The sequence below is a fragment of the Zingiber officinale genome, chromosome 3A, assembly GCF_018446385.1.
Source record: "Zingiber officinale cultivar Zhangliang chromosome 3A, Zo_v1.1, whole genome shotgun sequence".
NCBI classification, from domain to species: Eukaryota; Viridiplantae; Streptophyta; class Magnoliopsida; order Zingiberales; family Zingiberaceae; genus Zingiber; species Zingiber officinale.
Window position 1 is genome coordinate 59,900,549 of NC_055990.1, and position 144,179 is coordinate 60,044,727.

The window sequence follows — 144,179 nt, forward strand, 5'->3', positions numbered from 1 at the left end:
GTTTTTTAAATATGTTTTTTTTACTTAGAAATATTTTAGAAATTACCTTAGACTTGTTAAAACATCTTATTTTTTATGTAATCAAAGGGAGAGAAGAATGTTAAGTCTAGGGGGAGGTGTATTTAAATATTCATTGAAAAAATCTTAATTACACTTATCTTTAAACATTATTTGTTTTTACATTATGTTTGTTTTACCATAGCTTAACTTGGGTTGTTCATATCAAAAAGGGATAGATTGTTGGAACCCCAAGGTGTTTTGATGTGATCAAACAAGTTAAGTTAGGTCTTGTTTTGTTTAACCCCTGTATCTAAGTGTGCAGGAGCTTAGGGACACAAGAAATCAAGCAGAAGACGCGGCTAGTGAGAAGGATGGCGCGGGGAGAGAGCCGATGGGCTCGGTGCGTTCGAGGGACGAGGTGACCGCGGAAGAGTACACCGGTGGACGAGAAGAACGTATGCGACGTTAGAGGGACGAGAAACTGGGAAGGCTGCTCGAGGAGAAGGCCAGAAGTTGGGTTCAGGTGAGCCCTATTCCGGATGGGCGAGATCACCCAAGCTAATGGAGCCGGAGAGGAAGACCCGGACCAAGGCGAGCAGTACCAGAGCAGAAGGCCCGGACCAGAAAGTCAACTGAGTTGACTTAGTGGTCCGGGCACCCGGATCCATTCTAGGCGCCCGGATCCATTCCGGGCGCCCGGACAGTCCAGGCGCCCAAAACTATTCCGGGCGCCCGGAGTCGACTTTTTGATCAAATCGCGTCAAGCGTGATCCGTTGCATTGGGGATAAAGTTTTATCCTCCCCCCCTCCCCCCGGGCGCTTCGGGACACCCCGACCAAGGCTATAAATATAACCTTGGTCCAGAAGCTTTTAATCAACTCACTTGTAATCTATTTCTCTATGCTTTACTTTTCTTCTGTGCTGTTAACGTTGTAAGAGGCTACTCCGCCCAAAGGAGATCTTCAGATAGTGCACCTAATTCTCCTTGGATTAGCAATCTTTTGATTGCAAACCAAGTAACTTCTCTGTGTTCATTTTCTTTATTAGTCTCTATCTTTTTAATTACAAGTGTTCTGTATTTAGTTAAAAATTCGAGAAAGGTCGAATTTATTTTTTCAGGGCAATTCACCACTCCCCTCTTGCCAGCCTCCAAAGGGACCAACATAAGGATCATAACTTAAATTAAATCAAAATTAATAAACTTAAATTAAATTAAATTTAAATTTAATCAAACTTAAATTAAATCAAATTAAATTTAATCAAATTTAAATTAAATTAAATTAAATCAAATCAAATTAAAATTAAATTAAATTAAATTAAACTCAAATTCAAGTAAAAATTAAAATAAACTTCATCCTTGATTCAGTTAATAAGTGACTCCTACCTTTTGTACGAAACCAAGTAGATATTGGAAAGTAGTTGTTCCAAACACATGACTGGAGATCACATCAAGTTCACTCAACTAATATACAAAAGCTTAGGAACAGTTGCATTTGGTAACAACGACAAACTCAAGGTAATTGGGATAGGTAATATTGAACTCAAAACTAACTTTATTATTAAAAATGTATTATTGGTTGATAACTTCAAATATAATCTACTTAGCATTAGTCAACTGTGTGATTCTGGATATAAGATTTGGTCTCTATCTTCTGAATGCTTAATCAAGCACTTACATAACACTAACATAAACCTAAAAGGGTTCAGGAAGGGCAATATCTATGCAATCAATCTAATTGTCTCTTCACTTGAGCGTCACTTGACACAAAAAGAAGAAATCTGGTTATGACATAGAAGAATGTCCTACACAAATTTTAGAAACTTAACAAAATTAAATGGCTTAGTCAGAGGCTTACAAAAATTACCCAACTTAGATCCAACAATCTGTAATGTCTGTCAGCTAGGAAAGCAAACCAAATCAACCCACAAATTAACTAATCAAACTCAAACCAGTTCAATACTAGAATTACTACACATGGACCTATTTGACACTCATGGAATCAAATCCATTAATAGGAGTCTCTATTGCCTAGTAATAATAGATGATTACTCAAGATTTATCTAGGTAAAATTCCTAAAACATAAAGATGAAACCTTTGAAGTGTTTAGTAAATTTTACAAACAAACTGAAAATGAAAAAGATCAGAAAATCAAAAGAATTAGAAGTAATAATAGAGGTAAATTTAAGAATCATAAATTGAACCTATTTTTCCTTGACAATGATTATCATCATGAATTTTCATGACATAAAACCCTCCAACAAAATGGAATAGTAGAAAGAAAGAATAGAATGTTGGTTGCTACACCTGGATTTCATTTTGTTCCCCTGTACAAAAATTTTGTACAAGCACAGAACTTTTCCTAGCTACCCATGTGCTCTACTGAAGTTAAACTTGGATTGCAAACGATGCTTAACATTATTAATCCAAATCACTCTTCAGAAGTTAAACTTGGATTGGAAACGATACATAAAATTTTTACTTCAAATTTAACCGATATGATCTTCCTAAGTTAAACCATATTACAAAAGATGATTAAACATTTATTTCAAAGATTACCTTCCAAGTTAAACATGGCAAGGCACTAGGCCTTCTTGGGTATGGGATCAACCACCACTTCCTAGACAAAGTCTTTCAAAGAAATTCGATGTTTAAACTTTTTACAGTAACCCTCGGTTTAACTAAAGAGACCTCAATAGAAGCACAAGATCGAAACATGAAATCAAAACACAAAATCGATAACATAAAACTGATAGCCTAAAATCGATAGCCTCTTATGTTGGTATTTCAGGATCCATTCAAAGAATATGAACTAATTATGATGCGGAAACTTATAATTAGTTATACCTTTCTTTGAAGATTTGATAACCTCTCGATCTTCTATTGTATTCCTCTCCTCTTCTTGGACGTCGTGTGGCCGACGATCTACCAAGATGAAATTCACCCAAACCTTCTTCTTCCTTCCAAGCTTTTGGCCACCAAGGGATGTCACAACTAGAGAGCTTCCTTTCTCTTCTTCTTCACCTCCAAGTATCCGGCCACCAAAGGAACTCCAAGCTTTGATGCCGCATGCCACAAAAAAGAAGAAGAGAAGAAGATGATGAAGAGGTCGGCCACCAAGGAAGGGAAGAGGAATAGAAGATGTGTTCAACCATAAGGTACCACCTCCTCTTCTTTTATAATCCTTGGTGAATGTAAAAAAGGAAAGTTTTAAAACAAAATTAAAACTTCCTTTGATTCCTTTATCATGGTCGGCCAAAACCCCTTTCATCAAACAAGGAAAGATTTTAAACAAAAATTAAAATCTTTCTTTTAAAATCCCTTTTGTGGATAGCTATAAAAGGAATTAAAATCTCTCTTTTAAATCCTTTTGTGGATGTCTATAAAAGAAAAGATTTCAATAATTAAAATTTCTCTTTTAAATTCCTTTTATGGATCTCTATAAAAGGAAAGATTTAACAAGATAAAAACTCCTTTTATTTCCTTTTGTGACCGATCTAAAAAAGGAAAGTTTTATAATTAAAATCATTCTTTTAAATCCTTTTTATGGATCTCTATAAAGGAAAGATTTTACAAAAAAATAAAACTTCCTTTTCTATGTGTGGTAGGCCCCTTGCTTGGGCACCAAGCAAGGCTTGGCCAGCCCTAGCTTCGGCTCCAAGCTTGGCTTGGCCGGCCCCTTGCTTGGACACCAAGAAAGGCTTGGTCAGCCCTAGCTTAGGCTTAAGAAGCTGGGCTTTGGGCGGATATAAGGCTTTATATAAGATGCTACAATAGGGACCTAGAGGAGGAATTGACTTTGGTCTCTCGATGTGCTTGAGCTTCCCGTGTTCGCCCCAAACACCCAACTCAAGTTCATCAATAATAACTCATACCACTAAAGAGTTATTATTGAACTACCGCACCATTCCCAAATTATATTATGGGCTCCTTCATATCATAAATGCATTAATCTCCCTATATTTAAGATATCAAATGTTCATTAATTAAATGAGTTGTTGACACTCACTTAATTAAAATCTAGCTCCAAGAGTAGTACCACTCAAAATTATTGTCATGTCAGACTAAGTCCACCTGCAGGGTTTACATGACAACCCTTATGAGTTCCTCAAGGGGACATCATCAACTTAGATAACTAGGACACAGTTTCCTTCTATAATCAATAACACACCATATAAATAATATTATTTTCTAACTTATCCGGCCTATTTATTTAATGAACTAAATCTCACCCATTGATAAATTAAAGAAATAAATACTAAATATATGTATTTGTCATTATATCGGGATTAAGAGTATGTATTTCCATAATAATAGAGGTCTTGTTCTTTCATGCAATCAGTATAAAAGAACAACCTCAAATGGTTCTGCTCAATACACTCATAGTGTACTAGTGTAATTTTATAGTTAAGATAAACTAATACTAAATCACACTACAACTGTTCCAATGGTTTGTCCCTATCCATTTTGGTCATGAGCTACTATTTATAATTTATAAGGAACTGATAACATGATCTTCTGTGTGACACTATACCATGTTATCTACAATATAAATTAAATGAACAACTACATTTAACATAAATGAAGATATTTAACCAATGTGATTCTTATTTCAAAATAAATGTTTATACAAAAAGCTAGGCTTTTAGTATACATTCTAACAATCTCCCACTTATACTAAAAGACTATGCTGTCATATAAGCTACCATACATCTCATTCCCATCCCCTCAACATGCCCATCAAAAGTTCTCACCGGAAGGGCCTTAGTGAAAGGGTCTGCTAGGTTATCTGCTGATGCAATCTTGGTGACAACAACTTCTCCTCGCTTTACGATGTCTCGTATTAGGTGGTACTTGCGCTCAATGTGTTTACTTGCCTTATGGGCTCGTGGTTCCTTCGAGTTTGCTACTGCACCACTATTATCACAATAAACCATGATAATTTTGGGCAAACCAAGAATCACACCTAAGTCCATCAAAAAGTTCCTGAGCCATACAGCTTCTTTGGCTGCCTCAGAAGCTACTACATACTTAGCTTCCATGGTAGAGTCTGAAACGTATTTCTGCTTAACACTCCTCTATGCTATGGCTCCACCTCCCAAAGTAAACAAATAACCTGAGGTTGACTTACTATTATCCCTATCTGATTGGAAGCCAGAATCCGTGTAACCTACAGGGAGCAAGTCATTTACCTGGTAAACAAGCATATAATCTTTAGTCCTTCTCAGGTACTTTAATATATGCTTTATGGCAGTCCAATGTCCCTATCCTGAATTACTTTGATATCAGCTAACCATGGTCACGGTAAAACAAATATCTGGTCTCGTGCATAACATAGCATACATTAGGCTTTCTACAACTGAAGCATATGGAACTGCCTTCATTTCTTCTATCTCTTTTGATGTCTTCGGAGACATCTCTTTAGATAAAAGTACTCCATGCCGAAAAGGTAAGAAACCTTTCTTGGAGTTTTGCATACTAAAACAAGTAAGGATAGTATCGATGTATAAAGCTTGGGATAAGCATAACATCTTTTTCTTGCAATCCCTTATTACTTTGATCCCAAGAATATGCCCACATTCTCCCAAGTCCTTCATATCAAACTGTTTGGACAACCATACCCTTACGTCTGATAATACTTTGACATTATTGCCAATGAGCAAAATATCATCTGCGTATAGTACAAGAAATATCACCACGTTTCCGTCACTCTTCTTGTATACACAAGACTCATCCAGACACTGAATAAATCCATAAGACTGGATCACTTCATTAAACCGGATGTTCCAAGATCTTGAAGCTTGGTTTATGTTAGTTAGAGCCTTAGAGTCAATCATATGATGATTGTTGTATGGACTCGTTGTATCATAATCCTATATACTTGTAAAGGTATTTCTTTATGGTTATTATACTTACTTGTATTGGTGCCAAATAACTAAGTATAATAGCGCCCTTGAGTAGAAGGTTCTTATCTATATCAATCAATTGGTTGAACTGATAGTGAGATGATATAGAGAACACTACTCTTAATCATTCCTAGTCAAGTATTAACATTCAAGGACAATGTTAATGCGATGAGACTAGCATGTAGGTCAACTCGATGACTTAATCTCACAAGTCATGGATATAGAGATATCAAGTTGACACATGGGTATGTATTAGAGAATGTATACTGAATGACCCACCATGAGAAAGTATCATGGATCGTTATATGAGTGTCATATACTTTCTCATGTGGCTATTAGTATGACTACTAGTCCTTGGATCTGAAGTCACCATGGTTCCCTACATAAGGAGATGCATACTTTGGCTTCGTCAAACGTCACCCGTAACTGGGTGGACTATAAAGGCGATTACTGGGTATGTAACAAATTATGCGAAGGGATGTGAGTGATGTAGATGGGATTTATCCCTCCTATATGACGGGAGTGACATCATGATTCTTGATAGAGTGAGACCACTATGTGCATGACCATGCCCAAATGAGTCAATATGAGATATTAAGCTCATTTGTTTAGAGTGAGTCTACTTAGAGTTCAAGACATAGATTGATTAGAGGATAACACGGTCTATGCCTCAATTGATCAATCTAGATGTCAAGGACAGAAGGACACTATCACATATTGTGAGAGTCACAATTAGTAGTCACAATGGTGATGTTGGATCTCAACATTCTTGTAACTTAGGTAGTAATGATGTGTTGCTAGATATCGCTCATTACTTATGTTTCTAAATGGTTGAACATCTTCGTCAACTATATCAAGGACAAGCAGGGCACTGGAAGAGGAACTACAAAGGATACCTGGAAGATCTTAAGAAGTTCAAGATATGGACCATAGCACTGAAGTCTTGATGGAAGTTGAACTTAAACCACAAAATATTATGGATGATGAGATTGTTCCACAAGGAGTTGAGAAACAACAACCATTTCAAGAAGACCTACCTCTTCGCAGATCTGACAGGATACGTCGTCAGCCTGAGAGATACTCATTTCTCTTGCCTGACCATGACGATATTATGCTCGTTCAGAATGAGCCTACCTCCTATCAGGAAGCTGTGATGAGACCAGATTCTGAGTCATGGCTAGAGGCCATGAGATCCGAGATGGAATCCATGTACACCAACCAAGTATGGACTTTGGTTGATCCACCTGAAGACGTCAAACCCATTGGGTGTAAGTGGGTCTTTAAGAGAAAGACTGACATGGATGGACTTATTACCTATAAGGGTTGCTTGGTAGCTAAAGGTTTCAAGCAAATTCATGGTATTGACTATGATGAAACCTTTTCTCTAGTAGCGATGTTTAAGTCCATTCGGATCATGCTTGCTATTGCAGCATACCACGATTATGAGATCTAGCAGATGGATGTCAAAACCGCGTTTCTGAATGGAAACTTGCTCAAGGATGTGTACATGACACAACCTGAGGGTTTTGTAGATCCACTCCATACTGGCAGAGTATGCAAGCTGCATAAGTTCATTTATGGACTAAAGCAAGCTTCTCAGAGCTGGAATCTTTGATTCGATGATGTGATCAAACAGTTTGGTTTCATCAAGAATAAAGATGAACCCTGTGTCTACAAGAAGGTTGTTGGGAACACAGTTGTCTTCCTTGTATTGTATGTGGATGACATACTACTCATTGGGAATGACATCCCTTTGCTGCAGTCTGTAAAGACTTGGCTGGGGAACTTAGGTGAAGCAACCTGTATTCTAGGCATAAAGATCTATAGAGATAGATCTAAGAGGTTGCCTGGCCTAAGTCAAAGTATATATATTGACACGGTATTACAACGATTTGCCATGTAGAATTCCAAGAAAGGATTTCTGTCGATGTCACATGGTGTGAGTCTTTCGAAGACTCAAAGTCCCTCTTCTAGAGAGGAGAGAGACCGCATGGATAAGATCCCTTATGCTTCAGCCATAGGATCTATCATGTACGTCATGCTATGTACTCGTCCTGATGTTTCATATGCTTTGAGCATGACGAACAAATACCAGTCAGATCTAGGTGAACGTCACTGGATAGCAGTCAAGAATATTCTTAAGTACTTAAAAATGACTAAAGAATAACTTAAGAAGGACTAAAGAATATTTCTTGATATTTGGAGGCGATGACGAGCTAGCTATAAAGGGTTACAATGATGTCAGCTTCCAAACTGACCAGGATGATTATAGATCACAGTCTGGGTTCGTGTTTTGCTTGAATGGTGGTGTTGTGAGCTGGAAGAGTTCACAAAAGCTAACGTCACTGATCCCTTGACCAAGGCTTTGGCACAGAGAAAGCATGATGGTCACACTAGGTCATTGGGCTTAGAGCCTACACTGATTAGCACTAGTGCTAATGGGAGATTATTAGTTAAAGCCCTAGAGTCAATCATATGATGATTATTATATGGACTCGTTGTATCATATTCCTATATACTTATAAAGGTATTTCTTTATGGTTATTATACTTACTTGTATTGGTGCCAAATAACTAAGTATAATAGTGTCCTTGAGTAGAAGGTTCTTATCTATATCAATAAATTGGTTGAATTGATAGTGACATGATATAGAGAACGCTACTCTTAATCATTCTTAGTCATGTATTAATATTCAGGGACAATGTTAATGCGATGAGACTAGCATGTAGGTCAACTCGATGACTTAATCTCACAAGTCATGGATATAGAGATATCAAGTTGACACATGGGTATGCATTAGAGAATGTATACTGAATAACCCGCCATGAGAAATTATCATGGATCATTATATGAGTGTCATATACTTTCTCATGTGACTATTAGTATGACTATTAGTCCTTGGCCCTGAAGTCACCATGGTTCCCTACATAAGGAGTTGCATACTTTGGCTTCGTCAAACGTCCCCGTAACTGGGTGGACTATAAAGGCGATTACTGGGTATGTAACAAATTATGCGGAGGGATGTGAGTGATGTAGATGGGATTTATCCCTCCTATATGACGGGAGTGACATCATGATTCTTGATAGAGCGAGACCACTAAGTGCATAGCCATGCCCAAATGAGTCAATATGAGATATTGAGTTCATTTGTTTAGAGTGAGTCTACTTGGTGTTCAAGACATAGATTGATTGGAGGATGACACGGTCTATGCCTCAATTGATCAATCTAGATGTCAAGGATAGAAGGACATTATCACATATTGTGAGAGTCACAATTAGTAGTCACAATGGTGATGTTGGATCTCAACATTCTTGTAACTTGGGTAGTAATGATGTGTTGCTAGATACCGCTCATTACTTATGTTTCTAAATGGGTTTAGGAGCATTGTCAACGTTATAAGAACCTATAGGGTCACACACAAAGGGCAATTAGATGGAGATTAGGTTCATATGATGAACCAAGAGGATTAGGTTCATATGATGAACCAAATTGAATTAAGTGTAATCCAAATTAGATTAATTGAGTAAGACTCGATTGAGTTAAACTTGAGTTAGACTCAAGTGAGGCTAGACTTGAGTTAGACTCAAGTGAGGCTTAATGATGATATTCATTGAATTTTGAATTCAATGATAAATGGTGATATTCATTAAATTATAAATTCAATTTGAATATTAGATTCAAATTTCGATTCAAATTATGAAGAGAAGAGGAGTTTCAAAACGGCTATTTAATGAAGAATGAATATTCATTAAATACTCATTAAGACTCATTAATGAGGCTCATTAATGGAGTTAATGAGCATTAAGTATTTTCATTAGATGAAAATACTTAAGCCATTTTTACTCTTATTTTTCATTATGAACGGATCATCATTATTCTTCCTCTCTTCTAGCTCTCTCTCCCTCTCCTCCATTGCCGAGCCACCCAAGAGTGCTAGCACACTCTAAGTTGTTCTTCTCCACCTATTGTCCGTGTGGATACGTATAGAGGAGTGTACGCTTGACACTCTCGAGATCCAACAACCTTTTGGATGAGCGGGATAAGCGAAGGGCTTCGCAACAAGGGTAACGCTTCTTATTCATGTAGATCTAAGGTAGATCTAGGTTAGAAACTTGTACATGATTTATTTTTATATATCTTCGCACGGATCCGTGGCAAGACTTCAAGGTTTCCGCAACACAAAAAGCGATTTTTGCGGCTCGAAAGTCCCAACAGTTTAGTCCATAAATAGACCGATTGAGCTTACATACGAGATGCTCTTTACCCTTTGCAATGAGTCCCTCTGGTTGCTATCTTGACATCCATTTTCCAAATCTCATAATCCATATGAGATGCAATAGATAAAAGAATCAGGATAGACTTAAGCATGGCTACCGGTGAAAAGGTTTCCTCATAATCAATTCCCTCTTTCTGAGTATATCCTTTCGCAACAAGCCTTACTTTAAAGGTTTCCACCTTTCCATCTGCCCCTCTTTTCCTTTTGTATACCCACTTACATCCAATGCCTTTTACACCATTTGGTGGTTCTACTAGCTCCCAGACTTTATTAGAATACATAGATTCTATTTCAGAGTTCATTGCACTTTGCCAAGATGCTACATCTTTATCTTGGAGTGCTTCGTCATATATCGAGGGATCAGGTTCATGTTCACCAAGGATCAAGTTCGAACACTCTCCTAAAAACATGAATTTATCAGGTTGTCTAACAACCCTCCCACTACGACGAGGCACTACTTGTAATTGTACATTATTTATGACACGTGTTGCAGTTTCTTGTGGTATTTCATCTTGTACTGTTGGTACTAGATTAGACGTGCCCTCTCTTATTACTTCAAGAACAATTTTACTCATGGGCTTGTGGTTCATTACATAGTCCTCTTCTAAAAATTGGGCATTGGTGCTAACAATGACCTTCTGATCTTTAAAATAAACTACCTTTCGTTCCTTTAGGATAACCTACAAACAAGCGAACTTTTGTTCATGATTCCAACTTATCAGTGTTTCCCTTCAGCACATGTGCTGGACTTCCCAAAATCCGAACATGTCTTAGACTAGGCTTGCGCTTTTTCCACAAGTCTATGGGAGTAGAGGATGCTGATTTAAAAGGTACTAAGTTCAGAATGCACGCTGTCGTTTCCAGAGCATATCCCCAAAATGAATTTGGTAATTCAGAATAACTCATCATCGATCTAACCATTTCCATAAGAGTCATATTCCTTCGTTCCGCCACACCATTCTGTTAGGGTGTACCAGGTGCAGATAATTGGGATTGAATCCCAGCCTCTGATAAGTAATTCCTAAACTCTCCCAAGAGATTCTCACCACCGCGATCAGACCATAGTGTCTTAATACTTTTACCATGACGCTTCTCCACATCAGTCTTGTATTCTTTGAACTTATCAAAGCACTCAAACTTGTGGCGCATCAAGTAAATATTCCCATATCTCGAATAGTCGTCTATAAAAGAGACAAAATATTCAAAATCACCTCTCGCCTGAATAGTCATAGGTCCACACTGTTGGATCGATGAGTTTCGCTAAGGGGGTGAATAGCGATTAAAAATTCGAAAGTAAGCAGCGGAAAATAATTAAGCCAAAGCAAACACAAAGATTTACTTTGTTTGGAGCCTTTGGTGACTCCTACTCCAAGGCCCCCACCCAAGGGTATTTTCAATGAGCAATCACTAATAATTTGAAAAGTTTGATTACAAATTAAGTATAGGTATTAATTAGCAAAAAATAAAGACCGACAATAAATAAAAATAGAAACAGAAATAGCACTTTTGTCGGAGAGCTTTTGCAGTGTCGCAGGAGCACAGAGGAGTAGATCTTTCGTTGTTGTGTCTTGACTCCAGCTTTTACCCTCCTTATATAGGAGGTTCAGGGCGCCTGAATCCTTTCCAGCGCCCTGAATATGACGTAGCTGAGCCAATCATGAAACTCCACGTGTCGACACACGAAATGGATAAAGTTTGCTTCCGGGCGCTCGGATCCATTCCGGGCGCCCGGATCCATTCCGAGCGCCCGAATCTATTCCGAGCGCCCGGACCTTGTTTTCCAGCAGCTTCCTTCTTGTAAAAAAACGTTAGTCCAGAGGCAAATACAAGATATATATCCTGCAAAATAGAATATTAGCATAGTTTAAAATCAAACAGACTATTAATTAGATTCTGTCTCCTCGAGACGGGAATCTAGTCATGATCTCAACTTAGATATCTGAAATGGATCTAAGTCGGATCAACGCCTAATGTTCCCTTTCTGGGAACGTGCCCTTGTTGGACCTCGTGGTTGTTTTGATGTGATCAACCAAGTTGGTTAGGTCCTGCTTTGTGTTTGATCCCTGTGTCTGAGTGTGCAGGAGCTTAGGAGCGCAGGAAGTCGAGCGAAAGATGCAGCTAGCGAGAAGGATGGCACGGGAAGGGAGCCGACGGGCTCAGTGCGTCTGAAGGATGAGAGACCTACGGAAGAGTACACCGGTGGGCGAGAAGAACATACGCGGCGTTCGAGGGACGTTAAGCCGGGGAGGAAGGCTGCTCGATGAGAAGGCCGAAAATTGGGTTCGGGTGAGCCCTATTTCGGTTGGCCGGAATCACCCAAAAGAACGGAGCTTCGGAAGTTGAAGCAAAGAAGTAACTGAGCTGGAAAATCTGCTCAAGGCACCTTCATCATGGTTTGAAGGCGCCTTCACCTTGAAGGCGCCTTCAACTGGTCCAAAGTGACCGTTTGTGCGCGGATAGAGTTTTATCCACTGACTCGGTTGGAGGCGCCTTGGACTTCTGTTGGAGGCACCTTGGACTTCTGTTGGAGGCACCTTGGACCTCCGAGATAGACTTTCCAGGAGCTATAAAAAGGCCCCTGAAGCTAGGAATTAAAAATGAATGAAATCATCAACTCTATAATCAATTCCTAGCAGCTTGTGAGCTTTCTCAGTGTGTAAAAAGGCTTCTCCGCCTACTGTAAAGGAGACTTTATTAGTGCGCTCTTTCACCGCCTTGGATTAACAACCGTCCTAGTTGTAACCGAATTAAAATCCAGGTCTTCTCTATTTCTTTTCTATTTTATTAGTATAGCTGCTTTAATTTTGAGTTGAAAGCCTTGACGAGGGTTACTTTTATTTTCAGGCAATTCACCCCCCTCTTGCCGGCCTCTACTGCACCAACAGCCCTCACAGTCACTCTCCTCCATTGACTTACCTTCACTTACCTACCAAACGTCCGGTTAGCCCGTCGACCTAGCTGAGCTTCCCTGCAACACTGAGTTAGCACAGTATTAACAGATATCAAGTATAACCTAGGGTTACCTCCTAGGATTTCCTAGCTTCACTCACTAGGGCTTCCATTGCCTGGCTTCACTCACCAGGACTTCCTCCACCTAGCTTCACTCACTAGGGCCTGACTTCACTCACCAGGACTTCCTCCACCTAGCTTCACTCACTAGGGCCTGACTTCACTCACCAGGATTTCTTCCACCTAGCTTCACTCACTAGGGTCCGGCTTCACTCACTAGGACTTCCTCCACCTAGCTTCACTCATTAGAGCCCGGCTTCACTCACCGGGACTTTCTCCACCTAGCTTCACTCACTAGGGCCCGACTTCACTCACCGGGACTTCCATTTTGCCTAACCTTTGGTTAGGACTTACCCAGACTAGACTTCTCTCTCCCAATTTATAAAATAGTCTTTAAAATAATTTTTTAAAAGAATTTTTAAAAGATTTTTAGATAACTTAAAATAATTTTTAAAATATTTTTTAAAATATTTTTTAAATAGCGGTCTTTAAAATAAATTTTTAAAAGAATTTTTAAAATATTTTTAAATAATTTAAAAGAATTTTTAAAATATTTTTTAAATAGTCTTTAAAATAATTTTTTAAAAGATTTTTAAATAATTTTTAAAAGATTTTTTAAAATATTTTTTAAATAGTCTTTAAAATAATTTTTTAAAATATTTTAAAATAATTTTTAAAAGATTTTTAAATAATTTTTTAAGTTTTTAAAAGATTTTTAAATAGGTTTTTTTTTTAAAAAAAATAATTTTTAAACTGAATTTAAAGTTTTTTTAAACGAATTTTTAAAATAATTTTTTAAAATTATTTTTAAAGTAAATTTAATTTTATGTGATTTTAATTTAATTTTAATTTTAATTAAATTGAATTTGCTTTGATTTAATTTAATTTAATTTAGTTTGATTCGATTTGGTTTGATTTGATTCGAATTGGTTCGATTCGATTTGTTTCGATTCGATTCGAAGTCCTTAGTCATCTCACCTGATCTAGGTTTTCAATCAGGGAATCCTATAATTTCAAGATTTGGTTTAACTTTGTGTTAGATTCAGGTTTAGCTTTGGGCTCAACAAATAGGCATTCTCTGTATAAACTTCTAGGCTATGGTGAGTCACTTGAACATCATTAAAGTAACCATGCCTTCAAGGTTTTCTAAATAGTCCTATTCACTGAACTTAATACAAAACCTTGGTCTAACTGGTTAGGATCCGTAAAGGGTAGCTTCGGTTAGTTCCACTAAGCCAAATACACCAGGTCGAAGTCATATCTTCCTAGACATGCATAGACAGAGTTTCCCTAACGTACTATCATCTAAAACTTCACCAGTACCGTAGGTCAAGTTAAACTATTGTCCCTTTAAACTAGTCCTAATTACCCTGTCGGGTAGGTTGGTTTTGGTTACCCTGTCGGGTAGGTTTGTTTTGGAGGTGCCAGTTATTCTAGAGTCTCCCCTGAATTATTGATCCGATTTAGGTTTTATTTTTGGTTAAGATTTTATGTTTAATTTGTAACATTAAATTTAAGTTTTTAATTTTGAATTAATTTAAGTTTTAATTTAATTTAAGTTTTTAGTTTTAAGTTTTAATTTTGAATTAATTAAATTGGTCAAATTGTCCTTCTTTAAAGAATTATATTTAATGTTTAAATTTTCATTCAATTTTAATTTTATTAAGTTAATTGAATTATCTTTCTTTGATAGCTTATTTTTAAAGTTTATATTTTTATTAATTTTTAAATTTAAATTAATTAAATTATTTTAATTATATTTTTTTAAAGGTTTATTTTTTAACCTTTTGTTAATTTTGAATTTTCTAGATTATCTTTGTTTAATATGTTATTTTTAACATTTAATTTTAAGTTTGTTAAATTTAGTTTTGATTTTATCCTTGTTTTTCTTTGCCTTTTAAGTTGATATGATTAGTGGAGTTTATTAGATTAACCTTATCATTAAAATTTAATTTTTTGTTAATTAAATTATCTTGGGTTTGGATAGGATTTTCTAAATTGATATTGTCTAGATTATTAAATAATTTATTGAGAAATTTATTAATTTTATCTAGATCAATATTGACCTTGTCATCTTTATCATTTGAATTTTCAGATTTGTTTAGGTTTAAATTTTAATTTTCAGGTTTATTAATTATTTTCAGATTTTCTGTATTCTCTAAATTAATTAGATTTGTTTTATCAGAAAATATCCTAGGGATATTTTTGCAAGTATTGTCAACTATACTATTTTCACATAAATTTTCAGAAATATCCAAATTAACATGGATATTATTTAAACTACTATTAGTAGGGGTATTTTGGTAAATATTACTAACCTTGAGCGCAACCCCTAATTTAGTAGGTTTTTCCGTTGGATCTGACTCGAGTCCGGATTCAATTCTGACTTGATCGTCTAACTCCAATGACTCCTCATGAAGCTTTGTCAGACAGGTCCAAAACTCGTGGGCATCCTTGACTTTTCCTATCCTGCAATTAACTTTGTTAGGTAATAAATCTGAAACTAACTTTACTACGTTTTGGTTTGCTTCTGAATTTTGTGTTGATCTTCTCAGTGCCAAGCCACTATCAAAGTCGTTCATGAAAATGAAGCTTTCCATATACATCCTCCACAAATTGAATTCATGTCTCTCGTACATCTCATATAGAGGTGGTTCGTTGATGCTCCGTCCTTCTAGAAGAGACATTGGTCTTACACACAAGAAAACAAAAGAAAGATCCCAAGACTTGGTCTTAGATTAGCAGTGCTGGAGGAAAAGAAATATGCGTGAAAAAAATAATAATAATTTTTTTAATAATAAAATATTAAAAAAATATTATTACAAATTTTTTGAAAATGCGATATTTCGCTAACACCGACCAATGGTGAAAAGATGAAAATGAAGTTTTCAAAAATAATTTTGGAGGGAAAAAACGAAAGGCGTACCACCTCTGATATCTTTTAAGAACAAACGATATTTAATTTTTCTTTAAAAAGACCCCCTTTGCCTGATTGGTGGTTTCACCAAATCAGAGTGGTACCAGCTCTAATACCACTTGTTGGATCGATGAGTTTCGCTAGAGGGGGGCTGAATAGTGATTAAAAATTCGAGAGTAAGTAGCGGAAAATAATTAAGCCAAAGCAAACACAAAGATTTACTTGGTTCGGAGCCTTTGGCGACTCCTACTCCAAAGCTCGCACGCAAGGGTTCTTTCGATAGACAATCACTAATAATTTGAAAAGTTTGATTACAAATTAAGTACAAGAATTAATTAGCGAAAAAGAAAGGCCGACAATAAATAAAAATAGAAACAGAAATAGCACTTTTGTCGGAGAGCTTTCACAGCATTGCAGGAGCACAGAGGAATAGATCTTTCGTTGTTGTGTCTTGACTCCAGCCTTTACTCTCCTTATATAGGAGGTTCGGGGCGCCTGGATCCTTTCGGGCACCCTGAATGTGACGTAGCCGAGTCAATCACAAAGCTCCACGTGTCGACGCACGAAATGGATAAAGTTTGCTTCCGAGCGCCCGGATCCATTCCGGGCGCCTGGACCTGTTTTCCAGCAGCTTCCTTCCTGCAAGAAAATGTTAGTCCGGGGGCAAATACAAGATATATATCTTGCAAAATAGAGTATTAGCACAGTTTAAAATCAAACAGAATATTAATTAGATTCCGTCTCCTCGAGACTGGAATCTAGTCACGATCTCAACTTAGATATCCGAAATGGATCTAAGTCGAATCGACGCCTAATGTTCCCTTCCCGAGAATGCGTCCTCACAATCACTCTCCTCCAGTGACTTACCTTCACATACCTTCCAGACGTTCGGTCAGCCCTTCGACTCGTATAGACTTCGTGTCAGCTACATGGTCAGCCCGTCAACCTAGCTGAGCTTCCCTGCAACACTGAGTTAGCATAGTATTAACAGATATCAAGTATAACCTAAGGTTACCTCCTAGGGTTGTCTAGCTTCACTCACTAGGGCTTTCATTGCCCGGCTTCACTCATCAGGACTTCCTCCACCTAGCTTCACTCACTAGGGTCTGGCTTCACTAACTAGGACTTCCTCCACCTAGCTTCACTCACTAGGGCCTAACTTCACTCACTGGGACTTCTTCCACCTAGCTTCACTCACTAGGGCCCGGCTTCACTCACCGGGACTTCCACTTTGCCTAACCTTTGGTTAGGACTTACCCAGACTAGACTTCTCTCTCCCAAACATCAAGTCCAGTTTGGGTCAACCCTTGGTCATATTGTCAAACATCGAAACCCTAGAGGTCAATTGCACCAACACACACAAATCAGAATGAACCAATTCCAACACATCTTTGGCCTATACCCCTTAAAAGGTCTCTTTGTCATTTTCCCTTCCAAGCAAGACTCGCAGGTTGGAAAGTTTTCCATACTAATAAACCCAGAAGTCCATTAGCTATTAGCCTTGGAATCCTACTTAAGTTAATATGAACACGCCTTAGATGCCAAAGATATGTTTGGTTCATTTCCGAAGGCTACTTTCTCTTATTAGAATTAGCAGATGTGTTATTAATTTCCGTTTGTTACATCGTGGGAGTTATTGGATTTAAAGTATACAAATTGTCAACCATCGTACCAGAACAGATAACTACCCAATTTTTCTTGACAACCACTTTGTCATCAAAAGAAACAGAATATCCATTCATAAACAGTTTAGAAACTGAAATTAAATTCTTTCTAAAACTTTGTACATAAAGACAATTACTCAAAATCAATGTTTTATTCCTATCAAAAAATAAGTAAACATATCCTACTGCAACAGCCGCCACCTTCGTAGTATTGCCCATGTAAACGGTTATCTCTCCTTCATATAGTCGTCAGGTTTCCTGGAACCCCTGCAATGAATTACAGACATGATCAATGATTCCCGTATCTACACACCAGGTACTAGTAGATAACACCGTTAAACATGTTTCAACTAAGATATACCTTTATTGTTCTCCTTCCTACGAGGACAGTCCGCCTTCCAATGTCCAGACTGCTTGCATGTGAAGCACTTGCCCTTTGGCTTCTTCACACCTGCTTTCAGTCCAATCCCTAGAGATCGATTCACTTTATTTGCTGAACCAACTTGTTTCTTCTTTTTCTTCTTGCCTTTCGACTTAGAAGTAGAACCATTTTCAGCAAAATGAATTTGAGAACTTTGACGAAATAGCCCTTCTTCTGCTTGAAGTTCTGTCAGAAGTTTCGCCAACGAATAAACCCTTTTATTCATGTTATAGTTCAGGCAGAACTACTCAAAACTTTTAGGTAACGTTTGGAGAATAATATCAACCTGGGTTTCCCCATCGATTTCAGCTCAAAGGATTTATATCTCGTTCAAGTAAGCCATCATTTTGAGGATATGATCCCTTATGGGTATCCCCTCAGTCATGGTGGTTGTCATTAAGTTTCTCATAGCCTGTTGCCTAGCAGCCCGATTCTGGTGTCCGAAGAGTTCCTTGAGATTGTACATCATGTCAAAGGCAATAGTCATGGCCTGATGCTGATGTTGCAGCATATTTGACATAGAAGTCATAATGTAACACCGCGTCATCTCATCTGTCTTGACCCATTTTCTATGACTCTCAATCTCCTCTTCACTAGAATCACTATTATACACATTAGGATAGACCTCTAGAAGTACAAACTTATAGCCTTCAGAAGTTAGGACAATGTCCAGGTTTCGTTTCCAATCAATGTAATTGGGACCAGTAAGTTTGTTCTCTTTTAATATAACAACAAGTGGATTGAAGGTCATCTTAAGAATCACAAAATAAATTTTGGTCAAAAATTAAGAATTTAAAATAATATTAATTCCTCAAACAATATCATTTAAACTCACCAACACCTCAAAACACCGTGAATTTTGTATGCCACGATAGTGTGGACGTGTACAAATTCAAACATTTGTAAGAGGAGGTTTTACCCATTAATTTTATTGTCTTTGTGACAAATAAAATTAATTGTTGGTTTTCTTCGGTCACCCAAATAATAGTAGTGACTCCGATGGGGAGGATACTATTAAATGCGCCTAAGTGTATACCATTACTTGATACTTAGTCCATTAAATTGGATTGTGCCCCTTCAGATGAAGAAGATCACACGCACCTAAATAACTTCCTATAATCATTCATAAAGGAAGTTTGATCTAGTGATCCGCAAACAAACTCATTCGATGTGGAGGAAAGCACTCAAAGCCAACGCACAAGTTTGAATGCATCACTTACAAACCAGTACCGTGGAATTTGATTAAATTCCTTTCCCACTTAGTTATTTAAGACAAGGAATTTTAACATGCAAACACATCACGCATGCACAGCATAAAAGGCAATAAATATGAAAAATATTTTCCAACTATTATGGCCTTGTCCATAGTTATCCTTCATGTGCCACCAACCCTAGCTACTAGCCCTAGGGTTAATGTCGTCGCGTCTATCGTGCTTCCTTCTCCGCTGCGCCTCTAGTCCTCAACTAGTACCACGCCTTGCAAGGATACGATTCGCGACAAAAATAAAATTTTACATTTATCGATCCTATATTCAACAAGGGAATATACATATAATCTAGGTCGAATAAAATGTAAAATCCTAAAACTAATACAGCTCCTGCTGTATTTAATAAATACAATCATGCACACACATAAAATGCCCTCGACATGTCCGAGGGTCCAATCACACACAAAACACAATAGGGTCATAATAGTTGGATCTAGGATGCCTGCAACCACAGAGTTAGTCTATTTGCACATCCTACTATTATCCTGCCTAAATTATGTATGACTTGTGCATAATTAAACTGAAGACCAAACACACAGAGGCAGAAAACTAGCTCTGATACCAATTGTTGGTTGCTACACCTGGATTCTGTTCTGTTCCCCTGTATAAAAATTTTGTACAAGCACAGAACTTTTCCTAGCTACCCATGTGTTATACTGAAGTTAAACTTGGATTTCAAACGATGCTTAACATTATTAATCCAAATTACTGTTCAGAAGTTAAACTTGGATTGGAAACGATACTTAATAGTATTACTCCAAATTTAACCGATGTGATCTTCCTAAGTTAAACCATATTACAAAAGATGATTAAACATTTATTTCAAAGATCGGCTTCTATGTTAAACATGGCGAGACACTAGGCTTTCTTGGGTATGGGATCATCCACCACTTCCTAAACAAAGCCTTTCAAAGAAATTCGATGTTTAAACTTCTTATAGTAACCCTCGGTTTAACTAAAGAGACCTCAATAGGAGCACAAGATCGAAACATGAAATTGAAACACAAAATCGATAACATAAAACCGATAGCCTAAAATCGATAGCCTCTTGTGTTGGTATTTTAGGATCCATTCAAAGAATATGAACTAATTATGATGCGGAAACTTATAATTAGGTATACCTTTCTTTGAAGATTTAATAACCTCTCGATCTTCTATTATATTTCTCTCCTCTTCTTGGATGTCGTGTGGGCGATGATCTACCAAGATGAAATCCACCCAAACCTTCTTCTTCCTTCTAAGCTTTCGGCCACCAAGGGATGTCACAACTAGAGAGCTTCCTTTCTCTTCTTCTTTACCTCCAAGTATCCGTCCACCAAAGGAACTCCAAGCTTTAATGCTGTCGGCCACAAAAAATAAGAAGAGAAGAAGATGATGAAGAGGTCGGCCACCAAGGAAGGGAAGAGGAATAGAAGATGTGTTCAACCATAAGGCACCACATCCTCTTCTTTTATAATCCTTGGTGAATGCAAAAAAGGAAAGTTTTAAAATAAAATTAAAATTTCCTTTAATTCCTTGATCATGGCCGGCCAAAACCCCTTTCATCAAACAAGGAAAGATTTAAAAAAAAATTTAAATCTCTCTTTTAAAATCCCTTTTGTGGATAGCTATAAAAGGAATTAAAATCTCTCTTTTAAATCTTTTTGTGGATGTCTATAAAAGAAAAGATTTCAATAATTAAAATTTCTCTTTTAAATTCCTTTTATAGATCTCTATAAAAGGAAAGATTTAACAAGATAAAAAGTCTTTTTATTTCCTTTTATGACCGATCTAAAAAAAGAAAATTTTATAATTAAAATCATTCTTTTAAATCCTTTTTATGGATCTCTATAAAGGAAAGATTTTACAAAAAAATAAAACTTCCTTTTCTATATTTGGCCGGCCCCTTGCTTGGGCACCAAGCAAGGCTTGGCCAGCCCTAGCTTCGGCTCCAAGCTTGGCTTGGCCGACCCCTTGCTTGGACACCAAGCAAGGCTTGGCCGGCCCTAGCTTAGGCTTAATAAGTTGGGCTTTGGGTGGATATAAGGTTTTATATAAGAGGCTACAATAGGGACCTAGAGGAGGAATTGACTTTGGTCTCCCGACGAGCTTGAGCTTCCTGTATTCGCCCCGAACACCCAATCAAGTTCATCAATAATAATTTATATCACTAAAGAGTTATTACTGAACTACCGCACCATTCCCAAATTATATTATGGGCTCCTTCATATCATGAATGTGTTAATCTCTCTATATTAAAGATATCGAATGTCCATTAATTAAATGAGTTACTAACACTCACTTAATTAACATCTAGCTCCAAGAGTAGTACCACTCAACTTTATTGTCATGTCGGACTAAGTCCATCTGTGGGGTTTACATGATAATCCTTATGAGTTCCTCAAGGGGACATCATCAACCTAGATAATTAGGACACAGTTTCCTTCTATAATCAATAACACACCATATAAATAATATTATTTCCCAACTTATCAGGCCTATTGATTTAATGAACTAGATCTCACTCATTGATAAATTAAAGAAATAAATACTAAATATATGTGTTTGTCATTATATCGGGATTAAGAGTACGTATTTCCATAATAACAGAGGTCCTGTTCTTTCATGTAATCAGTATAAAAGAACAACCTCAAATGGTCCTGCTCAATATACTCAGAGTGTACTAGTATAATTTTATAGTCAAGATAAACTAATACTAAATCATACTACAACCGTTCCAATGGTTTGTCTCTATCCATTTTGGTCATAAGTTACTATTTATAATTTATAAGAAACTGATAACATGATCTTTTGTGTGACACCACACACCATGTTATCTATAATATAAATTAAATGAACAACTACATTTAACATAAATGAACATATTTGACCAACGTGATTCTTATTTCAAAATAAATGTTTATACAAAAAGTTAGGCTTTTAGTATACATTCTAACATAGAACTCTACTTGAAGCCTCCGAGATAATACTAAATAAGTATAAACTTCCAAAATATTTTTGCGAAAAGCTGTCAATACAGCATGCTATGTGCAAAACAAAACCACAATAAATAAAACTTATAATAAGACCTCATTCAAACGCTATTATAATAAAAACCTAATATTAAATACTTTAAAGTATTTGGGTGCCCAGCTTATATATAAAATACAAAAGAACACTTAGAAAAATTTACCTCAAAAGTAGAAAATGGAATTTTTGTGGGTTACTCATTAAATAGTAGAAGGTACAGAGTATATAATAAGAGTACACTAAGAATCGAAGAAACCATAAATGTAAAATTTGAAGAATCCAATCTGAACTTAGAACAAACTTATATTCAACCAATTGACTTTGTGAGAGGTAACACCAATCTAGGGGGAGCAAGTGACAAAGAAGACAATCAACCTCAAGAACAACAAACTAGAACCATAAGGGTTAACCCAAACCATCCACTTGACCAAGTAATTGGTGACCCAGACCTAAGAGTCCAAACTAGATCAGCCTTTAGAAACTTAAGTCAAATAGCGTTAATCTCTAACATTGAACCCAAAATATTAGAAGAATCATTAAGTGATCCAGATTAGATTTTGGCCATGTAAGAGGAACTAGCCTAATTTGAAAGAAATGAAGTTTGGAATTTAGTTCCATTACAGAAAATAAAAGGATAATCGAAACCAAGTGGGTCTTTAGAAACAAACTAAATGAAAAAGGGGAAGTTATTAAAAACAAGGTCAGATTAGTTTCAACCAAGTTGAGGGACTTGCTACGATGAAACCTATACACCAGTTGCTAGACTTGAATGAATTAGAATACTAAGTTATGCAGCCCATTAGGGATTCAAATTATATCAAATGGATGTTAAGTCAGCCTTACTAAATGGACTAATTAAAGAAGAGGTGTATGTAGGTCAACCTCCCGGGTTTGAAGACTTAGTAAACCCTAATCATGTGTTCAAATTAAAAATGCCTTGTATGGCCTAAAATAGGGCCCCAGAGCTTGGAATGAAAGGCTAATCACATACTTAATCTCAAAAAGCTTCAAACAAAGTCAAATAGACCCAACCCTTTTTTGTTAAAGTAATTAATCAAGATCAATTTATAGCTCAAGTCTATGTGGATGATATAATATTTGGATCAACTAACTTAAAATGGTTACAAGAACTCATAACTCTAATGGAACAAGAGTTTAAAATGAGTTTGGTAGGACAACTAATATTCTTCCTAGGTCTACAAATCAAGTAAACAAATGAAGGTAACTATGTTTATCAACACAAGTATACACTTGAATTACTTAAGAATTTAGAATGGAAAACTCCAAAGACACTAAAACTCCAATAGCTACAAATACAACCCTAGATAGTGACCCAAGTGGAAAATCTATAGACCTCAAATATTATAGAAATGTCATAGGAAGCCTACTGTACCTAACTCCAAGTCGACCAGATATCTTATTTGCAGTCAATATGTGTGCTAGGTACCAGACTTGTGCCAAGGAATCACACTTGGCTAGTGTTAAAAGAATTTTTAGATACTTAAAAGGTACATCTAATGTAGGAATGTGATACTCTCGAGTAGGCAATTTTGAACTGTTAGGATACTCTAACTCCGATTATGCTGGCTGTAAACTCGATATGAAAAGTACAAGTCATGGTTGTCAACTACTTGGATCATCACTTATCAACTATTTTAGTAGAAAGAGCACTGTGATGCATTATCAGCTATTGAGGCAGAGTATATTACAATAAGATAATGTGTTGCACAACTATTATGGATGATGCATACCTTAAAAGATTACAATCTAAATTTTAAACACACAAAAGTGTTAATTGATAATATGAGTTCAATCAACTTAATAAAAAATCCAGTGCATCATTCAAGAACTAAACACATTGAAATTAAACACCACTTTATCAGGGATCATGTCGCTAGAGGAGATATTGAACTCAATTATATTGAGTCTAAGTCCAACTTAGTTGACATCTTCACCAAGCCATTCATTGAAAATGAATTTAGCTACTTATGACGACAACTAGGAATGTATTTCATAGAATAGGACTGCTAATTTTTTCTTTCTTTAAAATAATTTAAAATTTCTAAGGGCATTTTTTTTCTAAAAATTTTCATTTCCTTAGACTTTTGAAATTGATTTCAGCTTTAGTCTAAATCAGATCCATAGAAAATATGTTCCTATAGACCTAGGACTTGAGCATCTCACATACACACTAGGACTCCCTTGATTGTGTATTCCAAAACCTATAATAGCGTAAGATGCGTAGGATCTTTGCCTGGACTTAAGATACTTATATCAATGCATCAACATAAGTCTAGGCTAAAATAACAAACAGAATAATAATCAGGTTAAGTAATCAATCTTAGTTAAAAACTAACTGGGCAAATATACTTAACTTGACTAACCCAATGAACACTGTTATCTTCTGATAGTCAGTTAATAACTACTAGTTATACATGCAAGGATAATTTCTAGATGACTAGATTACTTTTAAATATCAAGTTCAGGGGGAGAAAATGATTCTAAGTTAGAAACTTCTTAAAAATAGACTATTTCTAAATTTTTAAAAGTATATTTTTTTAAAGTTTAATGTTAAAGTTGTTTTGTAAAATATTTCATTAATGATTTATTTTGAAAATTATTTGTATTTTGATGCTTTCTTAAATTATGTATTGAAAAATTAATTTGATTTTTTCTTAAATTTTTTAAAATTGCTTTAAACCAACTTTGAAAGATGTTTTTAACCACCTTGGAAATGTTTCATTCTTGCAAAACTTCTTTTCAATTTTCCTTAAAATTTTTCATGTTTAAAGCATCTTAAAAATATTTTCTAAGTTCAAATTCCTGCCTAAAGTATTTTGAACAGTTAATATTATAATATTCTTTAAACTCCCTCGATAATCCTAAAATTTCCTTGCCGCGAAATATTCATTATCTTTTTACTTAGCAGTTATTTACTCATGCTTTTTGATGAATGTCAAAATAGAGGGTTAGGGTTTAAGTTAGAAAACAAAGAAAAATTAAAAATAACTTAACCCTAAAAATGATCAAGAGAACAAAACTAATTGTCTTAATTCTTGTTTCTCTTAATCATTTCTTCTGCTTGCTTTGCATATTTTTTTTCTAACTTAACCCAGATTGTCATTGCATCAAAAAGGGAGAAATTGTTGGTACAGTTTGCACTAACGGTATAACTAAGGTTTTGATGAATGACAAAATAAATTAAGTTAAGTATTGCTGTGATCTAACCACTTTACTAAGTGTGCAGGAGTTAACCAGATAGGTCAACGGATCAACCGAATATCTGGTGCGAAGTCCAGATAGGTCAACAGACCAACTGAATATCTGGCAAGAAGTCCAGATAGGTGACGGACCGATCGGATATCTAGCAAAAAGTCTAGATAGGTCGACAGGCTGACCGAAAATCTGGAAAGAAGTCCAGATAGGTTGACGAGCCGATCAGATATCTGGCAAGAAGTCTAACTAGGTCTGCAGACCAGACAACTGGAAAATTGGTAAGTAAAGGTAAGTCACTAGAAGAAAGTGACTAAGTGAAGATGCGTCCCGGTTGAGGGGACAATAGGCGTCGATCCATGTTAGGTCCATTTCAGATCCCTAATCTGAGACCTTGACAAGTTTTGGGTCCTGAGAGGACAGGAACTAATTACTACTCATTATTATAACTATGCTAACTTTATTTTCCAGGGTAGATGTTTTAGTTTTGGATTAATATCTTTTTGCAGAACAAAAGAGCAAAAAGTCTTCGAATGAACAATACCCGAAGGCGCCTTCAAGGTTGATAGAAGGCGCCTTCATACTATTCATGGAAGATGCCTTCAAAGGCTTTAGAAGGCGTCTTCCGCAGGATGAACTTTGGATGTCAACACGAATACGAGCCGGGATGATCGGGATCAGACTTCTTGGGTTGAAGGCACCTTCCAAGCCCTTTATGAGGATGCTCACCCAAAGCTTCATACACAACACTCATACGAGCTTCTACACATCCAAATGGCTTTCCGATTGCTCCAAGCTTTTGCTATTGCCCTACTATGACTCTGATACACCCAACTGTCACCGAGAAGCTGACCAAACACCAAGCGCGAACTGACCAACTTCAAACATAGTTTGATAACGTTTGTTAATTGCACTTAAATTTTGCAAACAAAAAGTGTAGTCTATTACATTTCTTTGATCTCCTTTATGTACTCGATTTCCTCTTCCGGAGTTACCGGAAGAGGCTTTTAGTGGATTACTCATTGATAGGTCCGCAAGACCTGGGTCTTGGAGTAGGAGTCGTCGATGGCTCCAAACCAAGTAAATCGCTTGTGTTCTCTTCATAACTTTCCATTTTATTATTTCTTTTCCGTTGAGCATACTTTTTCTTTTAAAATGATAAAATAAGATTTTTGAAAATCATGTGATTCACCCCTCCCGCTCTCTCACGTGTGACTCGATCCAACACTTTTTTGATGGCAACCCCGTGATTTTGGCTTCACAAAATAATCAAGCAGTCTTCTATACCAGATTCAACTTCCTCACTGAACCATAATTCTCGATGAGTGAAAACTTCTCTAACACTGGAGCAAAGGGAATAGACCTCATCAAAACCAAAGCCAAGGCAACATCCTGCAACCCCATGGTTTTGAATTCACTGAAAAAAAATATACATGAAGCTAAATACAATCAACGACGATAGAAATGTTTAGTCTTAAACTCGAAGAAAAGCATACCTTTGAAGGAGACTAGTTGGAAAAGTGTTGAAAAAAAACTCTTTGAGTAAATATTTGTCCAGATCAATGGCAATAGGAGAGATCATTTCCATTTCCATAAACAAAAACTAGCGCTTGTCACATCAGTTCATAGATACCTACCAAAATAGGTCTCATTTTTAGCTCCAAAGTTAATCCATCAAAAGATCATTTTGTGTTTGAAGTTGATGTTCTTTGATACTGTATCAGTGCCATTTATAAATGTTAATTTTAATGTATCTCATTTTTATTATATCTGTTCTTTGAAACATTTAGGTATGAATAGCAAGGATATCAATTTTGAAACAAACTACAGTTTTCAAGTTTAGGGTATTCAATTAAGAGAAATCAATGTTCTTGACCTTAGAAAAGCAAACTAAAATCAAAAAGCATACCAAAATTTCTACCAAATAACAAGAAGCATATTGTATTCAAACACCTCAATAAAATAAATGCACTAAACCAATCAAATATACAAACAAAGGATTTAGATGAATACCAATCGTGGATAATTACAAACATCCTAGTACATGTTGTTAGAACCTGCAATAATAAAGACAATTATTAATTTTATTTTCTCAATGAACAACTATAATTTAACAAATTAAAACTTTGATAGTACCAGCTATAGATGTCAAATTTGGGGCATATGTGTCGTCAACACTGTTATGATTATTATCTTCAATTGATCTAACAATCGACACATTGTTATATTTACATAATGTAATAAAATAAATTTTTGTTTGCAAGTAAAATTATTATAGAAATGAAGAATTAATCAAAACATACCCTTGCTGTAAATTTGGACAGTTGCGCTTGTCATGTGGCAATCCTCAATGTCCGCATCCATGACATAACTAGGAATTTGAGGTTAATTTCTCCTTTGATGATTTCAATCTCTTCCCACATCCCTTAGTTCTTACTGAAGAAGGATCAATAATACCAAGGTCCTCATCCATGGATTTCTTCCTTTGACTTCTATCACTATATATTCTATTAATGTTCATCTCTTGAATTTTGTTATAGATACAATCGAGTTGTTCATCTAAGAAAGTTGTCCCCTCAATAGCCAAAGATGCATCATCAATTAATATTAAAGCTTTATAGGATAATCTCAAGTGTCTCGACATCAAAAACCTTTCTGGATCTGGATCATCGATGAAATTTTGCTCCCCTAAAGCATATATTGCTCCAACTTTTGCATCTCATGGCCATCGTTTGAGTATATATGTATCAGGTAAATGAAACACTTAGTTAATACGAAAAAACATATGCCTACATAGAATGCCCTCAAACTCAAATTTCTTGTAGCTACATGATATGTAGTCCATTTATTTGTCAAGTGTGAGCACCCTTGATTTGGAGGAAGAACAACTTTAAAATTTCATCACATGGTAAACCACTGAGTCAACTCCTATAAATGCTTGTTCCACATAATAACCACGACTCTCGCTCATTTCACTTTGAAACTCTAGCCATTTATTTTTTGTATACAGCTTAACCATTTGAGTTTCCATTAGCCAGTTTATCTTAATCTTGGGGTGCTCATTCATATCAATATGGTCTGCAACTAACTCATTGTGTCTTTGATATCTCAGTGCTCTATTAAAACGAGTGATAAAATCCATTAAAAAGTTCTTATTTCAGACATATCTCTTGAAAAATACATGTGAGCCTTCAGATCTTTGACTACTTGACATTTCAGCACAAAATACATGGCTAAAATATATTAGCACCCATCTGTGTCACAATTCATACATCAAGATCAACCAATCATTTGTCTCTAAGTTAGCACACTTGATAACCTCTTCCCATGACTTATCAAAACCATCAGGTATTGTAAAATTTACAATGACATTCTTTATGATCTAATAGTGGTTTCGAAAAGTCAAAGGCTGTAATTTTTTTGAAAATTTGCTCAATATGTGCCACAAAAAATATTGATGTACAGTTTGAGGGAAAACTTGTGCAATGACTTTTGTCATGGAAGGATCCTGATAAGTGATAATAACGTTTGGTGGACCTTTAGGCATGGGTTCTAAGAACTTCGTAAGCAACCAAACAAATGATTTAATTTTCTCGTCACTTAGAAACTCACAACCAAAAAGAATTGCCTGATGATGATGATTAACCCCTACCAATGGTGCCAAAATCAAGTCATATTTATTAGTGTTGTATGTTGTATCAAATATAACTATATCACTAAATACATTGTATGCCCTCCTTGATACATGATCAGCCCAAAAACACCTACCAAATATTTTATCTGAATCAGTCTCATAATCAAAGAAAAAAGCTGAATTCTTCTCTTGCTCAGATGTAAAAAACTCTATTAGTGTTTTGACATCAATACCCTTTTGTTTATTCCTTAGATTTTTCTCAAAATTTCTAATATCTCTTTCTGTGCAACCGACTCTCCCAGACCCTCCATACTCTATCTCCAATATTCGTATTTGTTGACAAGATGGTACATTGGCCTTTGCAAACTATTTTGTCAATGTTTTCTTTGCTGCCGAAACATTACAATGTGAGCATAATAAATGCACCTTTGATGGAGTCAAGAGTGGATGATTATGGGTTTCTATGAAGTTACTGACAACCCAATTAGGTTTAGTCTGTTTCTTGACAAATGTAATATTTAACTTACAATCCGTTCTAACTGTGCCACATGCTCTTTCCTTTGTCATTTGGTCAGCTTTTGCATGTTTATTTCATCGCATTAGATCTATATGACTCTCTTTAAAGCATACAATTTGTTTTCACGTCACTTCATTTGTTATCTTATTTTTCTTGTTTGTATTTTTCCTTGAACTAAATCCGACTTCTCATACATATTGGTTATAGAATGAATATGCCTCCTCTAGTGATGAGAATTCCATTCTAATTTTTAACTTTCGATCATCTGCAACTTGGGGAATGAATTCTTCATTATCAACTCTATTTTCTTCTATTTCTGAGGGCCCTCGCATTATATTTGACAATAGATAAGTAGATAAATAAATAAAAAATACAACTTATTTCTTATAAAGTCAAAATTGCAAGTAACTTAATAGAGATAAAACCTTTAATTGAATAAGAAGAAATAAATAACCCCTATCTATGTTGCATTTAAACACTAAATAAGTCCCTAATGATCTCTTCTAAGTTAAACACAGCGCTTGAGGTTTTTCTTGCATTCTGTGCTAAAAAATTCTCATTTTTCAACTATAAGAAGTCAGATTAAGTGTATCACTTTGGGTTTAATCAATATCGAAGTAACAAATAATCAAGATATTGTACATTACAAAAGGCATAAATAACAAGATAAAGGGCACAAATTGTTGGAAGATCGGTGGCTGACTAGAAAGGGGGGGTTGAATAGACGTTGACCTCAATTGATCGCTTTCTACATATTCGTTAGTGCGCAAGCAGAAATACAAATACTAATATAAATATGAAAGCTAAAAACAAAGAAAAAGAACAAGCAAACCAATGCACGTCGATGTAACGTGGTTTGGAGATTAGGGCTCCCACTCCACGGTTGTCCTTGAGATGGACGATCCCGATCCTTTAGTGGATTAGCTCCCGGCAAACTCCAGCTATCTCAAGTCACTCATTGTGGCTGGAGAAACCTCACCACAAAACTCACCAAAACCTCTTGGATTACACAAGCACTTAAGAACTCTTGTTGTAACGCCCCAGCCTGAGCGGGCCCCACCCGGACCGAACCAAGAACGCCATCAGAATTGCCCATCGGGTTGACGACTAGCTCCACAGACCACCGGAGGTCCTTTCAGCGTGCCTTGTCCTCACTCGCACGCACCTTGGAAAACTTCCCAAGAGGTCACCCATCCTCAGATTTCTCCAAGCCAAGCACGCTTAACTTTGGAGTTCTTAAGTTTGGGCTTTCGAAAAGGAAGGTGCACCTTGATGATATGGATAGTACCATCTAACCTTTAAGTCATACTTAACCAAAATCTCAGAATCGGGCTATTACAATCACCCCCACTTAAAGACACAACGTCCTCGTTGTGTAAATAAGAATCACACCATAGACAAATCCCAGAATCTCCCTTACTAGGTGGTGCCCTATGTGCTCCTGCCACAGGTGCACTCACGGTCGCAAGGTCGCTCTGATATCACCTGTAATGCCCCGGTTCAGTCTGGGTGGGGCCCGCCCGGACCGGGGTGTTACACTTGTGACTACTAATTAGACTTTAACCAAGTCTAATTTCCTCACCTTGGCCGGTCATCCGAACCTCCTTCTTATAGAGCTTAGAAGAAAACAATCCTGCTATTTTACCGTTACTAATCGACTGGTCCTTACACCAGTCGACTGGTGCCAACCCAACGACTCTCTCAATGGCTCTCTACCAGTTGACTGATGTCATATACCAATCGACTGATCCCAACCATTTCAGGCATAGAAGCTCTCTGTACTCTCCCCCAGTCGATTGATCCCAGTACCAATTGACTAGTACAACCCTAAACCTAGGGTTCCCTTTCCCGAGTACATTTCTCTCGCACTCGGACCCTCACAACTCACTTGACTCTTCTTCTTCGCAACTTTGACCTCTTACCATTAAGATTACTTCTTTTGTCTCTCGTCCCTCGGATGCATCCAAACCCGCGACTCGTTCCAATGTCATCCTTGCGTATACCTCGGAGTGTGCTTCCCTCGGCTCTTGTCCTTGGCACCTTGTCCACGGTCTCTCGGATATTCCATCCTTCACTGGACCCGAAGCCATCAAACTGAGTTATATGTATATCTTGCAAACCTGCACACTCACATACACATATCAAATAACGAAGGTAATCCTAACTTAAACCCTTTGCCCACACCAAAACACATGGTCGCACAGACTATTGGGATTGCTCCAACAATCTATCCCTTTTTGATCTTTGGTAATACGTTTAAGTTAGGAAAAACATATAGTAAAATAAGCATGCTAAAAAGAAACAATGGACTTACATTGCTAATGCTACACACTTAGACTTACACCGCCGAATGGATTTACGTTGCCAAGGCTACACACTTTGATTTACACCACCGAATGGACTTACGTTGCCAAGGCTACACACTTGGACTTACACCGTCGAATGGACTTACGTTGCCAAGGTTACAACACTTAGACTTACACTGTCGAATGGAAATGCAAACATGCATTAGAACCTCCTATCACAAGGCTCCTCCTACACTTAAGCTTCCCAATGAGCTAGGATTTTCCCACAAGGATTTTTACGAATCTATCACAAGGCTCCGTCTACGCAAAGGCACTAAAGGTTTTCTCAACCAAACCTTACTTCTCCCCCTTTGCCTAACATTCAAAAGCTCTCCAACAATATCCCAATTATTGAAAACTTGTTATCCAAACTGACCCTAAACTCATGTATTTATCCCCCATGGATCTCATACATCTGAACGAGTTAACACGGTCAAAATCAGCGCTGAAAAATACTTTCAGGCTGGTACCAGTCGACTACCCGCAAGTACCAATCGACTGCCCCCTTTGATTTCAACTCACATAGCCCTTTGTATTCAAAATTCACTGTTACCAGTCGATTGGTATCTGCACCTGTCGACCGGTACCCATCAAAATGAGCTTACAGAGACATTCTGTGCTCAAAAATACTATTACCAATTGACTGGTATCTACACCAGTTGACTGATACCATATTTTGTAAAAATCAACCTTGTCTGATAAACTTTAGAAATGCAACAAACATTCCACAGACTCCAAAAAATTTTAAATTTTGTGGAAAGGTCTGTTTTACTCATGTCTACTTGGAAAAAATATATTACAAAATATATCTATCACTAATCCCAAGATTGACATATATCCAAAACTAGCTAAATGATTCAATTAAACCTTGACCTAAAGTCCTAGTTTTGGCTTCCTCTTGATGTATTTGCTCATACTTACCCACAATGCATCCCTAGCATTGGGTTATATGACATCTATACATCCAAAATCAATTATCATGCTATATGACCCCAATGTCATATTTCTTGCATGAAACACAAACTAATTGTGCCAAATCTCTAGGTTTGAGACTCAAGTCCGTCTCCAAACCACTTGGCACATTCCATGGCTCCTCTAGACTCCCAAGTAAAATCCACTTGAAATCCATTTGCCATGGGTCTCAAATAACTCTTTGAGCTCCCCCTAGAGCTCTTAATCTTAGTCACCTCCCTAAGTGACTCATCACAATTGCTAGGCTACATCAGTGTATCTCCGATGACACTTGGCTTACAAACCTAACCTTTTTAACCTTGGACACCTTGTCTTTGATTAACTTCTTCTTACCTTTAAATGACTTTCCCATGTCATTTATTGACTTCTCCTTGCTATAGTCATATGCAACCCTAGTATAAGACTTTTTCTTAGCCTTGGAGACATTAGATCGGTATCCTAAACCCGATTTATCATTGTTGGGTCTTTGACTACCCAACACCATACTTAACCCTCTAGATCCAACATTGAATCTTGTTAGGGTTTTCTCCAATTGGTCAACCTTTGCCTTCAAAGCTTGATTCTCCCTTTCTAGATTCCTAACCCTAGAGTTAATTTTTTCACATTGGACATTCCTAGACCTATCCTTCCTAGGCATGTGTCTCCCCTTCTTGAGATTAATATTTTGGTTCTCCTTAGGTCTATCATTTCTAGAGTTATCATGAATGAGTCTCTTAAGGTTATGATCTACATTGACCCTATCTCTATCATGATACCTAAAGCCAAAATTTTATATGGGTAAATAATGAAAGTTATTTCTAGCATGCATGAGAGCATAAGAATTTAAATTTGAATTACATTTCAAATTAGGGTATACCTCCCTTACCCTTGAAGCTCCCCCTTAACTTGAGCTTCTCTTCTTCTCCCATTTCTTTAAATGCGCTAGCTTCTTGATCGCTCTCTTCTTAGGGCATTTGGTGTGGTAATGACCCTTCTCTCCACACATGAAACATATGATGGGTGATCTCCTTCCTTAGGTTTCTTCATTCCTACAACCCATGTTAGTATTTAAAATAATTTGATTTGGTTTAGGAGTTACCTTCTTCTTACCCATTGGACACCTACTCTTGTAGTGCCCCTTTTCATTACACCAGAAACAAATAATGTGGTCCTTTGACTTTACTTCGGTGGAGATGCTCACTAAGTTGACCTCCAAGACCTCTTCTTCATCCGTCTTAGATTCATCTTCAACCTTTGAGGATGTTGATGATGCCTCATCTTCCTTCTCCTTCTTGAATGTTGAGAATGGCTCAACTTCAGTTTGCTCCTCTATTTGAGTCACTTCATTCCTTTCTTTGGATTTCTCCTCTTTGTGTGTAGGCATGAGTTCTTCACCTAAAATCATCTTTACCTTACTCCACAACTCGTGGACATTTTTGTATTCACCTACACGACTTATCACGTTAGAAGGTAAAATTTCAATCAACATTGATATTACCTTATCATTTACCTTTGACCGTGATGTTTGCTCCTCCATCCAATATCGCAGTCGGAGTTTCTTCCCTTTCTTATCTTTTGGAACTTCAAATGGTTCCTCGATGACCATCATTATGTCCCAATCTGTTCGAAGAAATTCTTCATTTTCACCATCCAAAAAGTGATATCCCATAAGCTTCCTCCTTCATACTTCGACGGATCAATCAAGTCAGTCATCTTCTTAGCTTCCTCGGCGGTTAGTCCGATGGAGAGCGACCTTATTATGATACCAATGTTGGAGGATCGGTGGCCGGCTAGAAGGGGGGTTGAATAGACGTTGACCCCAATTGATTGCTTCCTATGTATTTGTTAGTGCGCAAGCGGAAATACAAATATTAATATGAATACAAAAGCTAAAAACAAAGAAAAAGAACAAGAAAATCAATGCACATCGATATAACGTGGTTCGGAGATTAGGCCTCCTACTCCACGACTGTCCTTGAGGTGGGTGATACCGATCCTTCGGTGGATTAGTTTCTGGCAAACTCCGGCTATCTCAAGTTGCTCCTTGTGGGTGGAGAAACCTCATCACAAAACTCACCAAGACCTCTTAGATTACACAAGCACTTGAGAACTCTTGTGACTACTAATTAGGCTTTAACCAAGTCTAATTTCGTCACCTTGGTCGGCCATCCCAAGCTCTTTCTTATAGAGCTTGGAAGAAAATAGTCCTACTGTTTTACTGTTATCAGTCGACTGGTCCTTGCACCAGTCAATTGGTGTCAACCCAACGACTCTATACCAGTTGACTGGTGCCATGTACCAGTCGACTGATCCCAGCCATTTCAAGCACAGAAGCTCTCTGTGCTCTCCCCCAGTAGAATGATCCCAGTACCAGTCGACTGGTACAACCCTAAACTTAGGGTTCTCTTTCCCGAGTACATTTCTCTCACACTCGGACCCTCACAACTCATTTGACTCTTCTTCTTTGCAACTTTGACCTCTTTCCTTCAAGTTTACTTCCTTTGGCTCTCGTCCCTCGGATGCATCCAAGCCCGCGGCTCATCCCAATGTCATCTTTCGTGTATGCCTCAATGTGAGCTTCCCTCGACTCTTGTCCTTGTCACCTTGTCCACGGTCCCTCGTATGCTCCATCCTTCACCAGACCCAAAGCCATCAAGATGAGTCATATGTGTATCCTGTAAACCTGCACACTCACATACACATATCAAATAATGAGGGTAATTCTAACTTAAACCCTTTGCCCAAACACCAAAACACATGGTCGCACGGACCATTGGGATTGCTCCAACACAAATCTTTGTAGGTCACAAACAAATAGAGAAAAGAAAACCAATCAATAGAGTGTACCATCGAGGATTACAAATGAAGGGGAGTGAGGTGCAAGAAAACCCTAGTTTTGGCTTGTCGAGGGAGGGTGCAACTAGGAAACCCTAGCTTTGGTGCGGTGACTGAGGGCACACCGAGGAGTCTTCTGCAAGCAAGGGTGGTGAATGTGAGAAGAAGGGAGAGGGTCACTACGGACCGCACTCATGGTAGGGAGGTGCGTGGAAACCCTATCTTCGGGCGCTACGCCGCGGGCAGGGAGCTTCAAGCATGACGAGAGAGCTCGCGGCTAGAAGAATCACGAGGGCACGATACTCGATGAGGGAGGTTACTTGTGAGAGTCATCATACGGCGAGAAGAATCGCTCAGCGAGAGAGATTAGGGCTGCTGGAGAAGTTACCTTTCGAAAAATAGAAAACAAAAACCATGATATGGCAAAGAAAAAAATGATGTGGACTTGCCACGAGGGCAGGTCCGCATCAGTCCACATGAATTGTTCCACAGCGGAACAGTTCTGTATATATATATAACCATATTCACTTTATTATCATTGGTTATCATCAATTAAAATCAATTCTTAAGTCTTATTATTTAATATAGGTCATCCATGGTATAATATCATGGATAAATGCCATAAATCACACGAGTCAACATATATAGAAGTGAACAACTTAAGCCAATATCATCAGAGTATAATAATGTCACACATATAGGATAAAAGTCTTCTTAGAGTAATATTGTTGTATACATCATCAAACATGCGAACTACAAGCCCTCACTAGTGGAAGACATAATAAACACTGACCGCGAGTAAACACGCTATCACATATCATGTAGGCGGTTAGATACTCTGGACTGGACTATGGGTGAACGCGCTACTACATATCATGTAGGCAGTCTAGTACTCTCGTATAAAGTTATGCTCATAGTTTTCACTTTTTAGTATTTTTCATTTACCATCTTTGTTATTTTACTTTTAGAATTCCATTTTATCCATTTATCATATCTGTTCTCTTTCATATCGAAAGATCAATTAATATTTTAAAAAACTACAAGTATCAATAGTATAAAATATCAAGGAGCATGGAAGGTCAAGCAACGTAAAGACATGTATCAATAGAAGAGTAAGTGAATATCCCTTTAATTTTTAAAATAATCTTCCCCATCTTAATCCCCATATGAACTCACATATGAATAGAAAATAACATCAATTATTTACCCTCCAACAATTTAATTATTTTAAACCATTATTTCACTATTTTAAATATTATTTAAATGATATTTAAATTTTTTTTAAAATAGTTATATATATATATATATATAAAATCAATTTCTCTATTTATTCATGCACAAGGAAATATTTAAAAAGCCAACGGATCGAAATTACCCACTTTATATACAATAAAATCTTTAAGTGTCGGCAGATCATTGTGCTCCACTCGAGCTCGTATCAACAAACATAATATCAAACACAACTCAAATAATCAAAATGTTACCCAATAAGAATAAGTATATAAGATTTGAACATTATCCATGACTCGAAGTCGAAAGATCATTTTCGATATCGCTTCTTCGTAATATTGCTCATTTCTAAACTAGACCTTCATTATGATCTAATTATTTATCCATCCTAACTACAAATCGATTAGCATAAGGTATACCTTCTAGGATTGTTATGGTTGCTGGAAAAGAAAGCAGCAATGTACCTCTTGTTGTTAGGAGAGGGCAACAACTAGGGTTGTCTTCTCTTTGTCACTGGAAATCTCAGCTAGTTTCAGCAAGCACCGATGAACTCCAACGGTGCTGACATGAAAAGGACAGCAACAGCTAGGGTTGTTGTTGGAGAAAACGAGAGGTAACTATGTCAATTAAGGAAGGCTAAAAACAAAGAAGGTTGTTAGGATAGTGAAGGGGAAAGGAAAAAAAAACCTTTCCCTTTTCACTGGTCTCAACGAGGTCTAGTGAAGACCACAACTAGCTCTGATGGCGACTGTACTTGACTAGAAAAGAGGATAACAACTAGGACTGTCTTCCCCCTCTTAGCTCGTGGTTCGACGAGCTTCAGCAAACTCTGAGGAGCTCTAACGGTGTTGCCAAGAAGCAAGGACAACAAACTCCGAGAAGCTCCGACGGTGTTGCCAAGAAGCAGGGACAACAAGGAAGGGGAAGCAAGGGTTGGTGCCTTGAGAAAAAGACAACAAAACTGCCTACTCTGCTCTTTGCTGGTAGAGGAGATGAGGTGCAGAAGGAGGAAAAGAAGAAGAAAGAAGAAAAAGAGAGAACGGGAGAGAATATGGAGAAAGAGAAAAGGAATGGGATGGTATGGTGATGGCATGAGATTATTATTATTATTATTATTCCAATACTCAACCAGGATAGCTCAGACAAGTTAAGCAGAATCAAGGAGTTGAATCTTCTGATTGGGACCTGGATTTGTAATTAAATGGCAAAGTAGATTTTCTTAACATTTAGCAGATCAAAGACATAACTTTAAGAATACAAGATCTTGCTAGACACCAGAGAGAGATTCAGTTTCTATAATTCAACTGCTTAATGCTCAGTGGAAAAACCGCATATGAACTGTCAAATACTGGTAATAGCGTGTAGTTTACTAAAATGTCTGGAAGCATTCAGTGCTAGTAAAATTGAAGTTACAATCTTAGCTCTCATTTGCACGACACAATCAACACAAAGTAAAACTTCTACAAAGATATATGGAACTTAATAATAATTCTCAAATATGGTGTAGATCGACAGAATAAACAAGAGATCTAGCACCAAATGTCAGACATTTTATGGTGCAGGTTTACAGAAATTGCCATACTTCTAATTGGTCTCAGCTACTAGCAGTTGTTTTGAATTAATAATATATTCAAGTGTGGTTGGAGACTAGTACTCTCACCACTCTTCTCTTTTTTTGAAAATAAAACTCTCCAGCGAATAACAAGCTATCTAGTTGTTCTCTAACGCATTGAACGTGGATGCACTTAAAATTAAATCCAATCATACTTAATGCATATGGATAAAGCTTTCATCAAACACTTGATCTCACAATTACCAGATATTGTGATAAATCAACCCAAATGGACAACAATGCAAGGACTGAATTACAGATATGAAGAAGCAAAGCAAGCACAAGGAGAACTTAACTAAGATGAGAGATATCCATATCCTCAGAAATCTTGAACGTCTCTGCTGCACCAAATTTCTTCCTCCCTCCTTCCCATTCATCATCAGAGTTCTCACTCCCATCCTCATCGCCATGATGGCTCATGGGTGTTGAAGGATCACTGATGCTTTTGGAGATGCAGTCACGGGTAGCCAACATATTGACCTGCACAAGATGTGAAATTTCAACCACAACTGTGTCATCATTGGAAAGCTGTAAGTGTAGGGAATCCGGAAAATATTATCTCCGATCATCATTCTTCCATTCCTTAGCTTCATATTAGCGGTTTGTTGTGAATTTATACCGCTGAAATTAACCACAAAGTTGTTTTGCTCTAATGCTTCTTTCGGGATTGATCTTTGGTCCACACAACAAGTGGTTGCTCCCGTATCAAGAATCGCCTTTAGTTTGAATCTTGGGATTCTTGGAATTTCAATTTCCACTGTTAAGTTATACAACATATTTTTCACTAACCTCGGGTTCTACGTAGCAGCTACTGTTTCTTCAATAAGCATGTGAGCTGCTTCTTCATCTTCTAAATCCTCAAAGTCTTTTTACAAATCTCTTTCTAATTGTAGAGCTTTATAGTGAGATTTATAATAATCGACTTCCTCTTTTAACCTCTTGATTTCTTCTTCGCACCATATAATATAATTTCTTTGCTCCTGGTATGGGAATTTGGCTACAAAAAGATAAATCCTTTAGAGATCGCTTAAAGGTTGCATCTTTGCATTCTTGTTCAAGGAATTTATGGGCAAAGATGATTCTTGGAAATACTCCCACTGTTAATCCTGGGTGTCTTGCTTCAAATGCTGCTTTTATCCGGTTTCCAAGATCTCCGGGCATTTTAAGCCAAAACTTTTCAGATAATTCTGGTCTTGCATAGAGTCGTCCTGTTTTTGCTGCTAGCCTCATATAATCATTGATATATTGGATAATATTCTTCATATTATCATAGAATAACTTCTCCAGATCTCTATATGCAGCATTTTGTATTTCTGTAGAGCCTTGAGTGGGATCTTCTGCTGAGAAAACCCGCCTCATTTGAGATAAAATGTTTTGGGTTCCCTCCCTCCCTTCACTGATAGATATAAGAGCATCGTATTCAGTGGCATAGGTCATCCTCCATTGAACCCATGTTATCTTTTCAATTTCCCCCAATAAATTTTCTATGAACTCAATTTTCTCTTTGGAATCTATAAATGCTTGTGATGCCACAAAATTTTTGGTTATGGATTCCCACCGAGAAAAGGCGTCATCAAAGAGATTTAATTGTTCTGGTATCACAAATAATGCCCCACTTTACTGTTGTGCAGAGGGTAAAGTCCATAGTTCATTATTCATTTCTCCCTTAAACTTTGCTTTTGGATGTTGCTGCTCATAGATTGGTTGGAAGGCTGGAGGATTTGCCGTATTATTTACTGGCGGATACCCTGGCGGTCCCATTGCAGTGTCTGTAGGGGGTCGGTATGGAGATATCACCGTACTTGTGGAATAAATTTGTTCTGATACTGGTGTTATTTCATCAACTAGCCGCCTTAAGCTTGGGTATTCCATTTCGCAATTTGCTGCGATAAGCTCACTTTCCCCACCACCTTTGCTGGCAAACGGGTTTATCCATTCAGTGTCTGATTCAAGATAATCATCCTAAATTGGTTTGTTAGAAGTTGAAAGGGATGCCAAGTATGCAATATAGTCCAGATAAGAATCATCGGTATCCTCATAATTAGGAGTAGGGTCCAGTGACCGCGGTACAGAGGCCCATGGGCTTGTAGTCGCTGCCTGGTCTTGCTCGAAATTATTTTTGGATTGAGTCACCTTGTACTAGGACTGCAGCTGTCTCTCGAGGTATTGGGAGAGAGAAAATGTCGTTGGTTGTAAAATGATGAGGTTGCTGTGAGGTGGAGGCTTTATTTTGAGTTGGTTCAGGAACAGTATTTGGTTTATCAGTAGAACCAAACCCTTTATCACCTCGTTCAGAGTAACTGAGGTGAGGTACTTCATAAACTTCTGGTAAAGCTATTTTCTCCATTATTAATTGTGCAATTTTTGCTGTGGAGAAATATAAACTGGAATATTAGTTCTATTAAATAGAAGAACTTTAACTTCACCTCGATAATCAGAGTCAATAACTCTGGCTCCGACTTCAATTTCACTCTTCCATGCTAAACCTGAGTGTGAGGCTAATCGTCCATAGTAACCATAGGGAATTTCAATTCGTAGCCCTGTATGAACTAAATCCCGCCCATATGGTTTAATTATAGCAGCATGACTTGCAGAAATATCAAGTCCTGCTGATCCCTCCGTTTGTCTAGGGTCCAGGGATCGCGGTACAGAGGCCCATAGGCTTGTAGTCGCTGCCTGGTCTTGCTCAGAATTATTTTGGATTGAATCATCTTGTACTAGGACTGCAGCTGTCTCTCGAGGCATTAGGAGAGAGAAAATGTCGTTGGTTGTAAAATGACGAGGTTGCTGTGAGGTGGAGGCTTTATTTTGAGCTGGTTCAGGAACAGTGTTTGGTTTATCAGTAGAACCAAACCCTTTATCACCTCGTTCAGAGTAACTGAGGTGAGGTACTTCATAAACTTCTAGAAAAGATATTTTCTCCAGTATTAATTGTGCAATTTTTTGCTACGGAGAAATATAAACTGGAATATTAGTTCTATTAAATAGAAGAACTTTAACTTCACCTCGATAATCAAAGTCAATAACTCCGACTCCGACTTCAATTCCACTCTTACATGCTAAACCTGAGCGTGAGGCTAATCGTCCATAGTAGCCATAGGGAATTTCAATTCGTAGCCCTGTATGAATTAAATCCCGCCCATATGGTTCAATTATAGCAGCATGACTTGCAGAAATATCAAGTCCTGCTGATCCCTCTGTTTGTCTTTGTGGTAAAGTTGCATGTTGAGAAATTTTATTAACAAGAACATGGGGTTCAGGTGTCGAAGAGTACCTTTCATCTTGATCAATAATCTGCTTTCCTATTTCAATATAGTCGTCAATATCACCATATTCCTCATAATACTCATCAACTGTTCCTTCAAAGTTTGTAAAGGCTCCTGGCTTTATTTCTATAAGAATTGCCAGAATTTCTTCGTCTTTGTTATTATATATTGGTTGTTCTGATGGATGTGCAGTAGCATAATTGCTAAAGCTGAGTGAGATTCGTCCATCCATCATTGTTTGACTGTTGACTTCTGATGGTTGTAATGGGATTGATATTTGGGTAGGATTAATTACCCAATTAAGACCTTGTAGGCTTCTTGTTGAGAAACTTCGTCCAGGTAAGGCATTAACTCTAGGGGAGGTTAAATAATCTACCAACCCGTGTATCTCATAAGCAAAGCCTACATTATGAGTGTTAGAAAGCCTACCTACAAGTCCTCTTGTTATTAAGAGGTTGGCTTCACTGTTTTGCCAGGCTTCATATCCTCTTGTAAGAATAGAGATCTGAATGTTTCGGTAGAAATCCCCGATGGTCATCATGATTTGTGGGATGACATAAATCATTTGGCTTCCAGATGTTAAATCCACTTCCATGGTTGCCAATATTGCTTGGTCACCTCGCCATCAGTTGTCCTTGAATACAATAAGAGTCATTGTTCCTTCTCGTTGTCAATGTAATATTTGGACACGTACCTGGAGAATGTCCAGGTGAATGTATTGCATTCGGCTTCTTCTTAATTGATTAAAGCTTTCTTCTTGAATAAAGCTTCTATCAACTTGATGGTTGTCAGTAACTAACATGGCTTCTTCAGATCTGTGCACATAGACTCTGTGATGTGCATCATTTCGTCTTTGAATGATAAAGTACCTCAGCTGGTACTATGGAAGCACGTTCTTGCATTGATAGTTGTAATTGAGCTTCGGGTTCAATTTGTTGTTCCAGTTGTATATCCCGTAGCTGCTACTCCAGTGAGTTGTCGCCCAATTCTTCGTGCTGCTTGTTAAGCGTTTTGGAGCCTTCGTTGAGTTCTTCGGTAGCTTCTTATTTGATCTCCAAATAATGGAGTTGTGGCTACTTGTTGTTCTGTTCTGGTGGTGGCCATACTCCCTTTAGCTTTTCTTGCTCCTCCTTCAGAATTTTATAAGGGTCTTTGAATACCCGGAGTCTTCCTACTTTCTCCTTTGGTTTAGGGGGACCAAGAGATAGATTTTGTAATTTGGAAATAAGGTCTTGTGGAAAAGGAGGTGATTGTTGTTTTCGAAGATCAGATTGGATTTCTTTTAAGGTCTCAGCTATTTGGACTAACAATTGGATTTGGGTATTATTTTGTTTGATAATTGTAGCAAATTCCAGGTGTAATACCTTGGTAGTCGCTTGGTTTAGCAAAACCAATAGAGGGGGTTTATATAGGATCAGTTGAAGAAATTGCTTCTCTGTAAAAGGTAGTATTTCTTGTAGTAGTAAAAGTGCTCATAAAACTTATCAGGACTTACAGGGACTCTTGGACTTTGGGCGAGGGCAGTTCCTTCCCGGAGAACCTCATATAGATGTACCCTTGGGCTATCTTAGGCCTCCTGCCTTTCTTGCCAAGTTAGGATCTATCCTTTTGCTTCTTCAAGTTGCATAATACCAACAAGCCCAAACAAGAAGAGTATAACAAGCTCTGATACCAGGAGAGAGGGCACGGAAAAACGGAAGCGGAAAAATGAAGGTGAAAAATGAAAAGCACTTGATTCACTAGAAGGAAAGAGTACAAAGAAGCTAAAACTTAGAAACCCTCAAGTAAAGCTCAAGTAGATGCTTGATGCCTTGCAAGAGGATATCACTTTCTTTCTTATAACAAACGTCGGGTGCTCTTTGGGACCCCATCGACACGTTTGGTGATAAGAAGATAAGAAGGAATCTTGTTTTATAGCACACCTATGCTACTTTACAGCACACTTATGCTACACTCGATTCTGATTTATACAAAGTTGCCAGAATCTTCTTTATTAAAGTTGAGTAGTCGTTTCATGGGTCCATCATGCTTGCTGCTTTAGACTTTAAAATTCTTCATCCTGGATACGCAATCTTGAAGGAGATATGCTGCCTGTGATAATTGTTCGTCGTTTTGTTTGACAGCAGGATACCAGTCATTCCACCAGTTGTCCTTTCCTCTTCTTTTATTGCACTCTTGTTTCTTTAATGAGTGTATGATTCGAAGCTGTTGTAGTGCGTTGACGGTTTGGATTGCGGCTCTTTGCTCAAGCATTTGTAACTCTTTTGAGAATTGATTGTATTTGTCTAATAAGATTGGGTAGGAGCTATGTATTTCACTAAGCTTCCGTTGGTACTGCTCATTGAGGTTGAGAGGATCTGTAGTATCCTGCTCAATGTTGCTTGTGCTTCTGGGTTGGGTTGATTCTCCACCTCCTTGAGTGCTGGCACCACCAAGGCTAGTTGGCCTAGCTCCTATTCCGGTCATTCTGCCAAAATTAACACAGATATTAATCAAGATAAAGTATCTGCTACCTGATTATTTTTCCTGTCAATATGTTCAAACTGAACTGATGGGCCGGCTCTAGTGAAATAATCAGTAAAAGAAATCCACCGTATTCTAGAGGACTTGTGATTAGCGGTTTTGTCAAGAAACTTGATAATGGCCTGACAATCGATTCTAATGAGTAGTTCCGATTCTAATGAGTAGTTCCGATTTATCAAGGAAATAGATTTTTAGAGTTTCCATTGTATTCATCATCGCATAAATTTCAGCATCAATTGTTGATTTTGGAGGATTAAACTTTCCACGAGAATAAGCGCATATTTTTTCAGAGGAAACTGGGTCAAATTTCCTTTTCTTCCACTTGCACACGCCTCCCCATCCATCCATACACCCATCAACTCCTAGAATTATATAGCAATCTGGAGGGGGTATTTCTAGGTCTGGGAGCTGCTTCACCTTCTCTTTGACTTGATGAATTAAATCCCAATCTTGCTGATTTAGTCCCTTTTCTCCGTTAGGAGATGTTTTTGCATAAAGGGGTCCTAGGAGTTTTCCCAAGTTTGGGATGTAATTTCTTGCATAATTTAATAATCCCAGCCATGATCGCATACCTTTGGTAGTCTTGAGATCATTATCTTTGAAGTCTGCGATCTTGGATATAACATGAGGCTGTAGTTTGATTCTGCAATTTCCTATAATGGCTCCAAGAAATTCAATCTCTGGTACAGCAATTTTCATTTTAGTTGGGCTCAGAACTAGCCCATTTGCTTGACAGATTTGGAACATTCTTTGAAGGTGTTGTTCATGGCTCTTTTCATCTGGTGAAAATACCAATATATCATCGATGTATACAGCTATGAAGTTTTCTATTCCCTTAAAGCATAAGTCCATTTTTCTTTGGAATACCGTGGGTGCATTTTTTAACCCAAATGGTATTACCAGTCATTCATATAATCCGTCGAGAACCCAGAAGGTCGTCCACTCAATAGAGTCAGGATGCATTGCAACCTGATGAAACCCACTCTTTAAATCGAATTTTGAAAAAATGCAGCTATTACTAACCTTCTTAAGGATAGTGTTGATGTCAGGCAGGCTATATTGATCTTTGTGAGTTATAAGACAATCAAAGACTTACAAAGGTAAACATCATGATTCACATGCTCGACTTTTCCCAAGTTTGGGTCCTAGGAGATGTTCTTGTTGATGGCGAACGGGTTTATCCATTCAGTGTTTGATTCAGGATTACTCAAGACACTCCTAGGACCCCTTTATGCAAAAACATCTCCTAACGGAGAAAAGAGACTAAATCATCAAGATTGGGATTTAATTCATCAAGTCAAAGAGAAGGTGAAGCAGCTCCCAGACCTAGAAATACCCCCTCCAGATTGCTATATAATTCTAGAAGTTGATGGGTGTATGAATGGATGGGGAGGCGTGTGCAAGTGAAAGAAAAGGAAATTTGACTCAGTTTCCTCTGAAAAAATATGCGCCTATTCTAGTGGAAAGTTTAATCCTCCAAAATCAACAATTGATGCTGAAATTTATGCGGTGATGAATACAATGGAAGCTCTAAAAATCTATTTCCTTGATAAATCAGAACTACTCATTAGAACCGATTGTCAGGCCATTATCAGTTTTTTCGGCAAAACCGCTAATCACAAGCCCTCTAGAGTACGGTGGATTTCTTTTACTGATTATATCACTAGAGCCGGCCCATCAGTTTAGTTTGAACATATTGACGAGAAGAATAATCAGATAGCAGATTCTTTATCTCGATTAATATCTGTGTTAATTTTGGCAGAATGGCCGGAACAGGAGCTAAGTCAACTAGCCTTGGTGGTACCAGCACTCAAGGAGGTGGAGAATCAACCCAACCCAGAAGCACAAGCAACGTTGAGCAGGATGCTGCAGATCCTCTCAACCTCTCTGAGCAGTACCAACGGAAGCTTAGTGAAATACATAGCTCCTACCCAATCTCATTGGACAAATACAATCAATTCTCAAAAGAGTTACACATGCTTGAGTAAAGAGCCGCAATCCAAACCGTCAACGCACTACAACAGCTTCGAATCATACACTCATTAAAGAAACAAGAGTGCAATAAAAGAAGAGGAAAGGACAACTGGTGGAATGACTGGTATCCTGCTGTCAAACAAAACGACGAACAATTATCACAGGCAGCATATCTCCTTCAAGATTGTGTATCCAGGATGAAGAATTTTAAAGTCTAAAGCAGCAAGCATGATGGACCCATGAAACGACTACTCAACTTTAATAAAGAAGATTCTGGCAACTTTGTATAAAGCAGAATTGAGTGTAGCATAAGTGTGCTGTAAAGTAGCATAGGTGTGCTGTAAAACAAGATTCCTTCTTATCTTCTTATCACCAAACGAGTCGATGGGCACCAAAGAGCACCCGACGTTTGCTATAAGAAAGAAGGTGATCCCCTCTTGCAAGGCATCAAGCATCTACTTGAGCTTTACTTGAGGGTTTCTAAGTTTTAACTTTTTTGTACTCTTTCCTTCTAGTGAATCAAGTGCTTTTCATTTTTCACCTTCATTTTTCCGCTTCCGTTTTTCCGCGTCTGCTGGTAGAGGCTGCTTCCACGGTTCCCCATCAATTCTCATGAATGTGTGGTCTGCTGCACCCTTGTGGAACTCAAATTGGATTCTATGTGCCTGTAGAAAGAAACTATATTCAGCTTATCTTTCATCTGCTTGGTTAGGAATTACTAACCAGGAATCAGTTTATGTTTTAAAATAGACTTAGTATGATGTTAATAGATTCAAGGCTTGTGCTTTGTTAAGAAACTAATCTCTCGGAACACTAAATTTTAAAGATCAGCCAACATATTGTCATGGCTTCATAAGATGTATGTTCACCTGTGCAAGGCGGGTTCCATGCCCATTTGGAGCTAGTAAAACAAGCCCATGCCAGGCATCACGAAAACCCACCACCTCAAGAAGGCCATCATCAACATATGGCCGAGTTAGATCCCTTTAGAAAAGAACCAAACAGGTGGAATGAATTTTTACAGGGGACATTATTTCATGCATACTATTACTGTTTGTCATATAGAGCAACTCACATCTCTGGTTTTCTTCTAATTAGGAGTTCACCATGGATTAAGTCCCCCAGAAAAACTAGGCAAATTGAGACAAATAATTGACCGAATGCTGTAGATACACAAGCAGTTTATGAGTTGATAGCCTATATATGGTAATTTTATCCCAAAATGTAAGACAAAATAAAATCAATAGGTACACCTTAAAAGAATGAAATGTAATTGAGAAGTTGTACATCAAAAGTTGATGAATCTAGTTTTACAAACAAATAATGACAATTCAATCTAGAAAAATTATGAAGAAACTTATTATAATATCTCAAACTCCATTCATGTTGATCAACACTTCTAATGTCTCCAACAAGCTACAAATAAAAATCAATACACAAAAAAACCAAAACATAATTCAGGAAGTGAAACTAAATTGTTGCCTAGTAAGTCATTCCGAATTATGTAAGATGACAATCATATAAAGCTTATGAAAAAATTTGGACTTTTCTCATTTTATGCTATTGCCTAAGAGATTGAAACAATACAATAAATAATAATAATAATAAAAACTACAAAAATATGAGAGTTTGGATCAATCAACTAAAAGAATCAGAATATTATCTTTATTGGTTTGCAGTGTATTGGGCTAACACAAGTAAAATGATAACCATATGAAAGTTATTAAAGGACCTGATTTTTAGTCCAAATGAAACTGACACAAACAAAAAATAGAAACAAAAGGACAAACAAAAGTTACACTCAATCAACCATGAAAACTCTTTCATTCCACTGCAATGTTAAGCATAAAAAAAAAGAATTACTAAAACTTAATTGTCATTTATTCCTTCCTAAGTATAGCAACTAATATCCAACAGTCTGGTATGGTAGAATGTGTCTGGCAATTGGGCATTTGATTGATAGTGAAATATTAAATCTGAGAACTAGACTCATGTGAAATGTTGAATTATTTGGGTACCTATGAGGAACATTTAGATCTTCCCAGTGACCAGGACTTTTCATGATCTTCACTTTTGCAAGTTGTGCATATAGTTGGCAAAGCTTTTCTTGAAAAAAATTGTTTCAAGCACCTAAACTGTCCCTGACAAAATAGTCATTCAAGTACCACATAGTATACAACCTTCGATTGAGATATAAATGCTATAAAGAAATGACATGTATGAGCAATCAGTCAAACCCTTCTTATCCATGTATATCCTCAGTCCATCAGAAGTATTGCTGTCTGACAATGGATAGATGACATTAGCATCCATTTCCTTCCAAAGAAAGCAGTGGGGCCACATTTATCCTCGCTTTAAGAGGGAAGCTTTTGGGGAGAATTTATTTTGATGGAGAATCCTATAGAAAATTTTAGTTTATGAGAATCCTGATAGGCAAAGTTTTCTGTCCAGAAGTCACCATACATTGAAAGAGTAGAGAATATATTTAAACTATTCCAATGCCGTAAAGACAGGTTCATGTTCTCAGAGGAGCAGAATTAACATAACCTTGTTGTGCATAGTTTGTCACATCCACAAGTCCTCTGAAAGGTGAGAACAAGTCAACCACATTTTGATTTCTTTAAGATATTGACTCTTATTTGTTGATTCCTCTATTGTGATTAACAATAATCAGGTGATTTGATATTTAATCAGCACTAGTAATTGTAACTTGACAGGCATGACCATAAGCATTCAAATAAGATGATCTTTAGTTCTTATCATGTGAGGATGTACTATGGCGTGATATGGGTAATTTTGGAGAAACAGTTAATGGTTGTTGGTTGATTATCCTCACACAATGGTTTAGGCAATAGGGTTATCAATAGAGGTGCACTCCTCTTCTCTTAGTTTCAGTGTTTATCATAGTAGTTTTGGTAGTAGGGCCCCGTTCACCTATTTCCAATATTATATCACAAACTTTGGGCAGTAAGGTTTCCCTTTACTTGGTTACCTAGGAATTGAGATAGAGATGAGAGAGGGGTAGATCAACCAAAGAGGAATCAAGATAGAGATGAGAGAGCAAGAGGTGGTTGACCTCACCCTTAGGGAAATAGCTCTTTGAGAAAACCTATGGATACCATGTAGAAATTAGGGAAAGTAGATACTTGTATTGTATATCTTTTTCTCAAAGGACACTTGTATCTATTTATAGATTCAACATAAACATCATAATAAAAACAAATAATTCTATATAAAACATAGGCATTAGACTATGTTATATTTTTATCTAATATAGTCAATTAACTTTTTATCAGATTAATGGATATGAATGGTATTAAAATAATTTGTAAAACTTTAGTTGCTTGACTAATTTTCTGAACTTGTTCTTGCAAAATATATTATACATAACCTCTTTAAAGGAGCTTTCATTTAATAAACCAAGTAATTATTTTCTTCTCAATTTAGTAAATAGAATCATAATAGATGGCACATTGCTTATAATTCTTTTCCTTGTTTACATGACGAGTCCATAAAATTAACTTGCTAATGAACTCTACACTGCTGAGCTGCAACCTAGAATATCAAACTTTTCTGTTATTAAACTGAACTTAAAATTACATCTGGAGGAATCAAATATTCTTGAAATTACCTTGAAGAAGGATGAACTAGAGAAGCAAAGAACCACCCTTGTGTGCACCCAAGTTTAGCATACGTAGTCTGTACAAAGACATTCAGCAGTTTAAGAACATAATATGATACAGAAAATCTTTTCTTTGGATAAAAGTATTTGTCAAAACCAAGAAAATCTCTTTATTAGGAATAGTTTTCTTATTTTTATTCCCTAAATTCTCATGCAAATTCTTCAGGTACCTGTTTTTTGGCCCAAATGACTATCTGAATATGAAAGTAGATCTCAACAAGTTGGTGTTGAGTATAGAAGTTTTAAGAAAGTACATAATCTCGGGCTAAAAAATATATACCATGATTGTACACATTATAGTGCTAGCAAAAATAAGTATAGGTAACATCAATGTCACAATTTTTATGATCAATAATGGGTGTCTACAAAGAGTTGAAGATAGTATTATGAGGTTATAACAGAAAATGGGAAAAGCAGTACCTGATTAACTATCTGGTTCTTGAATTTTTCAGGGTGTAGCTTTCGCTCAGAATGAAATGCATATGATACTTGGGCATCCATTCCTGAGTACACGCTTGATACATCACATATATGGTCCATGTTACATTCATCTTTAATTAAGATGAAAAAACAACTATTTTTTCTCTTTGAAAGTAAATGGAGAAGATGGATATTTCAACAAAGCACAAATATATATAATATCATGAACATAATATTACAGTACATCGACAGTTCCGGAACCTGCAGTCATGCTTCTAGGATTGCCTAAAATGTAATCTACTCCTAGAAAAGGAAGATAAAGAAAAGAATGTACAATAAAAGAATAAATTATGAACATTAAAGAGGCTAATAATAAAAGTAAGTCTGTAGTAGACTCCCTAGTAATTTTTGTTTAAACTAGTAGAACATTGTTCAAACCTGAATTCTGAAGCATAGATAGAAATAAAAACCGAATAACCAAATACAGAGACAATAAGCCATAAAGGTCATAAAAGAAGAAAGTGAATAATGGACACATCGTAATCAAAACAAAAAAAGAAGGTATAACATGGCATTCATGTCAAGCTCACAAATTGAGCCACAATCTAGATAAATTTTACCTTCATAGTACAGACATACTAACCAATTTGATGACTGCTTAGTCTTTATTAATTCAATTAATAATTAGTTGCATTTTTAAAAAATATAAATTTTCTTACCCATGCTGAAGTAATTCCAGAAACCACCACGAAAAGTGTGATAGCCTTCCTGAAGGATAAGGTATTGAGAGAATCATCATAAAACAGTTAAACATTTGAAGAATCAATAGTATTATAAACATAAATAATACTAACTTATCTGCTAAGACTATTTGAAAAAGTTCCATATTGCTTTGTGATGTTACTTTGGCAATGTAATAATTCTAATCCACATACAATCACTAGGATAAGAGACAATCCATTAATTTTTCTTACCACATTAAGTGAATCTGAGCTTGATACACGCTGAAATGCATGGAGGGAATGTGGTAATTCGAGCAGAGCAATTTGATCACATGTACTTTCCTTGGGAGCTTTCATCCTCATAACAATATGCCAGCTTAAATAAACCATAGAAGCAGTAATTCAAAAATGCTTGCTCTTAAAAGTCAAATATGTAAACATCTATAGACAAAATCAAACAAATAACATCATTGAATTATGTGGAAAATAGCTTTCTAAACCATGAGTTTGCTGTCCAAAATATACAATATGTTACACATACATATAAGAACATGAATTGCACCTAATATTTATTGTCAATGACTGCTCCTGATCACCACCACTTTCAATAAATTAACTAATATTCAGACTTAGCACTAAAAGCACCCTATGCCAATTTTAGAACTTACTAGTGTTTCTATGACACAATCATCATTATAATAAGAATCCATGGATGCATCACCCAAGAAGACTTTTTCAAATTCCATTAGCAAAGAGAAGGAACATGCTTTATTTACTTATTCATTAGCTCATGCTCTTTTTACACTAAAGGGTGGATATAAAATAGAAAGGGATCAAGGATGGAAATAAATTAGCAATGGAAAGGTAAAGGATTAATGTTGGAGAAGGAAAGATTAGCAGTGGGAAAGTCAATAGGAAAGGAAAGCAGAAAAGAGGAAGAGAAACTCACTAGGACATGAGCTTCCGACTTGGCTAGCCGATGTGTCTATTGCAAATTCATAGCCAAGTTTGACAATCGTAAATCCGCTGTGAGTTCTTGGCTAAGTCAAGCTACCACGAGCTTACGGTGGCCTCACAGAGAGCTCACTGCCAGGCTTGGCCTTCGCGAGGCTACCACAAGCTCGTGGCCAACTCTGGCATCCACAAGGCGGCAACTAGCGACTTGGTTTGACTAGCACAAACCATGACCTTGCCTAAATGCTGTGAAGTTTGGTTGTTGGTTCACTGAAGGCAAGTTGGCTGCCCGTTGGGGGCTACTGGGACTAGGTACACAAAAATGAAGTTGGGACATAAGTTGGGTCCTTGGAATTGGCCAGAGGAATGAAAAATAAGAAAAAAAATGGATTCACTGATGGATTTGGAATCCATCCTTTAGAGGGTAAGTGTCTCAACTCTCGTGCAATTTATCCTTTTCTTCATCTATCCTTAGGAGTAAATAGGGCATAAAAGTCGAGGCTAAGCAGACAGCCATGTAAACAATATTTAAACATAAATTGAGAAAGAGAACTACATGTTTAAGTTAGACAAGATTTGAGACTAAATGCATACAACATTAAAGGAAAAAAAATTTGTCTAGTTATACCCTATAATATGATAAATAGGTGCATTAAATGAGAAAGAGCAAGAACAAAGAAAACTTGGTTAGCAATGATAAAATAGAATAAAATTTATTTAATTATAGATAATGATATAATAGAAGATAAAGCTCAATACCTTTAGAAGATTCATATATCCGACTCTCATAGTGGAATAAGACTTGATTTTTATTGTTGTTATTATACAGATGTAGTATTTGTGTTATAGTATTTTTTTAGGGTCCAGTTGTAACTTACAAAAATAAATAGAATAATTTACAAAAATGTCAATTAAAACCGTAATCTCTTCTTCTTATCCTTTTTTTTTCATTTCTTTCCATCTTCTTCACCAACAAAGCCATTGTCCCATTTGAAAAGTCCTCTTTTTCTCTCGTGTGCAATCTCGGCACTCCACATTGTCATTGTTGTCACTAGGGGTGCAAATGAATCGAATCGAGTCGAATTATATGAAAATATTGATATTTGAATTCAAGCTCGAAAAATAAATGAGATATTCGAATGCGATTTGAAGCTATAAAATACAACTAATTTTGGCACGAGCTCTATTCAAAATAAAATTTGAGCTTGAGTTTGGTTTGAATTGTTTGAACCTTGATTCAAGCATAATCGAATTATAGTTCGAAATGACATAAATTTGAGTTTGGTTCGAACCTTAATTTGAGCATATTTAAATTAAAATTGCATAAAAATAATTCAAGTTCGATTCAAGTTCGGCTATCGGGTGGCACGTGCACAATCTAACAAAATATTATGGGTTCAAATTTAGCTCGAAAAAATTATTGAGCATGTTCAAGTTCAGCTTGAATTTGACAATTTCGAATACGAATCAAATATTTTTTGAGCTAGCTCGAAAAGATATATGTTCAATTTGTTTGCACCTTAGTTGCCACCTACATCAAGTCCTCTTCCTCTTGCACGATTTCACCCAATATCAACTCCTACACTCGCCAATCAAATGCGTAACTGTTGATTGCAATATGGTCGCTTATCACCAATTGTATCATGGACTACATCATTCTCAGGATTCATGTCCTCTCCCCCTCTCTTAGTCTCAACTTCGAATGTATATGATGTCGTTATTGTTTCCTAAATCGGCAATCACTGCTACTAGAAGTAGCAATCATCGTTTTTTACTAAAGTCACAACAATAGTCACAACCCTAAATCAACTCCTTTCACTTTTAGGGTGAACAACAATAATCCCTTTGTGTAGTTGTATAGCATTAACAACCCGTGTGACAAAAATCAAACTTGATTGCATGTTGGCCTTCATGGATAATGTGATATATAAGTTTCAAGAATTGGGAGCATTGTTTGGTTTACCTCTCTAGAGGCATAGTCATAAGATAAGGTAAGCTCCTTCATTGTATCTTGATTTGCTACTGTAAAGTCATAGTGGGAAAGGTGTAGTCAAAAGATTAACCTTTTCTTCATTTGATATTGTAAAGTCACGGTCAATGATATTTTGATTTATATCTCGTAGATTTTAGTGGTGATTATGTATAAAGATGCATTGTGTTGTCATGCTAGCGCCACTTAAAAAGATTCTTCAATTGAGGTGGGTCATTATACTTACCTATCTTGTATGAGATAAAATTTATGAAAGTAGATGATATAATTATAAATGTTGAATAAAGATAAATACTTCTATAATAGTCTCCACTCGTTTTTTTGCAAAATAAAAAAGGTAGAGACAATTATAGAAATAATTCTCTTTATTTAACATTTATAATTAATTCCGCCCATGACGATCTAATTATGGCCCATGACGATCTAATTATGACTGATCTCAAGCCCGGATAAAGAAAGAGGATTGCGTTAGGTTGTCAGCCAACGCTAAAACTATGGTAAATATTCAATGAATAGATCCATTAAACTATTATGCTAATGCTAGGTTGTGCCCCGGAAGGAACGCGTTGCAGGGTCTGACTGTAATGTCTCGGCAAGGACTGCTACATCTCCAGAACTCGAGTGTAGTACTAAATATGTAAGAGTTCACGTTGTAGGGTCCGACTGTAACGTATCGACAAGGACCACTACATCTCCATGAGAACTTGGGTGTAGTGTTAAATAGGCAAGAGTTCTCATACCATAGGTTGGATAAAAACAAATATGATAGGAAAACTAATAATCTAAGATTTAGAATATGGAACATAGGAACCCTCACAGGTAAATCAATGAATGTAGTAAATAAGATGAATAGGAGAAGAATTAGTATTTTGTGTGTACAAAAGACAAAATGAGTAGGCGAGAAAGCAAAACTGATAGAGAACTCAGGTTTTAAGTTATGGTACACAAGAAAGAGTAAAGCAAGAAATGAAGTGGGTATTGTTGTAAATAGTTCGTTAAAGGATGAGATTATAGGAGTAGTTAGAAAAGGGGATAAAATTATAACCCTTAAGATAATAGTAGCGAAAGAAACTATGAACATAATTAGCGTATATGCACCACAAGTAGGGATTAGATGAAGTTATCAAATCAAGGTTTTGGGACGACCTGGATGAAATATTACAAAACATTCCACCAAATGAAATGATTTTAATATGAGATGATCTAAATGTCAGTGTGAAAAATGAGAAATATGAGAGGGTACATGAGTTTATGGGTTTGGAACAAGAAATGAGGAAGGGAAAACTATATTAGATTTTACGATAGCATATGACTTTATATTAGCTAATATGTTTTTTAAGAAAAGAGAAGAACACTTAGTTACGTTCAAAAATGGGAATAATACATCACAAATTAATTTCCTTATGGTTAGGAAAAAGGATAAAAAGATTTGTAAAGATTGCAAGATCATCCTTGGAGAAAGGTTAACTACCTAACATAGGTTAGTAGTGTTGGATATACGTCTCAAGAATAATATAAATATAAAGAAAATATATACGACTACTAGAATTAAGTGGTGGAAGTTAAAGGATGGGAAACAAAATATATTCAAGGAGAAGATAGAAGTATAAACATTAGGTGAAATCAGTGTTGTTAGAGGCGCGAGGCGCACCGAGGCACAAAGGGGCTACTAGAGCCCGAGGCACGAGGCACGCCCAAGGCACGCACCTCTTGAACATAAGGTAGATGACTACTAAACTATTAACACACTCATATAATATGCCAAATATGATAACTATTAATATTCCACACACATCAATATCAAATATGAGAAGCAAAGCAACACCATAATAAAATTAATAAAAGTTTCAAACTTTCAAGTTTCAACTTTCTAATTTAAACTAACAAAGTTCATCAAAACAAGCGTAATAAGTCAAATTAATCATCAAGCTCAAGATCATCCTCATTGTATTCTTCTTCTTCTTTATCTTCATCTTCTTCAAATTCAATTTCTTCTACTTCTTCTTCTTCTTCTTCTTCTTCTTCTTCTTCTTCTTCTTCTTATCTGTAAGTCTTAGAGATGAGAGTCTCATAGAGGAAGATGTATTTCCCTTCTCAACTCGTTTAGGCCTAGCATGTGAACTGGAAGTCATGGATGTAATATTTTTTCCTCTAGTATAATATTCAGGCTCTTCAACTCCACTAGCCCTAGCAACGGCATCCCATGTTAAGTCATTACCTTCAAAAACCAACTCATCTTCTTCATTATCACTTTCTCCATCCATTCTACCCATCAGCCATTCATTACTATCATCAATATCTGCCAGAGAAATGGGGTCAATCTTATCACGTACATCATACCGAAGTTTTAAGGCACGATTATATTTCACAAATACTAAATCTTTTAAGCGCTGCTGAGCCAGCCTATTCCTTTTTTTGCTGTGAATCTACAAAATGTTAAAAATCATAATAAGTATAATAAAATAGCAAAGAATATTTTCTACTTATAAAAGTAACATACTAATAGTATTAAACATTTATATTTATTACATACCTGCTCAAATACACTTCAATTGCGCTCACAACTAGAAGCACTACAAGTGAGGCTAAGCAATTTAATAGCAAACTTTTGCAATTATGGGGTATTTGCTCCATAACATTCCCACCATTCTGCTGGAGATAATGCTCTTCTGTGTCTAATTGCCACATTTCTCCCAAATAGCCCTTCTGCCTTTCGATATATAGAGAGTTGGGTAGTGATTTTATCTTGCTCAGCAGCGCTTGGAACCAATCTCTCCATAGTTTCAAACAAACCATTCACCACTTCTCCACATATATTTGAATTTGTGTATGAATAAAAATATTCTGGATTCAAATAATGTCCTGCAGCATGCAAAGGCCGATGAAGTTGACATTCCCATCTCATATCAATGATCTCAAACACTTCTTTATATTTCTCTTCTTTCTCCTTAAAGGCCTTCATAATTGTTTCTTTTGCCCTATCCATAGCTTCATAAATATAGCTCATTGCAGGTTTTCTTTCCCCATCAACCAGTCTCAGAACACGAACTAAAGGGGTATATATCTTTAAAATATGCACAACACTGCTCCAAAATCTAAGTGTCATGATGATTTTAGCTACCTTTTTCCCCGCCGCTTCTTTTGCCCATTTACTCTCTGTCGAATCCTTTGAAATGAACATTTTTCTTAAATTTTGCTTCTGTAGATGCATCCTTTCAAGAGTGAGAAAAGCAGTAGCAAATCTTGTGACACCTGCCCGACAAAACTCTTTTTGTCTTGTGAATTGCCTCAACATATTTACCATGCCTGGGCGAACATAAATGTAAGCATTCACACTCATTGCCTTCTTCAATGTTGCTTTAAAATCAAGCAATTTCCCAATATCTTCTAAGATCAAGTCGACACAGTGAGCAGCACAAGGAGTCCAATACAAGTGTGACATTTTTGCTTTTAATAATTTTCCTATAAAAGAAGTTAGAAAACTAGATAAGTTTAACATGTATAAGAAAACGCATATTGATAAGAAATAATTAAATAGATTCTTACCAGCAAGCACATTGTTACTTGCACTATTCGTAACAACTTGAACAATATTTGCTTCTCCTACACGCTCCACAAATCGATCAAGCAACTGAAATATTTTCTCTCCAGTCTTTGCATAATCAGAAGCATCAACTGATTCGATGAAAACTGAACCTTTAGGAGAATTCACTAAAAAATTAATCAATGTCCTGTGTCTTTTGTCTGTCCACCCATCTGCCATCAAACTACAACCATACTTGGCTCATTCTGTTTCACATGACTTAATGTAATCATTTGTCACACTATCAATAGTTTTTTTTAGAAAAGGAATCCGCACCTCATGATAACTAGGTCCTTTTAGACCTATACCATATTGGCCGACCAAGTCCAACATCTTTTTGAAGCTTGAATAGTTAACGGCATTAAAAGGAATCGCTGCATCATACATCCACTCAGTTATGACCATACAAGCTTTTTCCCTCAATTCTTTCTTGTATGCCTCATTTATTGTAGTTTGTCTCTCTTTACCCTTTCTACTTTTAATATTTTTTTGCACATTGGGAGCAAAATACGTATCCATTGGACCTATTTGTCTAGGCCTTTTTTTTGCATATTCACTGATCTAGAACTTGTACTTGTAGGCGGCGGCACAACATTAGTTCCAATATCATCCATATCAATATCATCACCAAGAGGGTCTACATCCTCAAAGTCCAATGTCGCAAGTTTAGAAATATTACTTTTCTCCGTCTTTTTCTCCATGAAAATTTTAATTTCTTCACGTACATGAGGTGGATATTTTTTGCAAGTCGTAGTATTTCGAAACCCTCCAACAAGATGTTGTTTTGCACGATAGATACCCCCTTTGGTAACTTTTTGATAAAAGTTACAAATCAAATCATTTTTGTTATTCGGATTTACTTTTTGAAAATAATTCCATCCAGGATCTTTTGATATATATGTTGGAGTATCACTACTACCTTCCATGATAATCGAACAAGAAAATAGCCTGAAAAATCAAAAATAAAATAAAATCAACGCTGTCAGGAATAGAAAAGCACTATACCGGTAAAAAGAGAACAAAAAGACAAATGAAAAATAGGACAACAACCCGAACAAGACCAAAAATACAGCAAAAATGGACAGCACAACAAGAACACTGTACCTGTAATAGAAAAACTAGAAAAAAAGCAAACAGAATAAAAAAAATGAAAAAAATAGAAAAAAAAACAAATTAATAACTAGATAGCATCTGCAGCACGGATGAACAGGATCAAAAATACAGCAAAGCGGACAGCACAACAACAAGAACAGTGTACCGGCAATACAAAAATGGAAAAACAAAAAGAAAAACAGGATTAAAAAATGAAAAAACATGAAAAAAAAAACAAATGAAATATTGTACAGCAGCACGAACCAGCAAAAGTGATAAAACAGGATCAAACAAATAGCAAAACGGATAGCAAACAAGATTACAAGCTGCAAAAATAGCAAAAACGAGAAGAAGAAAACAAATTCAAGCAGCGACAAGAACATTAAAGCAACTCAACGAGAAGCAAAAACAGAAAAAGAAGAAGAAAAGAAGATACCATAACACAGAAAAGAAAAAAGAAGAAGAAAAAGTGAAAACGAAGAAGAGAAAAATAGAAGAAAAGAAATAGCAGAAGAAGAAGAAGAAGAAGAAGAAGAAGAAGAAGAAGAAGAAGAGAAGATATCAAGAAGATAACAGAAGAAAAACGAAGAAGAGAGGAAGAATCGAAGAACAGGAAAACAAAAAAAAAGAAGGAAAAAACACATACTTGGGTGACGGCGCGACTCAGCAACGGCGGCGGCGAACGGTTCAGGTTTCTTCTTCTTCCTCGTTCTTGCGTTCTTTTCTTCTTCTGCTTGCGTTCTCTTCTTCCCTTCTTGCGTTTTTTTTCTTCTCCCCGTGCCCTAATTCATTTTTTTTGGTTAAGAATATAGATATTGTTCATGATCGCGCGTGTAATCGCGCCCGCGATCACGCCTCGTCGCCTCATCGCGCCTCCATTGAGGTGTGAAGGTGCGCCCAAGCGCGCCTAGGCGCACGCCTGGCGAACAACGCCCGCCTCGCGTGGGCAGAGGCGGTTTTCTCGGTGATTTGTGCGCCCGACGCCTCGGGCGCGCCTTTAACAACACAGGGTGAAATATACAGTGATTCTAGTATAACTTGGGATAAAATGGTATCAAAGTTGAAAATAGTAGCTAAGAGTGTACTCAATGAGTCAAAGGGTCATGCACCATTAAGTAAGGAATCATGGTGGTGGAATGAGAAAGTACAAGAGAAAGTGAAGAAAAAATAAATAGTTTATAAGAAATTATATATTTGTAAGAACGAGGAAAAGCTAAAAAAATATACAATAGCTAAGAAAGAAGCTAAGAGAGTAGTGTATGAAGCAAAGAATGAAATTTTTGAATGATTATATCAAAAATTGGATACAAAAGAAGGGGAAAGAGATATTTATAGAATAGCTAAATTAAGAGAAAGTAAGACAAGAGATCTTATCCAAATAAAATGTATTAAAGATTAATGTAATAGGATAGGAAACGAGGGTCAAATAAAAGAGCGATGGAAGAGGTATTTTTATCAACTTTTTAATGAAGGCTTAGGTGATCAACTTAACTTAGGTAATTTAAGTAGGTCAAATGAGCATGGAAAAGTTCAAACTTCAGAAGTAGAACAAGTTTTAAATGGGATGCACAATGTAAAAGCCGTTGGACCAGATAATATTCAAATAGAGGTATGGAAGTGCTTGGGAAAATAAGGGATTGAATGACTTACAAAATTATTTAACATGAGATAAGTACTCTAGTTCCCTATATAAAAACAAGGGAGATATACAAAATTATGCAAACTATGGAGGTATTAAACTAATGAGTCATACCATGAAATTTTGAGAAAAAGTAATAGAAAAAATATTAAGGTAGGAGTGTCAAAAATGAACCCGATCCGATGACCCAACCCGAATTGACCCGAAAAAAATCAGGTTCGGGTTAGACATTTTCGGGTTTGGGTCAGGTTTAGGTTGGAGGATTTTCGGATTGAAAATTTTTGGGTTGGGTCAGGTCGGGTTAGGGTTAACCCGGGTTGACCCAAATATAGGGTTTAGTGGGATTTTTTGGGGGTTAAATCAAATTTTATTTTGAAAATTAAGATGTTTTTATGTATATTAATATCAATATTAGTATGATAATGATAAAATATTGAGATAAAAGTGAAGAATTATAGGAAAAATAGCCCCAAAAAAAATATTTTGAATCAGATTTTCGGGTTACCCAGGTCGGGTTCGAGTTGCTCGAGTTGATCGGGTCCTGGTTTAGGGGTTTCGGGTTGAATTCGGGTTCGGGTTGGGTTAAAAAAAAAATTAACCTGACCCAACCCGACCAAGACATAGTACCGTGGTGCATGTTGTTTGCAGATGATATTATTTTGGTAAATGAAACACATGAAGGAATAAATGCTAAACTAGAAACTTGGTGGGAAATACTAGAAAGGAAAGGTTTTAGGTTTAGTAGACTAAAGACAGAATATATAGAATTTTAGTTTAGCAATATTAAATATAATGAGACAATTGTTAAAATAAGAGACGACGAGTTACCCAGAATCGAGAGGTTTAGATATTTAATATCATTTTTGCAAAATGACAGAGGGATTGAGAGAGATGTCTTACATAGAATACAAACAGGATGGTTGATGTAACACCCACTAAGCTTTTAAGATAAATAAGAGAATGATGAATTTACCTTAGAAAAATATTAGTAGAATGTTGAACCAAAAAGAAATAAAAAGAAATAAAAATAGGGAATGGTCAAGGATTGAACCTTGAACCTCTCATGATGTAAATGATAAGATTAATGGGTAATAACCAGTTGGGATAGGAATAATATATTGATAGCAAAGGAGGGAAACTCATGATAAGGGTGAGAGTAAAAGCTAGCCAAAAGAAAACAAGAAAAGAACAAGAGAAAGACAACTTGCCTTCCTTCTTTTCTCTCCCTCTTCCTCTCTCTTTTTGCCGTGACTTAAAGAGGAACATTAAGGGGATTCATTCCCCCTTGTTTCATTATGAATGATGAGAACAAATAAATAAATAAAATAAAAAGAAAAAAAAATGAAAAAAAGGGCTAAGGGAGAAGGAAAGCAAAAACCAAGTTTGCTACCTCTTCCCCCTTAACATAAAAGAGAATATGTAAAGAGAAGATTTTATTTTCTCTCATTTCTCTCATTCTCCCCTCTGCCTCACCGAACCCTCAGTCCCCTCTCCTCCATCTTCGGCCCCAAGCCAAGGTTTTCTCCTAAGAAAGCCTAAGATACAAGGAGGACTTAGCAAGGGAATCAAGGGAAGGGAACTAGAAGAAGAGGCTACTTCTTCCATCACCACACCTTAGATCCACAAGCGAAAAGGATGTAAGCTTCCCCTCACCTGTGGTACAAGGCGTTTTATGTGCTTTTCGGATTTTATGAGGATTAGAAAACCTAGAATAGAATTTAAGAAAAATTCGGCCAAAGAAGAGTTTTCAAATCTAGGAAGGTTTAAACAAGTCCTCATTTCATGATATCTTTCTATGCTATGTAGGAAGGTTTTCCTTCATGTTTTTATACCTATATGATGCTTGGTTAGAGGAGTACCTAACCCTAGAATTTCGGCCAAAAATATTTTAAAGAGGTTAGGGAAATCATTGTTTAACCAAACTAGTACAAGATTCCCTCCATGAATTACTAAGGGTCTTTTGTTGGTTTTTCTTGCTTAAAAGTTACTTGGAACCAAAAGAAATCCACTCATATGTTTCGGCCAAGAAAATAGCTTAGGGTTAGGAAGACCTTTAAATTTAAGTAACCATGTTTATATGATAGAATATAGAGTTCTCTTAAAGAATTGCATGTTGAATATTGCTAGAAATTCATGAACTCTTCATTAAGATTTTCGGCCATGATAAGATGGATAGCTTAGAAAAGCTTAAACAAAATTTTAACATGCTCAAGACCTCTGTGATATTAAGATATGAAAGTTGTTTAATGCTCTCATGCTTAATTAGGGTATAGAGAATTTAGTTACATGATATATGACATGTAAGATCACAAGGGTCCTAGCTTGTTTATGAACCAAATTCGTATATGATGTTCTTAGTAATTTTTTCCATGAAACTTATTTAGGTTTTCCATACTTTAGGCCACCTAAAACCTAGTTTAAAGACTTGGAAGGTTTCGGCCAAACATATGCTATGAGATAAAGAAAGGAAAAACCTAGGAAACCTAAGACACAACTTGAATGTATGCTTATAGTGCTTGACTTTTATACATGTTATGAAATGTGTTATGATTTTCTATGCTTTTATGCCATTTGAACAAATTCTTTGCTTGATGAGGTTCGGCCATGTAGGGTTTAAAGACCTAGAAACCCTAAAATTTAGACCTCATGTGTTAAAGATGCTTCTTATGAAATTGAGATAACATGTTGATTGTGTTCACATGCTTATATATTTAACTATGATTCAAATGGACACTTTGGGTCTCGGCCATGAAGGGAATACATGCTTTAGAAACCCTAGAACTTACTTGAACATGCTCATGTCACTCTCCATGAAATATGAAATGTAGAAAGCTAAAATTTACATGCTATATGTTGTTAGTGACCTAAATTGATGCTAAGGGAAGTTTCGGCCATGACTACTTGTATGAGGCCACTTATGAATTTATACATGATGTTAGGGTAAGTTCACATGCTTGTATGCTTGCTTGAAACCCTAAATGAGTACTTGTAAGTTTCGGCCAAGACATAATTTTTAGGGCTTAAAGGAGTTAGGAACTAACTCAATCAAGACCTCTGTGATATTAAGATATGAAAGTTGTTTAATGCTCTCATGCTTAATTAGGGTATAGAGGATTTAGTTACATGATATATGACATGTAAGATTACAAGGGTCCTAGCTTGTTTATGAACCAAATTCGTATATGATGTTCTTAGTAATTTTTGCCATGAAACTTACTTAGGTTTTCCATGCTTTAGGCCACTTAAAACCTAGTTTAGAGATTGGTAGGTTTCGGCCATGAGGAGAAATAAAAGAAAAAGGAAAGAAACCTAGGAAGCCTAAGGCACAATTCACTTGTATGTGTATTATGCTTGTCTTTATACATGCTATGAAACTTGTATGACTTCCTATGCTTTTAGGCTATTTGAAGAAAGTTTAAACACTGATGAGTCTCGGCCAAGTAGGGTTTAAATGACCTAGAGGCCTTAGAATTGAAACCAATTGTGTTAAAAATGCTTCTTATGGAAATATGATAATATGTTGATTGTGTCACATGCTTGTATAATTTTTCCATGACCTAAATGGACCATTGTATGTTTCGGCCATGAAGGGATAGATGCCCTAGAAACTCTAGAACAAAAATTAAATATGCCCATGTCACTCTACATGAAATATGATAAGTAGAAAGCCAAAGTTCTCATGCTATATGTTGTTTAATGACCTAAAATGAGGCTAGGGTAAGTTTCGGCCATACCCATTGTATGATGCCTTATTATGAATTTATACATGATGTTAGTTCAAGTTCACATGCTTGTATGCTTGCTTTTAGCCCTAATGAATACTTGTTAAATTTCGGCCATGACATATGTTAAGGGCTTGAAGAACTTAGAAACTAGCTCAAATATGCTTACTATGTTACTTGGAAAAAAATGCTATAAATATGGTTTAAGGTTTTCATGCTTTCATGACGTTTGGGACCTTGTTTCACACCTGATAGGGTTCGGCCACATGAAGTTTAGGGACTTGGAGAACTTAGAAACCAAGTTAATCATGCTTATAATGCTTCCTATGAAATTGATGTGATGATAATTTAGGTTCCACATGCTTGGAGGTTGTTTTTACCTAAATTGAGATCTAAAGGGGGTTCGGCCATGATAAGAACCCAAGGGATTAGGAAGCTTAGAACCCAAGCTAACTATGTTACCATGTTTCTTATGACAGTATAATCACATGATACACCCTTATGCTTAAACATGTATGCTTGTGATCTATACTTTCCATGATATGATATGTGCTTAGAAATATGCATGCTTTGATGATATGCTATGTGCTTAAAATATGCATGCTTTTATGATATGCTATGTGGATAGAAATATGCATGCTTTGATGATATGCTGTGCCTAAAATATGCATGCTCTCATGATATGCTATGTGGTGAAAATATGCATGTTTTTATGACATGATGTATGCCTAAGTGATGCATACTTTTTATGACATGATGTATGCCTAAGTGATGCATACTATTTATGATATGATGTATGCCTAAGTGATGCATACTTTTATGACATAACGTATGCCTAAGTGATGCATACTTCTATGATATGCTATGTGACTAAATGATGCATTTTTATACATGCTACTTTACCTTGTAAGGCTTGTACCAAGGGTGGGCTCCTAATCAGTCCCTAGGCCTTTGGTTGTGTGATCCAGGCTAGTAAAAACAAAGGGATGGGCTCCTTAGTACGCCCCTAGGTCTATGGCTGTGTGATCCGGACCTAGTTCCTAGTATGATTCAAGACTTGCTACCTTGGATATACTTAGGAAGCGCGCATATCTACGTGATTTATCTATGTGTGGTACAAGCCGGGGCCCTGATTATGTTGATATTATGTTCAAGTATATATGTAAGAAGAAATGATTTTAAAGATCATGAGACATACACATGTTTTTCGGATACATGTTTTCAAAATCATATTCCATATACCTTATGATCATGTTGTGATGATGTTATGATTTATGATATGTCATGATTAGATACGATTATGTTATGTTTCATGCTATGCTTTAAGAGCTTGATATGTCATGCCACCTTATGATGATACTATGATATGCCATGATTAGATATGATTATGTTATGTTTCATACTATGCTTTAAGAGCTTGATATGTCATGCCACCTTATGATGATACTATGATATGCCATGATTAGATATGATTATGTTATGTTTCATGCTATGCTTTAAGAGATGATATGCCATGACTAGTTATGATTTTGTTATGTTGCATGATATGCTTAAAGAGTATGATATGTTATGCCATGACTAGTTGAGATCATGTTATGTTGAGACATTCTTTGATCATGTGATGATTTTTTGGTTTTAGTGAGTAGGAAAGGAACTTACTGAGCCATGAGTGCTCATAGCTTACTTTCCTTGTACCACAGATAAAGGAAAAAGCTGGATGAGCTAAAGGAGCAGCAGGAGAGGCAAGGAGATGTGTGTGGCAGTGGCTAAGCAACCAAATAAGAACCTGCTTTAAAAACTTTTAAAGAACTATGCTTTGGTATCATGAATTGTAGTACCGTATGTGTGACTTGATGTTATGTTTCTACTAATTTTGATATCATGTTATTGATGCCATGATAGTATAGTTCAGATTTGATGAAAAGAAAAACAAAAGAAAAGTTTTTATTAAACTAAGAAAATTATTTTAAGTCTTCCGCTGTTTTAAAAAAAAAAATTTGTACATGGAGTATCGTAGCCCCGTCCCTTAGAGTTAGCAAGGAGGGCGGGCGTTACAGTTGAAATGGAGAGCGTCGGGTATTTTATGTGCCCATAAAGTACCTCTAAAATTTAAAAAAAAATTCTATAAAATCGCAGTTAGACCTGAATGTTGAACTATAACTCGAGCACATGAGTAGAAGATGAGAGTTGCGAAGATGAGAATATTAAGGTGGATGTGTGGACATACGAGAATGGACAGAATTAGAAATAAGAGCATTAGAGAAAAAGTCGGAGTTGCATCTATTGAGGAAAAACTCCGAGACACACGTTTAAGATGGTACAGGCATGTACTTAGATGACCAATAAATGCTCCAATTAGGCAATGTAAAACTATGACAAACACGCATATCAAACGAGGAAGAGGAAGACCAAAAGACTTGATTAGCCATGATAAACCAAGATAAACTTTATTTAAATATAGATGACAGTATAATTGGAGATAGAGCTCAATGACGTAAAAGGATTCATATAGCCGACCCCATCTAGTGGGATAAGGCTTAGTTGTTGTTGTTATTGTTGTTGTTGTTGTATTCAACATTTATAATGATATCATCTACTTTCATTAATTTAATCTTGTTCAAGATAGGTAAGTGATTTAGTCTTTATTAGATAGATTGTGAGTCTTTCACCTTATATATACTTATGATACACTTTATATTCTTCACATTGGTTGGATTGGAGGATGTTCACCATATATATATATAAGGCTCTGTTTTCCTTTCTCTTGTCTTAAAGAATCCTCAGACCTTATCTGAGTACAGAGTCTATAGAAAGCTAACTATATAAGGAAGAGGATGGAACTTTCTCGTTGTTCTAAGCTTGTAAAACTTGTGCTGATCACTAAGTTAGGCAGCAAGAGCTACTGAAAGCTCGAAACTTGTGCTGACTAAGTTAGGCAGCAAGAGCTACTAAAAGCTCGTTGTAAGACCTGATAAAGCTTAAACAATAATACCTATGATTCTTGTTGCTTCCTAATAGATGAGACTCACTAGTGAGAAGCAATTAAGAGGAAAATACCCTTCCAAATTGTCTAAATTCATCCTAAATCCTCAAAACCACCAAAACAATGACGATTTTTGTACCATCAGCAAATAGTAATTTCCTAAAAATATTGGTGTTAAAACTTCTAACACTCAACTTCAACTTCAAACACGAAGCATATACCCTTCCAAATTGTCTAAATTCATCCTAAATCCTTAAAAACACCAAAACAATGACGATTTTTATATCATCAGCAAATAATAATTTCCTAAAAATATTGGTGTTAAAACTTCTAACACCCAACTTCAACTTCAAACATATATATATATATATATATTTCACATCATTCACCCTATATATATTTATATCTTTATGATACACTTAGTACTAGGTGGATTGTGAGTCCTTCACCCCTATGTACGATGCAATTTTTAGTGGCCAAATTGTGGATCGTCTATCGAATATGATATATAATATGCATGTTGACTCCTTGAAAAATTAAATTAGGAATACTTGTAAGAATAAAAATGAGAAACACAAGAAATGATGAAATTGTCTAAGATAATTTTTTAAAAAGTATGATAAGAGATTAATAAGATTAAAGTAACTAAAAATGATGATCTTAACTATTTATTGCTCATGTTCTAGTGTTTTAAACTCTAGGTTGTTTACTATGGCTTATGCATAATATTGGTGGAGTTTCTTTAAAGGTATGCATTTAGTTTGTTTGGTTATTTTTTCTAATATTTTTGCTGTGGCATTACTGCAGTTCACATATAACAAGCGAAGTTAGTTTCACAGCAAGCTTAGCTTATGCAAGGTGTGATAATCTTATAGGGGAACCAATATATGAACACCATGGTATACCAACATACTAACCAAATCTTCTTAAACTAGAATGTGTCATAAGTACTTACAAGGGAGTATAATAATGTTATAGGAAATTCCTAAACCACTTTTTTTTTTGCAAGAAACGAATATCGTGGAGCTCTTATTTGAGAGTAATCCTATATAAGATGATCAAGATCTAAGCCCCTCTCCTCTAATAATTAAGCGAGGAATCATTCGACAATCAAATAAAGCCAAAGATTAGATACGCATAGAAAAATGATATTACAATCTAAAATTAGTAACCTGGGTACTAAAGACCAAATCTAATAGTTGTCATTCTATTCCCATTCCCTCTTAATAGATAACCACTCATCATGAGATATGAAAATTGTTTAATTTTACGACAATCACACTATCACAAAACTAAGGACACTTTTTCGAATTATGTTTGTGACTACCTAATCTATGTACATCCGTATTACTTTTTCAAATTGTGTTTGGGCACTTCGAAATCATGAAAAAAATCCTAAAACATCTGTGCTCATTAGGATCAAATGCTTAAAGGAGTTCAAGAACTTGGACCAAAAGTTGAAATCTTTAACATCTTAAGCTCTTGGTAATTTATCTTTCTTTCCTAGTCTTTCATTTTCATCTTCAGGAATGGATAATGAGTCTTTGTTACGAAAATCCCAATTAGGATCAAGCTTGGGGGGAGCTTGCAAAATTCCACTGTTTGGGTGAAGGTGTATACTTAGAGGTTGCAAACCTTGATTTGTTGAGCCTTACTTCATTGCCTCATTTCAAGGGATGATGATAGATAAATTGTAGGTCGTGTAGGAGAAGTGGAGCTTTAGATCACGTTAAATATTCTTAGCAGTGTGTTATTTTATTTTATATTTGTTCTCATTCGGATTTGAGCACTTGAATCATCACACGTATGCACTCGCTACTAATATATTTGTTTGAGCTTATGTTTTATGTAAGGAATGTCAACAACTTGTGTAGCATCCGAAAACCCAATGATTTAATAAAGAGGTTCATTTGATTTAATTAAGAATTTATCAATGTACATAGATTTAATTAATTAAGTTAACGTATAATTAAGAAATTTGGATTAATAAATTAAGAAAATAATAAGATATATTATATATAATATAAAATATATAATTAAACAAGAATAAGAAAAAAATTACAAGATTAATATATTATGTAACGTGTAACATATATAGAAAGAAAATATAAATAATAAATTATATATAATATAAAATATATAATTAAATAAGAATAAGAAAAAAAAATTATAAGATTAATATATATATATATATATATAATCTATATAACTATTGATATAGATTTTTATTTTGTATAAAATTTATAAAACTTATGGATAAAATTTACACAAAATCCTAAGCTCCATCTCTTTAAAACCCTACCTCCAAAAGCCCTAGCCCCTTGATGTGTGGCCGGCCCTAAGGAGCTCCTCTCCTCCCCATTGTTCTCCACCGGTTCTACAGCTCCAAGGAAAGATAAGAAGAGGAGTTAGTAGTTAAAGACTGAAGGCATGTTCCCTACTTTATTAATGCTTTAATTGGTTTCTCTAACTTGTGAATTTCAAGTGATATAGGATGTGGGGGTTGCTTTCCTTCTATCTAGCATAATTATACTTCGTCTTTTAGTTTCATATTATTTGTTAGTTGGTCAAGGTATGAGGAATAGGTTCTGTCAATTTTGTTAGGGTCGTTTTGGTATTAGAGGGGGAGTGAATAGCCCTTCGCGCGTCTCGTTGCTTGCTTCTTGGTGATGATGTGCAGCAGAATGAACAAGAAACAAACTTACAACGCTAACACAAGGGATTTACTTGGTATCCACCTCAAGAATAGGTAACTAATCCAAGGATCCACATGCAAGACACACTTCACTAATCAAAACACTACTTCTCGGTCGTAGCCGGAGGCGGAGAAGCCTCGTACAAACTCACACAACAATATACAACACCCACAAGAAGAAAATACAAAAAATACAAATGAAAACTCTTTCTTCTTGCTTACTTGTTGCTTGTTGTTGCCTCTTGAACTTTGGAAGTGTAACTACACTTGTCTCCAAGTGCCTTCAAGAACTGGCTATGAAAGTGCGAAGAAGCTCGTGAATCGTCGTTGAGATCGCACTGTAGTCGTTGGAGAGGAATCACACGAAGAAGACGCTTGCCAACGGTTATAACCTGCGTAACGGTCGGATCCCAATCGATTGAATAACTCTCAATTGATTGGGAAGGCTTTGAATCGATCGATTGATCGATTCAGAGCGCCTCTGTACTCTATGGAAAATGCCTAAATCGATCGCCCGATCGATTCAGCCTCTATCGCGCGATTTCCCCCCCCCCCCCCCCCCCAATCGATCGGCTGATCGATTGGAGGTTTCAATTGATCAACTAATCAATTTAGAAGCTCATTGTTTGCCCAGAAACTCTCCCAATCGATTGACCAATCGATTGGAGAAGTTTTGATCGATTACCCAATCGATCAAGACAGTTTCTGCACAAAATCGTATCAACCAATCGATTGGCTGATCGATTGAATCCCCCAATTGATTGGTTAATTGATTGGCAAGCAGAAAAATGTGTAAAGCTTGAAATGAGCTTCGTTTCGCATCCGAGATCACCTCATTCCGATATCTGAGTCAAAAGTTATGGCCTTCGGAAGTTTATTATGTCCGAACTTCCTAGTTCCATGCCAACTCCCTATTGGACTTACGACTGCTAAGTGTTCAGTCAACTTTTGACCCATCTGGACTTTCTCTTTGCCAACTTCTTGTTGGACTTCTGATCACCAAGTGCGGTCCTCCTTAACCCACTTAGATTTTACCGTCTCGTACCAAGTATCTGGTACTCCATGAACCACTTGTACTTCCTTCCACCAGATGTCCGGTCACCCTTGACCCATCTGGATTTCCTTGTGCCAAGTATCCGGTCAATACTTTGACTTACTTGGACTTCTCAATACCAGGTGTCCGGTCAACCTTGACCCACCAGGATTTCCACGTACCTAGCTTCACTCACTAGGTCTTTCCATCTGCATAGCTTCACTCACTAGGACTTCCCATCTGTCTGGCTTCACTCACCAGGACTTTCACCTAGCTTTATTCACTAGGGTTTTCACTTGGCTTCACTCACCAGGATTTTCCAACTACCTAACCTCCAGTTAGGACTTTTCCAGTCAAGTATCCAATCAACCCTTTGACCTACTTGACTTTTCTTCACATCTAACTGGTCAATCTTGACCAGAGGGGAATTGTATCAACAATCTCCTCAAACGGATGATTGCATCTGCAATCTCTATGTATTGTCAAACATCGAAACTCAAATATCAAAACTCAACCTTGACCTAGGGATATTGTACCAACAAGTTTCAACCGTTTTCGAGATAAGACGATGTGATAACAAGAGTAGTTTTTGGAAGATATATAATTCTATAGGAATTTTCATCCCATAGTTTGGGAATTTGATGAAAACTTTAGAAGGGGAATTGTAAGTCTCACCAAAAAGGGTGGATTTTATGAACCACATAAATGGGAAATATTACTTGTAGTCCTTCTGCTTGTATTATCCCTGATTGAAATATTACTTATCCTTAAAATATATGCAGTTCACAAATAGCTTGCTTGTATGTACATTTAGACCCCTAATATTTGCCCTTCAGAACGTTTTCCTTCACTAAAAATACAAGTCACATGTTATGATGAATTCTACCATTTACAATCTGCTTTAATATCGAAATGCATTCATTCATTTTTGGAAAACAAAGTTCATTAAATATATATATCTTGTGAATCAAACTTAATTAGAAGATGAATTGTTTGATGAGAAAAATGAATCTAATCAACAGTTGTGTAGCACCTCATCTACAACATGCCTCGATTATTTATCTGTTATTATTAATTTTTTTCTGCTTTATATAACAGCCACATGTTGTGATGTTTATCTAACGAATTCAAGTGCATGAATGATACCATTAGACCAAAGCATAGGTTGCGAAAATGATTGATCTCCTATAATCATACTGTCCAGGCTATCCTTGTTCTGCCTAACCAGCTAGCCAAGTAATGTGCATACTGTGTATAGTGTAGAACTTCCAAGTTTCAGATTTTTACGGGGACGATTTCCACACCCGTTTTGTGGGGTTTAAAATCTCATTTTCTTTCTTTACAATTATGATTATGCTATGTTGATGCACAGGTCAATGCCTTAGCTTATGTTATGAAATGGCATGCCTAAGTTTAGATTTACTATTATGACATACTTATGTCGTAATCATGTTTATGTACATGTTTATGTTCATTATTATGGCGTGAATGCATGTCTAGGTACATAATCATGGTTATCTTCGTGTTTATGTTTATGTTTATGCCTATGCTCATGTAATAAACGTGGTAGAGTGCGACTGGTGACCTTAGCGCAGGAGCTCACCAAATCTTATGTAGTAGAGTGTGGTCGGTGACCTTAACGCGGGAGCTCACCAAATCTATGTGGTATAGAATTCACCAAATCTTATGTGGTAGAGTGTGATCGGTGTCCTTAGCCCGCGAATTCACCAAATCTTATGTGGTAGAGTGTGATCGATGTCCTTAGCCCGAGAGCTCACCAAATCTACGTGGTCGAGTGTGACCGGTATCCTTAGCTTGGGAGCTCACCAAATCTGCGTAGTCGAGTGTGACCGGTGTCCTTAGCCCAAGAGCTCACCCAACCCTAGGTGTGTTGAATGTGACCACTGATCTTAGCCCGGAAGCTCACCAATCCTATGTTAGGACCGAATTCGAAATTCGGTGATCGTATTTTTACACTCCTATGCACAACGAAAATTTAAAATTTTATTTGTGATTTAACAATTCAATCAAAGGAGTGTTCGTATGGTTTTTAAAACAAACATAAGCATGATCTTTATTTAAACATGCATTACAATCTAATCGTATAAGTAAGATCCTAAAAGCATAACAAAGATACACTATCATGTGATTGATTCATATAATGCTAATTTAATCATTTTATTTATACATGCTAAACTATCTAAAATAAACATATTAGATCATTTAAGCATAACATAAATAAAACTATTAACATGCATTAACATACATATGAATCATAGTACAAGCATAAACATACCTTCCAAACAGCCTATGTTTGGGGATGACTCCAACTATTCCAGTTGTAGCGAAATAGCTCCTCATTGTTGTCACGAGCTCGTACTTACTTCGTCTAATTCGGTCCACGATCGGAGTCCACTTTCCAACACTTGATCGCACTAGAGATCAAATGTCGTTTTTCGTCGAGATAATCAAAACAACTTTCTCAAAGATGAGGAAAGGACTACCCAATTACCTCTTCACAAGGGGTTGTCTAATAGCTCTCAACAAGGAGCTACGCCTTCTGAAATTCTGCAAGAAGGTGGGCGCAGACAATGCTTCTCGAAGAGGAGAAATAACAAACAAGCAGATCGAACTTTTCGATGGAAGAGAGTGAAGAATATCTCTATCTTCTTCTCTGGAAGTGACCGTTGAAAATTCTAAAGGAGAATAGAAAAATGCTTGCTGTCCGAATTTTAGCGACTCAAAAATTGACTTCTAAATCTCTTCTCTCCATCGAAGACACTCCACAGACGAAGCAACCTATTCTCACTCTACTCAAAATTGTTGTTGCCGTATATTTTTTTCTATTAAGCAAGTAGCAAGCAAAAAAAAAAGAAAACAAAACATGATGGAAGTGGGCTAGTGGATGAGTGGGAGAGAATGAGTGATTGCCATGAGTGGAGAAGTGGTGAATGTGCAAATGGTGGCAAAGTGGAGGAAAAGGGAAAAGAAAAAAATTAATTTATTTTTCTTTCCTTGGTCTCATCACGTTGAAATGAAAATCTCATTTTCTTATTTCATGATGCAATATTTAATTTATTGCATTTCCTTTTAGGCTTAAACTTTTAAAGCCCAATATCTCTTCCATCTTTACATATTGGATTTTTAGAACTTTCTAGAACCCAATAATACAAGTTCATTGTAATCATATCAACAATCCAACCTAATAATATAAATCCATTGTAATCATATCAACAATCCAATATCGTTGACACGGCAAACGTATTTCCTCGCTATTACAATAATATAAATCTAATTTATAGAGTTTATGTGGAACTCTTCCACTCTCCTTGTTTTCTATTGATTGGAAATCAATATAACATTTGATCATATCAAACTTTATTTGTCAATATATTGTTTGATCATATCAAACTTTATTCGCCAAATTCAACTACTTGAATTTGACTTTCTCAACGGGAAATAGGAATACCAATACTTGTGTGACCCTCAATGGTTCAGGGATATAGCTAGCCGTGGGTTCACAAGTCTTTCTAATTCAGGACTATACTTGTCCTTTATTCGGGCATACCTTTAATAGCCTCATCCTATGATTAACTCCTTAATTATAGGACGTCAAAATTAATTCTGATTAATACCCAACGAATCATGGTAAGGGCGTCTAGTAGCACCACACCATGATTCCCTAGGTATCACTGAATAGTGCCTGCAAGAACCAGTCGATTATGGTTAACGTACAGTCCGATCCCTTCATCTCATATATCCCGGTCGAATCTATAATCATTGATACATCGAGGATTGTATATTGATTCGACAATCATGTGATATATCTTATAGTAATATCGCATGTGTAATTAAAAAACTCTTTTCCTAAAGTACATCTTACAGCTCTGATCAGAGACTTCATACACTATAAAACAATATATTACATAGGATATCCACACCTGTGGGTGCGTGGTGAATCCCCCGACTACAATACACTGACTCCTATATGTTTCATTACTACACCCAATCTCACCACCTGATAACCCTAATAGAGTCAGTAAATGAGTCAAGTGCAGCCCCAGCTTATAGAGTTTCAGTGTTGTCCCGGGTCATAAGGGCTACTAGTATACAACCACAACCAAAGACTTATCCACTTGATAAATGATAACCACTTGGAAAGTCTGTGTGAGGGATGTTCAATGAACTCATCATATGATCACCCATTTGTAGGTTTGAACATCTCTATGTCCTTACCAATGAAACATGGTATACTACATCACAGATGCTAGTATCTAACTCAAGCAGCCTTTTATCCTTATTTATAAGGCGGCCCTATTGACTAGGAATAAATTTAGAATATACAATGAATATTGATGTATTTCATGATGACCATCATATGTACCACCACATCTCACTATAGTATATTCAAGGACTTAATCTATGCATATTGCATGAGTATAAAGATAAAGTAATGTCAAACTGAATTGAATTATATTAAAATAAAGGTTGTTTATTTACAAAAGTCCATAAAGCCCTAGCCAATAGTTGACTTTGCAGGGCACCTACTCTAACAAACTCCCACTTGCCCTAAAGCCAACTACTCACTAGTTTTAAACCCATCAGTTCGCGATGCTTTTCAAAAGATGGTCCTATCAAGGGCTTTGTAAGTGGAGCAGCAATATTATATGCGGAGGGAACTTTCTCAACTGTAATGTCACCTCTTCCCACAATCTCTCGGATGATATGGAATTTTCTCAGTATATGTTTTCTGCCTCTATGGTGGAATCCGTAATTATGTCTTATTTGGAACTCTTCCAAGAGATAGCACCACCATTCAATGTGAATACATATCCAGAGGTTGATTTTGAATCATCCACATATGATTGGAAGCTATAGTCAGTGTAGCCTTCCAATTTTATTTCTCCAACCTCATATGTAATGAACAAATTCTTAGTCCTTCGTAAGTATTAATATCTTTCACATCTTTCCAGTGCAATAAACCGGGGTTTGACTGATATCGGCTCGTGACACTCAGAGCGTATGCTAATCAGATCTTGTAGATATCATACTCTACATGATACTACCAATGGCAGACACATAGGGAATGTGTGCCATCATCTCTATCTCTTCGTCTATCTTAGGGCACATAGACTTGGATAAAGTTATACCATGACACATTGGTAAGTATCCTCTTATATATTCTTCCATTGAGAATCTTCTGAGTATGGTATCTATATATGTGGATTGGGTCAGCCCCAGCATTCTCTTTGATCTATCTCTGTAGATCTGTATTCCCAATACATAAGATGCTTCACCCAAATCCTTCTACTGCTAACCATACTTTTGTTGACTGAAACATTCCTACATCATTCCCAATGAGTAGAATGTCATCAACATACAGTATTAGGAATGTCACTGCACTCCCACTAACCTTCTTATGCGCACATGGTTCCTCGGGATTTTTAATAAAATTAAACTGTCTAATTGTATCATCAAATTTGAGGTTCCAACTTCTCGACTATTGTTTGAGACCATAAATTGATCTCTGAAGTTTGCATACTTTATGCTTACTTCCCACAGATGTGAAGCCTTTAGGCTGAGACATGTAAATCTCTTCCTTAATATCAACATTAAGAAACACCGTCTTCATATCTATCTGCCATATCTCATAGTTATACCATGCAGCTATGACAAGCAATATCCGAATAGACTTAAGCTTTGCAACTGGTGAAAAAGTTTCATCATAGTCAATTCTTTGTCTTGGATTATATCCTTTTACCACCAATCTAGCTTTGAAGGTCAATACCTTTCCATCAACTCCAAGTTTCCTCTTGTAAATTCATTTACATCCTATGGGAACGATTCCTTCAGGTGGATCCACTATTGACCAAACTTTGTTTGAGTACATGGAGTCCATTTCGGATTTCATGGCTTCTAGCCATTGCATCGAGTCGATATCAAATATCGCCTCCTTAAAGGATCTTAGATCACATCCATGATTAAGATCATCCTGATTTCTTTCAAGGAGTAGACCATACCTCACAAGTAGTCTTAAGACCCTATTTGATCTCCTTAAAGTGTGTACTTGTTCTACTAGCTGTTGGGGTGTGGGCTCTATTATATTAGTTGTGGAATCGTCTCGAACCTCTTCGAGTTCTATCATCCCGCCTTTTCTATCTAATAGAAACTCATTTTCTAAGAAGGTGACATTTCTTAAAACAAAAACTTCTATTTTCTTGGGATTATAGAAATAATATCCAACAGAGTTCTTTGGATATCCCACAAAATAACACAAAGTGGATCTACTATCCATTTTGTCTCCCACTGCCTGCTTCACATAAGCAGGGCATCCCCATATTTTCAAGTATGAATACTTGGGAGGTTTTCCCATCTATATTTCATATGGTGTCTTTTCTACTATTTTTGTATGAACTTTATTCAACAACATTACCGCAGTTTTGAGTGCATAGCCCCAAAATGATGACGATAAATTAGTGAATCCTATCATAGATCGAACCATGTCCATCAACATTCGATTACGACGTTCTGCTACACCATTAAGCTGTGGTGTTGCAGGAGGAGTCAACTGTAAGAGAATCTCATTATCTTTTAGATAGTCCTTAAACTCTGTACTCAAGTTCTCAACCTCGATCTGATCGAAGATTTTTAATACTTTTTCCCAATTTTTTTTGTACTTCATTTCTAAACTCTTTGAACTTTTCAGAATATTCAGACTTATATTTCATCAAATATATATACTCATACCGTGAATAGTTATCAGTAAAAGTAATGAAGTAGTAATGGTCATATTTCGTACTAACACTTAATGGACCACACACATCAGTATGGATCAAATCCAACATATCATGCGCACGTTCCACTTGACCTTTAAAAGGTGTCTTAGTCATTTTTCCTTTCAGACAGAATTCACAAGTTGGTAGGGAATTTATGTCTGACGAATCAAACAATCCTTCACTTACTAACTTAGTCATCTTTCTTTGAGAAATATGACCTAGTCTAGTGTGCCATATGTGTACTTGATTTGTACTATCTTCTTTTCTTTTCTTTGTTGTTGATTGTGCTTGTATATTGTTTACTGGAATATCTTTCAATTTTAAATTATAAAGATCATTTTCTAATTCACCAGTCCCAATCAAACATTCATCCTTGTAAATATTGCAAACACCTTTTGCAAAAAGACAAGAATAACCATATCTATCAAACATAGAAATAGAAACAATGTTTTTAACTAGGTCTGGAATAAATAAACATCTCTTAAATACAACTTAAAATCATTGCTCAAGATCAAAGTAATATCTCCTATAACTTTCGCAGCAACTCTTGCTCCGTTTCCAAGTCTTAAGAAGGTCTCACCCTCTAAGTCTTTTACTTCTTGTCATCATCTGCAATTCATTGCAAAGATGAGAACCACAGTCAGTATCCAATACCCAAGAAGTAGAGTTAATAGAGACATTAACTTCTATATAGAGCATACCTATGCAGAACGCTTCTGAGCAAGATACTCCTTACAATTGCGCCTCCAATGTCCAGGCTTATTGCAGTGGAAACAAACATGTTTTGACTGATTAGGCTTTGTGGGCCTTAACTTCTTATTAGGCTTAATCTTCTTCATAGGGGCAGAACGCTTTTTTCCCTTTTTCTTGGGTCCTTTCTTGGATCCAGAAGATGAACCCACAAGGAAAACAGATTTTTCCTTTTTCATATGGTTGCTTCATAATTTGCAAGCATATTGACTAGCTCTTCAAGGGTAGCCTCTAGCTTATTCATATTGAAGTTGACCACAAAATTGTCAAATGAGGAGGGGAGAGAACAATATGATGTCTGTCGATAGCTCGTGTGGAATAACCAAGTCAAGGTTCACCAACTTTTCAATAAGCCCAATCATCTTAACTCCATGCTCATGGACCGAAGCCCCATCTCGCATACAAGCCGTCATGAGCTCCTTGACAATCGCGTGCCTAACTGAACGAGTCTGTGCATCATACAACTCTTGTAGGTGTATGTGAATATCTTTAGCATCCACAGTCTCCTCGAACCGTCTTTGCAGTTCATTTGACATTGAAGCCAACATATAACATCTTGCTTGAAGATTATGGTCCGACCATTTTTCAAGCTTTTCCAACTCATCAGGAGTGGCACGGAGCCTCTTTTGGAGGTGTCTTATCCAATGTATATGCAATCTTTTCAGATGCCAGAATAATCTTTAAATTTCTTAGCCAGTCAGAATAGTTAAGTCCAGTTAATTTGTTCTGATCAAGTATCATAGATAGTGGATTCCGAGATGCCATATCGAAAATATACTAAAATGAAAACAAATAATTAATATTACTAATTATTTTAAATAATTCATAAGACAAAATATGTGAACTTTTATATTTTGAATTACTTTCCACTATTTTTAACATTTCCATCACCCTCTAATGGAAACGAGAAGTTATATTTCCTTAGTGAGTACAACCCAATTAGCTAATTGTGATCCCTGAATGATATCAGCCGATCATAATTCCTAAAAGGTAGAACTCAATTACATCATATGCAGCCTCTACTATGTAATTCGCCTCACGTTTGATAAGGGCCCAATAATATGACGTCAATTATCTTTGCGTGTCAAGCCGACCCATCAATGTTAGATTGTAATGGACGATCGTCATGCGTTCCCTCAATGATATGAGTCGAAGTCATGAGAGTTCCACCCAATCCACATCATTTATGTCAGTGGAAGACACAGCTTTCCGGTGTCCAGGCCTCCCCAATGATAAGAGCCAAACACTGACCGCGGATAGCTTTCATCATGCAACCACCGTTGATAAAAGACAGTGAAAAATATACTCTTTTATTTTTCCCTTTATGGCTTGATATAAATTTTCAATCATATTCAAAATGAGGGATTTTAATTTAAATATTTATATCATAACTTGGAAGATATAATATGTTTTATGTATGTTTGTCGGATTCAAGCAACTATGTTATAGAATAACATACATACATATATCTAATACTATATATCAAATATATCATATTTTAAGGATGAGCAATCAGTGAGAGCCATTTGATCATCCTTCTTGCATCGTATGCATAATATCAAATATTTTACATCAATTAATTAACAATTAATTAATTGATCAACTTATGCTTTTTGTTAATTATTTAAATTGACCACAAGATTATCAACTAAATTAATAAATCAATTTATCTATAAACAATTTTGATAAACCAATTATTATAGGTAAAATCGTGTTTCACCATAATATATTACCAAATATTATACGTGGTCAAACTAATTAACACGAACATATTTACTTTTGTCTTAAAGTTCATACGATAAACAATGATAACTTGGCTCTGATACCATTGTTGGGATCGAATTCGAAAATCGATGATCGTGTTTCTACAGTCCTATGCACAGTGAAAATTTAAAATTTTATTTGTGATTTAACAATTAAATCAAAAGAGCGTCCGTATGGTTTTTAAAACAAACATAAGCATGATTTTTATCTAAGCATGCATTACAATCTAACCGTATAAGTAAGATCCTAAAAGCATAACAAAGATACACTATCATGTGATTGATTCATATAATGCTAATTTAATCATTTTATTTATACATGCTAAACTATCTAAAATAAACATATTAGATCATTTAAGCATAACATAAATAAAACTATTAACATGCATTAACATACATATGAATCATAGTACAAGCATAAACATACCTTCCAAACAGTCTGTGTTTAGAGATGACTCCAACTATTCCGGTTATAGCGAAATAGCTCCTTGTTGTTGTCACGAGCTCATACTTCCTTCGTCTAATCCGGTCCACGATTAGAGTCCTTTTTCCAACACTTGATCGCACTAGAGATTAAGTGTAGTTTTTCGTCGAGACGATCAAAACTACTTCCTCGAAGATGAGGAAAGGACTACCCAATTACCTCTTCACAAGGGGTTGTCTAATAGCTCTCAATAAGGTGCTACGCCTTCCGAAATTTTGCAAGAAGGTGGGCGCCGACAATGCTTCTCAAAGAGGAGAAGTACCAAACAAGGAGATCGAACTTTTCGATGGAAGAGAGTGAAGAAGATCTCTATCTTCTTATCGGGAAGTGACTGCTGAAAACTCTCAAGGAGAATAGAAAAATGCTTGCTGTCCGAATTTTGGCAAGACTCAAAAATTGACTTCTGAATCTCTTCTCTCCACCGAAGACACTCCACGGAAGAAGCAACCTATTCTTACTCTACTCAAAATTGTTGTTGTCGTATATTTTTTCTATCAAGCAAGTAGCAAGCAAAAAAAAAAGAAAACAAAACGTGATGGAAGTGGGCTAGTGGATGAGTGGGAGAGAATGAGTGATTGGCATGAGTGGAGAAGTGGTGAACGTGCAAATGGTGGGAAAGTGGAGGAAAAGGGAAAAGCAAAAAATTAATTTATTTTTCTTTTCTTTTCTTTTCTTTCCTTAGTCTCATCACGTTGAAATGAAAATCTCATTTTCTTATTTCATGATGCAATATTTAGTTTATTGCATTTCCTTTTAGGCTTAAACTTTTAAAGCCCAATATCTCTTCCATCTTTACCTATTGGATTTTTAGAACTTTTCTATAACCCAATAATACAAGTCCATTGTAATCATATCAACGATCCAATATCGTTGACACGGCAAGCGCATTTGCTCGCTATTACAATAATATAAATCTAATTTATAGAGTTTACGTGGAACTCTTCCACTCTCCTTGTTTTCTATTGATTGAAAATCAATCTAACATTTGATCATATCAATCTTTATTTGTCAATACACTGTTTGATCACATCAAACTTTATTCGCCAAATTCAACTACTTGAATTTGACTTTCTCAACGGGAAATAGGGAAACCAATACTTGTGTGACCCTCAATGGTTCAGGGATATAGCTAGCCGTGGGTTCACAACTCCTTGTGATTCAGGACTATACTTGTCCTCTATTCGGGCATACCTTTAATAGCCTCATCCTATGATTAACTCCTTAATTATAGGACGTCAAAATTAATTCTGATTAACACCCAACGAATCATGGTAAGGGCGTTTAGCAGCACCACCCCATGATTCCCTAGGTATCACTGAATAGTGTCTGCAAGAACTAGTCGATTATGGTTAACGTACAGTCCGATCCCTTCATCTCATATATCCCGGTCGAATCTACAATCATTGGTACATCAAGGATTGTATATTGATTCGACAATCATGTGATATATCTTATAGTGATATCGCATGTGTAATTAAAAAAACTCCTTTCCTAAAGTACATCTTACAACTCTGATCAGAGACTTCATACACTATAAAACAATATATTACATAGGATATCCACACCTGTGGATGTGTGGTGAATCCCCGACTACAATACAGTGACTCATATATGTTTCGTTACTACATCCAATCTCACCACTTGATGACCCTAATAGAGTCGGTAAATGAGTCAAAGTGCAGCCCCAACATATAAAGTCTCAGTGTTGTCCTGGGTCAGGATTATTAGTGTACAACCACAATCAAAGACTTATCCACTCGATAAATGATAACCACTTGGAAAGTCTGTATGAGGGATGTTAGATGAACTCATCTTATGATCACTCATCTGTATGTTTGAACATCTCTATATCCTTACCAATGAAACATGGTACACTATATCACAGATGCTAGTCTCTAACTCAAGCAGCCTTTTATCCTTATTTATAAGGCGGCCCAATTGACTAGGGACAAATTTAGAATATATAGTGAATATTGATGTATTTCATAATGACCATCATATATACCATTACATCTCACTATAGTATATTCAAGGACTTTATCTATGCATATCGCATGGGTATAAAGATAAAGTAATGTCAAACTGAATTGAATTATATTAAAATAAAGGTTGTTTATTTACAAGAGTCCATAAATCCCTAGCCAACAGTTGGCTTTGCAGGGCACCTACTCTAACATCCTACGTTGATATGTTTATAACTGTATATGTACATGCCCATGATTAAGTCTATTCTTACGTGTATGTTTATGACATGCTAGTATGCTTATGTTTATGCTCATGATTAAGTCTATTTTTATGTATATATTTATGTCATGCAAATATGCTTGTGTCTTCTTACGTACATGCTCATGATTATGTTTATTTTATGCTTATACCAACACCTATGCTTATGTTCATGATATGCCAGTAGTCAGGTTCTAAGTTACCTAGCATGTGTTTCCCTCAGTACACTAGGTTATAGACGCTAACTATTGCATAACAGGGTTTGGAATATGCTGAGTCTCTCGACTCACAGATTTTAACTATTTCAGGTAGTGAGACGAATGGGGCAAGAGACAATGACAATGAGTCATCTCTGGACAATGACAGTACAACCCGAAGATCTTCTAGTTTAGTTTTCGCATTAGATACATGTTCCTTTCGCATAATAAGTTCTGGGACTTTATGACCGGTACCAAAAGTCGCTAGTAGTTATTTGCTTATGAACTAAGTACTTTATTCAATTTGAGAATATGAAATGGTTGTAAGTGTAAATATGAGTCATGGTGCCCGCACATTTTAAAGAAAAACTGGGGACATCACAATTTGGGTCTATCAATTCACGCCTATCCGTCCATAAATGATCTTGCATAAAATAACCCACTCAAAGCACTAAAATCATCATCATGAGTGTCAACATCATCACCAACTCATGCGTGTCCCAACTATTTATGCATGATTATATGAATTTTATACTGCTTTATGCAAGACTATACTACTAGAATATTTGAATTAATATACTATATTTACTTCATTAACTAATGTTTTCTTTACCTCCCTCTATCTCTTGCACCATCAATTATAATAGATTCAACCCTTCTAACTATAGAATTTATTGGTTGCCTTTAAACATATCTGTATGACCATATCAACCTAGCTTAGAACTCGAAAAATACTCTACTTAAATAGTTATGAAGGATTAGGTAAGATTTATAATGGATTAGTTAGAAAGATCAATTGTACCTAAATAACGACAAGAGATTTACTTTTTAGAGATATGAATGGAAAAGTATATGAATGGACTACAACAACCGTGTAGGTTTCATTAGTAACTAAATAATGGTTAGCAATCTAATTATGTATGAAGGAAATTACTTAATGACAATGGTATAACAAACTACAATTATCAACGGTGTAAGGAACACATTTTTCCAAATACCCTATTCATGGTGTATTAGTAATATATCCTTGCAGTGACAATGAAGATAAAATGTCTCTCTTTTTGAGGTAAAGTATATTAAATGACTTGTAGGCTTGATCCTAAGGAACTAAGTAAGAATGTCAACAGCCCTAAAACTTATGGTAGCAGGTATACCTGTCAATTTTCATCTCCTTTGCTTCCTTGACTTGGTTAAGGAAATATTTCACATAATGATCATCTGTACCAGGGTTCTTCTTTCCCTGCTATGTGGTAAAGTGATTGCAATCACAATATTTTTTTTAAGAAAAAATGTAATCTTCCCTGAAATATTCAAAAGTAAAAAACTTTCATGGAATTGGTCATGGTATTGAATATTTTTTCCCCCAAAAATAAATAAGAATGCAAAACAATGTGATAGATTATTTTAGATGCAAGGTCAAGGAACCCCAGTTGATGGGCAATAAATGGGAAAATAGATAATTAACCTACCCAACCAAATGAAAAGGGAAGATTGTTTCCAGTTCCCAAAGGCACAGTAGCAATTGGAGGTGGCTGAACAAGTTTAAGATCACAAACTACACCAAGAAGCCAACCAGCTGTACCATCACCACCTGCAACCTAATATACAAGTTGCTACTCAACAAAATGAGTAAGAAAATATGAAGGAATGCAACAAAAAGAAGAATATGCTAGAGCAACAAATATTGTTTGAGATAATTTGATCTAAGATTTACTCAATGTTTCACTCACTATTAATCTCAATTTCTTCTCGATATGCTCAGCAAGCCTATCCCCTTCAGACTTAAGCTTTTCAAAGTTGGCATAGAGTCTATACAGAACTTTATCAGGAGCCTCCTCACCCAGATCAAAAACCTGAAATAGAATGTTGCATAGTTGGTATGAAAATCTTCTACATATTGTTTTTATTCAAACTGAAGCTTTCTTTCTTCCAACAACTAACTTAAGAACTAAAGTACCTGAACTATATTGAGAAGCTCGCGGTATGTTTTAATCAAATCACCTCCTAGCTGACCACCACTTCTAGAATTGACAAAAACAATTACAGGGCATGTTGGTTCTTCTTTAATATCCTCCCTTTCTGTTTCTGGTACTATTATGTAACTAGGGATATAGAAATCTCTCAATGGAAGGCACAACTGAGGACTACCTTCTTCCATACCTGAGAATAAACAACAATCCATTTAATTAATAACAAGATATTTAATCTTCTTCTGATCAATCAACAAATGGTTGACACTTTGTTCAAAATAGAAGGGAAAATAATAGAGCAAGAATCAATTAGTCTTTGAAGAATGGAATTTATTGAAGAGATAAATGGAGATCTAGAAGCAAGGGTGACAGAATCACCATGATAATTAGATCAAGGGTGAATTTATTGCTTTTCATTTGGTATGACACAGATTAGATAAAGTGATGACTGGACATAAAAACAAAACAAAAATAAAAAGATAATTATTCGTCTGGTAATATTTCAAGCACAGAACATTTCATAAATGATCTCAGTCAATCATTCTATTTGACGATGATTTAAGCAACATGAGATGTGAAATAACTTTTGAAAACTAGCACCAAATACACAACACTAATGCAATCATTCATACCATACACCAGCGTAGCGTAAAGGTAATAACTTGTGATTTAATCAAGCTGATTTTAGTTAAATAAAGTGCAATGATTTTTTTCCAGATTCTGTCTCCTTATCAACATTTTGCCATACAGAAATTTGAACAACGAGATCCAAGGTACGAGCGTTGACTTCATGTATGCCATCAACATGGTACGAGATCCAAGGTACGAGATCCAAGTTAAGAAAGAACAAATCCACAGGATGCATGTATGCCATCAACAAACATACAGCGTTGACTTCATTTTGACGGCTTCTGTTCTCTAGAAATGCATTGGAACGTATTAATCTATGCCCGCTTGGACCACGAGGACTCTGGATGAAGATCAAGAGCCGCCCAATAACCATATTGAAGCCTTAAATAAGCTCACCGGAAGAAAAAACGATCTAGCGCTGTATCACAGAGATCTGGGAGAAAACCGACTGCTCAAAACGATTCGATGACTGCATCCATTAAAAAAACAAATTACTCAGAATTTTAATGACTCAATCCGGCATTTATGGCAGGAGCCAGCCAATCGGATGGTATGTGCGGTGGGTACGTCACACTCTGGGTTGGATAGCAGTGGTCCGATACCGTGAATATCAGCCGTCGGTGTCCAAATCAAAAGGTTAGACCGAGAACGGCCCTAACGTCCTCAATGTGCGGAAAGAAGTCGTTGCTTTCCCATTGACCTCTTTCTTTTTTGGATTTTGTGTTCCGTGTCTAAATGGAGGGTAAATCATCTGAACTACTTTTTACAATTCTGATGATGATCTCTAAATTATTCATTGATAGAATATATAATTTTCATTTATAAAATAAATAGGGATCATTCATTTTTATCAATATATATCTAAGGATCATTTTCTGAACTACAAAAGTGATTTAGAAGATTTGAGCCAGGGGCGGAACCAGAAAAAAAATTTCAGGGGGGCTGAATTGTACAGATATTTTTTTTACGACTAAATAAAAATATTTAATAATTAAAGTTTTACTTCAACTCTTGCATAATATACGATACTACAGTCTACAGAAACTATACACATAAAGTCTGAAATTTAACGAACAAAGGAGTTAAGCTCTAGACTCTAGTCTATTCATTTCCACTGTGTTGATCCCTCCAAGGCTCCAACTCTTGCATAATATAGGTTGCTGCAGAAACTACAGCCAAATAAACATGAACGTCACTCATATAAATCATAATATGCATGGAATTCTTATGAGATATAGTGTAGAACAGAGCAAAAAAAAGAAGTTCAGAATTTTGAGGAATCAGTGATGAACAAATAACACTTTAATAGCAAATGTTTCTGTCAATACAGAAGCAATAAGAAATAGGTCTACATCTCATTTTGCAACTCACTTGATGACTAACAACAGGAAACACTCTCCATGCAAAAGCTATTAGCCATTTAGCCTATTAAGTTAATCACAACCAAATAACCAATTGATCTTATTGATCACTTAAGATTCTCATTTAAATCATATAACAAGCTGCAATACTAATACTTGCAATATCTGATTGAAATGATATTGTTAGAGTTTACCAAGAGTCCAAGAGACTAGAACTCGAGAGCCTTTCCCTTGTCCCACTTAATACTAGACCGATTCTCCATAACCTGATAAATTAACATTGAGAACATTTAATCTAACTTGCAAGAGAAAAAAACTAGAAGTTTAGGAAAGATTAGTCTACCTTTCTTCCATAGGTGAGCTTCATTTCCGGGTTGGCACAGAAGTCTGCGACGACTGACGAGTCGGTACAAGAGGAGGCAATTGGATTCTACGAGACTGCATTTGTTGAAAATGTTGTAATATTTGCTCATTTTCAATTGTAGAAAAAATATCCTTTTCAATGTATACAACTAGACTGTCATTCATCCATTCATCTCCCATTCTATTGCGTAAATCAGTCTTCACAGTCTTCATTGCAGAAAATACTCGTTCAACCGAAGCAGTTGCAACTGGTAAAACTAATGCCAACTCTATCATACGATAAACCAATGGGAACACCAAATGTTTTTCAGTCTCAACCAATTTCTGAGCAAGAATTCCCAAGTCATCAATTGAAGAAAAGTAAGGATCATCCCGCAGATTATAAAAGTAACTCATAAGTTGTTGTTCCAAAAATAAATAATCAGTACCACAGAAGTCCTCAGGATAAAAATCAGCAAGATGGATGAGTTTGTGAACATCAAATTGAGAGAAAGAATTTCTTGGATGAAGACATGATATGCAACCAAGCAATTCTGTACTAACTTCTGTAAAACGATTATTCATCTCTTGTATAATTAAATCAACAACCTATCATTCAAATTTGCAACCATGATAACATTAATAATCAATGAAATATCTTTAACAAAAAAAATAGATATTTAGAAATAATACCTGACAAAAAATCTCCACACGATAATGATGAAAATTGGTGATGAGCTGCCCTCTACGCCTACCATGACCACGAGTTAGCATGTTGTCCTCCATATCAAGTATTGGAATCATATTCAATTCACAAAATGTGTTAACTTGTTCCAAAATTATCTGCCATCCATCTTCCCTGAAGTCTTGTAGTCGACATTTCACACTTCTAACCAAGGACATGGCTTGAACAATATTTTGATCCCCTTGTTGTAAGGAAAGTGATAACTCATTTGTAATTCCCAATATATACTTCATCAAATGTAACACAAAAACAAATTGATAACTCTCCATCTTCTCAATTAAACCTGCGGCAACACCTTTATTTGCAGAATAAGAGGCGTCATCATATACATTTCCTAACACTTCTATCACTGAGGACCACATAGAGCATAAACGAAGTAATGTTAAGTAGTGTGATCCCCAACGAGTATCTCCAGGTCTTGCTAAACTAGTTTCTTGATTTTTTCCTTTTCCACTAGTAATTTCTCCACTTTCCAATTCAGCAATTATTTTATCATGTTGAATCTTTCTAAGTTGATCTCTCCTCTTACAAGATGCTCCAGATATATTCACAATCATAGTGATATACCCAAAAAATTCACTCACAGTAAAATTGTCATGGGCAACAACAACAAGAACTAATTGGAGCTGGTGAGAGAAACAGTGAACATACATTGCAAATGGATTTTCTTGTAGTATCAGAGATTTCAATCCATTGAACTCACCACGCATATTTGAAGCTCCATCATATCCTTGGCCTCTCAATCTAGATAATGATAAACCATGTTGCACAAATAAAGCATCAATAGCCATTTTCAAAGAATGAGAACTGGTGTCAGGCACATGCACAACTGCAAGAAATCGTTCAATCACACATCCTTTTTTATTCACATACCTCAAAACAACTCCCATATGCTCCTTCACTGAACTGTCCCTAGCCTCATCAACCATCAAAGAAAAGAATTTATCTCCAATATCATTGATTATAGCAAGTGTAATCTCTGAAGCACAAGCACGTGTTAAATCCTTTTGAATTTTTGGGGAAGTCAATTGATTGTTTGCAGGAGCATTTTATTTTATAACTTTAGAAACCTCTTCATTTTGTTGACTATACCATTCAAGCAACTCAAGAAAATTACCTCTATTTGAAGAACTAGTTGACTCATCGTGTCCACGAAAGGGCAACCCTTGCTTCAATAGAAAGCGTGTCACATCCAGCATTGCTGTTAAACGAGTCCGATAATCAATTTCCATATCGCGACTATGTACTCGTAAAATATTCCCCACACTATGCCTTTGATCTTGAAAAGCCTCAAATTGTATTCTAGCTTCATTGTGACAACTATTCACAGTCCCCATATGACGATTGAATCTTTCTAATGCCCTTTTCCAATTGTTGTATCCATCTTTTATAAAGGCATTATCTACATTTTCTTTATTTAAAGGTTTGAAGAGATAACACCAAAAACAAAATGCAGCATCTTTTGATATGCTATACTCTAGCCATGTATATTTTTTATACCAAGTTCCTTGAAAACTTCTTTCTTGATTACCAAAAGTTGTTTTCGGATACACATGACCATTTGGTTGACAAGGCCCTCGGAGCGCATACTCTCTTCGAGCTTGATCTCGAATAGTAATATCAAATTCTTCAATTGGTTTTCGTAATCCCGGATCACTAACAATATCATCCAAATTCAATTCTACACGGGATTGATTTTCTACTTGTTCAATAACATTCGGCTCATTAGAGGAGCTAGAGCCGGAACTACGAGTTCGTTTAAAAAATCTCTCCATATCCTACACAAATAAATAACTAAAAATAAATTATGTAATGAACAACTACAAATGTAATGGAAAAATATATGTTGAACTAAAACTTTAATAAACTACCATAGACCACAGTACCATTGCCAATTTAATAGAAATATAGAATACTCATGGAAAACTAAATAGTCTAAACTATAAATGTAATTCTGCATATTTTACAAAAAAAATAAAATAAATAATAATGGAAAACTACCAATCTAATAGAAAACTAAACTATGGTAAATTCACTAAATTGTAATATGGACTGTACATTTTCAAAAAAAATCAAATAATAAAAAAAATTTAAAACATAGCAAATCTAAGTTCTAACCTTGTGAAGAAATGGTGTTGAAGCTTGGATTTGGAGGCTTAGAGTTAGAGTCGAGAGAGACTACGAGTTGGAGTTGGAGGCTGGAGACCTTGGTCCTTACTCCTTGGGCTTGGACAGTTGGACTCTAGTCTCTAGAACCTTGGTTGGAGGCTTGGAGTTGGAGAGTTAGAGTTGGAACTTGGAGGAGAGTTGAGTAACTTGAGTGGGAGTGGGAGAAGAGCTGAGGACTGAGGAGGAAGAAGTGGAGTTAAGGACTTAGGGTTTGAAGTTTGAATCGCCGTCTGCGAAATGTGAAGCAGCAGGCAGCAGCTGCAATTCTGCAAAGCAATTTGGGGCTTTTACTTTTTACCAACCCTGTTTAATGTTTTTTTTTAATTTAATTTATTTAACAATGGGCCCCACCTATTATTGTTTAATTAAAATTGGTAAAAAAATTTAAAAAAAAAACAAAACAAAACTTCGTCTTCTTCGGCACAGCCATACAGTGACACAGACGCAAACTGCACACACGCTTCACGCTTCACAGGCCGGCGCCGGCGCACGCACTACGCACAGCGGCACAGCGCAGGCACAGCCGTCGCGGCACGCCGGCGGCGCATGACGCTCCGCCACAGGGGAGGGCCATCGGCGTCCGGCAATGGCAGTGGCCAGTGGGCGGTGCGCCGACGTCCAGTGGTCCAAGTGGAGGTGGGGGGGCTGAAGCCTCCTCATTCCGGTGATGTATAGTGGACGGCAACAAGTTGGGGGGGGGGGGGGGGGCTGAAGCCCCCCCACTGATTTGAGCTCGTCCAATTGATTGGGGCGTGTTTGTTAACCCTTTTGGTATAAAGCATTCTAATGTTTACCTTTTAACAAAATCGCCCTGTTTTCTTTATGAAGCTCGGGAAATACCCCCATCAATGCTTAACTTAGGCAAAGCGGGAAGGAGTTTGACTGAGATTTTTATATGTCATGGCACTATTTATCAACGGTACGATGACAAATGTAGCAGAAGGCGTTGTGGGTGTAATTTCTAAGGTCAGTTTTGAGTAGATATGGATTCTTGTGGAATGTCTCGTGGAGTTTCCCGGAGCTGCAGTGTTCCAGCTTCAGTTGTATGGAGAGGAAAGTCTCATCCTAAGTATGACAGATGGTCTCCAAACTAAGAGGCATTTTACAATCGGCCTAGTTTTAGTAGGCAGCCGTAGAGGAAAGGAACACCTAATGTTCATTGCCAGCCAAAGATGGTATATCAGGAAGGAGTTATCTTTATAGGGATCTTTTTATGAAAACTAACCCATAACATAACAGAAAAAAAAGATTTTTTCAGATATCCTTTTGAATATTGTATATTATATTTTTCTATTCTATTAGATAGAATAGTTATCTTTATTTCATGAATTGATATTCTTAACAGTAACTTTGATTCGGATATAGATCTGAGCGTGATCAGTATGTCTGCACCTCTACAGTATCCACACGAATATGTTCTTCGTCTATTTCACGAATTTATGATATGGAGAAGAAACAACCTTTGTTGTGTTAGTAGCTACACAAGGTTATTTTTGGCCAAGAGAAGAAAAGGAAAAAGAGCAAAAACAAAGAAGATCACCCTCACTTAAAAGATTATTTCACCTATATATATAAGATTACTTCACAAAAGGATTATTTTACCAAAAGAGTTACTTCACTAAAAGATTACTTTATCAAAAAGGTTACTTCACCTAAATGTTACTTTTTATAAATAACTTTTGTACTCATCCAATTAATATGAAAATTTTATCTCTTGATCTTCCTTTTGATTAATGATATATTAATCTCTATTAATATTTATTAATCTTAATGGATTAGATTTAGTATAATAGATTAATCATTAACCCAATAAGCTATTAACCTAATAAACCAATGAGTTAAACTCATTACTTAATGAGTCTAATCCGAATTCATTCGAACCTAACTCAATATGTCTAATTCAGATTAGACTTAACACTATAATGCATCTCTAAGTCAACATGTGTTGGGGTTGCAAGGTTGTAAACATAGTCCCACATTGAAAACACATGGGAAAGATCATAGGTTTATAAAAGAAAAGATATCTCCATTGGTATGAGGCCTTTTGGGTAAAGCCCAAGAGAAAAATCATGAGGGCTTAGGTCAAAAGTGGGCAATATCATACCATTGTGGAGATATCTAAATTCTTTTCGATCCTACAACATGTTCTTTATGTGTTACCCAATAGGCTCTCGTAACATTGCAATATATCTAAAATAATTTTAGATACATAAACAATAAGTGACATCTAGTAATGCATCATTGCTACCCAAGTGACGAGAATATCGAGATTCGGCCTAATTTTTCTGTGTCGATTATCTTGTACGACTCAATCCTTCTATCTTTGATATATAAATTGATCAATGAGACATAGACCGTATCATCCCCTTATCAATATTTATGTTTCTTGATTCCTAAATAGACATACTCAATCAAATAAGCTCAATATCTCATATTGACTAATTTGAGCATGATCATGCATTCTTGTGTCCTACTTAATCAAGGGGTCCACAGATATCTCTTCTGTCATATGGAAGGGATAGATCTCATCTACATCACTCACATCCCTCCGCATAACTTATTACATACCTAATTATCGACTTTATAGTTCACCTTGTTGCAGGTGACGTTTAACGAAACCAAAGTACACAACTCTTTATATAAGGAATTGTAGTGACGTCAGGTCTAAGGAATTTTCATATCAATAGTCACTATAAGAATGTTTATAACACTTATATAATAATTCATGAAATATCTCATGACGGGTCAATTTAATACATATTCTCTAATATATACTTATGTGTCAATATGATATCTCATATCCATAACTTATGAGATTAAGTAATCAATTGACCTACATGCCAGTCACAATGCATTAATATTGTTCTTATATATTAATACTTGACTAGAGATAGTTAAGAGTAGTGTCTATATATATCTACAAGCTTTTACTATCAATTCAATTAATTGATATATTGTAAACTAAAACCTACTACCCTAGAACATTATTATACTTATTTATCTAGTACAGATCTGAAGTAAATATAATAATTATTACCTTTTATTAATGAAATATGATACAATACGTTCTAAGTCAATCAACTTTTGATTGACTCTTAGGGCTTACACTGATAATCTCCCACTAGCACTGAGTCAATCACTGAGATATCTAATATCTATGGACCTAGTGCGACTATCATGCTTCCTCTGTGTCAAATCCTTGGTCAAAGGGTTCACAATGTTAACATCAGTCGGTACTCTACATATTCTCACATCTCTTCTATCAATGATCTCTTAAATGAGATAGAACCACTGTAGAATGTGTTTAGATTGTTGATGAGAGTGAGGTTCCTTAGCTTATGCAATAACCCCATGGTTTTCACAATAGAGGTATATTGGGTCTACTATACTCGGAATGATACCAAGCTTTGAAATAAATTTCTGGATCCAAATAGCCTCTTTTGTTGCATTTGAAGTAGCAATATACTCGGCCTCTATAGTAGAATTAGCTACTGTAGCTTGTTTCAAACTTTTCCAACTCACAGCACCACCATTTAAGTAAAATGCATACCCTAACTATGATATAGAATCATTCTTGTCAATTTGGGAGCTAGCATTGGTTTAACCCTTTACAACAAGCTCTTCTTCATCTCCGAAGATCAAGAAATATTTTTTCATTCTTCTCAAGTACTTAAGAATATTCTTAATTGCTATCTAGTGACCTTCACCTGACTGGTATCTACTTGTCATGCTTAAGGCATATGAAACATCAAGACGAGTATAAAGCATGGCGTACATGATAGACCATATTGTAGATGCATAATGAATTTGATTCATGCAGTCCTTTTCTTCCTTAGAAGATGAGCCTTGAATCTTCAAAAGGCTCACATCATGTGACATTAGCAGAAATCCCTTTTTAAAATTCTGCATGGCAAAACGAATAAGCACCTTGTCAATATATATACTCTAACTTATACCAAGCAATCTCCTATATCAATCTCTATAGATCTTGATACCTAAAATATAGGGTGTTTCACCTAAGTCTTTCATTGAGAAATAATTCTCAAACCAAGTCTTCACTGACTGAAGAGTAGAGTAGGGATATCATTTCCAATGAGAAGTATGTCATCTACATATAAGATGAGAAAGATGACTGTGCTCCCACTAATCCTCTTATAGACACAAGGTTCATCTTTATTCTTAATGAAATCAAACAATTTGATCACATCATCTATAGGATTGGTGTTGTCGAAAGAGAGAGGTGAATCTTGACTTGTCACTTTCTTTTTGATTTAGTTTGTTCTTTCTATCAAAGTTGTTAGTAGCAGTAAAATATAAAATAAAGTATGAAAAAAAAAGAATACTCATGAAATTTACTTGGTTCCCAACCTTCTAGGGTTAGTACGTCCAAGGCATACGCATTCAAACACAAGTCCACTAGTGATCTCCTTTCTGAAAACTTTCCAAAGATGGAGAAACTCGTATTACAGTTTATCAAGTACAAGCATAAAAGATTAATAAAATAAATATGGCTTGCATAAAAATACAAACAAACACTTTGCTGATCCAATCCAGAAGTTTTGAGCATAGCACACCCTTCCTAGAGCTTCCCTGGTCGCAGAGCTTCGTGTCATAGCTTTTCTTTTGAGTGCACGGAATATGAGTAGTTGAAAAATAGATGTCTTGAACATAAAGCATTCATCTCCTTTTATAAAGTTGGATCAGATCCTTATCTGGATCAATTCTTATTTGGATGAAGTTATATATATGTAAGATCCAACAATTAAATAATAAGTGTTATTACACAAATAAATTTATTGGATTTTTAGAAAATTTTTTGAAATTTAAATAGAGGTCGTATGACATAAGTTAAGTGGATGGATCTGTTGAGATGGTAGGAAGTCTATTGGACTATCCAATAGGTGGGAGCTGATTGGATTAATTAACCTAGTTTACAAATCATTAACCTAAATATAAATAGAGTAACCTAAGTTCACTTCCTCACTTCCCCTTCCCCTACAGTCGATGCCCCTTCTCACGCGATCTCACCCGATCCCCGATTGCATCTTCGTTGCCTCGTCAAGCGCTAGCACCGATCGATCGCCAATGCTGCCATTGCCGTGGGAAGGAGGGAGTTGTCAGCCTCTTCGTCGCCACTCCTCTCCCTTCTCTCTATGTTGATTTCCCCTCTTTCCCTCCTGATCCATCGACAATCTCACGTATCTTCACCGATGCCACCATCTGACCACCGGTGTCGACTATTGAGAGGGAGAGATGCCTGCTAATCGTTCTCTCCATTTGACCGACTGAGTCATACTCAAGTTTCCACTCGACTTCCCTCCTTCGCCCCTCTTCTGCTCCGATCACCTCATCCACAACGACTACACACAAGTGGTTGTCCACAGCCACCACAGTGTCATGTCCCAACCTCTACTTTGGCCAAGAGGGGGAGATATGAGCTATAGCGTCAAACTCCCATTGCCACACTGTGTGCCGCAGATCCGACCCCCTAGGATTCTTTATTCCGGCTAGACATTACCATTCCAGTCAGCAATCAGGTCTATATTGAGGGTAAGTTGGCCGGTATAAGGTGGTATACTAAGAGTTGGGTATTATGCTCAGATGTTAAAGCATTTCCTGTGTGTTAGGACATTTGTTTGTAGACAACACCTTCACCTAGCTCTGGTCATCATTGTGACACCATCCTCTTATTGGATCTAAGAGGAGAGCTCTACTTCTATTGCTGTTGCAATTGGATTTCTTCATTAAGTAGTGAATCGGATTTGGGTAAGTTGTGGAGGTAATTTCACATATGAACTAGATTAGATACTAGTTGTGGAATGGTTAGGGTGTCCTAATTCAATTTAGTTGTGATCTTTTGCTTGAGTGAATTTTGGTTTGTGTTTAATTATCATATGGATTGATTATTAGGTTTTGGGTATTGACAGATTAGGTCATTGCTGAGATATAGACATATGATCCCTTTTATCAATGTAAGTCTTCTTCATTGTTTTCCCCCTTTTGATTTCTATCTTAGATGATTTATTTTGTTAAGGGGTTGGCTGGATTATTAATTGATATTTTGCTTGGATTAAATTGGAGCATGTGGATTAATAAAATGGATTGAGTTAAACCTAAAGGGATTACTGTATTTGGATGATTATAAGATTTATTGGTTAACAATTGATCATGTGGATGAACTATATATGTTGGATTTATGATGCTTAGTAGTTGATGCAATGGATTAAATGATTGGTTGATTTAGAGGAGTATATGATCGTTATCAGAATCATTATATTGATATTGTGATTAGTGGTAATGAGTTGGATTTATACGGTTTCTTGTTATTAGTATGAATGGATTGTAATTAAGAGATTCATGAATGAGAATAATTGAAGTTAATCATTAATTAGGATAATTAATGATCATTTGATTAGAGTTTTCCTTAATTAGTTTGGGTTGAGTTTAGCTAGTTGTTGCATATATAATTAGCTAAACTATACATCATGTGATTTGTAGGATGTTGATTTAAAATAAGCGTCTCGACATGGGATTATTTAGCATGATCGACATATAAAGGTGGGTACTTCCTGCTTTATCTCTTTAGTACTTTGACCCAAGTGTATGAACTTTATATTCAGATAGTTGTTATATTTACCTTGACTCCACTCGTATTTTTTCCTATGCTTAATACTTATCCATTTGATCTTTGAGATAATCAACTTCATATCTATATAGTCTCACGTTGTTATCCATGATATTTAGCATATACTAGATACTATGCTTACTTACTTTGATTATTGTTTATTCATATACCTTGTTGAACATGGTGGTTTCATGTAGCATACCTGATTTTTGTTTATATATGTGATGACTGATGCATCTTGTACATCATGTCATTGCATGCATGCCGACGACCATGTCTCCCTTATGGTTGAGAGGGTCGTTGGCCAGAGCCGCACGCTCGACCACTCATGGTTAGTGGTAGCTGGAGCAGATACCGATTGTCCTGTCATGCCACACTCAACCACTCATGGGTAGTGATAGCTGGAGTTGTAAGCAGTAGGGACCCCCTTCGCTATGTAGCTAGATAGCAACTCAGCACCTATCCACTCGGTCACTCGAGAGTAGTGGTGGCCTTTGAGTGTTGTACAGTTGTCAATGATCCAGCCTCTCGACCATACAGGGGTCATAGTGCAGAGGGGTGGGTGGGGTGACCATTCATGCATATACTGTTATTATTATACCTATTGAGGCTGTTGATTGCCTATTTATATAGTTATTTTATTATATTTATGTGATATTCTTACATACGTTGAGTTATATACCTGTTGCATGTGCTTAGACATTAGCTTACTTGTTAGTAGTATGTATATACCTCATATGTTACCCTTGTAGATATGAGTAGTACTGTACAGATCTGTACTCCTCCTGACATTCTATTACTAGCCTAGGATATGGTTTCAGGTATGGACATTTACTATGATATCATTGTAGTATCTGTTATTTTTTCTATGAGACTATATACCTTTATATTTCTAGTTCTTTATTATGTTCATGCACTATCTGTCTATTACCCTCTAAGTCTTAGCACTTAGCACCCCTTAAACTGGTATGCTTTCGTCAGGTAGCAGGTAATGAATTTATGTAGTCGCCTGTAGATCCTGTTCGCTAGTCCAATGTCACATCGAGCGACTTCTTTTATTATTACTTCCATTTGCATTATTGCCTTTGGACTTGTTTATGTATATGTATCTCTGGTATGGAGTTCAGTTTTGTGGTTTCTTGTATTTATTTTGATGTCGTTGAGTCAAGCTGGGCTGGCTCATAGTTAGTTGTGTTGTGGTTTTGCTTTCGTTATTTTGTGACTTCTGTTGTGTTTTGCTACAACCGTGTAGTCTGCTTATTATACAACTGCGTGGTTATGTTCTTTGTGTTCCAGCCATGTGAGCTGTGTATATAAATGTGTGGTTGCATTTTATATCGAGTCTTGTGGGCTGTTGATAGCTTGTGAGTAGCCTTGTGGCATTGTATTCATATTTTATTTGTCATTACTATAGGGGAGGTGATGTTAGATTTTCGTCGGACAACCCTACCCTCGGGGCGTCACAATTTCTTGGTATCAGAGAAACATGTTTACAAGGGTTATTTTTCATATTTTGGATTTTGTGATTGGTTTTCTTGATGTGACTTTTTGAATTTTGGGACCAGACAGTGATAGGACATCTCCAAGCTATAGGAGGTATGTTTGTGTACTGTTATCATACACGTTTATTGGTACTTGTCTAGTTATTTATAGCATGTGTTGGGTCAGCCATTGTTTAGGTTTATCAGTTCCTACTAGAGATTAGGGATTATAGTCTCATAGGATTTCTTCTACCATACCACCAGTACTACTAGTTCTACTATTACTAGTTGGGTAGTGGATAGTATATGCTAAATATCATGTTGGCTTGGTTAGTAGAATATCGATTTACTCGTAGAGGTTCGGTCAGTAGAAGATCGATTTATTTTGTTGGTTTAGTCAGTAGAGGACTGATTCATTCTTGTTGGTTTAGTTAGTAGAAGACTGATTTACTCTTTTTAACTTAGTCAGTAGGAGACTGACTTACTCTATTTCATAGAGATTCTAATCTTTGGATTATTTGTGCTTGGTTAGATAACTTGGAAGGAGCATTAGAGTACATGACTTATACAGACATAGAATGGACTGAATTAGTTGTATACTATTGTTGGCTTGACTAGTCTGTAGAGGATCGATGTATTCTATTTCATGGGGACTTTGACCATGGACTGTATGTACCTAGTAGAATAACCTAGAAGGTATATTCGAACAAGATGACCCATACTGATGTGGAAAAGTGTAGAACTAGCTGCTTAACACTTACAGGAATGCAACCATTGCATGGGTGTATAACTGGGAGATGTACAATCCTATATATGACTTGTACTAATGCAGAAAATATGAAGTTAGTTGTGTATCCTTTACGTGACCAGGCACCACATGAAGGAAGATGCAGAAGACGATTTTTGAGAACAAGGCGAGGGTCAGTCGACTCATCTAACACTATTTCATGGGAGATACTGACTCATGTACCGATCAGATATGGTTGGATATCCTTGATGATCCCTAGAGATATACGACTCGTGATTACGTGGAGAACATGGTGTTAGTTGATTAACACCTATAAAATCAAGCTGATACTAAGTGAAATATCATATGATGATCTTTGAGGGGCAGAGTGACGATTGATAGTTATTTCAACCATCTATTTAGTGATAGTACTCCTCTACCCTTGTACGCATGGCTCGCCACTAGAGGTTACTGAATCTCAGGTGGAGCAAACGTAATTTGATGGGTTACAAGATAATGGTTGGTCGACTCAGCTAACATTGTCTCCATTGAGTAACTCAGGACCTTGACCACATGATCATTTACTCAAGGTCTTGAAGTTTATATCTCATATTAGAGGGTTCAACTTTTTATCGATATTTATCAAGGGACATTTATAGGCACGATTAAGAGAATTTTAGAGATACTCTCTTGATGGGTAGACTCTCAATCAGGAGGTTGAGTGACTTTTCAGACTTTGGATTGCCATTTCTTTACTGTGGATATTTGAGTATCTGAAAGAATGAGATCCGACATAATTTTTAGATATTTTTTGGATAAGATTAGTAGAGTTTTATACTCGTATCTCATGGATTGACCATATCTCTACCATTTGGAGAATTATTGATTATCGATCAAGAAGTCAAGAGATATCCCTTGGACTTCAGTAGTTATACATCATTGGTTGGATGGTGATATATTTTTACATCTTGATAGTACTCCATGATGAGAGCGGATCATTAGAAGTTAGATTTGTGAGGACATGACTGGTCTGTCTCACTAAAGATATATGATAATAATTTCCCCACTGGATATAATCCCTGTAGTGGTACAACATAGATGTACAATGTTGAACCATGGTAGATATAGTTCATCTTGTTGGTAGTGGGTGTTGAAGGTTGGGTGACTTTCTTTTACTCTATCATTGTTCAGGAGAGTATCAAGGATGATTGATGCTGAGGATGATTTAGAATTGGTGGATATTATGAGAATAGTTGTGTGATATGTTGTCTTTTGATGATATATTGGTAGATATTTAACTTGATGGTCTATTATTTGGTATTTATTGTTGATAGTGACATGAGGAGTGGCATATCTGTGATATTTATGGATTTAGTAATTAGTAGTTGATGACCAGATTACAAACTCGTTATCAGTGATCTTACGGTTGAGTGTGCCTATTGTGCAGATATTACGAGTCCTTGGTATTGCCATTTAGGCTTACTAGTGCCCTAGATGTTTTCATCGATCCGATGAATATGGTATTCCTAGGGAATATGGATTAAATTGGTAATTATCTTCATTGGCAATATTGTGATATATTTCAGATCCGAGGTGGACCATGAACAATATCTTCGCATACTTCTAGAGATGCTTCGACGAGAACATCTCTATGCGAAGTTGAGTAGTATGCATTTTGATTGTCTTCTGTGGAATTTCTGAGACACATTGTCTTTAGTAGAGGTATACTAGTGGACCCACAGAAAATAGAGGCTGTTACAAGCTGGGAACAACCGAAAAAAATATAGGGAGTTTATAGTTCTCTAGATTAGCTAGATATTACCGAGGACTTGTTTATGGTTTTTCCAACAATGCTTTGTCATTGACTTGATTGACCAGGAAAGGAATGAAGCTTACCTGGACAAAGCCTTGTGAGATCAGTTTAAGGAGCTTAAGTAAAAGCTCATAATTGCACTCATTTTAGTTTTACCTTCTTGTGTAGATGGATTTGCACTTTGCACAAATGTATCATACTGTTAGTTAGAGCCCTAGAGCCAATCATTTGATGATTGTATGGACTCATGTATATCATATTCTTAATAAAGGCATTGGTTTTTGGTTATTATGCTTATTTGTATTAGTGTCAGATAAAATAAGTATAGTAACATCCTTGAGTAGAACGTTCATACCTATATCAATCGATTAGTTGAATCGATAGTGAGATGATATAGGGAACACTACTCTAAATCATTCCTAGTTGAGTATTAACATTCAGGGACAATGTTAATACAATAAGACTAGCATGTAGGTCAGCTCGATGACTTGATCTCACAAGTCATGGATATAGAGATATCAAGCTGACACATGGGTATGCATTAGAGAATGTATACTGAATGACCCGCCATGAGAAAGTATCATGGATCGTTATATGAGTGTCATATACTTTATCATGTGGCTATTAGTATGACTATTAGTCCTTAGACCTGAAGTCACCATGGATCCCTACATAAGGAGTTATGTACTTTAGTTTCGTCAAACGTCACCCGTATCGGGTGGACTATAAAGGCGATTACTGGGTATATAACGAATTATGTAGAGGGATGTGAGTGATGTAGATGGGATCTATCCCTCCCATATGACGGGAGCGACATCGGTATTCTTGATAGAGTGAGACCACTAAGTGCATGGCCATGCCCAAATGAGTCAACATTAGATGTTGAGCTCATTTGATCGAGTGAGTCTACTTGGAGTTCAAGATTTAGATTGATTAGAGGATGACACGGTCTATGCCTCACATTGATCAATCTAGATGTCTAGGATAGAAGGACACTTGTCATTATTTTGTGAGTAGTCACAATTGGTAGTCACAAGGTGATGTCGGATCTCGACATTCTTGTAACTTGGGTAGTAATGATGTGTTGCTAGATACCGCTCATTACTTATGCTCCTAAATGGGTTTAGGGCATTGCCAACGTTACAAGAACCTATAGGGTCACACACTTAGGACAATTAGGTGGAGATTAGGTTCATTTGATGAACCAAGAGGATTAGATTCATTTGATGAATCAAATTGGATTAAGAGTAATCCTAATTAGGCTAACTTGAGTTCGACTCAAGTTGATTCATGTGTTAAATGAGTCTAATTTAGATTTTGACTCATTGAATCAATTCAATTTAATGAATTAGATTCATTATATTAAGTTGGCTCGAATCAAATGGTTGGATTAGATCCACTATGGTAGAGATTGAGTCAAGTTTGACTTGACTTGAGAAGGAAGACCAAAGGTCAATTTTGACTTGACCTTTTGCCACCTCATTGGTGAGTTGGCATTAGGTGGACCAATAATGATGTTCCACATCATCATGGGTGCCACCTCATGGAAGTTACAAAGCCACTCTCTTAATGGTTTCATATTAATTGCAATTAATGCAATTAATTGTAATGGTTTCATATTAATTGCAATTAATGCAATTAATTGGTGAGTTTTTGAAAGTGGCCGGCCACTTGGTTTTTGGGTGTGAATTTCATTTTTCCCATTCAAGTGGTGTAACTTCTTCTTCTTCCTTGTGTTCTTCCTCTCAAGCTCTCCCTCTCCCTCTCCTCCTCCCTTGGCCGAACCACATAGGTGCTAGCACACCTTGGTTTTTGGTCATCTCCATCTAGTGTGTCCGTGTGGATACTTCTAGAGGACCGGCGCTTGACGGTCTTGAGATCCGGCATCATTTGGACGAGCGGGAACGCGAAGGGCATCGCTACAAGGGCAAACATTTTTCTCGTAGATCTAAGTAGTAGATCAGTTTTTGAACTCGTACAAGAAATAGTTTTTCGAATTTTGTATATGAATCTTTGCACGGATCTACGGCTTTGGGTCCTTCGGGGTTTCCACGACGCGAAAAAGCGGTTTTCGTGGCCCGAAGAACCCAACACATACTAGGAGTTAGGTGCAGTTCTGTAGCAGCACGGTCGAGTAGTTTCATATGCTTCTCGACAACTATAAGACCATGAGAAGCATTATTTGACTCATGATTTGGAGTTATTAGCTATCATTTTCACGTTGAAAATGTGGAGACATTATTTTTACGGGATTTATTATTTCCATTAGAGTTTATGTATGTTCTTGAGTCTTATTCTATCCGAGGGTAGTTACTCTAGGAAGCACATTGATCAAGAGTTGAGATACATATGGATGGTACCCGAATGTTTGGAGACTTAGAGTATTCCTATTGGTGGAGCAACATGAGGAAAGATATTGCAGATTTTATAGCTTGATGTCTAGCATGTCACAAGTGGAGGATGAACATCAGAGACTATTATGATTGTATTAGTAGATACGTATACTAGAATGGAATTGGGAGCATGTTATGATGGACTTTGTTGTGGGATATTACCCAGGACATGGAGAGGAAATGATGCAATGTGGGTAATCGTTGTTTGGTTGACTAATTTTCTCCCATTCTATTGATCAGTAAGATGGATTCTTTAGATTGATTAGTAGAGTTATACTGTAGAGAGATTACCAGACCTCATAGTATATCTTTGAGTATTATATCGAATGGAGATCTATGATTCACATTACAGTTTTGGCAGATTTTATAGCAGACCATGAGTATAGAGCTCTGTTTTAGTACAACTTTTCACCCTCATGCATATGGATAGTCTGAGTGCACTATATAGATGTTAGAGGATCTACTGATAGTGTGTGTTATATATTTCAGAAGTAGTTGATTTATCCACAATTGGCTAGATAACAGTGTGAAAGTTATGGAAGCATGGTGAACTCAACCCATAAAGTCATCACTATCTACTTGGAAGTGGTTCATGTAGGGATCTAGCATACTAAACACGTGAAAAGTGCAGCGAAAATTTACTAGATCCTCTCTAAAAAAAAAAATAATTAACCAGGCTAGGCAACGTCGAGCTTGGAGTGACTGGCCCGACCCCATGAAAGTTTTCCACTGGCCACCAGGGTAATCGGGAAATGCTAGCAGTGGGCAGCCCAGGAGCCCAACATTCTTTAGTTGCGTGTCTCATTTAGAGGAAAATTTCTTACAAATTCGCCATAGCTGGGGCTCGAACCGAGGGTGCCTAGGTGGCAACCTGGATGTCCTGCCACTGCACCTTAGCCCTGAAGGGCGTTAGAATTCCGTTCTATTTCAATTTCCCTGTATAAAAATTATACAAGAACAAAACTTTTCCTAACAACTCGCATGTTCGATCAAACATGTGTTTGATCAATCAAGCAAGTTCTTAAATGATCAAAGCACACCTTGATCGAAGTACAAGAACGCTGGCCTCTTGTGTTGGTATTTCGAAAACGATACAAAGAAAAACTAACTAATTACATAACGGAATTAAAGAACTAGTTGTACCTTTCCTTTGTAGCTAAAGACCTCTTGATCTTCTACCATATTCCTCTCCTCTTCTTGGACGTCGTGTGAGCGACGATCTACCAAGACAACACCACCCTCCTCTTCTCGGTTTCCAAACCGCCGGCTACAAAAGGAGACTCTAGGATGGGGCACCTTCTCTTCTTCTTCTCTTCTTCCTCTTCTCCAAGCCACCCCCCACCAAGGAGTAGAAGAAGGGGACGCCAGCCTTAGCAAGGAGGGGGTCGCCGACCCTAGCAAGGAGAGGGGCCGCCGACTCTTAGCAAGAGGAGGGGAGGGTCGTAGACCCTAGGTGAGGAGGAAAGGGAGGGGTGCCGGCCACAAGGAGGAGAAGATAGAAAATTAGGTTTTAGGAGCCACCACCTACTCCTTTTTATAGGTTTTCCGTCGGTTACAAAGAAAGAAAAATAACATAATTCTGTTTAGAAAAAATCTCCCTTTCTATAACCAAGTTAAACCAAATCAAGTTAAACCAAACAAAGTTAAACCAAACCAAGTTATGGATAGGTGGATACGAGACTTTATATAGAGGCTACAATAGGGACTTAGAGAAGGAATTGGTTTAGGTCTCGTGATGGGCTTGGGCATCTTGTGTTCGACCTGAACACCCAACCCAAGTCCATCAATAATAACCCATACCACTAAAGGGTTATTATTGAACTACCGCACCAATCCCATATTACAATATGGGCTCCTTCTTATCATGAGTACGTTAATCTCCCCATGTTTAAGATATCGTATGTCCATTAATTAATTGAGTTACTGACAACCTAATTAATTAACATTTGATTCTAAGAGTAGTACCACTCAACTTTATTATCATGCCGGACTAAGTCCACCTGCAGGGTTTACATGATAATCCTTATAAGCTCCTCAAGGGGACATCATCAGCCTAAATAATTAGGACACAATTTCCTTCTATAATCAATAACACACTATATAAATAATACTATCTCCCAACGCATCGGGCCTATTGATTTAATGAATAAATCTCACATATTGATAAGTTAAAGAAATAAATACTAAGTATATGTGCCTGTTATTATATAGGGATTAAGAGGATGCACATCCATAATAACAGAGGTTCTGTTATTTTATGTAGTCAGTACAAATCGAACAACCTCAAACGGTCCTGCTCAATACACATATAGTGTACTAGTGTAATTTTATAACCAAGACAGACTAATACCAAATTACACTACAATCAGTTCAATGGTTTGTCCCAATCCATCTTGGTTGTGAGCTACTATTTATAATTTATAAGGAACCGATAACATGATCTTCTGTGTAGCACCACACACTATGTTATCTACAATATAAATTAAATGGACAACTGCATTGACATATATAGAAATATAAAATGCAAACATTTGACCAAAGTGATTCTCATTTCAAAATATTTCAAGACAGATGTTCATACAAAAGCTAGGCTTATAGTATACATCCCAACAATCTCCCACTTATACTAAAAGATTATGCAACCATAAATGCTGCCATACATCTGATTCCCATCCCCTTAACATGCCCATCAAAAGCTCTCGCCGGAAGGGCCTTAGTGAAAGGATCTGCCAGGTTATCTACTAATGTAATCTTCGCGACAACAACTTCTCCTCGTTTTATGATATCTCGTATCAGGTGGTGCTTGCGCTCAATGTGTTTACTTGCCTTATGGGCTCGTGGTTTCTTCGAGTTTGCTATTGCACCACTGTTGTCACAATAAATTGTGATAACTATGGGTAAACCAGGAATCACATCTAAGTCCATCAAGAAGTTTCTGAGCCATATAACTTCTTTGGCTGCCTCAGAGGCTTCCACATACTCAGCTTCAATGGTGGAGTCTGAAACACATTTCTGCTTAACACTCCTCCATGCTATGGCTCCACCTCCCAAAGTAAACACATACCCCGAGGTTAATTTACTGCTGTCCTTATCTGATTGGAAGTCTGAATCCGTGTAACCCACAGGGAGCAAATCATCTGCCTGGTAAACTAGCATATAATCTCTAGTCCTTTTCAGGTACTTTAATATATACTTACGACAGTCCAATGTCCCAGTCTTGGGTTACTTTAATATCTACTAACCATGGCCATGGTAAAATAGATATCCGGTCTCGTATATAGCATTGCATACATTAGGCTTCCTACAACCGAAGCATAAGGAACTGCCTTCATCTCCTCTATCTCCTTTGATGTGTTAGGACACATCTTTTAGATAAAGGTACTCCATATCGAAAAGGTAGAAAACCTTTCTTAGAGTTTTGCATTCTAAAATGAGTTACGATAATATCGATGTATGAAGCTTGGGATAAGCACAACATCTTTTTCTTGTGATCCCTTATTACTTTGATCCCAAGAATATGTCCACATTCTCCCAAGTCCTTCATATCAAGCTGCTAGGACATCCATATCCTTACGTCTAACGACACTTTGACATTATTGCCAATGAGCAAAATGTCATCTACGTATATTACAAGAAATACCACCACGTTTCTGTCACTTTTCTCGTATACACAAGATTCATCCAGACACTGAATGAATCTATAAGACTGGATCACTTCATCAAACAGGATATTCCAAGATCTCGAAGCTTGCTTCAGCCCATAAATGGACCGATTGAGCTTACATACAAGATGCTCTTTGCCCTTCGCAATGAATTCCTCTGGTTGCTTCATATAAATATTTTCTTTTAGACTTCCGTTAATGAAAGCTGTCTTGACATCCATTTGTCAAACCTCATAATCCATATAAGCAGCAATAAATAAAAGAATCTGGATAGACTTAAACATGGCTACTGGCGAAAAAGTTTCCTCATAATCGATTCTCTCTTTCTGAGTATACCCCTTCGCAACAAGCCTCACTTTAAAGGTTTCCACCTTCCCGTCTGTTCCTCTTTTTCTTTTGTAGACCCATTTCATCCAATGGATTTTACACCATATGGTGGTTCTACAAGCTCCCAGACCTGATTAGAATGCATAGATTCTATTTCAGAGTTCATCGCACTTTGCCAAGATGCTGCATCTTTATCTTGGAGTGCTTCATCATATGTCCAAGGATCAGCTTTATGTTCACCAGGGATCAAGTCTAAAGACTCTCCCAAAAAAATGAATCTTTCAGGTTGCCTAAAGAACAATTTTACTTATGGGCTTGTGGTTCATTACATAGTCCTCTTCTAAAAATTGGGCATTGGTGCTAACAATGACCTTCTGATCTTTAGGACTATAAAACAAACCACCTTTCATTCCTCTAGGATATCCCACGAATAAACGAATTTCTGTACGTGATTCCAACTTATCAGTGTCTCCGTTCAGCACATGTGCTGGACTACCCCAAATCCAAATGTGTTTCAAACTAGGCTTACGTCCATTCCACAATTCTGTGGGAGTAGAGAGTATTAACTTAGAAGATACCAAGTTCAAAATATACGTCACCGTTTCCAAAACATATTCCTAAAACGAATTTGGTAATTCTGAATAACTCATCATTGATCTAACCATTTCCATAAGAGTCCTATTCTTTCGTTCTGCCACACCATTCTGTTGGGGTGTACCAGGTGCAGACAATTGGGATTGAATCCTAGCCTCTGATAAGTAACTCTTAAACTATGCTAAGAGGTACTCTCTGTTAGGATGTATACTAAAAGTCTAGCTTTTGGTATAAACATTTATCTAGAAATAAGAATCACATTGGTCAAATGTCTACATTTATGATAAATGTAGTTGTTCAATTAATTTATATTGTAGATAACATGGTGTGTGGTGTCACACACAGAGGATCATGTTATCAGTACCTTATAAATTATAAACAGTAGCTCATGACGAAGATGGAAAGGAACAAACCATTGGAAGGTCGTAGTATAATTAGGTATAAGTTTATCTTAACTATATAATTACACTAGTACACTTAGAGTGTATTGAGTAGGACCATTAGAGGTCGTTTCTTTTATACTGACTTTATAAAGGAACAAAGACCTCAGTTATTATGGAAGTGTGTGCTCTTAATCCTAATATAATAAGCAGCATATATATTTGATATTTATTTCTTTAATTTATCAATGGGTGAGATTTAGTTCGATAAATCAATAAGCCCGATAAGTTGGGAAATGATATCACTTATAGTGTGTGTTGTTGATTATAGAAGGAAACTGTGTCCTAGTAATCTAGGTTGAGAATGTCCCCAAGAGGAGCTCATAAGGATTGTCATGTTAAACCCTGCAGGTGGACTTAGTCCAACATGACAATAAAGTTGAGTGGTACTACTCTTGGAGCTAGATATTAATTAAATGAGTTGTCAGTAACTCACTTAATTAGTGGACATTCGTAATCTTAAACATAGGGAGACTAACACACTCATGATAAGAAGGATCCCATAATGTAATTTGGGATTGGTGCGGTAGTGCGGTAATAACTCTCTAGTGGAATGAGTTATTATCGATGAACTTGAGTTGTGTGTTCGGGGCGAGCACGGGATACTCGAGCTCATCGGAAGGCCAAAACCAATTTCTCCTCTAGGTCCCTGTTGTAGCCTCAATAAAGCCTCAAGTCCATCCAAAGAAAAGCCTATCTTGGTGTCCAAGAAGGGGCCGGTTCATTGCTTGGTGACCAAGCAATGTCCGGCCACATATTCTCTAGAAGTGGCCAACCCTTGCCTTGGGCAAAGGGGCCGGCCGCAATATTTAAATTAGGAAGGTTGTTTTTAAATTTTTAAATTTTCTCAGATATTTATAATTTGTAAAAAGAGAGATTTTAAAAATTTATAAAATTTTCCTAATTTAAATTAGGCCACAAGGTTTTAAAAGAGAGTTGTAAAATTTATAAAATTTTCTTTTAAAAAGAAATATTATTAGAGATGTTTTAAATTTTAAAACTTGGTTTTAAATTTTAAAACTTTCCTTTTAATATCCACATTAGAAAAAAAAAAGAGAGTTTGTAAAATTTTATTAGAAGTTTTCTTCTTTTAAAATTTTATAAAATTTTTTTCTTTCTTTCCCTTTTAATAAGTGGCCGGCCACCTTGCTTGGTGCCCAAGCAAGGGGCAGGTCAAATAATTAAACATCAACAAATAGTTGTTTAATTAATAAATCAATCTAGGATTGATTAATTAAAAGGAAAGAAAAAGAAAAAATTAAAAGGAAATAGGAATGAGTCTAATTTTTTATAAAACTCTTTCCATAATTTTCCGTTGGGAAACTAATATAAAAAGGGGGGAAGGGGAGGCCTTGAAACACATAACAATTGATATTGTGTTGTTGGAGATCATCAAGTGGCCGGCCCCTCTCTCTCTCTTCCCTTTGCTCTCTTTTGCTCCTTTGTGGTGGTGGTGGCCGAATTCTAGAGAAGGAGGAGAAGCTTTCCGGGTGGTGTTCGTCTTGGAGGATCATCACCCACACGACGTCTAAGAGGAGGCAAGAGATACGGCAGAAGATCTCGAGGTTTTTAGCATATAAGGAAGAGGTATAACTAGTATTTAATTTTTGCATTATACTAGTTAATTTTTCTTTATATAAATACCAAATACAAGAGACATTTGATTCTTGTTTTTCGAATTTGATTTCGATGTTGTGTTTTTTTTCTTTTTTCCTTGTGATTTGATTGTTCCTTTTGGTTAACCTAGAGTTATATAAGGAAATTAAATATTAACTTTCCTTAAAAGGCTTTGTCTAGTCGGTGGTGGTTGCTCCCATATCCAAGAAGGCCAAGTGCCTCGCCATGTAGTACTGGAAGCCAATTTTGGAAACTAATATTTAATTGAATTTATAACCTAGGTGATTTGGATCAAACGTGCTAAGTTCCGTAGGAGATCCAAATCTAAACCTAAAAGAACATATAAGTTAAACTTGGAATCAAACGTGTTAAGTTCCGCAGGAGATACAAGTTTAACTTAAAAGAACACATGGTAGCTAGGAAAGGTTCAGATCACGTACAAAATTTTTGTACAGTGGAGCCATTGGATTTTTCGAGTAGCAACCAACACTCTCCACCATGATTAGACCGTAGTGTCTTGTTACTTTTACCATGACATTTCTCCACATCAGCCTTGTACTCTTTGAACTTATCAAAGCACTCAGACTTGCGACGCATCAAGTAAATGTACCCATATCTCGAATAATCATCTATAAAGGAGACAAAATATTCGAAACCATCTCATACCTGGATAGTCATAGGCCCACACAAATCAGAATGAACCAATTCCAACACTTCTTTGGCTCTATACTCCTTACCTTAAAAGGTCTTTTGATCATTTTTTCTTCCAACCAAGACTCGCAAGTCGGAAAGTTTTTCACTACCAATGAGCCCAAAGGTCCATCGACTATTAACCTTTCAATCCTACTCAAGTTAGTATGACCTAGCCTTAGATGCCAAAGATATATTTGGTTCATTTTCGAATGTTGCTTTCTCCTATTAGAATTAGAAGATGTGTTATTAATTTCCATTTGTTGCATTATGGGAGTTATTGGATTTAGAGTGCACAAATTGTCAACCAACATACCAGAATAGATAACCACCCTATTTTTCTTGATAACTACTTTATCATCAAAAGAAACAGAATATCCATCCATAAATAATTTAGAAACTGAAATCAAGTTCTTTCTAAAACATGGTAAGTAAAGATAATTTTTCAAAATCAAATTTTTATTCCTATCAAAAGATGGATAAACATCTCCCACTACAACAGCCGCCACTCTCGTAACATTGCCCATGTAGACAATGATCTCCCCTTCATATAGTCGTCTGGTTTCCTGAAACTCCTGCAATGAATTGCAGACATGATCAATGTCTCTCGTATCTACACACTAGGTGCCGATAGATAACACCGCTAAACATGTTTCAATAACTAATGAATAAGATATACCTTTATTGTTCTCCTTTCTACGAGGACAGTTCACCTTCTAATGTCTAGACTACTTGCAGGTGAAGCACTTGCCTTTCGACTTCTTCACACCTGCCTACGGCCTAGTCCCTAGAGGTCGAATCACTTTCTTTACCAAACCAACTTGTTTCTTCTTCTTCTTTCTGCCTTTCATCTTAGAGGCAGAAACGTTTTCAGCAATCTGAACTTGAGAACTTTGACGAAATAGCCCTTCTGTTGCTTGGAGTTCTGTCAGAAGTTCCACCAACGAATAAACCCTTTTGTTCATATTATAGTTCAGACGGAACCGCTCAAAACTCTTGGGTTGCGTTTGGAGAATGATATCAACCTGGGTTTTCCCATCGATTTCATCTCCAAGGACTTCCATCTCATTCAAATGAGCCATTATCTTGAGCATATTATCCCTTACAGGTGTCCCCTCAGTCATGGTGGTCGTCATTAAGTTTCTCATGGCCTCCTGCCTGACAACCCGATTCTGGTGTTCGTAGAGTTTTTTGAGATTGAGCATCATGTTATAAGCAGTGGGTAGGGCCTGATGCTGATGTTACAGCACATTTGACATAGAAGTCAAAATGTAACACCACGCTATCTTATCTGCCTTGATCCATTTCCTATGTCTCTCTATCTCCTCTTCACTAGAATCCTTATCAGGCACGTTAGGACAGACCTCAAGAAGTACGAACTTGTATTCTTCTACAGTTAAGACAATGTTCAAGTTCCGTTTCCAATCAATATAATTTGGACCAGTAAGTTTGTTTTCTTTTAAAATAACAGTAAGAGGATTGAAAGCCATTTTGAAATCCTAAGAATCATGAAATAAAATATTTGGTCAAAACTTTAGAATTTAAAATAATATTGATTTCTCAAACAATATAATTTAAATTCACCAACATCTCAAAATACCATGAATTTCGTATGCCACGATAGTGTGGACGTATACTAATTCAAACATTTGTAAGAGGAGGTTTTGCCCATTAATTTTATTATCTTGTCAACCTAACTTTATGACAAATAAAATTAATAGTTGGTTCATCTTCAGTCATACAAATAATAGCAGTGACTCTGATGGGGAGGATACTATTAAATGGGCTTAAGTGTATACCATTACTTGATACTTAGTCCATTAATTAGGATTGTGCCCCTTCAGATGGAGAAGATCACACATACCTAAATAATTTCCTATAATCATCCATAGATGAAGTTTGATCTAGTGATTCACAAACAAAATCATCTGATATGGAGGAAGACACTTAAAGTCAACGCGCAAGTTTGAATGCATCACCTACAAACCAGTAATGGACACCGTGGAATTTATTTAAATAATCTCTCGCCAACTTAGTTATTTAAATTGAGGAATTTTAACATGCACACACATCACAGCACATAGCATCACATCACATAGCATCACAACACATAAAAGCAACATATAAAGACAATAGATATGAAAATAAAATTTCCAACTATTATGGCCTCATCCAACGCTGTCCTCCAATATGCCGTCAATATGCCGCCAATGGATCAAGCCGTTGCATCTATCTTGCTTCCTTCTTCGCCGTGCCTCTGGTCCTCAAAATAGCACCACGCATAGCAAGGATACAAGCTGCAACAAAAAATAAAAATTTACATTTATCAACCTATATTCCACAAAAGAATTTACATGTAATCTAGATCGAACAAATGTAAAAAATAATGCGGCAACCGACTGTATTTAATTATTACAATCATGCACACACAAACAACCTCGACATGCCCGAGGGTTCAAATTATACACAAACACACAAAGAGCCATAATAGTTGAATCTAGGACGCCTGCAACCACAGAGTTAATCTATCTTGCACATCCTACTATTATCCGACCTAAACTTATGTACAAATAGTGCATAATTTAATTGAAAATCAATCACACAGAACCAGAAACCATGCTCTGATACCACTTGAAGGGCGCTGAAATTCCATTCTGTTTTAATTTTCCTGTACAAAAAATTATACAAGAACAGAACTTTCCTAGCAACCCGCATATTCGATCAAACATGTGTTTGATCAATCAAGCAAGTTCTTGAATGATCAAAGAACACCTTGATCAAAGTACAAGATCGCTGGCCTCTTGTGTTGGTATTCCAAAAATGATATAAAGAAAAACTAACTAATTACGCAGCGGAATTAAAGAACTAGTTGTACCTTTCCTTTGTAGCTAAAGACCTCTTGATCTTATGCCGTATTCCTCTCCTCTTCTTGGATGTTGTTTGAGCGACGATCTACCAAGACAATACCACCCTCCTTCTCTTCTCGGTTTCCAAATCGTCGACTACAAAAGGAGGCACTAGGATGGGGCACCTTCTCTTTTTCTTCCTCTTCTTCCTCTTCTTACTCTTCTCCAAGCCACCCCCCACCAAGGAGTAGAAGAGGGGGGGGCACCAACCTTAGCAAGGAGAGGGCAACCAACCCTAGCAAGGAGAGGGGCCGCCGGTTCTTAGCAAGAGGAGGGGAGGGGCGCCGGCCCTAGGTGAGGAGGAAAGGGAGGGTGCCGGCCACAAGGAGGAGAAGAGAGAAAATTAGGTTTTAGGAGCCACCACCTGCTCCTTTTTATAGGCTTGCCGTCGGTTACAAAGAAAGAAAAATAACAAAATTCTATTTAGAAAAAATCTCCCTTTCTATAAGCAAGTTAAACCAAGCCAAGTTAAACCAAACTAAGTTAAACCAATCCAAGTTAAATCAAGCCAAGTTAAACCAAACCAAGTTAAACCAGACCAAGTTATGGATGGGTGGATGCGAGACTTTATATAGAGGCTACAACAGGGACCTAAAGAAGAAATTGGTTTAGGCCTCATGATGGGCTTGGGCTTCCTGTGTTCGGCCCAAACACCCAACCTAAGTCCATCAATAATAACTCATACCACTAAAGGATTATTATTGAACTACCACACCAATCCCATATTATAATATGGGCTACTTCTTATCATGAGTGTGTTAATCTCCCTGTATTTAAGATATCGTATGTCCATTAATTAATTGAGTTACTGAGAACCCAATCAATTAACATATAATTCCAAGAGTAGTACCACTCAACTTTATTATCATGCCGGACTAAGTCCGCCTATAGTATTTACATGATAATCCTTATGAGCTCCTTAAGGGGACATCATCAACCTAAATAATTAGGATACAGTTGTTGGACCCCAAGGTGTTTTGATGTGATCAAACAAGCTAAGTTAGGTCCTGCGTTTGTTTAACCCTTGTGTCTAAGTGTGCAGGAGCTTAGGAACACAGGAAGTCGAGCGGAAGACGCGGCTAGCGAGAAGGACGGCACGGGAGAGAGCCGACGGGCTCGGTGCGTCCGAGGGACGAGGTGTCCGCGGAAGAGTACACTGGTGGACGAGAAGAGCGTGCGCAGCGCTCGAGGGACGAGAAACCGGGAAGGAAGGCTGCTCGAGGAGAAGGTCGAAACATGGGTTCGGGTGAGCCCTATTCTGGAAGGCCGAGATCACCCAAGCTAGCGGAGCCGGAGCGAACAGACCCGGACCGAGACTGGGACTTAACGGAGAAGTGATCCCGGACAAAAAGTCAACCATAGTTGACTTTTTGCTCCGGGGCGCCCGGAACCATTCTGGGCGCCCGGAGTTGTCCGGGGCGCCCAGAATGCTTCCGGGCGCCCGGACCATGATTTTGACCAGGATCGCGATTTTCGCAATCTGACCGTTGGGGGGTAAAATTTATCCCCCCGGGGGCGCCCAGAACCACTTCCAGGCACCCGGACCAGTACTATAAATAAAGTGCTGATCCGTACATTGAATGCAACTCACTTGTAATCAATTCTTGCTGTGCTTTCAGTTGTGTTCTTTTCATTTGTGCTGTCAACGTTGTAAAGAGGCTTCTCCGCCCAGAGGAGATCATAGTGCGCTTACTTTCCTTGGATTAGCAATCCTCTGATTGCAAACCAAGTAAATCTCTGGTGTATGATTTCTTTACTTAGTCTCTACTTTTTATTACAAGTGTTTATGATATAGTTGAAATCCGAGAAAGGTTCGAGTTTTATTTTGTAGGGCAATTCACCCCTCCCCTCTTGCCGACCTCCAAAGGGACCAACAAGTGGTATCAGAGCAAGGCGCTTCAGGAGGACTAACCGCCGATCGAAGCAACAAAGATGGCCGGACCAAGCATTGTTCCACCAAAATTCGAGGGGAACTTCGCAGACTGGAAGCGTCGTATGGAGGTATTCCTAAAAACAGATTTTGAAATTCGGTTTATTATGAAATATGGTTTTGTAGCTCCAATAGATAAAGATGGAAAAGAAAAAGAAGAGAGCGACTGGACAAAGAAGGAGCAGAATGAGTCGGTAGCAAACAGCCGTGCGGAACATCACCTGCTGAGCGTGTTACCGCCTCAAGAGGTCAACCGCATCGGAAACTATTTATCTGCTAAAGAACTTTGGGAGAAGTTCTTGGAACTCCACGAAGGCACGTCCGAAGCGAAGCTCGCTAGAAGAGACATCCTCCGCAACAAACTGATGAACATCCGTCTGGAGAAAGGTGAGAAAGTAGATGGTCTACATGCGAAGGTAAAAGAACTAGTTACTGGTCTCGAAAACCTTGGTGAAACGGTAACAAACCGGGACACTATACGCTACGCGCTCAACGCGTTTCCAAGAACTTCGGAGTGGACATCAATCGTCGACGCCTACTACATCTCAAAAGACCTGGAGGTAAGTACTTTAGAAGAGTTGTTTTCTACTCTTGAATTGCATGAAACCAGGTGTGCAGGAACGACAAAGGATACAACCCAGACTATGGCGCTGAATGCAACCCAGAAGGATGAATTCGAGTCAGACTCCGAAGACAATCAAGAAGCATACATGGTAAGAAATTTTAAAAAGTTTTTTAGATCTAATAAATTTAAAATGCAGAATAAAAAGAATCAAAAAGGTGGAAGAAAGGTGCGGTGCTACCAGTGTCAGAAGGAGGGACACCTAAGAGAAGACTGCCCAGAACTCAAAAAGGTCAAAAGGAAGTCTCCCAAGAAACACAACCTAAAAGCAACTTGGGACGACACTTCTTCATCCAAATCAGAAGCTCAAGAATATGCCGGGATAGCACTAATGGCAAGCTATGATAGACAAAGTATATCAGAACCTAGCATCGATGAAGGGGGAGCGACCTCGGATGAAAGCAGTGAAGCAGGGGGAGATTCAGGCTTCAAGTCCGACATGGTAAGTGAGGTATGCCTCTTACCCCCTGATCAGCTTTACTCCGGTATCAAAGCTATGACTAAATCCATGTATAAATTAGAAAATAAAAATGCTAAATTAGAAAATGAAATTTTAGAAACAAAGAGAATTTTGGCAAAATCATGTCTTATAGAGGATTTTGAAAAATTGAAAATTGAAAATGAAAAACTAAAAGAAGAAATAGAAAGATTGAAAAAATCCAATGGTTCAAATATTTCTACTTTTAGAAATTATAGAGGTTTAAATTGGTATTATAGATTTCATCAAAGTCAAATTAGAAATATATCAAAAATCTATATACCTAGAAAATACTTGGTTAATCCTGTAGGTAGGAACCTCTACTGGGTTCCAAAAACCTGTTTAACTTAAAATTAAAGTCAGACTTAGCAATTTCAGCAAGGAAATTAAACAACTAATTTCTTTATGAGGCTTTGTCTAAGGAAGTGGTTGTTGCTCCAATAACCAAGAAGGCCTAGTGCCTCGCCACGACCTGGAAGCCAAGTATCGAAATAAAAAGTTTAATTGACTAACTGAAAAAGCATTAATTTAAATTACTTAATGCTGTAAAAATAGTTATTCAATTTGTGTTAGAAAATAGTTAAAAAATTTTTTAACTTAACTTAGAAAATTTTTTTATTATCTTAGAAATTTTTTATGAAAATTGACTCAGAATTTTTTTTTTGAAAAAAAAATTAACTTAGAATTTTTTTGCCTTATAATTTTGCTTAAAATTGACTTAGAATTGTTTCTTATGAATATTAAATTAGAAATTTTTTTTGGGAATGTTGAAATAAGTTTCAAACTTAAAATTTTTTTTAACACTTATGACTATTTTTTTATCTGAAAAATGTTTTACTTTTCTCGAAAGAAAAATTCTGAAGAGTGTCTTTACTTAGACATTTTTTTTATGTTACACTCTAAGTTTTTTTATTTTACCTTAGACTTGTTTATAACCCTAATTTTTATGTGATCAAAGGGGGAGAAATATGTTAAGTCTAGGGGGAGGTAATATAATTTTTCATTTGAAAAATACTTGGACTTATTTGAATACAAATTGTTTTTATTGCATATGTTTACCCTAACTTAACTTGGGTTGCTCACATAAAAAAGGGGGAGATTGTTGGAACCCCAAGGTGTTTTGATGTGATCAAACAAGCTAAGTTAGGTCCTGTGTTTGTTTAACTCTTGTGTCTAAGTGTGCAGGAGCTTAGGAACACATGAAGTCGAGCGGAAGACGCGGCTAGCGAGAAGGACGGCACGGGAGAGAGCCGACGGGCTCGGTGTGTCCGAGGGATGAGGTGTCCGCGAAAGAGTACACCGGTGGACGAGAAGAGCGTGCGCAGCGCTCGAGGGACGAGAAACCGGGAAGGAAGGCTGCTCGAGGAGAAGGCCGGAACATGGGTTCGGGTGAGCCCTATTCCGGAAGGCCGAGATCACCCAAGCTAGCGGAGCCGGAGCGAACAGACCCGGACCGAGACTGGGACTTAACGGAGAAGTGATCTCGGACAAAAAGTCAACCACAGTTGACTTTTAGCTCCGGGCACCCGGAGCTGTCCGGGGCGCCCGGAATGCTTCCGGGCGCCCGGACCATGATTTTGACCAGGATCGTGATTTTCGCAATCTGACCGTTGGGGGATAAAATTTATCCCCCCTGGGGCGCCCGGAACCACTTCCAAGCGCCCGGACCAGTACTATAAATAAATTACTGATCCGTATATTGAATGCAACTCACTTGTAATCAATTCTTGCTGTGCTTTCAGTTGTGTTCTTTTCATTTGTACTGTCAACGTTGTAAAGAGGCTTCTCAGCCCAGAGGAGATCATAGTGCGCTTACTTTTCTTGGATTAGCAATCCTCTGATTGCAAACCAAGTAAATCTCTGGTGTATGATTTCTTTACTTAGTCTCTACTTTTTATTACAAGTGTTTATGATATAGTTGAAATCCGAGAAAGGTTCGAGTTTTATTTTGTTGGGCAATTCACCCCTCCCCTCTTGCCGGTCTCCAATGGGACCAACAACAGTTTCCTTTTATAATCAATAACACACCATATAAATAATACTATCTCTCAACTCATCGAGCCTATTGATTTAACGAATAAATCTCACCCATTGATAATTTAAAGAAATAAATACTAAGTATACGTGCTTGTTATTATATAGGGATTAAGAGGACTCACATCCATAATAACAGAGGTTCTATTCTTTTATGTAGTTAGTACAAATCAAACAACCTCAAACAGTCCTGCTCAATACACACATAGTATACTAGTGTAATTTTATAGCCAAGACAGACTAATACCAAATTACACTACAACTATTCCAATGGTTTGCCCCAATCCATCTTGGTTGTGAGCTACTATTTATAATTTATAAGGAACCGATAACATGATCTTCTGTGTGACACCACACACCATGTTATTTACAATATAAATTAAATGGACAACTACATTGACATATATAGAAATATAAAATGCAAACATTTGACCAAAGTGATTCTCATTTCAAAATATTTCAAGACAGATGTTCATACAAAAGTTAGGCTTATAGTATACATCCCAACAAGCCCCGGGGGCCTAGATCCTCTCTAGAAGATCCATGTGAAGGGAAAATTATCATATACTAAGATTGATTAGAGGGTTATACCTTTGATGTATGCACTCGATCTCCCGATAGCTAGGATCTCAGCATGATCAAACGCTTGCACCTTTAACGGTATCCACACGAACAAACTTCTTGTCCATCTCACGAACTCAAGGATTAGAGAAGAAAACCACCTGAGGTTGTGCTAGCAACCAAGAAAGGAGGTTCGACCAAGATAGGGAGGAAGAGAAGGAGGAAGCTCAATGGAACAACAAGTTTTCATCTCATGAAAATTCCATTCATAAATCATATTTATATCATCTAAGGAATATCAAAGGTCATGTGTCTTTTGATCTTCCTTTATGAATTAATCTTAATCATCTTTCATGAAAAGTCTTGTGGTCTTCCTTCTAGAATTCAAATCAACATTTGAATTCTTCATGGGTCAATGGTCATTTCAAAATTGACCTTTTATCTTCCTTGGTGAATTCAAGTTCACCTAACGAGTCTAACTCATTAAGCCTCATCAATCTAAATTGACTCCATGAACATCAATCTAAATTGACTCCATAAATCTAATTCGAATTACACTCAATCCAATAATTGGATCCAATTGAGTCTAATTTGGAGTAGGTTTAATTCAATCATCCATCATATGAACTCATCTCCAAATCAACTTGTTCTTTGTGTGTGACCCAATAGATTCTCGTAACGTTGGCAATATATCCAAATCAATATTTTAGATACATAAACAATGAGTGACATCTAGCATGACATTATTGCTACCCAAGTGACGAAAATGTCGAGATCAGTCTTAACTTTTTCGTGGCTATTATCTTGTATGACTTGGTCCTTCTATCCTTGATACCTAGATTGATCAATGAGGCATAGACCGTGTCATCCTCTTATCAATCTTTGTGTTTCTTGATCTCTAAGTAGACACACTCAATCAAATAAGCTCAATATCTTATATTGACTCATTTGAGCATGACCATACTTTCTTGTGTTTTACTAATCAAGGGGTCCATAGATATCACTTCCATCATATGGAAGGGATAGATCTCATCTACATCACTCACATCCCTTCGCATAAGTTACTGCATAATCAGTGATCGACTTTATAGTACACCCTATTACAGGTGACATTTGCCATTATCAAAGTATACAACGCCTTATGTAGGGAACCGTAGTAACTTTAGGTATAAGGACTATTCATACTAATAGTCACATGAGAATGTTTATAACACTCATATAACATCCATGAAATATTGTCATGGTGAGTCATTTAGTATATATTCTCTAATATATACCCATGTATCAACCTGATATCTCATATCCATGACTTGTGAGATTAAGTCATCCGTTGACCTACATGCTAGTCTCAACGCATTAATATTATCCTTACATATTAATGCTTTATTAAGAATAGTTAAGAGTAGTGTTTTATGTATATTTACAATATCTCACTATCAATTCAACCAATTGATATGTTGTAGATTAGAACCTCCTACTCTAGGATATTATTATACTTATTCATTCAACACGGAATTGAAATAAATATAATAACCAACTTTGTCTTTTATTAATAATGAAATATGATACAAAAGATCCCTTTATAATCATCTCATAATTGATATTAGGGCTAATACTAATAGATCAGGTAGTTTTATAAGGGAATCTTTGATCCCTCACGGTTGGAGATTTGCTCATGATTCTTGGATGGAGTAGTATATGGGTATGTTGCTTTGTTGTTACCCCTCGATGAGGATCCTTGAGTTGAGTAGGAAATTTTAGGAACTAAATTTTTGTTAATGAGGGAGAATATAAGATCCGATAATTAAATAATAAGTGTTATTACAAAATAACTTTATTGGATATTTAGAAAATTTTTAGAAATTTTTTAGGATTTAAATAGAGGTCATATGACATGAGTTAAGTGGATGGATCTGTTGAGATGGTATGAAGTCTATTAGACTATCCAATAAGTGGGAGTTGATTGGATTAATTAACCTAATTTAAAAATTATTAACCTAAATATAAATAGAGTAACCTAAGTTCACTTCCTCACTTCCCCTTCCCATACAGTCAACGCCCCTTCTCACTCTATCTCACCCGATCGCCGGTTGCGTCTTCGTTTCCTCGTCGAGCGCTAGCACAGATCGATCGCTGAGGCTGCCATCACCGTGGGAAGGATGGAGTTGCCGACCTCTTCGTCGCCACTCCTCTCCCTTCTCTCTGTGTTGATTTCTCCTCTTTCCCTCCTGATCCATCGCCGATCTCAAGTATCTTCATCGATGTTACCATTTGACCATCGGTGTTGACCATTGAGAGGGAGAGATGCTTGCCAGTCTTTCTCTCCCTTTGACTAGCTGAGTTGTGCCCAAGTTTCTACCCGACTTCCCTCCTTCACCCCTCTTCTGCTCCGTTCTCCGCATCCACAATGGCTACACATAAGTGGTTGTCCACAACCACCACAGTGCCATGTCGCCAACCTCTACTTTAGCCAAGAGGGGAGATCTGAGCTTTAGCATCAAACTCCCATCGCCATAGTGTGTGCCATAGATCCGACCCCCTAGGATTCTTTATTCTGGTTAGACAGCACCATTCCAGTTAGCAATTAGGTATCGATTGAGGGTAAGTTGGTCGGTATAAGGTGTTATACTAAGAGTTGGGTATTATGCTTAGATGTTAAAGCGTTGCTTGTGTGTTAGGACATTTGTTTGCGAACAACACCTTCACCTAGATCTGGTCATCGCTGTGACACCATCCTCTTATCAGATCTGAGAGGAGAGTTCTACTTCTATTGTTGTTTTGATTAGATTTCTTCATCAAACAGTGGATCAGATTTGGGTAAGTTGTGGAGCTAATTTCGCATATGAACTAGATTTGATAATAGTTGTGGAATGGTTAGGTGTCCTAATTCTATTTAGTTGTGATATGTTGCTTGAGTGAATTTGGGTTTGTGTTTGATTATCATGTGGATTGATTGTTACGTTTTGGGTATTGACAGATTTAGGCCGTTACTGAGGCGTAGACATCCAATCAATCCCTTTTATCAGTGTAAGTCTTCTATAATGTTTTCCCCCTTTTGATTTCTATCTTAGATGATTTATTTTATTAAGGGGTTAGGTGGATTATTAATTGATATTTTGCTTGGATTAAATTGGAGCATGTGGATTAATAAAATGGATTGAGTTAAACCTAAAGGGATTATTGTGTTTGGTTGATTATAAGATTTATTGGTTATCAATTGATCATGTGGATAAAGTATGTATGTTGGATTTATGATGCTTAGTAGTTGATGTAATGGATTAAATGATTGGTTGATTTAGAGGGGTATATGATCATTATCAGAATCATTATATTGATATTGTGATTAGTGGTGATGGGTTGGATTTATACTGTTTCTTGTTAGTAGTATTGAATGGATTATAATTAAGAGATTCATGGATGAGAGTAATTGAAATTAATAATTAATTAGGATAATTAATGATCATTCAATTAGGGGTTTCCCTAATTTATTTGGGTTGGGTTTAGTTAGTTGTTGCATATGTAATTAGCTAAATTATATATCATGTGATTTACAGGATGTTGATATGAAACGAGCATCTCAATGTGGGATTATTTAGCATGATCGACATATAAAGACGAGTACTTCCTGCTTTGTCTTTTTAGTACTTTGACCCAAGTGCATGAGCTTTATATTCAGATAGTTGTTGTATTTACATTGACTCTACTAGTATTTTTCCTATGTTTGATACTTATACACTCGATCTTTGAGATAATCGACTTGATATCTATACAGTCTCATGTTGCTATCCATGATATTTAGCAGACATTAGATACCATGCTTATTTACTTTTATTGATGTCTATTCATATACCTTGTTGAGCATGCTGGCTTCATGTAGCATACCTGATTTCTGGCTTCATGTGATATGCTTATATACATTGAGTTATATAAATGTTGCATGTACTTAGACATTTGCTTGTTAGTAGTATGTATATACCTCGCATGTTACCCTTGTAGATATGAGCAGTATTGTAGCAGATCTGTACTACTCCTGACATTATATTGCTAGCCTAGGATATGGTTTCAGGTATGGACATTTACTATGATATCATTGTAATATCTACTATTTTTCCTATGAGACTGTATACCTTTATATTTCTAGTTCTTTATTATGTTCATGTACTATTTGTCTATTACCCTCTAAGTCTTAGCACTCACCACCCCTTAAACTAGTATGCTTTCGCCATGTAGCATATAAAGAATTTATGGAGTCGCCTAGAGATTATGTTCGCTAGTCCAATGTCACATCGAGCAACTTGTTCTGTTATTACTTTCGTTTGCATTATTGGCTTTGGGCTTGTTTATGCATATGTATCTTTGGTATGGAGTTCAGTTTTGTGGTTTCTTGTATTTGTTTTCATATCGTTTAGTCAAGCGGGGCCGACTCGTAGATAATTGTATTATAGTTTTTTTTCGATATTTTGTGACTTCCGTTGTGCTTTGCTACAGTTGTATGAGTTGCTTATTATATAACTGCATGGTTATGTTTTTTTTGTTCCTGCCCTGTGAGCTGTGTATATAACTGCATGGTTATGTTTTATATTAGGGGTTATGTGTTGTTGATAGCTTGTGAGTAGCCTTGTGGCATTATATTCATGTTTCATTTGTCATTGCTATAGGGGAGGTGATGTCTGATTTTCATCGGACAACCTTACCCTCGGGGTGTGACAATCTTGATGAAACATATCTGGATAAAGTCTATCTAGATGAAGCAATATCTGGATTAAGCCTTATCTCTATCCATATCATCTGATTTATCCTTATCCTCATCCAAATCATAAAGATGAACCAGATCTTTTATCACATCATCTTCCATATCAACATTTCACAACTCAGCAATTTGGATCGAACTCAATCGGTCTACCAAACCGCTAGTTCAGTTTATTGAACTGGTTTGGGTCTAGTTCAACCCGAGTCAAGTCCGGTTCACTCATATGTGTTTATCTTCTCTCTATTTTGCTTCCAACTCCAGGTTCTTGCAAAACAACCATACAAAATACAAACAAGGAACCTAACCTATATCTATAAGTATAGCTGACCTACTAGGCTTGCCTTTTACTTGGAGGTCCCTCCTCTAATTCTACCACCTAAGGGTCAATCCCTTGGGATCAAACCACACTCTTGTAAGTCTACCCAACCTACTAGGCTTCATGCTTGAACTGTATCCAAGACTTTACCATTACCTAGGGTTACCTCCCCCTAGGATTTTCACTGTCTAGCTTCACTCACTAGGACTTCCACTACCTAGGGTTACCTCCCCCTAGGATTTCTACTGCCTAGCTTTACTCACCAAGACTTCCACCACGTAGGGTTACCTCCCCTAGGATTTTCACTGCCTATCTTCACTTATTAGGACTTTCTCCACCTAGGGTTACCTCCCCCTAGGATTTTCATTGCCTAGCTTCACTCACCAGGACTTCCACCACCTAGGGTTGCTTCCTCCTAGGATTTTCACTATCTATCTTTACTAATTAGAATTTACCCTTGACTAACTAAGTTAGGACTTTTCCTTGCAGTCATCTAGTCCTGACTAGACTTTTCTCTTTTAAATATCAAATCCTATTTGGATCAAACCTTGTTCAAACTGACTAGACTTAGGTACAATCTCAAACATCAAAACCCTGGAAGCTTATTGCATCAACAATCTTTCCCTTTTTGATGTTGACGATTTTCTTAAGTTAGATATTTGGTCTTTAGGGTTATATACCAAAGTTGGGAGTCAAAATATTTCTAACTTAAGGTCACTCTCTCCCTTTGACACACATAAAAAAGATTACCTAAGGTTTCCTTGGTTTTGTACTAACAATTTTAAAAACATTTGCAAAATCTTTGTTAAAGCATTTATTTTCAAAAATTATTTTGAAAATATAACTTTTGAAAATGCAGTTAAAAGATAAAATAATTTTAAATTTTTTTTCAAATGCAGTTTTAAAGAATTTTGAAAATTAATTTTAAAAGAATTTTAAAAACTATATTTGATCTTTCAATCAAGACTCCCCTCGATCTAACACTTTCTTAGGACCTTGTTAACCATAAGGAATGCATCCTATGTGTCTTAGAGATTGATCCAAATTAAAAGGACAACTAAAGTATTTTTCAAAATATTTTATAAAAATTTATAAGGAAATTATTTTTAGAAGTTTTCAAAAGTATTTTAAAAAAAATATTTGAGAAGCATGGGTTTCAAACTTTTTCAAAATGATATTTCAAACTTTTCAAAGAATTTATAAAAGTATATTATTGAGGATCGGATGGCTAGCTAGAAGGGGGGTTGGATAGACATTGCATCCAATTTGATTGCTCCCTACGTATTCGTTAGTGCACAGCGAAAAACAAACAATACAAATACAAATACAAATATGAAAGATAAAGATAATAAGAAATGTATATCGCTAACACGTTTCCTTTAACGTGGTTCGGAGATTAGGGCTCCTACTCTATAGCTGTCCGTAAAGTGAATGACCCCTTAATCCTTCGATGGATCAACCCCTGATAAACTCCGACTATCTCAAGTCTCCATGTGGGTGGAGAAACCTCATCACAACACTCACCAAGACCACTTGGATTACATGAGCACTTGAGAACTTTGGTGACTACTAATTAGGGTTAACCACCACTAATTTCGTCACCTTGGCCAGCCATCTCAAGCTCCATCTTATAAAGCTTGGGGAGAAATAGCAAGGCTATTTTACTATTACTGGTCGACTGGTCTTTGTACCAGTCGACTGGTGCCTGGCCAACGGCTCTTTACCAGTCGATTTGTGTCAACACCAGTCGACTTATCCCTACTATTCGAGTACAGAACCTCTCTGTACTCACCCCCAGTCGACTGGTCCCAGTATCAGCCGACTGTCACAATCCTAAACCTAGAGTTTCCCTTCTTGAGTACATTTCTCTCGTACTCAAACCCTCACGACTCACTTGACTCTTCTTCATAGCTTTGACCTCTTGCCTTCAAGGCTACTTCCTTTTGCCCGTGGCTCATCCCCAATGTCATCCTTCGCGTATGCCTCGAAGTTGCTTCCCTTGGCCCTTATCCTTGCTTCCTTGTCCATGGTCCCTCAAATGCTCCATCCTTCACTGACCTGAAGCCATCAACTTGGGTCATATATGTATCCTGCACACTCATATACGCATATCAAATACAAGGGTGAACCTAACTTAAACCTTTTGCCCAAACACGAAAATACATGGTCGCACAGACCATTAAGATTGCTCCAACATATATGTCATCTTTCAATCAAAACTTCCCCTCAACTTGATATATCCTTAGGAAACCTAGTTAACTATAAGGATAACTACCTATATGTCTAGGGGTTGATCCAAATCAAAAGATCATTTAAAATATATTTTTCGAAACATAAATTTTTAAAATAATTTTTTAAAAGATTTTCAAGTGTGTTTAAAGAATTTTCAAATATTTTTTAAAAATATTTTTAAGAAAACATTTCAAATTCTTTAAAGAGTTTTCAAATAATTAAAAATAATTATAACTTTTTTCCAAAAAAAATCCCTAATTTTTTTTAAGTATTTTCCTAAATTTTCAAAAGCACCTCCCCTTTAACCTGACATACTCTGACTATCCTTGTTAATCATGTGAAAATCTACCTAATTATCTAGGGGACTAAGTTCTAATGTTGACCTTGGGATGTGGATTTCTAAGTATTTCTCAACAATCAATATTTTTCAAATGTATAGTTTTTTCAAAATTTATATATAAATATACCTAATCAAGCATAAAGTTCATTAAAATATTATTATGTTGAATTACTATTTTAAAAATAATTTTAGAAAATTATCTATGAATTTTAAAACTTTTTCAAAATGCTTTTAATTTAATAGTCCTTATCATCTCATCTATTCTAAGTGTTTCAACACAATCAATCAGGGTACCCTTATGGATTTTGTGAGATATTTTGTCAGTTTTATCTGATTTAAAATTTAATTTTTAATCAAAGAATTAATTTATACTTTAGTTAGACTAAGGTTTGACAGTTAATTGGTTAAATATCTTGATTAAATATTTTTAATTTTTTAAGTTTAAAATTTGAATTTATCTTATTATTTATTTCTAAATTTTTACTATTTTTATTAATTAATTTATTTACATTTGTTGAATTATTTAAATTTAATTTTTATATTTATTAATTAAATTATTATTAAAAATTTCAAAATTATTAATTAAATTTTCAAAAATTTTATTTAAATTTTTATTATTATTAATTAAATTTTTAGAATTTTTATTTAAATTTTAAAATTATTAATTAAAGTTTTATAATTATTAATTGATTTAAAATTTTAGAATTATTAATTAAAATTTTAGTTCCTCCTTTACCATGTTTTTTTTTTTTTTTTTTTTTTGTAATTTTCATTGTTGAGCAACGGTTCTTGTAGTGTCCAAACTCTTGACACTTGAAGCATTGGATATGATTCTTACTCCTCCGAACTCTGGGCATCAGTTCCTCCTTAACCACCGGTGGTGTCGTTCGATTCTTATGAGTAGGGAACTTATTTTTATAATACCCTCTTTACCTACATTTAAAGCATATAATATGTGATTTAAATATTGACATTAAATAAAATTACCTTTTTACCCTTCTCCCCCTTAATTTGTGGTCTGCTTGCTCCTTCGGCGGTCAATCCGATCAGATCCTCCTGCTCTGATATCAATTGTCACTCCCCAGAGGAGTCTCTACCTGATAAACGAATATCTCCTCTGTAACGGAGATAATTGAAACCTGAATACATAGTCACATAGTTGTACAATAATAATAAATGACAACCCACATGGCTAGAAAAAACAAACATGACCACACAGTTGTATATCCAACCCACACAACTAGAAATAATCACAACCACATAGTTAAATAAGCAGCTCACACGACTATACTAAAAACACAATGGAAGACAAAAAAAAAACCCATAAACAAAAAATGACAGATTGCTAACCAGCTAGGCTTTACACAACCACAACAAGGCAAATACAAGACACTGTTGGTGCAACATCTCTCAGGTCAAGGTTGACCTGGTTGACCAAGCTTGAGTCTTGGTTTGGGTTTCGATGTTTGACAATAAAAGGTTGATTGAAGAAGAGTCAAGTAAGTCAAGGATTGACCGGATACTTGACTGGGAAGTCCTAACTGGGATGTTAGGCGAAGTGAAAGTCCTGGGAGTGAAGCCAGGCAGCGGAGAAATCCTGGTGAGTGAAGCTAGGTCAAAGTCCTGGTGAGTGAAGCCAAGTAGAAGAGAAATCCTAGTGAGTGAAGCTAGGTGAGAGTCCTGGTGAGTGAAGCCAGGCAGAAGAGAAATCCTACTGAGTGAAGCCAGGCAGAAAAGAAGTCCTAGTGAGTGAAGCTAGGCAGATTGGAAGTCCTGTTGAGTGAAGCCAGGCACGAGGGAAAATCCAGATGGGTCAAGGTTGACCAGACATCAGGTGTAAATCCAAGTAGGTCAAGAGAGTGACCGGATACTTGGCATGATGAAGGAAAGCCCAAGTAGGTCAAAGGAATTGACCGGATACTTGGCAAGAGGAGAAAAGTCCAAGTAGGTCAAAGGGATTGACCGGACACTTGGTGGGGAGTCCTGGCAGGTCAAGGGAGTGACCAAATGCTAGGCAGGATGTACCAACAGGTCAAGGTTGATCGGATGTTGGTTTGAGAGGCTTGGGACTTGGTTTTGGGCAAAAACCAAGAGCTGGATCAATCAGTGGATCGATCAAGGCTTTTCCCAGCGCACAGAAAGCCACTGGATTGATCAGTGGATCGATCCAGAGGTCCCAATCGATCAGTGAATCGATTGGGATGCTGCTGCTTCGTGCGATAAGCGCTGGATCGATGCGTGGATTGATCCAGGCGTTTTTCCATAGCACAGAGGCGCTCTGGATCGATCCGTGGATCGATCCAAAGCCTCCCTGATCGATTGGGAGTTTTTGAATCGATCGGGATTCGACCGTTGCGTCGTATTTGAGCTGCAGGCAAGCGTCTCCTTCAGTGGCTCTCCACTGTTTTCATCTCAGATCTCTCGCCAGCTCCTCCACAGTGCTCTCAAAGCTCAGATCGCCAGTTCTTGAAGGATCTTGGAGGTTTCCAAGTCAAGAGGCGGATCAAAGCCAAGAAGAGAAGCTAGGGTTAGGGTTTTCTGTACTCATTGTAAGCTTTGCGCTTGTATTTTGTTTCCCTTTCCTTTTTTCTTGTATTGAGAGTCTTGTAGGGCTTCTCCGCCTTCGGTAGTTACCGAAAAGGAGTGTTTCATAGTGGAGGTGTGTGTGTGTGCGTGGATCCTTAGACTAGTCACCTCTTGTGAGGTGGATACCAAGTAAAATCCCAAGTGTTAGCATTGTATGTTTTTGTTTCTTGTATTTCCACTGCACATCTTCAAAGAAACAAGCAACGTCAACCACGAAGCACGCGACGAGCTATTCACCCCCCTTCTAGCTACTTTTCGGTCCCAACAAGTGGTATCAGAGCAAGGTTGCTCTTCACCGGAATCATCGCCGGAAGGGTCAAGCATAACAAGAAGAGCTAGAGGGTGAAGAAGTTGAAGCAAAATTGTCAAAGTTAAAGAAATTCAAAAGCTCAACTTCTACAATGGAATTCCGAGATGGGCTCGGATTCGACACGAGGGTGGCTCCACCATACACTTCCACGAGCTTCGATTCTTAGAAATCAAGAATCAAAAAAGTTCTTATGGTGGAGATAGAGCAATGGTTTGCTCTTATGGAAGGCTTCAAGACTCCAACAAACTCAAAGGGCAAAGTTCTCAAGAGGAGCAAGTGGAGCCAAGAGCAAGTCCAAAGGTGCGAGGCCAATGACAAAGTGACCAAGCTTTTGGTCAATTTATTGCCAAGCACCATCCTTTGCAAAATTGGAGAATTTGAAGATGCAAAGGAATTATGGAGTAAATTGGCAAAGCTTCATGAAGAGATCCCCTCCACTGTACAAGAGCAAGAAGAATCCAGAGAGGGTGACTTTTTGGAGCAAGAGCAAAGGAGGACTCCGAGGTTGAGAGATGCTCAACCTCCCAAGAAGAAGTCCAAGAAGAAGCTTCATCTTCAAGGGAGTGCAATGAAGAGAACAAGGAGGGAGCATACTCCTTGTTCCATGTACAAGATGATGAAGCCTCCACCTCTAGGATTGAGGGGGAGCAATCCTTTGTGACGCCGGATCAAGAAGAAGAAGAAGCTTCTACATCCGGGACAAGAGAAGAAGAGGATGAAGTAACTTCCACCTCCACAAGTCAAGCTAAATCAATGGGAGGACAATCATTTGCGGATCAAGAGGAAGTCTCTACCTCCGAATCCAAAGGAGAAAGTGTCAACCCTACACATGAAGGTATAAATGTTTCAATTAAAAATAAAAATCATATAATATGTTTTGAGTGTAGGGAAAGTGGGCACTACAAGAGCAAGTGTCCCAACTTGGCCAAGAAGAAGGGTCAAGTGACACAAAAGGGCAAGGAGAAGCCCAAAGAGACCACCACCGGGACAAAGAAGAGCAAGGAGCACATTGTGTGCTTCTTGTGTCAACAAAAAGGGCATTACCGAAGTCAATGCTCCAAGGGGAAGAAGATAGTCAAGGCTCAAGGAGGCACTAGTCAAGGGGGAGCCTCCAAGGTAAAGAAGAAGGTAATATTTATTGAGCCTACCCCTTTACATTATGGTAAAAAGCATGATAGTTCTAATTGTTATCATCTTAATGCAATTTACCATAAGAATAGAAAGCATGAGGGCGTTAAGGAAAAGCATGTGGCCCTACATGCCAAGACTGCCCAACCTAAGGTTAGGAAGGTAGATAAAAATTTGGGCAAGAACACTAAGGATAATAGATACAAGCCCAAGAATAAAAATGCTCATGGATCAAATGAAAAATCAAATACTAAGGACTTAGTGAGGGAAAATCAAGTCTTGAAGTCAAGACTTGATAAGTTAGAAAAGACCCTAAAAAGATTGGAAAATATCCTATTAGGACAAAATGAGCATAACCTAGGTTTAGGGGTACAAAAGTCATCCAATGGCCATGGAGGTTTGGGATACAAACCCAAAGCTAAAAAGGATGTGCCTAGTTATCATAGGGTTCCATATAGTTATGGAACAAACCCTAAGTCTAGAGGTCAAGTCAAGGATACAAGGGAAGATATCCCTAGAAGTATCTTTGCAACTAAGACTTCTAAGAAGTCTAAGAAAGTCACTAACAAGGTCACAAGGGAGGCTATCCCTAGAGTTGACCTAGAAAATGTGACCAAGGCTTCTAAGAAGCCCAACAAGGTCACTAGGAAGGTATCTAGGGAAGTTATCCCTAGTGAGTACCTAGAGCATCCAAGGAGCACCAATAGGTGCTGGGTTCCTAGGAGCATCTTCTCTACCCCATAGATGGGTTAGAGAGTGTCAACTCCGATTAGAAGGGTAATTAACTCAGCTTTGAGGAAATTGACACTCAAGGAGCATTTTCAAGGTTTTTGTTAACCTTAAAATGAAATGGAGTTATTATTTACTCCTTGAAAGAGCAAAATGTGCCTAATGGCGAAAAAATTGATTTTATCTTAAAATGGCATAAATTGGGAAAACCTAGAGAAATACCAAGTTGAGATTTTGGTATTCTCTTAGAAATTTAAGGCAATCTGGGCCTTGATTTATGTGATTACTCTTGAGAAAAAATGGAATGTGCCAACATTTGAGGATATGCTTAATTTTTAAGTGGCATAAACAAATCAAGAGAAATAGAAATGTCAATTTAGGTTTTGGCATTTCTTTGAACCATTTAGGGCAATCTAGGTTTAACGTGTTAAGTTAAAACAAGTGGTGTATTTTGAGTTAGCTAAATGGTTAAGGATACTTAGATAAGTAATCTAGGTATATTTTATTTATGCTAAACCTTGCCATGATTGTTTGCCCATTATATGTCATGACATCATGTTTTAGTTTTGTATTTTGCATTCATGACTTATTATGAAAAATACAAAAATACCATGTCATGACATTCATACATCATGTAGTTATAGGATATTTTCTTTTGAAAATTATATCCTTTTGATGTATGCCATAAAATAATCATGCATCATGTTTATTTCCTTAAAATTAAGGACAAATGTTTTTACCAACAAGTGGTATAAACAAATGACATTTATAAACAAGTGGAATCAACAAGTGACATCCTAGATGGATGTCTAATATCTCTAAAATGCCTAGATAGATATGCATGATCCCTAGAATAGGGCAAAACCAAAATCTCACATCTCACAAGGACTATAAGGTGACTTGTATGTGTTTTAGTGCACATTAGATACAAGTGAGATGTTAGGAAGATGAACAAAACTCAAGATGTTGATTTAGTGCATTCTTTTGAGTTTTAGGTTCATCAAAACACATAGTTATGTGTTTTCCCATCATTGGGAAAGCTAATGTACAGGTCATGTGCATTAAGCCCAAGGAATGTGATGGGATATTGGTTTTGAATTTTTTTTTAAAATGCTTTTGGAAAACCTTGGTGAAGGCTAGCTTTTGACAGTAATCACCATTGAATAGTTAAACACAAACTTGAAGAAAACGCTAAAGTTTTTAGCAAGTTTTCAAGCTGTGTCAATCTTTGAAAATATGATGTATTTTCACAGAAAACTATTTTTTCATGATAAAGTATGCCCTAAATAATGTTTACACAAAATTTCATGATTTTTGGATTTTTGTAGAATTTTCTAGGGATTTCTGAAGTTGGCTGAATTTCAAATTCAACAACTATCAGAGCTCCGATCGATCCATGAATCGAGTGCTCACATCGATCGATTCGGTGATCAGATGGCGGAATTTCGGACCGGCGAGATCGATCAGCATTTTCCATCGAATCGATCGTCGCTGGATCAATCGATCGGAACCCAACTCAATCGATCCAAGTTGATGATTTTGGTAAGGCCTGATTTCGATTTTGAACCTATGTTAGTCTAGGTAACCATTCCAAACCCCTCAAAATACATTTGTATACATAAAAGGGAGTTTGAAAACAAGGATGGATTGGTTAAGGAAGACTATATTGAGTTGAGGTTTGTTTCAAAGTTTTGAATATTTGAACCTCACAACTTCAAATTTGGGTTTCCTAAAGGTTTAGGTATTCCAAGTTATTGTTGGTGCAATGACGGTTAATACCATGTCTTTAGGGAGGTGTTAGTTAGGACCTTGACTGACGGAGAGGGGGGTGCAATGAATGCCCCCAAATTCGTTCTTCCTCGCATCGACGGTGATGAAGCAACCATCACGGATGCCAACAACAAGAAGGCGGTCAGTTCCAGTCGGTAGAGCTTCACACGGCTTCAGCGAGCTCAGCAGCTTCGGATGCGAGGCGAGGAAAGCTGACCTTTATTACCTTCTTTTTGTGAGAGACCTTCACCTCGATTTATATCAACGAAGAAGACAAAGAAGACATAAATTAGCTCAGCCAGGCTGAGAACCGCCGATCTACGGCCTGGATCGGTCCAAAATCGACTGATGGACCGATCGAGTGGATGGACCCGATCAGTCCCCTATTTGAATCCATCGCTTCGCTGAATATCCGGTCACGGATCAGTTTTTGATAACCCATCTGCCTGTCGATCGGTCGACCCGACCGGATCATGATACAACGTGTGGTTCACGATCGATGCGGCCGATCGACACTGAATATCGCTGGTCGAATGAACATCAACTTCTCCTTTGGATGGTCAGCGGACCGATCCAATAGCCTCTGTGGTGGTTTTAGAGCTTTGACCCTAAACCCTTTCTTCTAGTCTGAAGGCAACAGGCTAGCCTGAGTCAGGCCTCTCGGCTCTGGGAGAGCGAGCTCGGGCTACCTCTCGGGCTACTGATCGGGTCCAGCTGCAGCAGCTCTCAGGAAAGCTGCAGATCCCATCGCTCACCGCGAGGATCCTACTCGGGCGAGTCCGCGGCTTCATCGGTGCCGGCCGCGGGCTGATCACTCAGGCGCTTGGCGCCCCGCACGACGCAGTCTCACCCGCTCGCCTCCATGCCAAGCTTCCATACTTGGACTTCCCGTACCAAGTTCCCTGCTTGGACTTTTCCCACATGACTCCCAGATTCGTCTCAGAGTCTCCATACTTGACTTTTCTTGAATCAGTGTCAAAACAACCTTGACCAGGTTGCACCCACAATCCCCAAGTTCCTATTCTTGTCAAACATCAAAATACTTCTCTATTCTTGTCAAACATCAAAATATACCTCGAGTCGAGGTCAACTCGGTCGAATGTTCTAAAAATGTCCCTAACATTTTCCAATCTCCAATGTTCTTCCTTGAACATTCTCCCTAAACTCCAATGTTCTTCCTTGAACATTCTCCCCCTTTTTGACACACATCAAAAAGAGTGAATCAAGGTCAAGAGTTTCTTCCTAATGAAAGTCCCATACCTTTCATTGAAACCCTTAATTTCCCCCTTGATACTAAAATCAACAATCAACTTAGTGATAATCACTTATCAAAAAAAAAACTTGACGAGCAAAAATTCCCCCTAAAAGTCAACTCTCCCTTGACCATTAGGTAAAACTCCCCCTAAAGGTCAACTCCTCCTTGACCATTGCACCAACAAAGTCTTGGAGAGTTTCAACCCTTTAGAAATCTAAAGTACCAACTTCCATAGCTGAAATTTCAGACAACAGTCGAAAATCAACATTTTGGCACGCTCTGATTGGTCACCAGACCGATCAGGACCCCACTGGATCGGTCACCAGACCGATCCACACTGCCCTGGATCGGTCCAGTGACCGATCCAGACTTCCCTGGACCGATCAGAATCTTCTCTGATCGGTCCACAAATCTCTGATAAGAATTTCTGATTTTTCTCCCAAAATTCAGAAACCCCTAAAAAATTACAGAAAATTCTAAAAATTGTAAAATTTTGAGGATACATTCCTCATAACATATATTATCATGGAAAAATAGTTTTCTATGAAAATAACTCCCATTTTTTAATCTTGATACAAAGTTCGAAAGACTTTGAAATAGCTCAAGGTTAATCCATCTTTGTATCAACTTGCTCAATGATGAATGCTATCACTAGAAAAGCTTCATCAAGGTTTTTCAAATCAATTTTGAAATGATCTTAAACCATTCAATTTAGGACCACAATCTTAGGGCTAAATGTACATGACTTGTACACAAATTTTTCCTATGATCCTCAAATTCGAATTAGGCTCATCTAGGTACAAGAACTATGCACCTTGATCCTAACTCATCATCCTAATATCTCACACACATCTAAGGTGTATCAAACACATCCAAGTCAATTTTGATGTGAGATATGGGTTTAGGTCATCTTAAGCTAAGTTCTCATGCATTTTCTAAACAACAATTTGATCTCCATATCAAATTGTGTTTCTATCCTTAAATCAAATTAATTGATCATAAATGCAAGAGATGATGACATGACATAAAATAATATCATAAGTGGAAACATGTGCCAATGTCATGATGTCATGTCATCAAGTATGAAACTTAAATAAGGCATGACATATAACTGACCTAAGCATTATCATGACATTTCAAATGATAATAAAATAAATATGATTTCATGGCATGACATATGACAAACAATGTATGGCAAATAACATAAAAAGGTATAGAAAATACCTAATTCTAGCCTTAGTTGCCATTTTTGATAATTTTGATCATTTTACCATAAATTCTATATTCCTAAGTGTAATAGACCTAAAATCATATACTAAAGATTTTTAGATCACTATGTGCCAATTAGATTGACCCTAGAAAACTCCTCAAATGTGGTTGGCACATCCTAATCACCTTAGGAATATTTTTTAATTTCATTTTCAAGGCTTGATTACACCTTGAAAATTCCTAAAATGTCACCTTTTGCCATGAGTAGGTTAACTACCTATCCTATTAAGGTTGGCACACCCTAAACCATCTAGCGTGAAGGAATCACGCTCCTAGGAACCCAATACCTATTTGAGCTCATTGGGTTCACTAAATATTCACTAGGGATGACTTCCCTAGCAACCCTCCTAATGACCCTCCTAGGCTTTAAAGCCTTGGTCATTTGGGATTCATCAAGATCAACTCTAGGGGTGACTCCCCTTGTGACCTTGGTGATGGTCTTCTTAGCCCTAGGTCTTGTTCCATAATCGAATGGAACATTATGATAAGCGGGCTTGACCACTTGAGACTTAGGTTTGTGACCCAAACCTCTCATGTCCTTGGGCTTTGATTTTTGACCCTTAGACCCTAGAGTTGACTTCTCCAAATTCTTAAGAGCCTTTTCTAAAGTGTCAAGTCTTGACCTCAAGACTAGATTTTCCTTCTTTAATACCTCAAGCTTTAATTTTCCATTTTTCTTTGAGGTATTCCTAGGCATATGTCTAGTTGTTTTGGGATTCCTATCTAGGTTTTCCTTAACCTTAGATGAGTTAACTCTAGGGTTGACATTTCTAGCATTGTCCTTATCTAGGCTAACATGTTTGGCACCTAAGCACATGTATCGGTTTCTATGGTTATCATGCTTATCATTATTAACAATTGCAATAAAACTACTATCATGTGTCTTATTAGAATTACAAGAATGTGCCTTAAAGGATACCTTAGGGTTTGCCTTAGCTCCCCCCATAGATGTGCTTGGTCTCTTGTCCTTGTGAGGTTGCCTCCCCCTTGAACATTGACTCCTATAATGTCCCCTTTGCTTGCATTAGAAGCACACCACGTGCTCCTTGCCCTTGCGTATCGGGACTCCAGCTTCCTTGACTTTTGGTGCCGGTGGAGTCTTCCTAATCCTCTTGGACATTTACTTTTGTAATGCCCATATTCCCTACACTCAAAGCACATTATATGTAATTTACTTGAAATTAAGTTGCTTGAGTTACCTAGGGTTGAGGATGGATATAAGCTCTCTCCTTCACCCCTTCCGGAGGTAGAGGCTTCTTCTTCTTGCTCCAGTCTTGAAGAAGAACTCTCCTCCTCTTCTTCCTTAGATGTTGAGTAGCCCTCAACTTCTAATTCCATACCTCCATGATGTGAGCTACTTGGCTCACTTGACTCCTCTTCATGACTTGAATTGGAGCTCTCCTCATGGAACTTAGCCAAGTTGTTCCACAACTCCTTGGCATTGTTGTATCTACCTATCTTACACAAGATATCATTAGGTAATGAAAATTCAAAGATTTTTGTTACCTCGTCGTTGATTATGGATTGGTGGATTTGTTCCTTCGTCCACTTCTTCTTCTCGAGAGGTTCTCCTTCTTTATCCATCGGAGGAATAAAACTTACTTGTACACAATTCTAATTTACTAGGTTAGTCATAAGAAAATACTTCATTCTTACCTTCCAATATGTGAAGTCGTCGCGATCGTAGAAGGGTGGAATCGTGACGTCTTCTCCAAGTTGATCCATTCTCTAGCTCGTGCTCCCCCGGGTGTTAATCCGATGAAGAGCGACCTCACTCTGATACCACTTGTTAGGACCTTCGGACGCGGCTAGAGAGGGGGGGTGTGAATAGCCGACCCCAAATTCACGTTTCTTCCTTCTCGTCGACTGGTGATGAAGCAACCACTTCACGGATGCCAACAACAAGTGACCGAGTTGGAGTCGGTAGGGAAGCTCATGGCAGTGGGTCGACTCGGATCGCGGGCAAGGAGAAAGCAACGACCTTTACCTTCTTTTTTTGTAGGGCCTTCAACCTCGATTTATATCCTCACTGCGAAGAAGACAAAGAAGAGAAATCTAGTCATTGTGACTCAGCGGCTGGCACAGACCGATCGGGGCTATGCCTGTCGGTCCGAAAATCAATCGATGCGTGGACCGATCGGCCTATAAGTGGATCGGTCACGGGCCGATCTGTGTTTTACGAATCCATCGCTTCTATCGATCGGTCACCGAGGCCGATCGGATAATCCATAAAAAACTTTTTGTGTGGTGCGATCGATCGATGATGTAAGTAAGTTGGAGTATCAACGGGATGGACTGTACAGAGTAGTGCAAAAGATTGCATCGAACTCCGATTATCGCCAAGATGTAGAACGAAAAAACCTGGATCGTCCATGGAGTATGAATCATCTATAACTCTATCGAGCTTGAGAGTATGTCTGTAATAAATTAGTGCCTTTTGTCAAAAGTTTCTACTTAGTGAGTGCAGGCAAACTCAACTCAAGAAGCCTAATTCCTAGACTTTCGGCCAAGTTATGAGTGAGATTGCTCTCAGGACCAAATCCCAAACTCTTGGGCCATTCGACCGAGCTATAAGTGAGTCTACTCTCACATCCAAGTCCCTGACTTTTGTGCCAATCGACTGACTTTTAAGTCGCTTGGACTTTTCCGGTGCAAAGTCTCCATACTTGGACTTTTCCAGAATCAGTCAACTCGAGTCGGGTCAACCTTGACCAAAGGTTGCACCCACAATCCCCCAAGTTTCTATTCTTGTCAAACATCAAAATACACCTTCTCTATTCTTGTCAAACATTAAAATATACCTCGAGTCAGGTCAACTCGAGTCGGGTCATCCAGGTCAACCTTGACTTAAGGTTGCACCAACAGGAGGGACTCTTTAAAGACATGAACACTATTTTTTTCATGAACCTTGGAAGGTAGTTAACCTTCTTTTCAGAAAATGCTCAAGGTTGAGCGTTTGAACTTTAATGGGGATTGGATATCCTCATTGTTCAAGTGGTTTAAGATAGAAATGCTCTAGGATGGGCATTTGACTACATTAATGGGAGAATGTAGGGTTAAGGATAATGAAGGGTATGAGACTTTCATTGTCGTGTTGATCACACCGAGTGAAGTTGTGAACAACGATGAGCAACTCTTCAGGGGGAGAGTTTTCAACAAGTGGATTTGTTGATGTGTGCCCAAGAATGGGGCATGGTTTGATGTGTGCCAATAGGGGGAGAATGAAAGGACTTATGAAAGGGGGTAAGTTAGGCTTTCATTATCTAAGAGGGAGTTTGCCCTCTTAGGGGGAGAATGAAGAGCTTAATTTATGCTTCCATTACCTAGTGGCATGAAGAAGATTTAGGCTATGGGATTAGCCAAACTTACATGTGGTATTGTAAGTGTTATTGTGGTATTGTCAAACATCAAAAAGGGGGAGATTGTTGGTGCAACATCTCTCAGGTCAACATTGACCTGGTTGACCAAGCTTGAGTCTTGGTTTGGGTTTCGATGTTTGACAATACAAGGTTGATTGAAGAAGAGTCAAGTAGGTCAAGGATTGACCGGATACTTGACTGAGAAGTCCTAACTGGGATGTTAGGCGAAGTGAAAGTCCTGGGAGTGAAGCCAGGCAGCGGAGAAATCCTGGTGAGTGATGCTAGGTGAAAGTCATGGTGAGTGAAGCCAGGCAGAAGAGAAATCCTAGTGAGTGAAGCTAGGTGAAAGTCCTGGTGAGTGAAGCCAGGCAGAAGAGAAATCCTAGTGAGTGAAGCTAGGTGAAAGTCTGAGTGAGAGAAATCCTCTTGAGTTAAGGGTGAAAGAAGTCCTAGTGGTGAAGCTAGGCAGTTGGAAGTCTGGTGAGTGAAGCCGAGCCGAGGGAAAATCCGGATGGGTCAAGGTTGACCCGGACATCGGTGTAAGTCCAAGTAGGTCAAGAGTGACCGGATACTTGGCATGATGAAGGAAAGTCCAAGTAGGTCAAAGGAATGGACCGGATACTTGGCAAGAGGAGAAAAGTCCAAGTAGGTCAAGGGGACGGACACTTGAGTCTGGCGGTCAAGGGTGACCAAATGCTAGGCATGAGGTCGAGGTTGACGGATGTTGGTTTGAGAGGCTTGGGACTTGGTTTTGGGCAAAACCGAGCTGGATCGATCGGTGGATCGATCGAGATCGATTAGTGAATCGATCGGGACCATGCCGAAAGCCTGGATTGATCGGTGGATCGATCCCCCGATCGATGAATCGATTGGGACGACTTTCGCCAGCGATAATACGGATCGATGCGTGGATGGATCGGACCATTTTACAGCAGGCGCTGGATCGATCCATGGATCGATCAAAGCCTCCCGATCGATGGGAGTTTTCGAATCGATCGGGATCCGACCGATGCGTCGTATTGAGAAATGCGGTGTCTCCTTGATGGCTCTCCATGTTTTCATCTCAGATCGCAGACTCCTCGCAGGCGCTCTCAAGCTTAGATGGCGGTTCTTGAAGGATCTTGGAGGTTTCAAGTCAAAAGGCGGATCAAAGCCAAGAAGAGAAGCTAGGGTTAGGGTTTCTGTACTCATTGTAAGCTTTGCGCTTGTATTTTGTTTCCTTTCTTCTTGTATTGAGAGTCTTGTAGGGCTTCTCCGCCTTCAGTAGTTACCGAAAAGGAGTGTTTCATAGTGGAGGTGTGTGTGTGTGCGTGGATCCTTGGACTAGTCACCTCTTGTGAGGTGGATACCAAGTAAAATCCCAAGTGTTAGCATTGTATGTTTTTGTTTCTTGTATTTCCGCTGCACATCTTCATAGAAACAAGCAACGTCAACCACGAAGCACGCGACGAGCTATTCACCTCCCCTCTAGCTACTTTTCGGTCCCAACAGACACTACATAGCAAAACTCGAAAACAAAGTTGAATTATACAATGCCAAGTCCACAAATACGTAATGCGTGTAAAACATAAAACAAAACCAGAATACCATCCTTAGATGTGATGTGGGACTGGCAGATAGGTTACTCCAAGCAACTCTACAATCATCCACCTGCTACTTGAGAAAAAAGATAATACACAATTAGGGTGGTGAGTGTCGGCCACTCAGCGGATAATAGACAATATAATGCATGATCCATATAAAATATGGAGATTAAAGTATACAGTCTTAGTAGGGAAATAAGAACATGATCATATATGATATAATCAATGTAACGCCCGCCCTTACTCATACCCTTAAGCTACAGGACAAACATTACACTTTCCTCGCACATCTTAAATTTTCGGCCTTCTTACCTGTTACATGCTGCATAGTCCATAAATCTATTCTAACCTGTTACGACTGGTAGGACTAGCCCTGATAGGTATTGTACTCCCAACTGACACAGGGCACAACCGTGTGAGGGTCGCACGGACGTGACCCTTGTTGGAGGATGGAAGGGGCACGGCCGTATGAACCCACATGACCGTGTCACTTCAGCAGAGAGAAGGAGAGGCACGACCGTGTGGAATCACACGGCCGTGTAGCATTGGCCGAGAGGAGGAGGTGCTCGGTCGTGTGATTCCACACGGCCGTGTCACCTTGGTCGAGAGGAAGAAAGGCACGACCGTGTGATTTCACACGGCCGTGTTACCTTTGGCTGAGAGGAGGAAGGGCACGACCGTGTGCTTCCACACGGCCGTGTCACCTTGGTCTAGGGGAGACAGCGCAAGGCCGTGCGAACCCGCACGATCGTGCCATGGGCCGTGCGGAGGATACCCTTTTTTCGCCAGAAAAGCTGGTTCTCCTCTTTTTCACTTTCACTTGCTTTTCAAAATTCTACCAAGCCATCAAATTCATTATGCACCCGTAGTGCCAGTACCTTAGGTAAAGCGGAGAGAAGAAACAAAACCAAAGTTCTACATGGTCCCCAAAATAACAAATTCTCTGATCTCTTTCCATTGTTCCGCCACACACACAACCACAAGCACTGCTCCTGCTGCCTCCTCCTACTCGAGCTTTCCTTTACCTTTATCTGCAGTATAAGGAAATACAATCTATAAGCGGATGCTTAGTAAATATCATTTACTCACAAAATGATACATTAAAAGAAGACATACTTTTTAAACTGCTTGAAGAGAAATGCAACATTGTAAACATGCTTTTGCTAGTAGTTCACACTAAAATCGTACTACGGAAATATGCACATGACATGTATTTTCAAACCAGTTTATCATGCAAACCATCAACACGGAAACCATGCAAGTAACGAACTAAAACAGTCATCTTGGCATATTATTGAGTTTGTCACTACTGCACTACATAACTCAATTCTCAACTTAGGAAACTTCCACTAAGACGAACCATGAATTTTACAACTTTATATTACATAATAGTGAAAATAGTAATCACTTGCTTGGGCCTGACATTGTACCATTTTACGCGGTTCCTTAATAAGATCCGAGGTTGCTAATCCCGAACCCATTAAGATACTATTAGGCGGTCTAGGAGCCTAGGGGCGATCTAGGAGCCCACCCAAGGACCTTGTGTCCAGTACATGCCTTTCTAAAGTAAAATACTTCCTTTTAACTAATAATTTCTTGTACTTGCACTTGCTTGGCATTTAACCAAACACCTTATGTGTGCTTAATTACCTTGTACTTATTGGAAAGCACTTTAGGTACTTGATTATACTTCTTAGTCCCACAACTTAATGGAAAGAAAACCAAGATGATCTAAGCATGCTCTTAATCCCAAAACTTTATGGGCATCTTACATATCATAGCATCTATCTCCTTTATCATGCAACACATTTAAAGCATATCGTAACATGTATTAACGAAGCTACTCATACTGCAAGTGAGAGATACTTACATCCTTTCGCTAGATCTTACGATTATAAGGTGCAACGAAAACCCCAAAATCCTCCCTCATATGCCTTAATCTCCGAGTCACCCTCCTTTTGTGTACTACCTCCGTGGAAGAACCCTCCCCTTAGATTCCCTCCTTGGGAAAGCTTCAAGACTTGAAGCCCTAGGTTTCCTTGGCCGAAACTTGAAAGGAGGGAGCGGAGAAGAGGATTCGGCTAGAGAGGAAAAAGGAGGCGGAAGATTAAGTTTTGATCTCATCCAACTCCTTTTATACTAAGTGGAAGTTGGAGCATCTCTTCGCACATAATCCACATATAAGGAATTGTTTCATATTGCTCATGTGATGCTTTACCACCACCTAATGGCCACTTAAACAACTCTCAAGCAAGAGGTCTCGGGTTCAAATCCTAGCCCGGGCAATTTATGCATATATTTTTATTTATTTTCTCTTCTTCTATTTCTTTTTTTTGCGCTTTGTAAAAAAATAAAGGAAATTTACGGGTGTTATAATTCCCCATACCTTATAAAAAGTTCGTCCTCGAACTTAGAACAAGTGTGGATACTTCCGTCTCATATCATCTTCGCGTTCCCAAGTTGCCTCTTCATAACGTTGACCTTGCCACAACACTTTCACTAACGGTATCTCTTTGTTCCTCGGCTTCTTAACTTCTCGATCTATTATCTAAATAGATCAACTTTCATAACTGAGGTTCTCTTGAACTTGTACCATCTGTGGCTCAATCACTTGATTCACATCGAGAACATGCTTCTTCGGCATTGAGACATGAAATACATTATGAATGACTGACATTTTCTGAGGTAGTTCCAGCTCATACGCTACCTTGCCAACCCTTTTGGTGATCCGGTATGGCCCCACATAACGTGGGCTCAACTTCCCCTTCTTCCCAAACCTCATTACTCCTTTCATAGAAGCTACTTTGAGGAATACTAAATCCCTCATGTCAAATTCTAGCGGTCTTCGGCACACATCCGCATAGCTCTTCTGCCGGCTCTGAGCAGTTTCTATTCTCTGGCGAATGTTCTGAATGGCTTTGGTGGTGTCCTCGATAAGGTCTGTCTGGAGTCCCATTTCCTTCCTTTCGCCACGTTTATTCCAACAGATAGGAGATCTACATCTTCTCCCATATAGAGCCTTATAGGGTGCCATTCTGATAGTAGCTTGATAGCTATTATTGAATGCGAACTCTGCTAAGCATAGGTATCGACACCAACTCCCTTTGAAATCCAAGGCACAAGCTCGTAGCATATCCTCCAGAACTTGATTTACTCA

At 37.2% G+C, this 144,179-nt stretch overlaps 1 protein-coding gene and 1 pseudogene across 1 annotated transcript; both read right to left on the reverse strand.

Moving 5' to 3' along the window:
- Positions 1-38,995: 38,995 nt before the first annotated feature.
- LOC122050435 lies at positions 38,996-86,352 on the reverse strand (annotated as a pseudogene).
- A 1,096-nt stretch (positions 86,353-87,448) lies between these two features.
- LOC122050436 (zinc finger MYM-type protein 1-like) lies at positions 87,449-91,155 on the reverse strand. The gene is made up of 6 exons (XM_042611336.1): positions 90,991-91,155; positions 89,858-90,104; positions 89,444-89,737; positions 88,275-89,305; positions 87,621-88,190; positions 87,449-87,505 (listed from the first exon to the last, which is right to left on the reverse strand). Exons 1-6 carry the CDS (start codon positions 91,153-91,155, stop codon positions 87,449-87,451), a joined length of 2,364 nt encoding a protein of 787 aa, XP_042467270.1.
- Positions 91,156-144,179: the final 53,024 nt, after the last annotated feature.

Bases quoted from the DNA above. Each gene is read 5' to 3' on its own strand.
- LOC122050436 (XM_042611336.1), bottom strand. From the start codon at position 91,155: ATGAGGAGGCTTCAGCCCCCCCACCTCCACTTGGACCACTGGACGTCG. The intron at 89,738-89,857 runs GTAATCAAGAAA...CTTTAAATAAAG, and splicing joins GTATCCGAAAACAACTTTTG to AAAATGTAGATAATGCCTTT. The intron at 87,506-87,620 runs GTGCCAACCCGG...TTAATTTATCAG, and splicing joins GTCAGTCGTCGCAGACTTCT to GTTATGGAGAATCGGTCTAG.